At 36.4% G+C, this 102,283-nt stretch overlaps 2 protein-coding genes and 1 long non-coding RNA gene across 6 annotated transcripts; 2 read left to right on the top strand and 1 right to left on the bottom strand.

The window, feature by feature from the left end:
• Nucleotides 1-4,606: 4,606 nt before the first annotated feature.
• Nucleotides 4,607-9,115, bottom strand: LOC106877005 (uncharacterized). The gene is made up of 2 exons (XR_001410315.3): nucleotides 7,650-9,115; nucleotides 4,607-5,224 (listed from the first exon to the last, which is right to left on the bottom strand). It is a non-coding gene; the product is annotated as an uncharacterized LOC106877005 (long non-coding RNA).
• Nucleotides 9,116-14,855: 5,740 nt separating this feature from the next.
• Nucleotides 14,856-76,735, top strand: LOC106868452 (protein transport protein Sec31A). 4 transcript variants are annotated; one of them, XM_052968153.2, is made up of 29 exons: nucleotides 14,856-15,037; nucleotides 21,181-21,298; nucleotides 28,924-29,013; nucleotides 30,529-30,727; nucleotides 32,076-32,171; nucleotides 33,734-33,871; nucleotides 34,370-34,512; nucleotides 37,181-37,292; nucleotides 39,153-39,305; nucleotides 40,905-41,027; nucleotides 42,875-43,126; nucleotides 44,163-44,237; nucleotides 45,667-45,750; nucleotides 47,031-47,093; nucleotides 47,286-47,454; nucleotides 48,335-48,513; nucleotides 49,355-49,481; nucleotides 50,856-50,998; nucleotides 52,151-52,321; nucleotides 52,490-52,855; nucleotides 54,234-54,399; nucleotides 58,842-58,977; nucleotides 60,588-60,673; nucleotides 62,148-62,260; nucleotides 68,218-68,265; nucleotides 72,558-72,683; nucleotides 72,784-72,921; nucleotides 73,899-73,970; nucleotides 74,851-76,735. In XM_052968153.2, exons 2-29 carry the CDS (start codon nucleotides 21,186-21,188, stop codon nucleotides 75,031-75,033), a joined length of 3,864 nt encoding a protein of 1,287 aa, XP_052824113.1. In that variant the 5' UTR covers nucleotides 14,856-15,037; nucleotides 21,181-21,185; the 3' UTR covers nucleotides 75,034-76,735. The 4 variants fall into 4 exon arrangements, with proteins under 4 accessions (XP_052824113.1, XP_052824112.1, XP_089209109.1 ...); XM_052968152.2 differs by having other exon boundaries at nucleotides 52,490-52,870; XM_089352983.1 differs by lacking the exon at nucleotides 68,218-68,265.
• A 9,344-nt stretch (nucleotides 76,736-86,079) lies between these two features.
• On the top strand, nucleotides 86,080-86,779 carry LOC149135686 (copper transport protein ATOX1-like). Its single transcript, XM_089352981.1, has one exon. It carries the CDS (start codon nucleotides 86,183-86,185, stop codon nucleotides 86,393-86,395), a length of 213 nt encoding a protein of 70 aa, XP_089209107.1. The 5' UTR covers nucleotides 86,080-86,182; the 3' UTR covers nucleotides 86,396-86,779.
• Nucleotides 86,780-102,283: the final 15,504 nt, after the last annotated feature.

Raw genomic sequence — 102,283 nt, 5'->3', positions numbered from 1 at the left:
ATCTTGTCTTTCATACAAATACTTCAAATCATGAAAATACAAATGAAGACAGTTTTTCAAGTGTTAGTGAATCGATTGCAAACATCGTTCGAAGATCTACAAATGATGAATTTCGAGAAAGCTGTTTTCATACCATGAAATCTAGTTCAGTGCAAGAAATGAAAACTACAATAACAAAAAGGTTGAAAAAGCTTTGAATATTCTTAATTAAAACTTATTAAAAAAATTGAGTTTCTCCAATTTTATTTATCAAACAAATATTTCAGCATTAAAATATTCCTATAGAATTAAATTGTGCTCTCATTAAAAAAATTTTCTTGAATATAACTATTTGGGATGCATCCTGTGACTTGTATAATTTGGGAGTGTCAGCTTAGACTATCTGGTCATGTTGCTTAATTTTTCAAGTTGTATCTTGCATACTGTGTTCTCTTCTCTGAGGATCCAGCTGGGAAAACAACTTGTGTTGGTCAACTATAAGCCTCGTGGCCACAACTGATGCTGAAATGTTTCATTAAGATGGAGACTGGGACACTGCTCAGGATGACCCGAGCAGATACCAATAAATGCTGGATACAGTGATGTATGGCCTCTATACCTGACCTGATAACTACTTGATACAGTTTACATCAACAATTCTATTGTAATTACTAAAAGACAATAAGTAATATTAAATATTTCAGCTTTGTGTCACAGTGCCATTGCAGACTATTGACTTTCAAAAACTGTTACACAAGCCCACGAAGAAGCTTCCATGTGGTCCCTCATCTCACTAGAAATAGCAACCAAATTTCTTTCATATTATACTTTCCAAGAGAAAAGACACAGGCTAGTATTTTAATCATATGTCTTGAATTCTATAATTCCAACAATTAATTGCTTATTTGGTAATTTGGATAATAATGTAACTGAAATAGCTATTATATCTTCATTAACATATTATACAGAAACTCAACAGTCCAGCACTACACGCTAACAAAATACTCATCAGCTAATAGCATTGATGTTTCATTGAGGTGCCTATCTATAGCGAGATGAAATAAGTTTGTAATAGATGTCTTTGTCAATTACAGAACACAGTTAGAATTTTCTAAATGTCATGTTTGGAGACTCCGTTAGCTTCAATTTACAATGTATTTATCAAAAGATACAATTACTAGCATTTAAAAAGTAATTTTAAAAGCAATAAAAGAGATACTTACAAATATACATACATTTAGAACATCTCTTTTCAATACTAAAGAATGTTTGTGTTACCATATTGTTTCTGTCTTCCCGTTTCTTCATAACACTATACTGAATCAATTATCTATGCTGTTAATAATAGTGTGTTTATTGTATATATACAATATGTGTATGTATCAGATTGGGATATATAAACACTTAAGAATAAATAAAACCATTCAACTTGCTTTATTTCATGGCATCATCCAACACACTTATCTGTATACAATTTCAAATTTTATATAAATATTGATTTACTATTTTAAACAAGGCCATAAACTTGGTGAGAATAGATGATTATATCGACCACCCTAGTACTTGACTGATACTTATTTTATCAACCTAAGAAGGAACCCAGCAGGATTTTAATTCAGAATGTAAAAAGCTGTAACTGAATACCTCAAGCTATTTTGTCAGAGGAGTGCCATAGAACAATGTTATGACTCAGCAGGATTACCTTACAATGTAATCTGGGATCATGGTAGAAGCCATTTTATTTATGTCACCAATGCTTTTAGCAAAGAGTTGACTATTCCATCATACCTTTAGAAAGTAGGGTCTTTCTATGCAGAACTTGTCCAGGCAAGAACTTCTAATCTATCTAAAATATGGCAATCATTGTAGAAGGAAAGAGGTAATTCTTTCCTTTTTCTGGCTAGTATACATTAATCTAGTATTTAACATTTCCTTTTCAGAATAACTGTTTTCACAATAGATCCTATTCGCAAGTGAGAGACTGCTTTTTAAGATGACATTTTAAAACAGCTAATTTTGTCAGCTATTGAAAATGTTATGATAATGCATAAGCACTTTTATTACTGATCCTGAAAAAGAAATTGTTTAATGTCCATTATGCTCAAAACTCACATATAAAGTACATTAAACATCACAGTTAGCTAAAAATAGTTTAATTTTGAAGTTATAATGGTTATAATAGGAGTAAAAATTGCATTTCAAAAACTGACCTTCCTCTTCAAAGCCAGCTCCTGACAGTTGCTAACTCTCTACAAGTCTGAAGTGAGATCCCCAAAAGAATACTGTTCATTTGATTCACTGCTACTGTTGCCATTGAACACAAACATCCTAGACTGGTTTGCACAGAGTCACTCACCTACTCACTCCAAACTTTGATCCACAGACATGCTCTTTGCTTTTATCTTTTTTATTGTTACCAATGGCCTCTTCTCTTTGGAGCAAGCTGATCTCAAGCTCCCTCCCTTTACATTCACGACTCAACATGTTAGGCCCAACATGACTCAACCTGTTAGACCCAACACTTGAAAGGTACTTTTTATGTGCCAGTTATGTGACACCAGCATCAGCCACAAATATTTCACTTGGCTTGATAGGCCTTCTTAAGCACAGCATATCACCAAAAGTCTCAGTCACTAGTTATTGTCTCTGAGGTCCAAATTTCGAAGATTATGCTTCACCACTTTATCTCATGTCTTCCTGGGTCTACCTCTTCCACAGTTAGAGATCAGCACTTCATTATACAGCTTTCCTCGCCCATACACATCAGATGACCATATCAGCATAGTCGTCTCTTTTGCACACCATATGCCTCTTATGCCCAACTTTTCTCTCAAGATGCTTACACTGTTGTACATGCACACTAATATTGCACATCCTGCAAAGCATACTAGCTTCGTTCTTTCAAGCCTATGCATGTCCTCAGCTATCAAAGCCCATGTTCCACTGCCATGTAGCATAGCTATTTGCACACAGACATTATACAATCTGCCTTTCACTCTGAGGGAGAGGCCCTTTGTTGCCAGCAGAGGTAGGAGCTCTCTGAACTTTGCCCAGCCGATTCTTATTCTCACAGCCAAGCTCTCAGAGCATCCACTTCTGCTACTAACTTGGTCACCTCTAACTTACCCCACTAGCAGCTGATGGAGTCTATTTTCTGTGCTTATTGTACCCGTGTATCTTCCACACACAAAAACTATTTTCCCTGTTAACCTTCCTGATATTGCTGCACCGCTTATGTTCATAGCTTAGTGGGCACATCTTATGGATTTTCTACCTACATCTTTTCTCCAGATCAAGTAGGGCCATCTACCTGAAGGGATTTGTCTGCCTTCCTACCTACTTACTAAGACTTTGGTTTTTGCTAGGTTAACTCTAAGGCCCTTCAATTCTAGACCTTGCTTCCATACCTGAAACTTCTTTAGTTCTGGTAGTGATTATATGTATATATATATATATATATATATAGACTGGAGTCTGGTGCACCTTCCAGTGTGCCAGCCCAGTCAAATAGTCCAACCCATGAACCCATGCCAACATGCACAATGGACATTAAATGATGATGATGGGCTTCTTTCAGTGTCTGTCCACCATATCCACTCACAAGGCTTTGGGCTACAGCAGAAGACACTTGGCCAAGATGCCACACAGTGGGACTGACCACATGGTTGGGAAGTAACCACAGAGTTACACTTACTCCTAATAGATGGAATACCCTTGATCACAAGTCTGCTCAATCTGGAACTAAACAACATTAATAAAACAAACAGGGAAATATATGACACATGTCTATAAAGAATAATAGTAACATGAAAGTGTCCTATTTCAGATTCTAAGTGATTCACCAAATTCACTTGTACAAAGGAATATCAAGCTGCACAAAGTTTTAAGTAATATGTAATATTTTTCAGCTGACTATAAACAAAATGCTTTTGCTTTATTCAATATTAAAAGTATTTTTTTTCTACTTGGTTTTTATTTTATCTGTTACTTATTTCAGTCATTAGTCTGCAGCCATGCTGGGGCACTGCCTTGAAGAATTTTAGTCAAACAAATTGACCCCAGTACTTTTTTATTTCTTTTAGACCGGATACTTATTTTATCAGTCTCTTCACTGAACCACTAAGTTACAGGGATGTAAACAAACACTGGTTGATAAGTGGTGGCGGAGGACACACACACACACACATATATATATATATATATATATATATACGGCAGGCTTCAGTTTCCATCTACCAAATCCATTCACAAGATTTTGGTTGGTTTGAGCCCATAGTAAAAGGCACGTGCCCAAGGTGTGACACAGTGGGACTGAACCCAGAACCACATGGCTGGGAAGCAAACTTCTTACCACACAGCCATGCCTGCACCTATGATGTTAAAATATTTAATCTTGCTCAGCCAATATTTGAATGTTTGGAATTATTTATTATCAATACTATGTTATGTTTCTCATAATGTTGACAGATTCATTAAAATAAATGTATCAAACTTACTTAATAATGTTATATGTTAATATAATATAAAATAATATATTTAATATTTTAAACATTATTTAATTTAATAATATTTAATACATTAATTTATAGATTAAAAATCAATTGGAATAAAAACAGCAAAAAAAAAAAAATAGAAACAAAGTTTTATTTAATTTCGAAATAATTAAAAATCGTAAAATTTCCAAATATTTTTTGCTCAGTCATATTTTCCTTGTAGCCAATCAAAGCGAGAATATTTATTATTGCCAAACTTATACCAAGCTTCTTTAGACCATTTCCAAAATGCTGCCGTTTTTACACCTCCTTTTGAATAATCTTCCTTCCATAACTCTCCTTTAGTTTTAAATTCCATCTGTTTATGACGAGGTTTTAAGTTACACTCAACAAACAGACGACGATGCCTATAAACAAAATAACATCCTTTGCACCTGAGTTTTGGATACAGCTTCATTTTGTAAGTACGTTTTTGCTGCCAAGGGAATCCAGTAGTTGGCAGAATGGAAAACAAACTTGAATTATTAGACAAAAGACAGGATGGTGATTTTGAAATTAAAGGTCCACTACCAACATTAAAATTCTTTGTAGAAAAAGACTGGCTGCATGTTGACTTGGTACTTAAGGCTCGAAGAATTGTTTGGTTAGAATTTCCTGATATAATAGTCTTTTGAGTGATTCCATTGAATATAGATGAAAAGTTTCTATGAAAGTTCAATGAAGCTCTTAGTACGCAATTCATCTTGACATACCTGCAAAACAAAAGCAAAAAAAATAAATTTTTTTTTTGATATTGAACTGTATTTGTGACATGGAACACAATCACATCGCTTCACATCTATTTTTCCACACTTGCATGAATCAGACAAAATTTTGCTGAGATAGGTTTTCTACACTTTGATACTCTTCCTTTCACCAATCCTCATCTGTTTGCAGGCAAGACAATATTTTTCATGACCAAACATGTTCTTAATGGAAGACCAGAAACAAATAACATCACTTATATAATGGTAATGTTTGTATACAATCATCACATGCTGTCAAGACAAGAGTACACAAACATGCTTTAATCAACCTGGGGTAATAGGACACTTGCCAAGAGCCATGTAAAGGCACTAAATCCAAGCTTAAATACTGGTTGGAAAGCAAGCTTCTGTACTACACCCATGCTGGTCCACATAAAAAGCACCCAGTATACTCTGTAAAGTGGCTGATGTTAAGAAGGGCATCCAGCCATATAAACCAAACCAAATCAGACTAGAACCTGGTGCAGTACTCCAGTTTGCCAGCTCTGGTCAAACCATCAAATCCATGCCAGCATGGAAAACAGACATTAAATGATGATGATTTTAAAAAAAGAGGTTAAGTGGAAATCACAAGGAATCTGAATTAATGGACCAAATGTATTATATTATACTACAAAGTACAGGATTTAAAAACATCTTGGATTAACTTCCTCTGTCATTCCTAGACAGTTAACATACTTCCTACAAGAATAATCTGTATCTTTTTACAATAAAAAATGTTTCAAACAAAGAAATATAGAGCAGGGTGTTGCTCAGTAATAGATATTTTTTTGAATGAGAATTTGAGTTTGTATCCTTTTAAATCCCGAAGATTGATTGAGCCAATGGGGAAACTTCTGTGTGGTGTGCAAACCTGAAAAAATACCAGTCAAATTTCCCTCTAATTTCTTCTGTCTTGCAAAAAGGGAAGAACATTATTTGATGTGTCTTAAATACTGCAAAAAATACTGGATGCTCAAGGTTGGAAAATCTTAGATCACAGGTCTGCTGACCTGTGAATACACTAAGACAACACACCACCAAGGTTTATTTATTTGCATGCAACAATAAATTCTGGAAGAATCACTGATGGCAAATTTCTTCTCACACTAGAGACCAATATGTAAATTTTTTTGTTTTTCCGATGTTACAATTTTTTTTTTTTTTGCTAAATGGATGGCTATTTAACAGTTGTTAACTATTTAACAGTTGTTGCTTAACCTCCAGTTAACCTGTGATCAAAATTAGTCAAGATATAACCATCTTGTGTTGTTAAATGTATCTACTATCCAATGTGTCCTTTCTTTTTAATGATGATGGGGTTTGATTTGAGGGAGACTTGGCTGCTATTTATAGCAGGTCTGTTGACTTGAGTTTTCACAACCGTTGAATGTAGAAATGTACCCCTTACTTATCCTGTTGCAGTGTGATTGAGGTCTTTATCTGGAAATTCTCCTTTGACTGGATTACACAAACCCATTAACTACATAATGAATTTGAGGATACATTTTTACCAATTTGAGTATCTATACTTATCTACGAAAGTTTTTCCAACACCCGATATCAATGCCAATTTCAATTCTTTTAATTTTACTAATACTTTCTCACTCATGAGGTGTGTCAAACACAATAGAGAATATTTATCAATCAAATGGGGAAGCTGAAAGAAGGAAACGACACATGCAAAAACATTTAAAATTTTATGAGTGCATAAGAAAAAATACTAAGACTATTGCATAATTGGTTAATGCTTACAAATATTAACCGTATAATTTAATTCTTTGTGAAGATGATGAAATGAGGAAAGAAATTAGTGCGATGGTCGCATAAATCGGTCAAACCGGGTCAAACGCTTTAGTTTGACCCATACATTTAGATTCTGCATATTGGTACACTCGGCACAACTATATGCCGGTTTATTAATCCTATTAAGTTATATCAAAAGAAAAAGTCTGGAATTATTTTCAGCTTAAGTAGAATCGTAATTAGGTGGGAGAAGGTTTAAACTGTGTAATTTATCAGGAATACTGTACCATTTTCTTTTTCAACAAATCAATTAAATAAAAACACTTGGAATTAATTTTTAAAAATTCAACTTCCTAAAAGAATAATACTCCATAATATACAGCGAATTTGTATGTGTCAAATATTTATATGTGTTATAATAATTAGAAATGAATATCTCATAAAATGTATTAAACAATAGTATTATAAATTAAATTAAATTATATAGAGATACAGTTTTATAAACATGAAAGGGACATTTGACTTCAAAGAAACATGAAAAACGGTGTAGGTCATATATTAGTGTAATATGAAGACGATAACGTGAGACAAAACAAAGCAATTTAAACACAGAAATTATTTGAAGAAGAAAAAGAATACTTTATACCATATGTGTTAATAAATGTAGGCTGTTAATTTTCTACAATATATACTTTTCTCAATACGAACTGAAGTGCGTAAGTCACATTTTAAAAAGAAACATGGTCTCACCAAGGGAGATAATCGTGTATGCACAGTAACTAACAAGGTCATAACAATAGGTCTTCAAAGATAACTGGAAAATACTCTTGTCAAGGAAAGATTTTCTATGTGGGCCCTCGATTTATTACAAAAAGCTATCAATATCCCAAATCACATACTGCTGTCTTAAAAAAAAATTGAGTATGTTAGATGATGTAATCTATTTGCAAAAAGAGAAATAATGACTTCCAACCTTGTACTGGGGATGAACAATCATTCTACAATAAAATGGGGCTGGGAAGAGGCGTGTTGTTAGTAACCTCCAGTCGATTTTCTTATTAAAAAGAATATAAATACCTTGTTTATTGTGTCAAGAAAACATGGAAAACATTATTTTCTTTTTCGTCGGAACTAAATGCTCTTTTGTAACAGTTAGGACATATTTGTTCAGATATTTATTATCTTGGAAGCTGATTTGATTAAGATTTGGATTTAGTTTGCTTCAATCACAAAATCTGCATTTTTTAAATGGAAGTAAAAAATCTGAAAATCGGTTTTATTTATGAAACAAACTTGATCCCAACATGTTGATTCAGAAGCCTTAAACCCCAACCAAATAAACTGAAGTATGTAAGTGTACCCTCCTTCGTATTGATTTATAGCCGACAGAATGGCTTATATTGAGTGGGCGGGGCGAGGGACGATAATATTGACCCCACCCCCAGTCCTTCATAAGTGTTTTATCGACCCTGGAAGGATAAAAAGCAATTTTAACTTGGACGGTATTCGAAATCAAAATGTAGAAGCGTAATTCTAATGATGAATGAGGCACAAAGCGAAGACTTTTGAGGGAAGAGAATAATCGCTTCATCCTCAGAAGGATAAAAGGCAAAATTGACCTCGATGGGAGTCGAATTGAGAACGTAAAGGGCCATAACACACTACCACAAGGCTTTCTGTCTGTCACTCGACCGATTTCCCCAAACAAGCATTATTCAATGAGAAAAGAAGCATGGTCATTCTTTACACAAGTGACCTTATCTTATCGCCCACCACTTGATATGAGAAAATAAACTGGTTTGATAGTTGAGCTCTGATAGGCTGTATGCAAATGAGTTCGTAACTGGGGTCCGGAACTCTCGTGGGAATAAAGACGAAGATGTTTTTTTAATTTTTTTTCCCACCTGGATGATTCAGTTAATTGCTGGTACCGAACTATATTATCCAAAACTTATCGACCCTTATCTCAGTTATCTATATTTTGATATCTGTGAACAAATGAATTTGGAACTCAGCCTCAAAACATTTGATAAATGCAGTGAAACGGCTCAGCTGTTCCTAATATTGGTTTCAAATTTTGGTGCATGTCCAGCAATTTCGGGGAGGAAGTAAATCAATTATGTCGACTCCAATGTTCAACTGGTAGTTATTTATTTTATCAACTCCGAAAGGATGGAAGGTAAAGTCGACCCCGGCGGCATTTGAACTCAGAACGTAAACTCGGAAGAAGTGCCGCTCAAGCATTTTTTTCCCGGTTCTGCCAGCTCGCTGCCTTAAAAATCTTCTTAATATTAATGGTTTCAAATTAGAAGTGGTGAGCTGGCAGAATCGTTAGCACGCCAAGCAAAATGTTTAGCGTCATTTCGTTCGTCTTTACGCTCTGAGTTCAAGTTCCGCCAAGGTCGACTTTGCCTTTAATCCTTTCGCGGTCGATAAAATAACTATCAGTTGAGCACTGGATCGATTTAATCGACTTAGCCCATTCCCCAAAATTGCTGGCCTTGTGCCAAAAATTGAAACTAATATTGGTTTCAAATTTTGGCACAATTTCGGAGGAGTGGGGCTAAGTCGATTAAATCGACTCCAGTGCTCAACTGGTACTTATTTTATCGACCTCGAAAGGATGAAAGGCACTATGCTTTTGCCGGTCGTGCTAACGATTCTGCCAGCTCGCCGCTTAGAGTCTCTTTGTTTTGGGGCGCTGTGCACTGAACTCATAGGGCGCCACTTCATAGCTAACATTTGCATTGTTCTCTTTGCTGGCAAGCCTTTACCCAGAAATTGACTTAAAAATTTCATGCATTTGCTGAACAGAACCCGTTCTCACCTCCTCTTCCACAGTCTTCACTCTACGCTATTGAGTACGTTATCTTGCACAAAAGGATAGAGATGCTCACTCAATGCAATTTTACAATCAACCAATGTGGCGACTACTGCACCATCTTTGTTCAGCAGTGACAAATGGTCGAAATAACGCAATGACACTTGCAAACGAAAGGCTGGGTGCTTTTTCATGTGTGTAAATTTATTTCTGCATTTACACTATATTACGGAACCTGGACTAATTTTTCGCTCGCCATGGAAATAAACTCTGAGTTTAGATGTAACTGGAAACATTACACCTAAAATGACCACTTCACGAAGACAAGCTGTAAGCAGTGAAGCCAGTCCGCACTGCTGACATTCTTTTAATTTGATGAAACCGAGAAGGTAATCTGATTATCAATTTGTTATGGTAACTACAGTTTTATAGTGAATAGCCTTCCTCGATTTCGAACATAGAATCTTTAAGCTTGACTGTCAAAACCGTTATATTTGGCAATGATGATCAGAGATAATTACCACTAGCGATTAATAATATATTTGGTAATGTTGGCTAGAGTTAATTTGGGATATATCCCTGAATTCTATTATAAATCTACTAACACTTTCCCAACCAATCATGTTTGATGCCACTTTTGGATAGGTGTTGATAGACAAAAAGAAAAGTTTGATTTTTATACTCAAAGTTCTCAGGGAATATTATAGAACTTTTTAGTGAGATTATAAAATCCCCGGAGTTCAACTCATTTATGCTGTAACCAGAAGCTATGACCTTCATTTATATGAAATCTTTCAGCTCATCTTTCAGCACATCTTTCAACAATTTCATTATTTCCTAATTTACACACAACAAATTGTATGTTTTCTGTTGTGTCTGGAGAGAGTCATTTTCTTATCGTGCCTATGTTATGTTTATTAAAATGATTAGTGTTATTAATAAATATTATTGAAGAAAATTCTGTCCTCTCAGCCTGCTTTTACTATTGATCATTCAACATATTAATTATAACACAGCAATAGTTTCTTTGAATGGGAAAGAAATTTCGTTAATTTTCTCCCTACCTGCCCAATCAAATATTTTTTCTCATATTTTAGATCGCATGCCTACATTGTTCGTATTCGTAGTATATTGCTTTATGCTAGTAAATTGTGAACTTGAACGCATTTTATTTTATTTATTTATTTATTTATTTTCGCATCTCATGAAGTTTATTATAAATTTACTTCTCTTTGGTTTACTGTCAAAATAAATTCAATCAATTGAATCGAAATTTAAACTGAACCTACCGTTTCGTTCATAATGGCAATACCAAGATAAGATAGTTGTGTTCAGAAAATTTTGACAGAAAGCTTATACGTGATTGATCCGTTCGATTATGATTTTACGAGGGAATGCTGAAAAGCTCCTGGCTTTAATTGTCACGAAAGGCCTGGTTGGAGGCTCAACCTTCCGAGTTCTTTTACAGGGCTTAGAAAAAATGAAGGACCGCTGCAATAAATGTGTGAATCTGAGAGAGGAATATGTTGTATTAAATCATAATTAACTAATCCTCCTGTATTTTCTTTTATTCAAAGCCAGGAACTTTTCAGCACCCCCTCGTAGTTTGGGATCACGAGTAAGCCACAACAGTTTCACGTAGTTGATTTATAAATCGACTAATCAGCATGAAGTTGTGATGTGATATGGCTTCTCGGATGATCTAAAATTCGCTCTCATTTTTTTTAATTACTTAAACAGTTTGGCGCCTAACTCGCAGGCAGACCACCTTGGTACTCAAGCAGACGACACCTCAGGCACGTGGGCAGACCACCTCGAGCAAGAGACGACTTCGGAACTCACGATGTATCACAGTTAGCCTTCAACAAGACATAGTGCCAGCAAAATAAATCATGTCCATCAATAAATATGTCAAAAGTTCGGAGTTTCTTCCTTTATAATGCACACCGCCAGCTAGACCATGCGACGACAAAACAGCACCAGCAAGCAACCACCACGTTGTTAGTAACCAAGCAACTGCGCGACAAGATTATCACCAATCGCAATAGAGAGCAGCGCAATATATTTGCTACTTAAGTCTTATAGATCTGAATAAAACTACATTAAAATAATGGTTTCAAATTTTGATTCAAAGCCAGTAATTTCAGGGGCAGGGTTTAGGCAATATCATCGACTCCAGTTCACGACTGGTACGTATTTTATTAACCCTGAAAGGTTGAAACACAAAGTCGATCTCGGCGACATTTGAATTCAGAGTTTAAAGCCAGAAATACTGCTTGGCATTTTGTCCGGTGCGGAACGGTTCTGCCTACACGCCACCTTCAAGCTATATTAAAATAATAATAACAATGTATTATAAACCTGTCTGACATACTTTAAAATAACATTGCACATTAGTGACATACACCAGTTGTCATTTGCAACAGCTGACGTACTGTAAACAATCAGCCCGGATCTCATGGTCCGCTCTGTTTAGTTTCACCAGGGTGCTCTTCCACACGGCTTTGTCAAAACGCAAGAATTTGCAAATTATTGAAGATACCCGTTGTGTATTTAACATCAACATTTCAGATACATTGCAGTTATAATACTACACACACACACACACACACACACACAGACACACACACACACACACACACAGACGTGTGTGTGTGTGTGGTTCAACTTTACAGGAAACAAAAGACGAAGACTGGTGAAGGAATAACAAGCAGGTGTATTAGTTTAATACTCGGGAAGAATGGAAAAGTATTTGACCTTTCGAGCCTACTCTCTTCGATAGAAAAAATTAAGAGGAAAAAACGGAGAGAGAAAAAAATGTGTAGGGATTAAAGGTTCAACATGATGACATGGCTAGAAGTATATATATATATATATACCTCGTAGAATCTTTAATTTGATATATTTACATAAAAGTTCATCGGTACTCCGCAATCTGTCCATATTGTGCCAGGATTCATTAGAATCTAGGTACATCAACACGTAGGATGCCAGGACTGGCGAGGTACCATAACATTGAATTCACAGTGAAGTATCATGTGTTGGTAGTATACTGCAGGTATGTATATATGTAGGTACCAAATCCAATATAAACCATAGATCCGACTCAGAGTTGGTTCCAGATGTTGCATACGTATAAAAAGAACACAAATGAGATTTAAAATTTACTACAGCTGTTTGGGTAAAATTTTATTGATGCATTCATAGATTACATCATAACATAAATCCACCATCTTCAGGTGAAATTTTAAACAGGTATAAACAGGCAAGGTGAGCCCTTTTACCTTGCCTGTTTATACCTGCCTAAAATTTTACTTGAAGATGGTGGATTTATGCTTTAATGTAATCTATGAATACATCAATAAAATTCCGCCGAAACAATTGTAGTAAATTTTAATCCCCATTTGTGTTCCTATGGTGAATATGATATATATATATATATATATATATATATATATATATATATATATATATATATATCCAACGGCTGTGTGACTACTGGAATATCGTCATTATTATCACAAAGTAAAACCCTTTAATACTTTTATAATTGTAGGTTACGAGTGATGGATTTTGTCCAATACATACTAAAATATGTCAAAACACGTGGACAAAATTTCAATTCGCTGAACCAGAACCGGCACTTATACAGCCTATCATTATGAAATATGATAGGGTAGTCTTATTCAACGAATATAGTTAAAAAACTAAACTTTCAATAGGAATTCTAGGGAGTCATCTTATACACCGACTTTACAATATATCAGTTCTTTTGTAGTAGTAGTAGTAGTGGTGGTGTTGGTGTTAGTGGTGGTGGTGTTGGTGGTGGTGGTGATGATGATGTGGTGGTGGTGGTGGTAATGGTAGCGGCAGCCGTAAACCTTATTGAGTAGATATGTGATCAAATGTGATTTTAAGCACAATTTCACCAAAACACGATCCAATATGATTTGACCAAACGGTTACAAAGTTCGCTTTTTCAATCAAAAGGTCCCAGATTCGTTTACGTTGTGTGACATCTTGAGAAAGTGCCTTTCACTACAACCTCGAGCAGACGTAAAATTGGGGAGACGAGTGGATAGTACATGTAAAGCTAAGGTTCGGTTTTGTCCATCTCTGTGTCACGCTGACTTGGCATGTGTATAACGTTAAAGGTAAGCTCTATCTGTGGAATATCCAGCCACATATACGGTAGTTCAACGAGTAGATAGTTTCAGCTGACCGAACAACGGAAAACTCATGATCGGATATTCCGGCAAAAATCCATTCATTCATAATGTGATTCGAAGGAGATTTAGTTAGTCCTAGAATGTTGAACGATTACATAGAGCTGTTGTTTAGCCCCATAAACTCCGATCGAACAGATCAACAATCAAAGTCATTCCAGCCATCTTATCTTTAGTGTAATGTCTCGAAATATCTTATCCAATGAGTCCTTTCCTTTTAAGACAATATGCTGTGATTTGAGGAAGATAGACTGACATTTCTAGTAGGTCGAGTGAACACGTTGAGATTCTGTCAATAGTAGTTATTGTTGTTTAGCCCTAGGTCACCCGTGATTGTGCAAGCCTATGATCAAAGGCGTTCCAGCAGTTGATTACCCGTTTTTTTAAAGTATCTAAAACTACGTTACCAAATGTATGTTTTTTTTAAAGATATTAGAGTGTAATTTGGGTTAATTTGGCTGCTAACTCTAACAGGCCGAATGAACGCGTGGAGGTAAGTCTCTTTGTAGTAGTATTAGTATTAGATGTCGATTAAATACTTATGTAAGGAAAATGAACAACCGACTTCTGATGAAACAGTAAAAGCGCTAAAGCTAATTGGATCACTACATTTTTTTTTTTTTTTGGCCACTGGAAAACGAATAAATAGTTTAACCACAGTATCTACATTTTGCAGCTAGGCTAAAATGTTTCCTAAAAAAACACCTCCTATGTCAATATTATAACTCATTTTATAAATTGAATAAAATAAACGCTGTGGAGTGCTTTTCTTAATTAATTATGTAAGTTGTCTCCCTTCTAACATGTAACTCTCCAGCTTTGTTAAACTTTAGTTGCCACGTTGGTTATTGACGACGTGTTCTATATTTCCGTCATTGCAGTATTTTATCACTTACACGTTGGCTTCCTTTGTCATTGGACTTATTTCAGTTTTTATACTTATTTAATATAGGATCAAGTTTTACAGTTCATAAGTTGAACACAACTGTAAGTATTTGTCTTCTGTAAGAATAATTTTATGCCAAAGAAAACAAAAACTAACCGGCTTGTCAAAAGTAGAGCTATCAATATGGCCGTTAAGATCACTTAATCCACTGATGTTTATTTCATCCTTTCGTCAATGATTGCTTTTATTATACACCCCTGCATCTTTACTATATTACATATATACTCTCTGTGAAATTTATTATGAAATTCTTACTTGTACTTTCAAGTTTGAGGAAGAAATCAGTTTATATAGATTAAAAATTATTATAATGGGCGTGGGTGTTTTGAATAAACAACTCGGCAATTTCAGATTATTATTTTAATTTAATAAGTATTTATCTGATAAATCGTGATTCTTTCATCTTCGTTTGTAACAGGTTCCGATATAAATTAATCTGAAAACATTGCATTTAAAAAACAGAGAGCCGAACTTGAATACTTTATAATATAATATAATATAATATAATATAATATAATATATATATATATATATATATATTTCTTCGAAAATGTCAGTGGAGAGATCTTTATCACCTTTCCCCTGTTATCTAATTAGTATTTTATTCATTTTTCTGGAATTATTTTTAATGGCTTCTTCTAATATTGTCCTTTTAGATTTGAACTCTTAAAAAAAAAATCTGAAGAACTTTTGGTATTTCCTTTCGAAACAAGTTAGGGAAAAGATCTCCCCCCCCCCACCACCATAATTCCTTTCCGATCAGTTTGTTAAAATTTAATTTGAGTTTTACTGTATGAATGGTGTCTAAGAACTTAATTCTGTATACATATCATTATGCAGACCTTTCATATTTTTGGATCTAGTTCGTATTCATCATGACATTCTACGATATTGCAGATATAGTCACAAGTTACATCAGCTGTATCGAATTAACGCTTGAGATTTCAGTTTGTAAACCAATTTAATTCCAAATACTACACTTCAGTTTTCTGTCAGTTTTTATATCATATTCAATCATCAACGCCTGTAAAGGTTATAAAAGATTCTCTTCGGTACGGACAGATTCAATTAGTAATGCATTGGACACCACCTACTCTATCTCATTACTTAGCATACCCTATTAATTATTATTCTTGTTGTTACTATTCTTGTAATGCCCCATTACCTGTTGCTTTCGTGGCATATGATCACGATTATTATTACTGTAAGTAGTAGTGGTCGTTTTAGCTCTTTACGTTCAGAGTTCAAATGCCACCGAGGTCGACTTTATCTTTCGCCCTTTCGGGATCGATTGAATAAGTACCAGGTGTCGATGTAATCGACTTCTATTCCCCCTCGAAATTGCTGGCCTTGTGCCTAAATTATAATAATTATTAGTAGTAGTCACAGTGTTGTCGCCTCGCCGAAGATTGGGTCTTTGAATTCGCTTATTTCGTGTTAGCTAATAATTCACACCATCACCTTTCCTAATTATAATCTGAAATTCATAGGCTAACTCCCCCACCCATCCCCCCCAAATATCTACCGGAGTATGATATTGAGCGAGCGATATCAAACATTTGTATCTTGAAATATATATATATATATATATATATATATATATATATATATATATATATATATATATATATATATATATATATATATATTGCGTACGTGTTTGCTATATTTTATCTCACACTTGTATTAATAGCAAGTTCTTGGCGAACTATGTTAACAGGTGTCAATTTATCTAGTTGGAATTTCCTTACTTAAGCCGTTAGTTCCTTTCAGAAAGGGCCTAAGCCTCGCAAATTCTCATTTAACCTTTTATGATCTAGACTATATAAACCATTCTAACAAACCATTTGACATTTAACAGAAAATACCAATTTGGTTCATTTTTTTTCTTTTACAATTTATCTGCAACAATTAATGCTTCGTTGAATTTTTTTTTTCCCACTCGACAAAAGAGTTTACTAAACACGTTTCTAATATGATCTGTGAGACTTACCATACCTCTGTGTCTGATTTAACTGTCTCATCTTTGTCTCCCTTTACTACGTGTATTCATTACTAACCACCACAAGATATTCATTTGTCAAATGTCTTATCTTTTTTACAACCTGATAAATGTGTGGCTATAGCTGCCATAAATAAAATATAAAAGATAATCAGTATGAAATATGTGTCATGCATACAAAAGAAGCTGGATGTCAACAGCTGAGTCCAGTCACACCATTATTAAATGTTGATAGAATCTAAGAGATCTAAGAAATGTAGATAGATCGGGAAAATCGGTAGAGCATCGAAGATGTCTTGCGGTGTTTAGTTGCGTCCCTTTATGTGTTGAGCTCAAATCCATCCAAGATAAACATTACTTTTCTTCTAGAATCCATAAAATGGATAATAATCGTTTATTGGTGTTGATATAACTAGCTATTCCATCGTTCGTAAGTTTGTCATTTTGGTCTTACGTAACAGCAAGTACCCCGTCATGTGGCCTTGTTATTGAATGTTTTGAGTTTATGGATGTCTTAGTCACTTGAAGTGACACTTTTATATCGTTGGGAATTATCATTCCTTAGACTAGAAAAACGAGGTTCCTTATAATATTGAACCTTTTCTTTTTTTATTGGATTGGTTTAACGGAAGGAGTAGTATCCAAAGTCCTTGTAGACCTAATGCATCTGGAGTGATCGATACAATTAATATTACTCTTGACCATTCACAAGTTGGCAGCTGCAGGAAAGACATGTGCAGAGTGAATTACTGAAAGTTGATGTTCTGGAGTGAGGTAGGTAGCTAGTGCAGGGCTCGGGGTTGTAGATATAATATGGATGAAGAGACACAATCTGGTTGAGAGTGCTTAGATGACAGGAGACTAACCAGACCTGAAGAGCTGAGACCACTGTAGTAGCTATAGAAAGACAGACGGAGGGAGGGAGGGAAAAGAGACAGCTCACCTATGGGCCAGAGGTTAGTGAGTGACATCATCCCAATTTGATCTTTCTTTGGGTGCAATCTAAGATATCTGTGTAGCAGCAGTTCAGTTCCAGTCTGGGGCAGCACACCATTATGGGCCTTTGTAGAGAGTGAATAATATTTGAAGTCTGTAGTATTTTATTGCGCTGAAGAAGTCAGTCTTTGAGATGCTGTGTATTCACTAAGAAAGATCCTCAATGATACTGAAATCTAGTATTTGTAGCAACCTTGAAGGATCCAGCTGTGTGCTGTTCATGTTTAGGGGTTCATTAGACTATGAATGGTTATATAGCAATAAAGTTAGTCAAGATCAGTTTAATATACTAATATATAAAGTTACAGATGTTTTGTTAAACCCCTTCTAAAGACTTATAATGAAGCATAGAGATAGTCTACTTTGATATATAGTCACAGAAGGAGTAATGACTATAAACTGCAAAATCTACTTCTTGGAGGACAAATCACTTCAATCTGTCACACTTCTTATAAATACTTTCCAAAAGTAAATCTTCTGCTGAATATCAACTTCATTAGAACCACATGGAAGAGAATTGCTTTTCTCTTGAAAGTTACATATACAGGGGTTGGACAAAATAATGGAAACACCTTAAAATTTCAAACAAATTTATTTTAATATGGGGTAGGACTGCCTTTAGCAGTAATTACAGTTTGAATTCTATGAGATATGGATTCGTACAAAGTTTGAATTGTTTCCAAAGGAATTTTTGTCTATTCTTCAGCTAAAACAGTCTCCAGTTCTTGTAGTGATGATGGTGGAGGATATCAACTCCTTACTTGTTTTTCTAAAATGCACCATAAATGTTCAATAATATTGAGATCTGGGGACTGTAGTGGCCAGATAAGATGTTCAACTTCACAAGAATGTTCCTCGTGCCATTCAGTAACAACTTTAGCTGTGTGAATTGGTGTATTATCCTGAAAGATTGTGTTTCCCTCCGGAAACAGTTCCGCAACCATAGGATGAATTTGATCAGATAAAATGCTTAAATAGTCTTGACTATTAATTCTATCATGAAGGGAAACTATTGGGCCAGCAGATTTCCAAGATATAGCTCCCCAGATCATCACAGATCCTCCTCCATGTTTAACAGTTGGAAGAAAGCAGTCTGGGTCAAATGCTTCTTTTGGCTATCTCCTCACGTATACTTGGCTGGTGGTTGGAAATAAGGTAAAGGATGATTCATCTGAAAAAATAACGTTCTTCCACAGCTCTAGGGACCGATTCTGTAGGTTTTTACTTCACTTTAAATGCTTTGCAACATTTGTTTTTGAAAGTAGTGGTTTTCTGATTTCAGTCCTCCTGTGAAATCCGGCTTTGTGCAGCTCCCAGTTAACAGTTTTTGTGGAAACTGGGTTCTCGGGGTGGTCATTAAGCTCTGCAGTAATTTTGGGAGCTGTACTTTTGTGATCCTTTCTAACAATTTGCGTAAGAGACAGACAGTTCCTATCTGAAAGTTTTGGTTTTCTTCCGGAGTTTTGTTTCGACAAGGAGGATTTTTCCTTTCTCAAAAGCTGTCATTACTTTTGAGACAACACTTCTTGATACACCAAACATTTTGGCTGTTTTCGTTACACTAGCACCTGTCATATGAGCACCAACAATTTGACCTCTTTGAAAGTCCAATTGATCTGTCATTTTAATTACCTTTTTCTAATGATATCTGAAAAGAAACAGCAATTTTAGCAAAACATATTAAGGAATCCTAATAAGAAATCAAGAAAACATAAAAATAAGCAAGCTTTTGACAGTTTTATAGATATTTCAAAATTATAATGCTGTGATGCTAGGTGTTACCATTATTTTGTCCAACCCCTGTATGTATTTCAGCCATGAGAAGCTTTTGAGTGCTTTGACAGCCTAAAATATATCCAGCTATAGAATATTGTTCTTTTATAGCTATGAAATAGTTCTAACTGTTATTTTACCTTCTAAAAATACTTCAAATTACAACCTTCTTTCTTTCTGTATTTTATGCAAAGTAATTCCCAGAGATTATTGACCTTTAAGGGTTCATATATCTAATTAATAGTTTAATTTGGATCATATCTCTTTCTGGACCAATAACTGGTAAATATGTTTAGATCTCTCTATTATTGCTCCTTGCTTGTTTAACATCTGGTCTGTTTACCCTTAACATCTCCCAGGGAATCTGCATTACCTATAATTATAGAATGAAGAGGTAGTTTTTTTTTTTTTAAGTTTTGGAATGAAGGGATGCACTCATGGACTATTTCAGGGACTGGCTCAGACTGGTAGGAAGAAACCTCCTCAGATCAGAGAGCTTGCTCAAATGGTCTGCTAAAGGTACCCAAAGGCTAGTGGTGGTATTAAACTTGCTGACAGATTAAGTCTGTTACCCAAAGACAGAAAGCTTGGGGAAGGCCTATCCAAAAGTTTAACTTCCCATCAAATATATTGGCTTTTCTCAACTCAACTTTTAAAGTAAGAACTGCTTGAAATATTTCTTGCAGCTTAAAATAGTTTTTTTTTTATTGATCACCAAAATTTACAGCATGTGACTTTATTAACTAATGCAAGATGTTGATTTTACCACAGATTTGTGTAGCTGTCTCACAAGAATGTTATCACCTGTGAGTCTTTGTCTTGATATAGATCTACTCTACATGGCTACACAAGTCATTACTGTCTACTACCTTCATTACAGCTGCTGTAGATTTAGTTATGGCTTTCCTGTTCTATTTACTTCTTTATTTGTTACAGTTCAGTATTTTAAATATTACCATAAATACTCAGTAAAAGAACTGAATTTAACCAAACTCTCTCTCTATTTTACTCTCTACATTATTATTTAGGGGGTGAGGAGGGTCTGTCATGTGCCCTAGAACCCATAAGGCTGGAGCTTACCCCACTTTATATGGCGTATTAGTGACTGATTACAATACTCACCCCTGGATGGGATGCTGGTCCATTACAGGGTTAACTTCCCAGCTATTATTGGTACTTGTTTACTGTTCAGTGGACTGGAGCAAAGTGAAATAAAGTGTTGCATTCGAGAACCCAACACAATCTTAAGATCATAATTACAAAACCGTTATCATTAGGTTGTATGCCTTCATACATTGTTATTTACTAAATTACAATGTTTTTGTTTTGTTTGGTAAACATTTTAATTTCAACAGGAATTATTAAAATAATGATTTTTAATCTTCTCTGCCTTGCCTTTTTTTTTTTTTAAAGGAACAATGAAAGTAAAAGAGATTGATCGAACTGCAAATGTGGCGTGGTCACCATCGTCACAGCATCCAGTGTACCTGGCAGCTGCAACTGCTGCACAACAGCTTGATGCAACTTTTAGGTATGTTAATTGATTATTTTTCCTAATATCATTACCCAATTTCAATTTAACTACTGTAGTGAAGCATATATATCAAGGCATATTAACTGGACCATCCACCACTTAGTCATCAGTTTAAATTTTTATTCTAGTTAACAGGTATGTTAGTTGCTGGCCAAGGCTACATCATATGCTAGCCATTATTTTCACAGTTAAGTACACATGTGATCAAGAGACAAATACAAGCAAATATGGAAAGCTAGTAGTAGCAAAATGCTCTAAGTGTTATGATTTCCATGCTTGCATGAATTTGACAGAATTTGTTAAAAAATATTTCCTATGTCTAGAAGCCCCTCCTGTCACCAACCCTCACCTGTTCCAAGTAAGATGGTATTTCTCCATCACCAGGTATGATTTCATGGAAAATTAGAAATGAAGGTCACAGCTTGTATGATGGTGGATATAAAAATGATAATGATATGATGGGCTTCTTTCAGTTTCCATCCACCATATCCACTCACAAGGCTATGATCAGCCTGAAGTTATAGTAGAAGATATTTTCCTAAGGTGCCATGAAGACTGAACCTGAAACTATGTGGTCAAGAAGCAAACTTCTTAACCGCACAACATTTGCTGCACCTAAACATACCCCCCCACACACACATACACATCATCATCATCATCATTTCAATGTCTGCTTTTCTATGCTTGCATGGCTTATTTAGAATTCTTTGAGTTAGATTTCTAAGGTCAGATGCCTTCCTAGTAAAACAGATGTAGGAACAAATGGTGTAAAGTGCATCTTGTATTTGTCATACACTTTCCTTTATGTATATGTGTGTGTGTATAATATATACATATGTATGTATGTCTGTATGTCGCTTCCACTTGGCCAACCACTCTCCCTCTAACATCTCCGTTTTTGGCCTCGCCCTGCACCATGGGTCCACTCCCTCGCGATTCCACTTGGAGCAACGCTATATTTTTAACCTTAATTCTTCTTTCCCTTTCGGACTCAACGCAGCCCCCTCCTCCTTATGACTCTCCCCTTTATGTCTATGCAACACTTTTCTTTCTTTTTTTTTTTTTACCCCCCCCCCTCGTCCCCTTTACATTATATCCATTATTCTCTTGTTATTACACTCACTATATTTTTCCACTTTTTATCTCACCCCTTCCTACACGCACACATACCCACACACAAAAAATACACACACATGTAAGCACACCTACCCCCCAACACAACACACACGCACAACACATATGCATGCACTCACACGCTCAGACTCGCCCACACACTTATACAAACGCACATACACACACACAATTGCGCATACACACATGCTAACAATCACGCAAACACACACACACCCACCCAAGCATACACACCCTTGCACACATAACCCACATATACCCCCATTCACAAATACCTCCCACACACCTGACAACCCATACATACCCCATTCACACATACCTCACATACACCTACACACACACCTCCCACACACCTTACATATATACCGCCCACATACATGACAAACATACATGCGCGCCCTCACACACACATAGACAAACCCACATATATACACACACACACCCATATATACGCGCACGCCTACATACACAGCTGCATACACATGCACACACATACACACAGGAGTGCACACAAAATAACACACATACCTGGCACACATCCTTATGCTCTCACACACATAAACACACACATACACACCTCTCACATACACAAAACCACACACACAACACACATACACATATGCACACATACACATATACACACATGCACACACGCGCACACACCTCTCACATACACAATACTCACTCACATATATAACACACATGCACGCACGAAAACATACACAATATACACATACACGCATGCACAAAAAATATACACACACGCGCACACACACGCACACGGAAACACACATACAGACACATAAACGCACACACCCGTACCTAACACTCACAATCCCACACACACCCGCACATACACACACATGCACACACCCACACACACACACACGCACACACACTTCTCACCAACACTACACACTCACACAGACATGCATACAATCACACACACATGGGCATAAACAACACACGTACATACAATAGCAAACGCACGCACACACACATACACACACGCGCACATACAAAATACACACACACACGTACCCGTACCCAACACCTACAACCCCACACAAACACGGACACACACATACTCAAAAAACCACCTGTTGACCTTCCATCTAACACTGTCTATAAGCATCCACTAACCATTCCTGCTACTAATTCCTTCCACTACGTCATACACACACACACACACACACAAACACACTAACAGATAAACCACCAAACCATGCACACACACACACATACATACGCACAGATATTCATCTCCCTTTTTCACTCTCCTGTCTTAGAAAGAACTTTTCCCCCACCACCTCCTCTTCCGGTCTTTTCACAATGTAACCTCGTGGGCATCGGTACCATTTTCCTCTTTCTCCGTTCTTCCATTCTCCGAACTTCCCATCTTTCCGACGAAGGGCTACGCCTGAAATGTCATACATTCTCTCTTTCCTTTCCCGAGCGTCCAATAACACTATCCGTATCACATCCTCACTTTGTTGTTTTTTTGAACTTATATATATATATCATCATCATCATCATCATCGTTTAACGTCCGCTTTCCATGCTAGCATGGGTTGGACGATTTGACTGAGGACTGGTGAAACCGGATGGCAACACCAGGCTCCAGTCTGATTTGGCAGATATATATATATATATATATATATATATGTGTGTGTGTGTGTGTGTGTATGTATGTATATATATATATGTATGTGTGTATATATATATGTGTGTGTGTGTGTGTGTGTATGTATGTATGTATGTATATATATATATGTATGTGTGTATATATATATGTATATGTATGTATGGCTATGTATGTGTGTATATATACGTATGTATGTGTGTATATGTATGTATGTGTGTATATGTGTATGTGTGTATATATATGTGTGTGTGTGTGTATGTATGTGTATGATGCAAATAACCTTTTGATCTGCAACACCAACCTTAGGAAGCCAGTCAGCCACCTGATAACCTACCAATCAGGTGACTCTGCTAGCCAGATTGATTTCATTCTCACCAGACAGTGGGATGCATTGCTGCTCTTAAATACAAAGACCCTCCTTGGTGAAGAATGTATCCCCCAGCATAGACTAGTCATTAATGATTTTATACTCCAGGCCAGAAGAATGCCAAGAAGCAGACCAATCTGGAAAAGAAGGTTTTGGAAGCTAAAGGACCTTCAAATGGTCAGAGATTTAGAGACATCCTAATTGAGAAATTTGATGAGAGGGAGGAGGAGCTACAAACTTGTGACATAAAGAGCAACTGGGAATTCCTGTAAGACAGCTTGCTGAGTGCCACAGACGAAATCTGTAGCTGGTGCAAAGTCCCTTCCAGACTTAGGGTAACATGATAGTGGAACAATACTGTAGACAAAGCCAGTGGCGCAAAGAAACAGGCCTGGAAGAGTGGGGGCAGCTGGGAACTGTATCAGATAGCCAGGAGGGAAGCTAGGAGACAGGTATATCTAGCCAAGGGAGAAGCAGAAAGGAGAAAAGTTTTGCCTCTGTTCAACATTGTGAGGAACAAAGAACTGAAGTATTTCGGATTGCAAGACAGTGTATGAGAGAAAATTGTGATGTTATAGGAGAGAAATGTGTCCACATGGATGATGGTGCACTTGCTTTTAAGGAGTCTGCAAAGAAAGAGGTTTGGAGATGCCATTATGAAAGACTGCTGAATGTGGAGAATGAATGGGAGGAGGAGAATCTGCCAAATGTTGACCCAACTGAGGGACCAGCTACCCAAATTGACAGTACCTTGGTAGAAAAAGCAATTTAGGATATGAAGACAGGGAAAGCTCTCAGCCCATTAGGAATCACCACTGAAATGCTTAAAATATCTGGCGGTGTGGGTTATGGTCACCCATATTGTAAATCAGGTGATTCATGAGGGAATCATACCCAATGACTTGGGTAGCAGCACCATAGTCAACTGCTACAAAGGTAATGGTGATGCCTAAGATAGAAATAATCACAGAGGTATCAAATTGTTGGATCAGGTGATGAAAATTGCAGTGAGAGTCATAGCCCAACTAATTAGGGAGAGGGTTAGTCTAGATGACATGCAGTTTGGTTTTGTGTCAGGTAGAAGCACCACTAATGCTATATTTCTGGTAAGGCAATTGTAGGAGAAATGCCTAGCTAAAGATAAACCTTTGTACTTGGCTTTTGTTGACTTGGAGAAAGCTTTTTACAGAGTCCCTTGATCCCTTATTTGGTGGTCAATGCAGAAACTAGAGATAGATGAATGGTTGGTGAGAGCTGTACAAACCTTGTACATGGATGCTATCAGTAAGGTGAGGGTGGGCAACAAGTACAGTGAAGAATTCAGGGTACAATTAAAGGTTCACCATGGATCAGTGTTCAGCCCACTCTTGTTCATCATAGTCCTCCCAGCAGTAACAAAGGAATTCAAGACAGACTGCCTCTGGGAGCTCTTCTATGCTGATGACCTTGCTCTTATAGCTGAATCACTGCTTGAACTAGAAAAGAAGTTCCAGGTATGGAAGCAGGGTCTAGAATCAAAAGGCCTTAGAGTTAACCTAGCAAAAACCAAAGTCATAGTAAGTAGGAAGGCAAACAAATCACAAATCCCTTCAGGGAGATGGCCCTGCTCAATCTGTAGAAAAATTGTAGATAGAAACTCCATAAGATGCACCCAGTGTAAGTTTTGCACTCATAAAAGGTGCAGTAACATTAGGGAAAGGTTAACAGGGAAACTAGCTTTTGTATGTGGAAGGTGCACAGGTACAACAAACGCTGAAAATGCACAGAAAATAGACTCCATCAACTGCCAGTGGAGCAAGCTAGAGGTAGTAGATAACTTCCATTATCTAGGTGACCAAGTTAGTAGTGGAGGTGGTTTCTCTGAGAGCATAGCTCTGAGAATAAGAATAAGCTGGGCAAGGTTCAGAGAGCTTCTGCCCCTGCTTGCAACAAAGGGCCTCTCCCTCAGAGCGAAAGGCAAATTACATGATGCCTGTGTGTGAACAACTATGCTGCATGGCAGTGAAACATGAGCCATGACAGCCAAGGACATGCATAGGCTTGAGAGAAATGAAGCCAATATGCTTTGCTGGATGTGCATTGTCGGTGTGCATGTCTACCTGCTGGAAATAAGTCAAAACTTATTTAAATCGGCAATATACACTGATAATAACAACAGGAATCAACCGTCTAAAGGCAAACAGGCTAAGACAAACTCTCAACGTACATTTAAGTATTTGGACTCACGTGGACTGGCTTCTGTACCGGCAAAAATAGCCTCAGCTTGCAAGACTGGAGTGCCCAGTTGACTGGTAGGAGATAGAGTGGTTGTTTTAAGCAAGGTGTCGAGAGGTTAAAGTATGATATGGAGAGCAGGAACAGGTCTACTGTTTGTGGAGGACTTTCATGGCAACCTTGCATTTTACATGGATAGATAGAGGAGGCTGGAGTAGAGCTAAGAGCTTACAAAACATAGAGAAGAGAAGGTGCTGGAACATCCCCTCACGGTAACATACCCATAAGATGTATAAAAGGGTGTGAATATAGAAAAATCAAGGAGAGTGTTGGGTAAGGTTGTAAAAGTATTGAAGGAGAGTGATGTTAATATATACATGGGGTGAAGTGGGATAGACATATATCGGGGAGGAATGTAGTGAATGGGGAACAGAGGTGGGATGGTAAATACGAGTAGGAGATGATAACATTGAAGGGTGGATGATGATTAGGGATAGCACAGAGAGTGGTGACGAGCAGTATAGAGTGTGTGATATGGTGTGGTTTATAGTAAAAGGTTCTGCTTTCATTTCTTAGAGCAGTAGAATAACACAGTTGATTGGAGTGTGATGGAGAGACATGTGATATGTATGATGAAGGTAGGATTAAAAGTGGGAAGAGAGTTAGAAATGGATAGCAGGCGGGGTGGGGTATAGATGATAAGAATGAGGAATGGATGTCAATAGGAAGTGGGTCAGGGATATATGTACATACTCTTTTACTTGTTTCAGTCATTTGATTGTGGCCATGCTGGAGCTCCGCCATTTAGTCCAGCAAATCGACCCCAGGACTTATTCTTTGTAAGCCTAGTACTTATTCTATCGATCCCTTTTGCTGAACCGCTAAGTTACGGGGACGTAAACACACCAGCATTGGTTGTCAAGCGATGTTGGGGGGACAAACACACACACACATACATACATACATACATATATATATATATATATATATATATATATATATATATATATATGACGAGCTTCTTTCAGTTTTCATTTACCAAATCCACTCACAAGGCTTTGGTTGGCCCGAGGCTATAGCAGAAGACACTTGCCCAACGTGCCACGCAGTGGGACTGAACCTGGAACCATGTGGTTGGTAAGCAAGCTACTTACCACACAGCCACTCCTGCGCCTATACATACATAGATAGTAGAAAACTCTTGCCCAAGTTGCCACGCAATGGAACTGAACCCAAATCCATGTGGTTAGGAATCAAACTTCTTAACAACACTTCCATGCTATCCATAGCCACTGAAGTTCCTTGGTAAAGAAATAAATGTTTGCATACATTGTCTTTTGTTTCAGTGCATCAGTTACAGATTTCATCATTCGTTGTATATTTAGTTATAGCATGTGGTCTTGAATGCTGCAGTTTAAAACTCTTGGTGCATTTTATTATTTGGTATGTTTGATGTGTTTGCATTGTTCTGTGTTGCACTACTAGATGCAATATAGAGGATATATGTCTACACGTATCTATCCACTACAAATGTATGGAGACACTGGCCATGTCTCCCACAGGATACAAGTTAAACTGTCTAGTCTCTTCCCATCTACTGAAGGCACAGTTTGATAAACAACAGCTCATGTTTTGAACCAGCCTCTATAAAATCCAATCTTTTGAATGAACTCATAATCATTCTGGTATATTCCAGTACAGTGTTTTGTATCTTAATATTTATAATAACAATTACATCATACAGCAATAAGTATAGCTATTTAAAATGTAAAATATACTATCATAGACAGAATTCCATTGCATGTTTAACCATGTGTCATTTAAAATGGCCTTATCTGGCCTGAATATTCTACCTCTTCTACATTCAAACCAGCCAGATCCAGCCTCTTACACATACCCTACAATGTCATTCTAAAAATAACAATCATATCATCAAACTCTTGAAGCTACAAGATAATGCATAATAAATTCAAAACAATGTGAATTATAGTTGACAGTGTAATCTGAGTGCTACAGGATTAATAATCTGCGTGTACGGGAATTGTCAAATGACCGACAAAATATTTTGACATTTTATAGCATTTAGTACTATCATAAAGTACAACAAATTTGAATATATCAGTGTGTATGTGTGTTTTAAATGGCTATCATGACAGTCTTACAACAATATAATTGTTTCACTTTCAACACAATCTAATCTCAGATCAATTCACTTGACAAACCAGTACAATTGTGAAATTAAAACCTTCTTCTTTTAAATTTCAGTACATCAGCTGCTCTTGAAATATATAAACTGAACTTGGCAGAAAATGACTTGCAAATGCCAATGGTTGGATCAGTACCTTCAGAACACAGGTATAGTGTAATTTTTATGCATCTCAGTAACAGGTTTTCACTGTGTGAATGTCTCTGTATACCCTTATTTCACTAATTATTAACCTCCTCGTGTAACCTTTGTTCATCAGTGTTGGTTCTTCTTGTAGTTTATGTACTGCATTAGTGTTCCTTTATATTGTTTCTGTGCTATAACAATATCTTCTGATTATTCATTTGTGTTGCTTTATTATCTCCTCATGTAATATATGAATATGTATAAATACTATATTGGGTCTTCCTATGTAGTGATATATTGCATTAGTATCTCCATATTTATAATTTATTATAACAATGAATGATCTCTGCAAAAATTTCATTTCCTAATGTATTACTAAACATTATTAGACATAAGCACCAATTTGAGATGTGCTCCATGAGTCATCAGTAACACAGCCAACTAGTAAGCATATAGCTGTAAAATTCAAGATCTATCAGTGGGCCTGTTGTTATTTATTTGTCTCAAATTGGTGCTCATGATATCTAATACTATTTACATGAAAATCTCATCAGTTAAGTCATAATTAATGATAAACATTTTGCATTTCCTTATATAAAAAAATGGAGAAGTTTTTATCTATCTGTTATTGCTGCCAATTCATTTCTTCTCCATCACTGAGGTTTAATTATGTTTTAAAATAACATACATTATGTAATTATTGTTTAACTAAAAAGTATGGAAGGAATTTCAACCATGTTTCATGGTCTGCTACCACAACAGCTCCTTTATAGGATCCAGTTAGCTCAAGACATCATCAGGAGGAACCACGTCCAGTTTCGGCCCCTACTCCTCTACTGTTTTGACGTGGTGGGGCCCCCACTTTCGGAGGTGTCTTCAGCTCTGGTGTTGGGTGCATGTCTTCTTTCTTCTATTCCCTGGCCTCTTCGATGCAGGATCAACGAGTGTCAGCGTCCGACTGACTGTCTTGTCAAATTCCCCTTTTTATACCTGCTGCTAGGCTCTAGCAGGCTGCCCCAGCAAGTTGTCACGTGACACTGTCTAAATTTCCCTCTGCTAGGGTCCAGTAGACAGCCTCAGCAAGTTGTCACAAACACTGTCTAAACTTCCTGCTGCTAGGCTCCAGCAAGTAGCCCCAGCAAGCAAGTTGTCACTGTCTAAACTTTAACTGACAATGGAGGGCGCTTAATCTTAGCCCATGCATGCTCTAACTGAGACTGTCACCTGTCAACCAGTGAAGCCACTTCAGTGTCAGCCTGTCTCACCTAATGATGTTATTTTCCTGCCGGCATGTTATGACTTTCAAGCCATATTTGGTCTTCCCGCTTCAGCCATATATAGAAGCTGGCTTTTTCGACTGCCTCCTGTATCCTCCTTATCAGTTTTCTCAGTTCTGAGCTTGAAAACGCAAATCTTCTTTTGAATAGCGTTGTCATTTTTCTTTCAATGAAGTTTATTAGGGTCACAAATTACTCTATGTAACATATTTGTTGATAAACATCTCACAGAAGTCTAATTTTATATTTTTATATTTTTAGGTTTTACAAAATTCTTTGGGGTTCCCATGGCATCGCAAACAGCACTTGCCCATCTGGTATAATTATTGCTGGTTCTGAAACTGGCAGTGTCTTAGGTTATAATGCTGCCTCACTCATTTCAGGCGAGGAAGTTACTCCTATTTTTAAACAAGACAAACACACTGGATCTGTTAAAGCATTGGATTTTAATATTTTTCAGGTAATTCTTTACACTTGCATTTACCCAGAAAAATAAAATAGCTTCGTTATTTAATTTTAGGTGTTCGTTACTTTTTTTTTCCGAGAGTGTATGCATGTGTGAAAGTCTGTGCATTTGTGTAATTGTGAATAAGTGAGATGGGAAGATGAGGTATAGTATTGTTGTCCTTGACAGTGGAGGCAATGTGAGGCAGTGGATGCTGGTATCGTGTAACTAGCACTCATGCCAGTGGCATGTAATGAGCACATTTTGAGCATTGGGCCTCGTGGAAGTAATGACAAATGATTGAAACCTTTGGCAATATGCTGTGCTTGAGAAGAAAACCCATCAAGCCAAGTAAAGTCATAGTTGTGCGGATACTGGTGTTGCACAACTGGCACCCATGCCAGTGGCATGTGAAACACCCATTACACTCTCAGAGTGGTTGGCATTTGGGAAGGCAGCCAGTTGTAGAAAGCATGCCAAATCAGACTGGAGTTTGGTGCAGCCTCTTAGCTTACCAGCCCTGGTCAAACCGTCCAACCCATGCCAGCATGGACAATGGACATTAAATGATGATGATACACAAATCTATTCCAATTTACAAATGGTAAACATAATACAAATCTTCCTAGAAATGTTATCTCTATTTATGTGCCTAGATTTGCAAGTTTTTGCAGCCCAGTAGACTAAAGAAGAAAGATAAGAATTAATTTTATCTTGTGCACATAGTCACTTGTTTCTCTGATTAAAATATTGAATTACTAGCCACAAAATAAGAATTTGAAACCCTATTATAGGTGCAGGTGTAACTGTGTGGTTAAGATGTTTACTTCCCAATCACATAGTTCTGGGTTCAGTCCCACTATGTGGCATCTTGCGCATGTATCTTCAACTATAGCTTTGGGCTAATCTAAGCATTGTGAGCGGATTTGGGCGATAGGAACTGATAGAAGCCCATTGTGTGAGTGTTTATATGTTTGTGTCTCTTTGTCTTGATATCAGATATTTGTAAACGAGTCATTATCATAACAAGCAATGTCATTCATTTTCAATATTCTCAGAGAATATGTCTGGTCACGGGGAAATATTACCTTGCTTGAAAACAAGTGGGGGGTTGGCTATAGGAAAGGCATCTGGCCATAGAAAATCTGTGTTAGTAAACTACATCTGACCCATGCAAACATGGCAAAGTGGACTTTAAAAATGAAGATGATTATGTTTATTGTGATTTTGTTGTTTCAGAAAAGACGATTCTTACTTCAGTTTACATTTTTTAAAATGTGTGACACTCCCAACTTGCCGTTTGTATGCATAAAATGATTGAAGTATTTTCCTAACACTTGTATTTCTTTTATTTCTATTTTAGCCAAATTTATTAGCGTCTGGCGCTTGTGATTCAGAAATTTACATTTGGGATTTAAATAAACCTGACACTCCAATGACTCCTGGTTCAAAATCAATGGTGAGTGAATATCAATAAGTTTGATATAATGTAATTATTTTGTCATGTAATCACTTCTTATCTGAATTTCATCAACAACTCTTGGGCATTCAGATTAGTCTGTCAAATGTAATATTTATGTATTGACACTGTTTTGAATTACTCATGCATTATCTTGAAGCTTTCAATGATGTGACTTTAATTTTAGAATAACATTGTTGGGTAGGTGTGAGAGACCAGATCTGGCTAGTCTGAACATAAAACAGGTAGAATATTTTGGCAGGTTTAAATGTTAAAGGGTCAAAGTATTGTTATTGTGGTACTATAAACAACTGCATCATCATATTGCCATTACAACTGGTCACAGTGTCACCATCTATTGGTATATGACTATATCACCACTAGCATTGGTGGTATCATCACCACTAGTGCATAACAGTCATCAAATAGCACCATCACTTCTGGTGATGGTGATACTATTAAACTCTGGTGTGCAATAATCTCATCTCCACTGCATGTTTCCTTGTGTTGTGAGGCTGGATCTATACCTGTAAGGTATATCTCCAAGGCACTGGTTTGGGCAACTTTTTATATGAAAGACCTGCTGTTGTCCATTCATGCAACTCTCTCTTCTCCGCTCTAATGTTGTCCCTGAGAAAAGCAAAGGCCACAACATCTGTAGTGCCAGTGTTGCCACAGATGCAAAGAGCCAGAACAAATACTGCAAAACATCTTAGCACTCTTGCAAGCATGGCTGTGGAATCAAAACAAAAGACTCCGACTCCTCTACTACTGGCACCTCCAACTGTGACTCCTCTTTATGTAATTAATTGTGGTCTACATATCTCATAAAGCCGATCCATATGCTTGTACTTTGAGTAGGCCTACATGTTATAAGTGGTTTATATTAAAGAATAAAGACATTGTGAGTCGGAATCAGAGTTAGTATGGTTTTACCAACTCTGATTCCCCCTTAATTGTTTCCGACTCCGACTCCAAAGCCCTGCTAGCAAGTCTACCAATTCACTAGACTGGTACTTTATCAACCCTTAAAATGGATGAAATGAAAAGCTGATCTTGTGGATTTGAACCCGGAGCTGAGTGTTGAAACAAATACTGCAAATGATTCAATACTAATTATTGCCAGAATATAATCTTACCTAAATCATTATATCATCCTTTAGATCTCCTTTTCCTTTAAATTCTGCACATATAGCATCATGATATTATCTAAGATATTGTTTTTGCCACTGATGGGTTTTATCTAGTGTTTTAACTGTTATTTCTGAGGACAAAACAACTCTGCCCCCTTTGAGCTTCACTTAATCACACTGAAGCTGTTCAAATTTTTTGCTCCCCCCACACACTCTCACTCTCTCTCTCTCTCTCTCTCTCTCTCACTCTCTCTCTCTCTCTCTCTCTCACTCTCTCTCTCTCTCTCACTCTCTCTCTCTCTCTCACTCTCTCTCTCTCTCTCTCTCTCACTCTCTCTCTCTCTCTCTCTCTCACACATATATACGTGTGTGTGAGCATGTATTACGGTTTTACAGTTGGTATATTATTTTGTTTCATGATTGTTTTAGCCTCCTGAAGAAGTGACTTGTATTGCTTGGAACTGTCAAGTTCAACATATCCTGGCTTCTACATTCTCAGCTAGATGTGTTGTCTGGGATCTACGGAAGAATGAGCCTATTATTAAAATTAGTGACAGTATGTCTGGGGTAAGTGATTTTATTCTTCAACATTAATTTAAATATAACAAATATGTGAACTTTTTTTCCTCTTCCCTCTGATACTGTCTAAGAATTTGTTTCATGATGCCAGTGCTGCCTAACTGGCACCCGTGCCAGTGGCACACAAAAAAGCATCATTCAAGTAAATAAATAGTAAAGCTTATATTTGGCCTTTTTTTTTTCTTCAAAAAGGAAACATTTATAAGAAGTGATTATTTAAAACATTTTGTCTAGTGCTCAGTTAAATCTCTTTCTTATATACACCATGATAGATTCCAGTGGTAAACTTGAATTCAGATCTATAATTTGAGAGTCTAATGTGATAACCACTTAATAATTTTGTTTCTACTGTAAAGATGTTGATAATTATTTGAAAAGAAACGTTTTATCCTCTAACATGATTTTTAAATGAATAATGTTTAAATTAAATTAAATTTGAATAATGTTTAAATTAAATAAGTATTCAAGATGTTTATTTAATTTCAGATTAAAAGTAGATTAACGGCCTGGAGTCCGGATGTAGCAACTCAACTTTGTTTATCTTCTGAAGATGATCACACACCAGTCATACAACTGTGGGATTTACGTTACGCAACGTCACCTTTACGCACATTTGAGAAACACCAAAGGTTTGTATAGTTCAGCAAACAGGCAAAATATGGAGCTGAGTTTCTTTAAAAATACTGGGAAGCTCCTTTCTTGCAAATGATTAAATATGGTTGTGTTGATGGAAAATTCTTGCAAATATCTTGGATTTATATCTAGTTTCTGTATGTGAGAATTCTATGATACTTACTTTTTTTAATTTTTCATATTTCCAACAAAAAAAAAAAAACTCTGCCAATCTTTATTAATGTAATGCTTTTTTTTTATTTTCCCTGATTAAATGCCCTTCCTATCCCCAATCGTTTTATGCCATATAGTGGGTTCATTTTATTAGCACCCACTGTATGGCACTGTCAAGATTAAAGAGTCCCTTCCATCCTGTATCAGTCTTATATTCAGAGTTACTTCTCTAAATAAATTGCCTTTGTGTGACCTGCAGAGTCTACATCTTTTCTGTGTGATTTGTTTGGAAACTCAACGTTTTATTTGGGTCACCTATACTATAACGGAGAATCTTGTGTCTCCATTTGTTGGGAGGAGGTTTGACTACTAATTGAAGGTCAGTGCCCCCTGACTGGCTCCTGTGCCAGTGGCACATAAAAAGCACCATCCAAACGTGGTTGATGCTAGTGCCCCCTGACTGGTTCCCATGCTGGTGGCATGTAAAAAGCACCGTCTGAACATGATTGATACCAGTGCCTCCTGACTTGCTCTTGTGCCAGTGACATATAAAAAGCACCATCCAAATGTGGTCAATGCCAGTGCCCCATGACGAGCTCCCATGCCGGTGGCATGTAAAAGCACCCACTACACTCTCAGAGTGATTGGGATTAGGAAGGGCACCCAGCTGTAGAAACATTACCTGATCAGATTGGAGCCTGGTGCGACCTGCTGGTTTGCCAGACCTCAGTCAAACCCATGCCAGCATGGAAAGCGGACGTTAAACGATGATGATGATGATGAACTCAAGTTGTCTCTATGAAATCAGAGGGAAGAGTTAGTTCAAAAAAGTGGGTGAAGAAGTATTTGATGGTAGCATAATGTAGCTGTGACTTCAGCTTCCTAGATGGGTCGCCTTCACTATGGCTGAGAAATCACATCTTGCCATGATGTAGGTTACTTACTAAGGAGGTTTACAGTAGTTGCCTGATGGGGTATGACATGTTTTGACAATTGTTTTGGCATTGCTGAGTTGACGTCAGACATTTTATTGTTTTCCTCATTTTTCTCTCTCTCTCTTTCTATATATATATATATATATATATATATATATCTACACTCTCTGAGTGGTTGGCGTTAGGAAGGGCATCCAGCTGTAGAAACTCTGCCAAATTAGATTGGAGCCTGGTGTAGCCATCTGGTTGCACCAGTCCTCAGTCAAATCGTCCAACCCATGCTAGCATGGAAAGCGGACGTTAAACGATGATGATGATGATGATGATGTATATATATATTTACATGTGAGAGCATTTATTTATGTTTGTGTATGTATAATGGTTCTCTCTGTCTCTCTCTCTCTCTCTCTCTCTCTCTCTCTCTCTCATTCTTTGTATATATTTGTGTATTTGCTGCTAGTGACAGAACATACTTTTGCCAAAATAGTTTGAATGTCTTGTCAGCCGGGCAGCTAGGAATGTTGAGGGCACTCTGCTACTAGGGCTTGTTGTAATGAATGGTTGGTGGGGGTCATCTTAAGGATATAAGGGAATAGAAAGGTAAAGTCAACACCAGCAAAATTTGAATTCATAACATGAAGAGGTACTTCTAAATCCTGCTGCACAGCATTTATTATAGCACTTTACTCATTCAGTGTTCAACTAACCTACATAAATATTAAAAGTATTTTTTGGCAAATTTGATATTAGCTTTATTGTTACATAAGTAGTTAACTTGAGAGCAATCAGTTTATGGTAACATATGTTATTAATAAGAATACATTATATAAAGCTGTACAAACTCAATGAAATGTCCTTGCAATTTATTTCATTAAATTGGTTTTTATAGATGAATTAAACATTTCGAAAATGAACAGTTTAATTGGAAAAAAAAATGAAACTTTCAGTCAATTTAAATTTGAATATTAGTTTCTGCTCCACTTTTTAAAAAAATATAATATTTTCATTTGGGTTTGAATTCCAATTTCAGTTTCATAAGTGCTTGGCTTATGAAAACACTTTTGACCAATTTGATAATTTATATTTTATGCTCAACTGTTAGATTATTTAAACTCATTTTGTGTAGACAAATGGATAAGTACTTTAATGTTAACTTTCTTTCTGTATAGTTTATAGTGCACTATAATTTACTCAGATATTTTCAGCTCAGAAATATGACATAAGATTATATTTGTAATAATAATCTTGTTACAACATTCGTGTGATTGAGAGCTACCCATTAAACAACCTTAACTATGGATTGAAATCAACACAATAAAGCAAATTCAAATGTTTGATATATATATATATATATATATATATATATAAAATAGTTTCCACCTAGGTTGACTTTGCCTTTCATCCTTTCAAATTCAATAAAGTACCAGGGTTGATGTAATCGACTAGTGCCTCCTTATCACAAATTTCAGGCATTGTGCTTATAGTAGAAAGAATTATTAATATCATTAGTACATAATATATATATTATTCATAAATTGTTTTGCTTAATTAATAAAATGTTTAATTTTTATTTCAGAGGAATTTTAAGTTTAGCATGGTGTCCTCAGGATCCAGATTTGCTGCTTAGTTGTGGAAAAGACAACAAAATCCTGTGTTGGAATCCCAATTCTACAATTCAAGGTGGAGAAGTAAGTATTTCTTTATTTATAAACAATGAATATAACACTGTGCATACACTGAGATGTATCATAATTATTTCTACTCTAGGCACAAGGCCCTGAAAATTTTGGGGAAGGGGACTAGTCAATACATCGACCCCAGTGTTTCACTGGTACTTAATTTATCAACCCCAAAAGAATGAAAGGCAAAGTTGACCTCAGTGGAATTTGAACATAAAGGCAGACAAAATACTGCTAAGCATTTTACCTGGTGTGGTAACGATTCTGCCAGCTCGCCACCTTAGATATATCATGTAATGAAAAATGCAGTTGTATCTTGATATACATTTGAAATAATTCAGATGTATGAGTGCATATCAAATTTATTATGAAATAGATAAATAATATCATTTCTTAAATAATGAATTGTCTTAATAGCATTTTGTCATAAAGCTATTCAAATTTCACAGTTTGCCAAAAATTTTTTTTTTTTCCAGTAGTTATTTTTTAGTAAATAGAAACCTCTGTAAAACATGTATACGTCTTTATTTAACAATAGCCAATATAAATGTTGGTTGGTTAGTTGCTTGATTTCTCCAGTCATGCTTTAGAAAGAAGGAGAAAGAGATACAGAGAGAGCTAACATAAGAGGTGCAGAATGAGTGCACATACAAGACTTGATCACAGGCAATGAGTAAAGGAACACACACACACACACACACACACACACACTGTCGTAGTGACAAAGGAGGAGAGGAGGTAGTAAGTGCAAGATTTGTTGTTGGAGAAGTTAAACAAATGTAAAATTTGTTATATTTCATTTTTATGTAAGGTGATAAATATTTTTCATTTGAAAATTAGTATTCATTTCAGCATTTTGTATAAGCACCAAGAAATTTGTTCAAGTTAAATTATATGTATACCATAATTCCTGATATTGCCCTTTGTAGCAAAAGTATACTTCCAAAGTTACTTGGCATCTGATGGCTAACACTCTAGTTTAAAATAATGGCTTTTACATCAGTGATTGGAGATATTAAACACTCTGCCACTAATTTCTCAATATCATTTGCAATGATGCAGTCTTTATTTTTGAGTTTTAGCATGTCATCATCATCATCATCATCATTTAACGTCTGTTTTCCATGCTGGCATGGGTTGGATGGTTTAACAGGAGCTGGTAAACTAGAGGGCTGCACCAGGTTCCACTCATCTGTTTTGGCTTAGTTTCTACGGTTAGATACCCTTCCTAATGCCAACCACCTTACAGAGTGTACTGGGTGCTTTTTACATGACAGAGTAGGGGGCTCCAAAAGGGGTCTCAGGGAGTAGCGTCCCTGCCTTCTTGAGCTAGTTTTACACCACATTTCTTAAAAATTGTGGTAGAGGCCTTGGTCTCATGACCACTCACATCTAGAAACTGAGGTTGGAGGGTAAGCAAGGACATGCTCTCCGTAGAAAATCCAGCTCCAAAAAAGCCTCATGATAGCAAAGGAGAATGGGCACCAGCCCGCACAAAGGTTGAGGTGGGCTGCACCTGCCTACCTCAGTTGCTATGGCATTGAGGTAGATCCAGCCACCCCTGTTAACGGGGACAAACCCTGGATTTAAAACACTGGATGATGATGATGATGACTAGCACAGGTGGTTTGTACGTAACACCAACACAAGTGCTTTATGCATGACACTGGCACAGGTGCTCTATACATGGTGCTGGCATGGGTGCTTCATGTGGGGCCAGCATGGGTGTGAAATTAATATTTGTTACACTTTTAAAATTAACTCCTATTTTAGGTTGTATATATTTCCAGAAAATCTGTTACTTTATTACATAATATTGTATTGTATAATTTGACTTTAAGTTTTTTAAAATCTTTGTTCTGTTTTTAGGTTGTATGTGAACTAGAAACCAGTAATCAGTGGAGTTTTGATGTCCAATGGTGCCCTCGAAATCCTGGAATTATTTCAAGCGCTTCATTTGATGGACATGTCAGCATCTTTTCTTTGATGGGTGGAGGACATCCCTGTCAACCAACCAACAAGGTAATACTATTATGTAATGGCTGTAGACGGGTTGGGTGTCCAAATGTTTTCACATCAGTTTTTTTTCAACAGCAAGAGACAGTCTTATATAAAAAAAGAAAAAACCCTCCTCACTTTGGACCTTTTGATCAGGAAACACTAAATGTAGATGCAAGTATTATATGTGTGTTGTTTTCAGAGTAAGGGTTAACAAAGTTTACAGAGGACAGGCTGGTGTCCACCATATCTCTGCTCTTTCACCCCCTTCTGTTCATTATACTCCTTAAGGAAACCATGTTCAGGACTAGTTGCACTTAGTTCATTCTATATGCTTGTAATTTGGCTCTCATTGCAGAATCTCTGAAAGAGTTGCTGAAAATTTTTTAATGTAAACCTAAAGGTCAACATGTAAAAAAACAAAGTGCTTGTTAGCAAGAGAGAACATAAAATCCCAGTCATTGCTATCTTTATATTACATTCACTTTCTTTATTGACATACATTCACTTTCTTTATTGACATAGGTTTGGTGGTTGTCACAATCCATTTCAGTTCTTATTTGGAATTAGTGTCTCCTAGATCGGTCATAAGGACTCTGTCTAGGTCATATGAATTGATTAGTGCCATTTGAAAATTGGTTTTGCTTGATTTGTAGAAAGTAAGAAGGAATTTGATGCTGTGCATTTATTACAAGTAATGGGTTACTTGTAATAAAGGAATAGTGGAAGCTTTTTTAGGCTGATAGAGAACCAAGACTTGAGATGTAATAGATGTAATTAGCTGTAATTAGCTGTAGCAGAACCTATAGAATAAAGCTCAGTAGATGACATAGTTTCTAGTTACAATTACTTAGATAATTTAATTAATGTTGGATGTGCTTGTAATGAACTGAGGTAAGGAATGAGTGAAAGAAGCTTGGGAAGTTATTACATTTGTTAGCAGCAAAATGTTTTTGTCTTCTTGGAAAAAGCAAATTGTAAAAAGTGTTGATAATGTTTATGAAAACAAACTTTAAAAAAATTATGATGATAATTTTATTAATTGAGTAGCTTAAAAGATTTGGATATTTGTATGATTCATTTGAATACATGTGTGATGCCTCTCTGTAAAGTTAAAAAGCACCAGCATTACTTGTTTTCTGCTTTAATTACAATGAAGAATGTGTTTCATATGGCACTACACAGCAATGTTGGTGACATCATTGACTCACCATCATCATTTGGCATCCATTTTCCGTGCTGGCATGGGTTGGACGGTTTGACAGGAGCTGGTAAGCTGGAGGGATGCACCAGGCTCCAGTCATCTGTTTTGGCATGATTTCTACGGCTGGATGCCCTAATCTTAACTCATGTGGTCAGCAATCCAATGACTGAAGCAAGTAAAAATAAAAGATGCAAAGGAGAAGAGAATAGTTAATGAGAAGATTAGTCAAAGAAATGTTAAAACATTAAAACTGAGATCAAACTGATCAAGTAACTTTACATGTAATGTTCCAAACAATGCTTGCTGATATGGTAGGAATTATTGATAATTGATGGTCTGATATAAATTATGTGCATATAAAAAATACTTTTCTATCTTCAATGTTAATATCTGATCTACTTTTTTTTTCATCTGTCTAGGTTGCTGAATCATTTAATACTAATGTGTTTCCTGACCAATCTTCATCACATACTGCACCAGTCATCATTCCATTGCAAAAACCCCCCAAATGGCTATGCAAACCTGTTGGAGCAACATTTGGGGTAAGGATTATTAATCTATTTTTATGCTGCTGTGTTTGTCTTTTGTTAATTACTTTACCTTTGAATAAGTCTTGTGCTGATTGTGTTGGCTATTTTATATTGGTTTCATTGATCCTTTTAACAACAGTACCTGCAGTTATTTTTATATTGTGGAACTTGAAGTATCCATCCAAGGGTTTCTTTTAACTTAATATTCTACATGCCATTATCTATCACTTTATCTACTTTGAGTTCCACCATTAAATATAATTTACTTACTATTTCTTTAAGTTTCTAAATTTTCATAATATAAAAAAGTACCATCTTTTTGTACAAGTCTGGCAATAGACATTATTTAAACTTTTGTCACTCTTTCTAACTATTTCTGTTGTTAATGCTCAAAAAAAAAAAAGGTCAGAATATTGTAAATGTCCCAATCTCCTTCCTTGAACAGTTGAAACTTTTATGACTGTGTGATCAAGAATTATGTGGCATTTTGGGCAATTATCTTCTACTTTAGTGTTTTTGTGTGGAATTTGGTAGGTGACAACTGAAAGATCACTGTGTGTGCACACATATGTTTGTGTTTACATTCTTTTTCTCATGCTAGCATGGGTTAGACAAATGACTTATTGAAGCCTTGTTTTGCAACCTGATACCCTTCCTGTTTTTCAAGTAAGAGATCCCTTCGTAAGCCTTCAAAAGTTGAAGAAGAGACTAATCATTGCTTGTAGCTCATGACTTTTATAGAAGTGAGTGCAAACATGACAGTAGACACACTCACACACACACACACACACACACACATATTATGACAGTATTCTTTCAGTTTCCATCTACCAAATCTGTTCACAGTGCTTATGTGTGTGTGTGTGTGTGTGTGTATGTAGTATATTTTGTGTGTACATTTAGATGTACGACTGCTGCCAGTGAGTTTAAAACTCAACATAGAGTATCATCATGTAGTGCACTTCCTGTATAGTGATGTGGTTACTAGGCATTTTCAAGGGGCTTCATCTTTGTAACATAATGCAATAAGTTGTTCCCTAATGACCTGTGTGGTTCAGCATCCATTTGCTCTTGGAACATCCAATGCAGAGATGCAAAAAACTGCAATGGTGAAACATACATAAGGGAACTAATGATATAAACATCTTGTGTTTATCATAGTTTCTGACAAATCATCATCATCATCATCATACGTCCGCTTTCCATGCTAGCATGGGTCGGACGATTTGACTGAGGACTGGCGAACCAGGTGGCTACACCAGGCTCCAATCTGATTTGGCAGAGTTTCTACAGCTGGATGCCCTTCCTAATGCCAACCACTCTGAGAGTGTAGTGGGTGATTTTATGTGCCACTGGCACGAAGGCCAGTCAGGCGGTACTGGCAACGGCCACGCTCAAAATGCTGTATTTTATGTGCCACCTGCACAGGAGCCAGTCCAGCGGCACTGGCAATGATCTCGCTTGAATGACTTTTCACTGATGCAGGATATAAACACAAAGAAGAAAACCTAGTGCTTTATAAACAAAGTCCCTTACAACAGAGTTTGAGAGACTTCCTTACCACTTATATGTATGTGTATGTGTGTGTACTTATGCACACACACACCTCAAAAGGCTTTGGTTAGCTCAGTACTACTGTTGAAGGTACTTACCCAAGGTGTCATGCAGTGAAGTTGAACCCAAAACAATGTGACTAGGAAGCAAACTTCCTACCACACAGCCACACCAGCAAATATAAAGAAATGGACAAGGGTTTTATAATAAATTTCTGTTATTTTCCATTTTAAACAATTTTTAGTCTCTTTTTGTTTTTCTAATTAAAAAAAGATGATAAAGAATTAATATTTGCTTGTTTTCAGTTCGGTGGTAAGCTGATAACTTTTGAACACATTCGAGGAAATGTCAATCCCAACCAATCTCCTGCAGCTACACAAATGCAAAACCAATCTCGAATTGTTTGTATCAGTCAAGTTGTTACAGAGACAGATTTGTTACATCGATCGAACCAGCTTCAAAATGCTTTAAATAAAAACGAAATTGTGGAATTTTGTTCAATGAAAGCTGAGAATAGTGTTGATTCTATGGAACAAAACATCTGGATGTTTCTCAAGGTTTGTCATTTAAACAAATATTTCTGTTATTTTTGCTTCACACCATTATTGCTAATCTTTGTTGGCCCTTAAATATTAGGTGGCTAGTGTCAACATAGATTGTTTAAATTGTCTGTTTGCTTCTTTTTTTTCTTTTTCTTTTGTATTTTCTTCCAGTACAAATTTGTATTGGGAAAGCATCAAATGGCTAGTTTGTATCACATCCTGTACAACAAACTACAGTATTAAACATCTTGTTTGTTAATAAAGAGGAATTTCATGCATTTTGCCCATATTCCTTATGCCATGTAGTGTCTGCACTCATTCTATGATGTGCCATCATTATCATTGTATTTTTTTTCTTTTCTTTTCTATGTTGGCATGGTTGGGATGGGTCTTCTTCATCATCTGCCATACACAGCAACAGAGAAAACTATCCGTCTTTGTCATGTATGTCATGTTTTGTGGCATTTATTTTACAGCTTGATGCCCTTCCTACAGAATGAACTAAGTGCTTTTTAACATGCCACTGGCACTAAAGAGAGAGAGAGAGAGAGTCTGTGACAGAACTAAAAAGTCCTTTCTCTCTTGCATCAGATTTTTAATTCAGAATTACTCTTCTTGTAGATAAGGGGCTTTCCTTCATTTTGTTGGCATGGCTTTTACCTCTGGATGCTCTTCCTATTACCGATTATTTTACAGCATGGCCTGGCTTTATTTTATCATACTATTGGTTATGCTAGATCAGATTGGAGTCTAGTGTAGCCATCTGGTTCCCCAGTCCCCAGTCAAATCGTCCAACCCATTCTAGCAAGGAAAGCGGACGTTAAATGATGATGATGATGGTACCAGACAGAGATTCCTCCTCTACTCTACATTGCCCTCTGGCAGTGTCAATGGTTGCTAGTGTCACAGTCCCTCTGATATCACTATGAACCTACGCACATTCAAAGACCAGTTTACAAAACCATGTATATTATAATTACTGAATTCAAATATAATTCCTCTGAAATTAAATCTTTTGTTATAGTTATTTTTTATAAATGTGTAATTTCAGTCAAACTTTGAAGAAGATCCAAGGTCTAAATTCCTTCAGTTGCTTGGTTATAATAAAAATGAACTTGCCAAAAATGTAAGTTTTCTGAGAAAATTCTTTCTTGATTTCTATACTTTGGTCTTTCTGCAACTTTACAACTACAAGAATGAAATTTATAAGTAACAAAAAGGAACGCCATAATTTGGGGTTTCAACTCATACAATTTAGATATGCAGTAACTTTGATAACTTCATAGTCAGTGTACATATTACCTATTTTACTTCACATTAAAATAATTAAATATCCTATTTCAGTTAATTATTCTCATATGTCATATCTCTTTTACACATCTATTTGTCTCCCATCATTATACCAGAGATATACGAATCCATTCCAAATTCATAGAAATAAAGTGATTACTTTTTTGTGAAATTATAAAATTTAAAATATATTCTGATTTAGGAATTGATTGATGAGTGTATTTTCAAATTCAGACGTTTGTTCTAGATTTTACATTTTAGTGGCTTCTATTTTCTTGCACAAATAACTTATTACCCAGAATGGATCAATAGAATGACACAAATAGAATAGTGTATTCTGATTCAAACCATGCAATATTTGCATTAGGATGTGGACCTTAGGGTTATAAGTTTATCACTTTCTAGTGCAATTTGTATATCCCACAAAAGAAAATAAAATAAATTAAAAAAATGATAAACAAGAAAATAAGCTATATATTTCAATAATATTTATTTAGGATAGCTACAGTTCAGATGAATGTAAATATATTTTGTGAGCTCTGGAAGGGGCAGTGTTAACTGGACCCAACCTTGGCTTCATCAACTGGGTGTCAATGAGGGTGCCTGATTTTGAAAGACCCAGATACCATTCTTGAGATATTACTTTATACCTCACACTTTTATAAAGCCTTTATAAAGTTCTCTCCTATACTGAACACAAACATATGTGTTACTGTTGTGAAGGCTAAAAAAGGCAATTTCATTTCAATCCCAGGTGAAATTTTCCCAGTGTTTTTATCTGTTGTATTTACTGGTAGAGCCAACTAGAAGAAGCCCCTCTGGTCACTGATGCTGTTATAAAAAGCAGACCGATTTTCCTTAACACAGCGTCATCTTAAAAAGTGGACACATTAAACAATGGTAATCTTAGATGCCTCTAAAATGATGGGATGGTCATTGTTGGAATACTTTTGATCACAGGTCTATTCAATCAGACTTTATTTGGGGCTAAATAACAACTAGGGGATCATGGAGAAGTAAAATAATATTTATACAGAGCTTTACTAAGTAACTATCATGCCATTCTAGTGCACATTGCTACATTTGTAATGTATTTATGGCTGTTATGATCATGGATATTTCTACATGTTACCATCCATTGGAGGTGATTCTATCCATAACCACACATTGTCACATTAAAATATATCTTTCCCAAAATGTTACTTTTAATACCAGACAGTATTTACCTCATACTTAAGATTTAAAATACTTATTTGTTTCTGTAGGTATTGAAGCATGTAAGCCTGAATGAGGATCAACAAGGTGTAAATGCTGCAGAACTGGCTCAGAAAATGTCACTCTTGAATACTGTAAGTTGAATAATTTATTGTACATGTTGTGGCATTTGATATTTTTTTATGAAAATAGTAAATTGTTAGTTGAAATTTTAGATTATATCATTTCAATAAACCTTTGCAGAATTTTATAATTGACATTCCTTATCATTGTTCTTAAATCTGTTTTTTCCATACTTGGTTGGATTTCTTGATAATGCATTCTATGGCCAGATGCTATTTCTGGTGCAAATCCTTACTTATTTTCAAGTAAGGTATTTTATTCCACTTGCCTTCACCACATCAAATTACTTAGCTGCAGAACGTATTGTTTTTGTGGGACATAAGCTGGCTTCTTCACTGCCAAAGCAGTGTCAATGCATCAATGCAATTATGTGTGGGTTTGTACACATGCACACAAACACAATACAACAGGCTTCTGTGCTGTTTCCATCTACCAAATCTCACTTACAAAGCATTGATCAACCTGATGCTGTAGTAGATAATACTTTGCCCTCGGTACCATGCACATGAGTTGAATCCTAAACTGTATGGTTGTGAAATGAAGACCTTAACCACACAGCCATGCCAGCACCTAGAGATTGTGCTTATAATATTTAGATTTTCCATTCTGAAGTGGTTGCTCATCTAAGTACTAAGTGAGTTTGGTGTTGCCATTAGTGATCAGATAAGAATTGATGCTTTCAATGTGAAAGGACTGTAAACCATATTAGCTAAATTAACCAAATATGGTCATATGTTTCTATGATATTTGTAAGCTTCTTAGACCTTTGTTTTTAATTGTTTGTAGTTTCAGTTTCTTTCTTTCTTGCCTTTAACCCTCCAACGCGGAGTATAGGCCACTTATAATTGAATTCCACGTCGCATAAATTCTCGCTTCTGTACTTATACTCTGCCATGAATGTCCCCCTTTCTCTAGTTCCTTTTGTGTTGATTTACGCCACAAGTTCTTAGGCCTACCCCTCTTTCTATATCCATCCGGATTCCACTGTAAAGCACTTTTCGCTACATTTGGAAACAGGTAAATCTGGCCAAGTTGAAGTTGAATGGGCTAATCACCCATGCAATGGATTTTCAAATTGATTACGAAAACACTGATAGTTGACAAGTTTCAGCTTATGTGAGTGTAAATGTCTTTACACATATAACTGGTTACAAGTGCTTGTATGTATGTGTTTACTTGTACTTGCCAGTTTGGCTACTTACAGAGATGTATGTTTATATAAATGTAAAGTATGTTTACACAAATGTAATGTGTGTTTATATATGTTTGAATAATTTTGTTTTGATTTCAGGATTCCTTAGGACAGGGTGGTTTGTCTCTGAGTGGTCAAGGTTCCCCTAGTGTTGGTTCAAAGGTATTGTAATATTCTTTCAGAAACATAAGGCTATGTAAGCTCTAAGGCAAAAAAATCTTTTCATAAAGAGAGAAAGAGATCCAAGTCTAACAGATTTTTAATTCACTGCTCTTTAAATACATTTCAAATCTTTTATATATATTGGAATTTTAAGCAATTGAATGTCTTATTTCAATATGGTTTTCTTCGCAGACTCCTAACAGTATTGGAGAACCATCTGAAGCATCTTCGTTATTTGAAGATATTACCTTGCAACAACGGAATCTATCTGGATCACAATCCCCATTGCCTATTCCAGCTCATTCAAGTTTATCAGATACATCAAGCTCAAGAACTCCCCTCACAATATCCACTAATTCAGGTTTGTGTATTGTCTTATATTTATTACATGATGATAAAGAAATAGAAATGTTTCTTGAAGTTTTTTTAAACTATATATATTTGCATAATTTCATTCTCATAATGAAATTCATTCAAAATTATTGGATGATATTAGTTTACTTCATTGAAATTGTGAATACTTTGATCACTGCAATTTCAGCAGCAAATGCTTTATTTTTCCACACTGTCAACCCCCTTTATCATTATTCATATTATTCTTTTTAACTTTGACATTAACAAACCTTTATGCAGTTTGCCCACAGCTCTGTATAATCTATTTACATTTACCCCTTTAAAAGTTTTGTACTTATACGCGAGCTGTTTCTTATTGTGTGTGATAATCATATTCATCATAGACATTTTGAGGTGATTATCAAAGTCGCTGAATTAATTTGTTCTGTTAAATTCAGTTGTCATTTTTCTATAGAATACGTTTATCTGTAAGCCACACACTTCTACAGTCAGATCAAAGTTATCATGTTAGCAAATATTTTGAATCAATTCCCCAATCACTTGACTCAATTTAGTGATGTTGAAGTTTCTTTTTAATGATTTTGTCCTCTAAATGATTGCCCTTTTTTTAAAGTTCTTCTAAATACAATCAGTAAAATAGTATTGAAAGAAATATATAGTTTACATATAATTCATTGTTCATATCGCTATACAGAATCGATTTTTTCTGTTAGATTATCAAAGTTCAATGAATATATCCCAAAATAACATTTGTGATCGATCGATCCATCCAATAACATTTATGAAATAGGATAATCCAGTTTGCTGATTTCTGTTGCATAACTGGCTATGTATATTTTGAATAAGATGCATTAATAATTACAAAGTAATAATTCTTTTTATTTCAGATGCAAATGGTTTGCTTAGTCAAGCATTATTAATGGGTAATTTTGAAGCTGCAGTAGAGATGTGTCTTCATGAAAATCAAATGGCTGAAGCTATTTTACTTGCCATAGCCGGTGGTCCTGATTTGCTTCGGCGTACACAGAATAAATATTTCAGCACTAATCACAGTTCTTTAAGCCGAGTAAGCCAACTTTCATATTCAGCATGATAACATCCCATAAAAATGGGGCATTACTATGTACCATTGCTATGCACCAGTGTGTAGGAATCAATATCATTGAAAGCAGCGTTTTGGTAATACTGCAAACATCTTTATTTGGCAACTGTGTGTTCAATTGACCTGGCCTCATTTTAAATGGCTGTCATCATCTTTTTTTTTTTCTGTTTCTCATGCTGATATGAGTTGGGTGGTTTGACAGGATCCAGCAAGCTACAGGGCTGTGCCAGCATCTAGTGTCAGATTTGGCATGGGTTCTATTCCTGGATGCCCTTTTTAACGCCAACCACTTTACAGTGTGTAATGGGTGTTGTTTTTTTGTTGTGCCACTGGCACTATTGAGGTTGCCAAGTAATTTGCTAGACAGAAAAACAAAACAGGGAAAGGTGTAGAAAAATATAAAATATAATTTTTAAAAACTTGACTAAGTAGGATGAATGTTTGAGAGAGATGGAGCTGACTTTATGCCAGATGTTGAGAGGCTGAAGTATGACAGGGTGACAAGCAAAAGTGTCTTGCTATAGAGGAGATACATGGCAATTTTTATTTTTCAAAGGTGGTAAAAACTATATTACCCATGTCCATTTGGGCATTTTACATGAGAGCTGTTGCCATCTTTTTGCAAATTGTTGAATTCAACATCAAAATTAAATTAGTGTTATGCAGAATTAGGATTATAATAGAATAAGACCAAAGGTCAATTTCTTTCATTTTGTTCCCAGTATATATTTTTTTAATTGTTGATTTTTATATATAAAAGAAAATATGCTGATTTGATAATGGTTATTCTGTTCTTCTTCTTCAGTTAATTTCATCAGTTGTGACTCATGACTGGAATCATGTCATTCAAACCTGTAACTTGGACAACTGGAAAGAAGCTCTAGCTGTACTCATAACATATACGTCTCCAGAAGAATTCTCTTTTCTATGTGGTCAGTTATAATTTCAATTATTTACTTGACTTTTCTTTAGTGTTCATCACCATCATCATCATCATCATCGTTTAACGTCCGCTTTCCATGCTAGCATGGGTTGGACGATTTGACTGAGGACTGGTGAAACCGGATGGCAACACCAGGCTCCAATCTAATTTGGCAGAGTTTCTACAGCTGGATGCCCTTCCTAACGCCAACCACTCAGAGAGTGTAGTGGGTGTTTTTACATGTCACCCGCATCATTATTGTTTTAACAGTTACTCTTCCATATTTGTTGGGCCTGATGAAACTTGTTGAGGTAGGTTTTCTATTGTTACATGCTTTTCCTATTACCAACCCGCATCTGTCTCTAAATGAGGCAATATTTCCCATAGTTCTTCGAAAAACCAGCAACCCAATAGCTGGGCATGTTTTCATGAAAGATTGCAAATAAGTGACACCATTTGTCTGATTGGTCACTTTGTTTGGTGACCCTGAAAACGTCAAGACAAAGGAAAACATCAGACACATGCATGCACTCACCCATACACGTACATCTCTCCACACACACACAGACTGAGTGTTTTTTATCTACCAAATTCACTCACAAAACATCACTCAGCCTAGGTCTCTATTAGAAGATATTTGCCCAAGGTGCTATGCACTAGGATTGAACTCAAAACTATATGGTTACAAAGTGAACTTCTTGATCATATTGCATACCTTCATTTTTTTTTAATATTCTGAAATACTTTATGTTGTTGCAGTTGGTCCTCATGTCTCTTATGATTAAACAAACCTATAATCAAAGTCTTGATTACCTTATCTTTTATCAGACACTATATTATTTTGGACTACATTATCTAATATGTACTTTCTTTTTAAGATGGTAGGGTGTAGTTTGAGTGAAATTTGACCTGTGTAGGCTCCCTTGTTAGCTCATACATCATCATCATCAGCATTTAGCATCTGTTTTCCATGTTGGCATGGGTTGGACAGTTTGACAAAAGCTGGCAAGCCAGAGAGCTGCACCAAGATACAATTGTCTGTTTTGGCAAGGTTTCTATGACTGAATCCTTTCCTAACACCAACCACTTTGCAAAGTGTACTGGGGCTTTTTACTTGACACCAGCACAGGCACTTTTTGTGTGACACCAATATGGGTGCTTTTGATATGGCCCCAGTACCTATTTCTAATTCTTTAATATAAAACTTCTAAATTTCCAATTTCAATTTAATTTTCAGATTAACTCTCACAGCTAAATTAGATTTTGTATCTCTTCTCATTTCTTTGTTTGCAATAATTAAAATATAATGAAATGCAAAATTAAAAAAATTGAATAAAATAGTTTTAAATTCTTGTCTACCAATTTTTTTTCTTTTTTGCTTTAGATTCCTTGGGAAGTCGACTTGAAGCTGAGAAGGAATCATCAGTCTATGCTAGTTTGTGTTATATTTGTTCAGGAAATGTTGAAAAACTTGTTGAAAATTGGCAACAAAATTCACAGAATGCAAGTGAGCCCTCAGCTCTTCAGGTTAGTATAATTGATGAAGGATTTTATATATTTTTTTTTCAATTTGTCAGAAATTGCAGGAAAAAGGAAAAAATTTGATGCCCTTCCTAACGCTAACCACTCTGAGAGTGTAGCAGGTGCTTTTTATGTGTCACTGGCACAGTAGCCAGTCAGGGGACACTGGCATTGACCATGTTTGGATGGTGCATTTTACATGTTACCAGCACAGGAGCCAGTCAGGGGACACTGGCATTGACCACATTTGGATGGTGCTTTTTACATGCCACTGGCACGGGAGACAGTCAGCAGGGAATTGGAACTGACCATGTTTGGATGGTGCTTTTTACATGTCACCAGCACGGGAGCCAGTGAGGGGGCACTAGCATCGACCACGTTTGGATGGTGCTTTTTATGTGCCACTAGCACGGGAGCCAGTGAAGGGGCACTGGCATCAACCACATTCGGATGGTACTTTTTATGTGATACTGGCACAGAAGCCAGTCAGGTGGCACTAGCATGGCCCTTCAATTAGTAGTTAAACCTCCTCCCAACATATGGAGATGCGAGATTCTCCGTTATAGTATAGGTGATCCAACTAAAATGTTGAGTATTCCAAACAAATCACACAGAAAAGATGTAGACTCTGCGGGTCACACAAAGGCAATCCTTTTAGAGGAGAAGTAACTCTGAATAAAAAAGTAATACAAAAAGAAAAGAAAAAAAAAACTACTTTTTTTATATTCTTTTGAAAATTTACTGTAACCTTTTAGCATCACCATCATTTAATGTTTGTGTCCCATGCTGGTATGAGTTGGAGCCACTAATAAAATCCAACCAGGATCCATTAAGGCTGTGTTAGTCTTCAGTGTCAGTTTAGCAAGATTTCTGCAGCTGGATGCTCTTCCTAATGCTAACCACTTTACAGAGTCTACTGTTTTTTGCATAGTACCAGTACCAATGGGGTCATTAAGTAATCTGCAAGGCCCTAATTAATCCACAACACTCCCCCCACCTCACAGGGTGAGACTAGTATTGAGGAAAGTGGCTTTGTACCAGATGTAGAGAGGCTAAAGTAGGAAAGAGGGACAGGAACAAATGTATGAATCTTTCTATTTCAAATTATCTAACTGTAATAGACTGAACAATTGACTATTCCATTTCTTTCCATTTTAGGACCTGGTTGAAAAAGTCATGTTATTACGCAAAGCTGTTGAATTTTCTCAAGGCCAAGAAATACCAATAAAAGAAGGATTAGTTGCCGATAAACTTTGCAAATATGCCTCAATTCTTGCTGCACAAGGAAATTTGAATACTGCCATTAATTACATGAACTCATTTCCAGGGGTAATTATGAACTTTTAAAAAATTTTAATTAACCGTATCTTCTTTAGTAAAAATGGAATATTGATTTATAGTATTGTTTCTGTCTGAAAGTTATAAATTATAAATTTTATTTTAGGTTTTGTTTGTAATTATTTGTTCTTATTCATGTAATTTTTTTTCTGTTACCAGCCTGCCCTAGATTCAATGAAGGACCGTTTGTTTCATGCTCTCAATGGGAATGTAGCTGGTGTGCAACAACCAGCTTTCCCGTTTCAAAAAGTAGAAATCCTTCCAGAAGGGGCTCAAAGGGGCCAACAACAACAGCATCTACAACAGCAGCAGCAGCAACTACAACAACAACAGCAACTACAACAGCAACACCAGCAACAACATCATCAGCAACAGCAACAACATCAACAACAGCCTTATCAAGCATCACAACCCCAACAGGCTTACGGACAAGCTCCACAAAATTTGTACCAGCCAAACCTGCAACAGAATCAATCTTTCCAGAAACAGCAGGAAGAACAAAGACTTGGATTGAATTCACAACAGGTCAAATTTAATGAGGTTTTACACTTTCTTTTTCTCTTGAATTTAAGTCAGTGAAATATTTGACATCATCGCCATCGTCATCACCATCATCATCTTCATCATCATCACTGTCATCATTTAATGTTTGTTTACCATGCTGTCATAGATTGTATAGTTTGATAGGATCTGGCAACAGGAAAAAAAAACACCTTAACTAAATGTGTGTGGGAGGTTGGGAGGGGGTATTAAAACTGGTGATACCAATGTTAGTGGTATGTTTGTATCATTGGTATTTATAATTGAAAGTAAATTGTAATTTGAAGTTTTAGTTTTCTATCTTTCATCATAACCTATACCTGAAAGCAATTTTTTTTTAAGTCATGAGGAAGTGAATTTTTCATATTTTTGCAATTCCTATCATTTCTAAAAGCATTTCAGGAAATAAATGTCACCATTTCAAACTGACATTGAGTCATGAATTAATTAATGATGAATTAACACCTAACAAAATATTGACTTTATTAATTAAGTAATATTGTGAGCACTCTTAATACATAAAATTTTATCATCACCTTCACAGACGTTCACAATATTCCATAATTAATAAAATCCTTTCTCCTATTGGCACAAGGCCTGAAATATTAAGGGAGGGCTAGTCAATTACATCAATCCCTAGTGCTTGACTGGTACTTAATTTATCAATCCTGGAAGGATGAAAGGCAAAGTCAACCTCGGTGGAATTTGAACTCAGAACATAAAGACAGACAAAATACTGCTAAGCATTTTGTCTAGCAAATCTGTGCCAGCATGGAACATAGACGTTAAATGATGATGATGATTTAAACATGATAGCAAATGGTAACAATGTTTTATGTTTGTTTTATGGTGATTGATAGACTGCTCTACACTTAACATAGAAAAGCAAATAGGTAAGTGAAATGAAATTCTGACAACTCTAGCATGGATTCTTGAACAATGGACAACTTACACAAAAAAAACCCCACACTTATTAATTAATCATGAATATCGTTTATTAAATTTATATAATATTGTCCAACTCAATCTTACGCCAAAGTTTCACAAAATTAGAAAAAAAAAAAAATTTGTGTTTTAGATAAGACTTAATCCATTACCCTGTTTAATATGAACACCTGGCACCTGAGTGTCCTTAGTGGATATTTGGGCAGGTCTCTGATCTCAAAGTAACTTTCCCTCTTCCTTCCATTAGTTACGGATACCCGGGAAAGACTACAACTACTACTTTTTCTCTTCTGACAGAAAATAAAGATAAACCCCTCAGAGTTTAAAGTAATTAAGTAGAGTTCATAGAACCTCTGTTGACACTGTATTTGATTAATGTCATTTAATATTGTTGATTTTCATTTTGAATTCATTTCAGGTTCAAGCAATTAGCCAGTTTCGAACTACAACTACCCCTAGTTCATATTTTGGACAAAATCAGTATCCTAGTACGAATGGTTCAGCTGCTGCACCACAAATTCCATCTTATCCAACACATATGAGTTCTATGATGGCTCCGTCAACTGGTGCCCCAATGTCTAAAGGTAAGATCTTTACTATCTCTCTCTCTCTCTCTCTCTCTCTCTATCTCTCTCTCTATCTATCTCTCTCTCTCTCTCTCTCTCTCTCTCTCTTTATATATATATATATATATATATATATATATATGGGCCTTAGAGTCAACCTAGCAAAAACCAAAATCCTAATAAGTAGGAAGGTAGATAAAACACAAACCCCTTCAGGTAGATGGCCCTGCTCAGTATGCAGTAAAGGAGTAGGTAGTAACTCTATAAGATATACCCGGTGCAAGCTATGGACACATAAGAGGTGCAGCAATATCAAAGGCAGATTAACTACAAAGTTAGTTTTTGTATGTGGCAGATGTTCAGGTGCAATAAACACTGTAAACAAACAGGAAACAACTTCTATCTCATTCCAGGGAGAAAAACTAGAGGTAGTTGATAGCTTCCGCTATCTGGGTGACCAAGTTAGTAGTGGGGGTGGGTGCGCTGAAAGTGTAACTGCTAGAATAAGAATAGCCTGGGCAAAGTTCACAGAGCTCTTACCTCTGCTGGCGACAAAGGGACTCTCACTCAGAGTAAAAGGCAGACTGTATGACGCATGTGTACAAACAGCCATGCTATATGACAGTGAAACATGGGCTGTGACTGCTGAGGACATGCGTAAGCTCGCAAGAAACGAAGCCAGTATGCTCCGCTGGATGTGTAATGTAAATGTGCATACTCGTCAGAGTGTAAGTATCTTGAGAGAAAAGCTGAACATAAGAAGCATCAGTAGTGGTATGCAAGAGAGACGATTGCACTGGTTTGGACATGTGGTGAGAATGAATGAGGATAGCTGAGTGAAAAAGTGCCACTCCCTAACAATTGAGGGAACCCGTGGAAGAGGTAGGCCCAGGAAGACCTGGGCTGAGGTGGTGAGGCAAGACCTTCGAACATTGGGCCTCACCGAGGCGATGACTACTGACCGAGACCTTTGGAAATGTCCTTGCGTGAGAAGACCCGGCAAGCCAAGTGAGATCATTGCCAGGGCCCCTGGACTGGCTCTTGTGCAGGTGGCACATAAGATGTACCATCCTGAGCGTGACCGTTGCCAGTACTGCCTGACTAGCCTTGTAGGGTTTTCGAGCGAGATCGTTTCCAGTGCCCCTGGACTGGCTCTTGTGCGGGTGGCACATAAAAGACACCATTTCGAGCATGGCCGTTTTCGTGCGGGTGACACGTAAAAGCACCCACTACACTCTCTGAGTGGTTGGCGTTAGGAAGGGCATCCAGCTGTAGAAACTCTGCCAGATTAGATTGGAGCCTGGTGTAGCCATCCGGTTGCACCAGTCCTCAGTCAAATCGTCCAACCCATGCTAGCATGGAAAGCGGACGTTAAACGATGAACGAACGATATATATATATATATATATATATATATATATATATATATATCACAGCTAGCCACCTACACTTTTTTCTGCAAAAAAAAAAGGGTAGTTTATCCTGTTCAAGATATATTATTAGCATTATTCTGCAATTGAGAATTTAAAATCACTTCTTTAACTTTCTAAGACATCTCAATTCTTCTAAAAGCAAACTTCGTTTGTTTATTTACGTTCGTCGTAATTTGAATTTTATATATATATATATATCATCATCATCATCATCATCGTTTAACGTTCGCTTTCCATGCTAGCATGGGTTGGACGATTTGACTGAGGACTGGTGAAACCGGATGGCAACACCAGGCTCCAATCTAATTTGGCAGAGTTTCTACAGCTGGATGCCCTTCCTAACGCCAACCACTCAGAGAGTGTAGTGGGTGCTTTTACGTGTCACCCGCACGAAAACGGCCACGCTCGAAATGGTGTCTTTTATGTGCCACCCGCACAAGCCAGTCCAGGGGCACTGGCAACGATCTCACTCGAAAATCCTACGGGAGCCTGTCAGGCGGTACTGGCAACCGCCACGCTCAAAATGGTGCATCTCATGTGCCACCTGCACAAGAGCCAGTCCAGGGGCACTGGCAACGATCTCGCTTGGCTTGCCGGGTCTTCTCACGCACAGCACATTTCCAAAGGTCTCGGTCAGTAGTCATCGCCTCGGTGAGGCCCAATGTACGAAGGTCTTGCCTCACCACCTCAGCCCAGGTCTTCCTGGGCCTACCTCTTCCACGGGTTCCCTGAACTGTTAGGGTGTGGCACTTTTTCACGCAGCTATCCTCATCCATTCTCACCACATGTCCATATCAGCGCAATCGTCTCTCTTGCACACCACAACTGATGCTTCTAATGTTCAGCTTTTCTCTCAAGATACTTACACTCTGACGGGTATTCACATTGACATTACACATCCAACGGAGCATACTGGCTTCATTCCTTGCGAGCTTACGTATTTCCTCAGCAGTTACAGCCCATGTTTCACTGCCGTGTAGCATGGCTGTTCGTACGCATGCGTCATACAGTCTGCCTTTTACTCTGAGTGAGAGTCCCTTTGTCGCCAGCAGGGGTAAGAGCTCTCTAAACTTTGCCCAGGCTATTCTTATTCTAGCAGCTACACTTTCAGCACACCCACCCCCACTACTAACTTGGTCGCCCAGATAGCGGAAGCTATCGACTACCTCTAGTTTTTCACCCTGGAATGAGATAGAAGTTGTTTCCTGTTTGTTTACAGTCTTTATTGCACCTGAACATCTGCCACAAACAAAAACTAATTTCCTAGTTAACCTGCCTTTGATGTTGCTGCACCTCTTATGTGTCCATAGCTTGCACCAGGTACATCTTATAGAGTTACTACCTACTCCTTTTCTACATACTGAGCAGGGCCATCTACCTGAAGGGGTTTGTGTTTTATCTACCTTCCTACTTATTAGGATTTTGGTTTTAGCTAGGTTGACTCTAAGGCCCTTCAATTCTAGACCTTGCTTCCACACCTGAAACTTCTCCTCTAGTTCTGATAGTGACTCCGCAATTAGGGCAAGGTCATCAGCATAGAGGAGCTCCCAGGGGCAACCTGTCTTGAACTCCTCTGTGATTGCCTGGAGGACTATTATAAATAAGAGTGGGCTGAGGACGGAACCTTGGTGGACCCCTACCTCTACCCGGAATTCTTTACTGTACTCATTTCCAACCCTCACCTTACTGGCAGCATCTCTGTACATGGCTCGCACAGCTCTCACTAACCATTCTTCTATCCCAAGTTTCCTCATTGACCACCAGATAAGGGATCGGGGGACCCTGTCAAAGGCTTTCTCCATGTCGACGAAAGCCAGGTACAGAGGTTTATCCTTAGCTAGGTATTTCTCCTGCAGCTGTCTCACTAGAAATAAGGCATCAGTAGTGCTTTTACCTGGCACAAACCCAAACTGCATCTCATCTAAATTGATTCGCTCCCTAATTAGTTGGGCTATGACCCTCTCTGTAACTTTCATAACCTGATCTAACAGCTTGATGCCTCTGTAATTATTTGTATCTAAAGCGTCACCTTTACCTTTGTAGCAGTTGTATATATATATATATATATATATATATATATTATACTAGTGACTTTTACTGATGATAATTATTTCTACATTGTTTTTATACTAATTACTTTGAAATAAAATCTTGGAGTGAAACATAAATACACAAAGTTTATTCACATATCAGTTTGCTTGTGTGTGTATGTGTGTGTAAATGTTAGTTTTTATGTCAAGTTATATATGAAAACAATTAAACACTAAATTGAGGAATTACTCAACGCTTTTTAATGGAGCACCTGCTTATTAAACTTTTACAAGGGCTTACAGTCAAATGGAGGCTAGCATGTTGAAACTTCAAAGTCACTGATTCCTCTCTTGTAAAAGTTTAATAAATGTGTGTGTGTGTGTGCACATGTAGACATGGCCATGTGGTTAAAATGTTTGTTTCAAAACCACATGATTTAGACTTCATTTTCATTGCCTAGACACTTTTACCTGATGTCTTCTACTATAAGCTATAAGCTACATATGTATATGCGTGTGTGTGTGATCAGTGTGTCTGCTTCTCAAGGCAGGCCTACTTAGCCACAAGCCTGATCATGGAGGTTTCCTTGTCCACACTGATATCCAGCGTGTTCTCTCTCACACCTTGTGTAGCAGTGTGTGTGGGTCAGTCAGTGGACTCATTCAGCATTGTAGGTCCCAACATCCAGATGGTCGGACTTTTGCTGGAAGGCTGGTTTGAGGTTTGTGTGAAAGAACTTGTAGGTGCCTTGCAGGCCTTTGGAGCCATATGAGCCATCATCAGCAATGGGGAGACCAAACTTAAAATGTTTCTTACAATGAAGTTTATCTAAGCAAGGGTCTTTGTCAATCATGAGTTGACTTCTAACACATGGGGAGAGAGAGAGAGAGAGAGATTTTTACAGCTTTCTTTTTATCTTGGGAGAATGGTTCTGGAAACATATTATGTAACTCGAACAACATGAAGGAAAATACTTGACTTACTTTTATTTTTCAGGTCCTTTAGCACAAAAATATCGTACCCATTCTGGTTCTGCAAATGCTGGTTATGGAATGGAAAACTACAACCAAACCACTGCCTTAAATCCAGATTATTCTAATAAAAGTTCATACCAACAACAGAGTTATCCTAGGTTTGTATATGGAGATATTTTATTAACATTTCCAAATTACTACTGTTTATTGCATTTTACTATTATCCTTTATTTTTATTGTTTAATCAGGAAAAAAAGATTGTGCTCAGAACCTTGACTGGCCCTTACAAATTGCAAGAGAACCTGGGTGATTGCAAATTGTGGTTGGTGCATGTTCTGGAGAGGTAGACATAGTATAGCTAATGAGAGAGAGAGAGAGAGAGAGAATGTATAACTAGTAGTAGAAAGGAAAAGTAAAGAGACAATATATCTATGAGCCAGAGATCGGTGTGTTGGCAAGTAAAACTTTATCAACCAAGATGACTTTCCTTTGGATATGATTTAGGATATTCATGTGAATATAGCAGCAGTACCCCAGATGTAGGAGCAGCATTCCATTGTGAGTTTCACTTTAGCCTAGTAGAAACTCAGAATTGTTTACTCACTCTAAAGAGAAATGCTAGTTTTCACTCCACCTTTTATATAAATTAACATTGGGGACTTTTTTATTGTTTGAAATTAGTAATAAGGAAAATGTTTCAGAAGTCTGTAGCTCCAAATAGAAACTGATGCAGGGTTGATGGTGTAGGAAGGTGTTCCTTAATCCTGTCATAAACAGGCTCACTTCTACTGGTGGCATGATAAAATACACCCAGAGGACTCTGTAAGATGAAAAAAAAGAGCATCTAACCACATAAAAATATATCAGAAATGGAATATACAAACAAGACATGAACTCCACAAGTTGCATTGCAAGCTTCCCATCTAGAAACTATATGGTTAGAGGTCTGATCCCTTACATGAACACAGTTGGCTGGGATCCTCTACTATACACATATGTAGCAATGAAATATCGCCACTTTCAGCACACAGAAAGTGTTGTATATGGTACCTTGTATGGCTATAGCCCCTGTTCAGATGCCATATGGTTGAAGTCATTATCTTCATTAATTATCAATGAACAAACTTGATGGTTCTAAGCATCTTCTGTTTCCTTCTTTGTTTTTTGGCAATTGCTCAGTCATTATCAAAGTTTACAGATTAACTATCAAATGTGTTTTAATTGTGACATACTGTTCATTTTGTAGCTAACATGCTAGTAAGGGCTATTTATATATGGATTCTGTGATAAGTTGATATAAGTTAGGATTTTGGTGGAGGGGTTTTGCTGATAATGTCCTGGTTAGTAATAATGCCTTTTTGAGCTGGAGTTGTCTAGAGGACATAATTCTAATTTCATACAGTTGATTTGCGTTTCTTTTTGTTCACTCAGTTTCTTAGGTGTTGTATAATGACATAACCTTTTATTAGCGGAATTGTACTATATGAGACTTTGATATAAATTTTATTAAAGAGTTAGCATAATCTGTGAGTGCTTAGAGAAAAAAGAAAGACTACATAAATTCAGGAACTTACCTGTAGACTATTTTTATAATTTTTGCTTATTCATTTAAAAAAAAAATTTGAACTTTCTGATTAGATTTTGGGAATGAATTTATTCCTCATATTACAGAAATATACAAGAAATCACCTTTATATTTCTCTGCATTCTAATTAAAATTGCACCTTTCAATAATTAAAACAGTAATCTCTTCTCTTCTATATTTTAGTCCAAATTCTTACCAAACTTCAAATACTTATCATCCACAACAACAAATGCAGCCATCCAATGTATACAATCCAATTTCAACACCAGGTAAAATATTTAATTTTGTCCTATGTAATAATATGCAAGTGTTGTATCATAGTAGTTTTGAAAGTGTGCATGTGTTAATGATTGTGTACTGTTAAAAGTAAAACTAATTGTAACAAACATAATAGGGTGGATACTGGTGTCTTGACATACATCATGATTTTAATTCATATCATTCAAGTGTTACTTTTTCTCAGAGATTGTTTATTTTTCAACTTACTTAAAACCAGAAACCAGTGAAGAAAATTCTCTGGAAATATGTAGTGTACTGGTGTTGTGCAGAATGCATCGCTTAACCAATTTCTTCCAATTCTAACATTGCATCCACATGTTTCTGTCTTAAATTATAGGTCAATAGCTTAGCAAGTATGGTTTGGTTACTAGTATAATATTATGATATCCATGATAGACATTAACAGGCAGAACAAAAATATATGGGAAAAGAAACACATTATCAGAAGTCTACAAGAACAAGTTACAACTTTTTTGTAGAATCAAGATCTGAAGTTGGAGCTTCTACATCTGTCTTTACTTACTGTCTTAATTTAAATATATACACTCAGAAGATCCCCATCATTTCATCTTGTTACATATACATGCTAAACCTTCATAAAAATTTCAACCCAAATATATTGAGAAATTAGTAATTATTTTATGCATTGAGACATAAATATACTCAGAAACTACCAAAAAAGATCATTGTTGTCAGTTGTGTAAAACACCCAAAAAATTTGAATAAATTTATAATTTACTCTACAAATATGTTTTGTGAAGGTTTAGTTTTCTAAGTTAACAAGGATTAAATGTCTTTATATATATATATATATATATATATATATATATATATATATATATATATATATATATATATATAATACAACCAGATACTCTTCATATTGCTAACCCATACCTGTTTTTCAAGTAATGGATTCTTTAATCCACACATCCTCAAGAGCACAGAGCCAGCAAACTTATTAAAAGGAAAAGAACAAACCTTAAGGATTATAGCTCAGAGCTTTTTCATTCAAAGTGCGCAGGATATAAACATGCACTCACTCACATACACATGACAGGCTTCATATAGTTTTTGTCTAGTAAATTGACTCAAAAGGCATTGGTCAGCTCTGGTCCACAGTAAAAGACTCAGAGGATGCTACACAATAGGACTGAAGTCAAGACCACATGATTATTGGTTGTGAAGTGAACTTCTTAACCATAGTCACATCTGCACCCAAACCAAATAACATCAATAAGTAGTCATTTGTCTGATCCCTGTTTTTTAACTTGCAGAACATCAATTATACAATTAAAGTAGTCAAGTTATTGAAACCCAAAAGCAAATTGTCACACAAAACCATTTGTTTTTCTTGTTAAAAACATTCATACTGAAAATGTTACAGTAATTTAATGTATTAAATGTTGTTTATACATTGGCAATTTTAGACATATTTTCATTTTTATATTTTCTGTTTTCTAGTAGCTCCACAAGCTTCTGGTCCAATGGGAGATATTCCTTCCTTTCAAGAAATGAAACCTCACACACCTTGGAATGATCCACCTGTGTTTAAAGATAAAGTGAACAACTCACGTGTAAGTCAATCAAATCTAAAATGAGACACTGGTCTCGTATCCTATTTAGCAAAGTATTTTGTGGTTTTTTTCTTTTCTTATTATGTATTTAGCTTTTGTTGCAGAAAGTTCTTTTATAATGTGATATAAAGGTTCTTACCAAATATGATGGTTCTTAGATTGATTGCATATATAGTAAACATTGCAACACTTTTCACATCTCAACTATAGACCTTTTATTATTGATGTAACAATTGATTTTTCTCTTCGTTATCTTTCATGATGTCATTTCAACAAAACAATTGAGAAACAAAAATTAAATGTTTGTAAATTCATTATTTTGTCATCTCATCAGAATTTATTCATTGAAATTGTTATTAACATATTCTCAGAGATGTTTTGTTACAGATAACTAACATTAAATTAGTATCATCATGTATATTTATTCTAATGGTTGAATTACAAATATTTTGTATTATGTTTGCTTTAGGGGTTACAAAAGTAACTTCTTACTTTTTCTGCTCAAAATATGTAGTAATTTCAATATTTTTCCCCCCAAAACAGGTAGAGAATTACTATGCAGTCATGAAACCTACCAGAAATAGTAGCCAAAAACACATTAGATAACAATTACACTAGTTATACTTTAATCTGAAATCAAGATTGGATAATCTGGGTTTGAATACCTTTGCTCATAGATTAACTGGATCAATAGTTGCCTAAGATTAAACAGCTTTTTTTTCTCAGAGCTTTTTAGGAATTTTGATTATAAAAGATCACCACATTGAGTTTAGCAGTTTCTCTCACACCTTATTCAAAGTTACATGTTTATAGTATGTGATTATTATTTTTCTAATCTCCGAAATAGTAATAGTCCTTTGTACTGTAAGCACAAAGCTTGAAATTTCGAGGGAGATGGTCAGTTGATTGCATCATCCCCAGTACTGAACTGGATCTTATTTCATCAACCCTGAAAGGATGAAAGACCAAGTTGACCTTGGCAGAATTTGAACTCAGAATGTAATACCAGAAGAAATGCCACCAAGCATTTTGTCTGGCGTGGTAACAATTGTGCCGGCTTTCTGCCTTCCCCAAAATAGTAATAATAATAAATAGTAATGAGCTTATTGTATGGTACTCAGCTGCTAAGTGCTTCTTTGACTTTGTTGCTCATGTAAGCCTGTTGATATAATGAAGGCTGATATTTATAGATACATAAACTACTAATGAAAGTAACATAATACAATAACTTAAGATTATATTTAATTTAGTTTAAAAGCTGAAATGATGAAATATAATTTCAAGGTAAAAGTAAATTTGAATTGTTGTGTATCATGTAACCAATGTTACTGGGAAAACTCTTTGATTACCTCAATTACCATTATTATTAATTTCTTACTTAAGTACAATATTTATAGAGGAAGAGAATACTTTTTTGCAAGGATAATAGCAGAGTTTATCTCTTATTCTTTGACTTTTGTCTACTAATGTGGATTGCAGTTATATAAAAGTTAAAGCTTTTATTTATATGCTTGATATTTTTTATGGCATATGATTATTACTTTTATAATAGTCTGTGTTGTTTGCAGTTCCTTACAAACTAAAATCACAGAGGAAAATTTTTTAATATTTTAAAAAATTTTAATTATTTGTTATGATTTTATATCATTTTACTAACAAACAAGTTTGAAAATGTTAACTTCACCTTGTTCTCTTTAATATTTTTCTTGATTTGCACTTGTTTCATTGAATTAAATTTGGATTGTGTCGCAAAACACAACACAACACAACACAAAGCAACATGTCATAAACTGAACTAGATCAATCATTATGATAATGGTTGTGTTACAATTAATAAAAATTATGTTAACATGTTTTTTTTTCAAAGTGACACACATAGATTAAGGAAAAACTGCAAATTAATCTGGTTATTTCCTTGGCGAACTTCTGTTTAGAAATTCTTATATTTGAAATAATTGAACATTTTTCAATAGATAATATATGAATAACATATTTTAATAAGAATTATGCTAAACATCTTTTTTTCCATATCTGTTCCAATGTTTGGGGGTCAAATGTTGCCTGAGAACTTTTCATATCTATTTTACTTGGGGCAAATGTTAGAACAAAAGCCAATCTAAAAACATTTGCAGGTTCTATAAATATTCAATAGATAAAGGTGAGATCAATTACTGATAAAGAAAGTAAAAGAAAGGCAAACATTTTTCATTTATCTACCTTAACTTTGATAATAATACTTGATAATATAAAATGGATTTCACCAAGTTTGTTGATAAAGAAAAAAAAACTATTGAATATCAAGAATTTGTCTTGTAAAATTATAAATCTACTTTCCAATAGGAATAGAAATTTGATGGTACTACAAATTTATAGATATGTATAATAATGTATATATTTTATAGCTAAATATATCATAATATTCACTTCTGGAGTGGAAAAAATTCACTTCAGTAGATGTAAAGTATGTTGAAAAATGTGTATACCTGAAGAGCACAATGAATGGAAAGGACAAAGTTGAAGTTTAACATTGAACTATTTTTAACTTTTAAACCACTGTTAACTTAGTTTCAACTGCAATGGTTTGAAGCAATGGAAATAAAGCAAACAATTGGAAAAGAACAAAATAAAAATACACCGTTAGCAGTACTATAAAATATTTTATATTTAAATATTCCATTGAGTTAAGAGTAATCTTTATAATTAACTATGAATAATCTAGAAAATTAAATACTCAACTAATATTTACTACAATTAGATGGAGTAAATATGGTTCATTCATAAAATAATTCTTCATTAAGGATACATACATATACATATATATATATATATATGTATGTTTGTACTACACTACCTATGACCTGTTGGGTCACCAATAATTCAAGGTACCCGAAGAAACCACAAATCTCGGGAACCAGTGGTCCAATTTACACAAAACTTGTTTTATTATGTTTGTATTCACACTTCAATGGTACCTTACTTTCAAAATATTTTCTAATTATGCACCGGTTTGGCTGTAATAAATTACAGACAAGCAAGCGTGCAAACAAGCAATCATAAAGGTACCTGAGAAAACCGTGTGTCTCAGGAACCTGTGGTTTGATTTACATGAAACATGTCTTATTCCATTTGTATTCCCATTTCAGGAGCACTTTACTTTCAGAGTATTTTCTAATTATGCACCGGTTTGGCTGTATTAAATTACAGACAAGCACACATGCAAGCACGCACACAAACAAAGCTATGCAGGTGTTCACAATAAAGGGCAATAACTCCAGGTTTCACTGCTTCAATTTGTGAAAACAAACCCACAAAAAACATTTATCTTAGGAATCCTTGGTCTGATTTACATGAAACTTATTTTATTCTGTTTGTATTCCCATTTCAGGGGTATCTTACTTTCAGAGGCTTTTCCCATTATGCGCCAGTTTCGCTGTATTAAATTAGACAAGCACGCAAGCAAGCAATCACAGACTTTTAGTATTATATAGATGTATATATCTCATTTAACATTTCCAAATAATAGACAAACTAATTGACATGAAAATAACAGTTAATGATTTTGTGTATTGTTTTTTTCTTTATTTTAACAAAAAAATTTTATTGTATAAAACTATTATATTATGTTTTCAACAATTGATAAAATAATTTTTCCTGCTTGTCACATTATTTTGCAAATGTTGCTTAATGCAAGCTAGAATGTGATTATTAGTTACCTCTGCACTTAATGCCTGCGTTGCCTTAAGGTTTTATACAATATTTCCCTAGTGAGAATGTGGTAGTTACATTTTTATTGAGTTATCAATCTCAATATCCTTAACCATTTTCCCCCCTACATCCTAGATCGAAGGAAAGGGCAGCACTTGTGGCCTTTGCAGGGCCTTCTAGACTGGCGAGAGTGATGCCATTAATGGTACTCTTAAACCTTTGTATGTTAAACACTTGCTAGAAAGATAGAGCAGGAAGGGGGTTCCAGAGAGGTTCCAAAGAGTTGATGTTCTGGGACGGAAGGACTTGCATAGGGATTAGTGTGAAGCTTAGGGAGTTGAACAGAACAACGGTGATGAGGAAAAGAGAGGTGAGGGGAATAGAAATGCTTGAGAGTTGGGGTCATGAGCCCAGGCAGCTCTGAGGAGCAAAAGCCAGATGGTAGCAGTAGAAGAGATGGAGAGGGGGTAGACAGTGTGCCTATGAATCAGTGGTTGGAGCATGTCTGTGAGTGACTCTATGTCAATCAGTCAAGGGCCCTTTTCTAGACGTACTCTGGGTTGTCTCATTACTATTTTGGTCCATGACTGCTATCTTTGCATCAATGATAGTGTGTTCTGGGTAGTTAATGTTTATTTGGATATATGAGAGTAGGAAACAAAGCCCTAATGATTGACTTCAAATGATGTAAACAAGAATAACACATCATAGGATGGTGATGAGCCAACTGCAATAAACAGACCACCAACTTAGAAACATCAAAACCTATATAATATTTATAGAAGATGCTAGAGGAGATATACAGCTCTGTTATGAATAAAGACTAAAGATTGTGATAGCATGCACACTGCCAATAAACTAGTTGACATTTTCTGGTTAGCTTTAGATGGGAAATGATAAAATGAAGATGTAGTGATTTGAATATGATTAAATTAATCAATTTCGTGTATATAAATATACTTTGTTTTGGAGTTGATGTACAAAATAACGAAACTATAAAATATATAATTAACCTTGCTTACTTTTTGTCAAATCAACATAACGTTTCTATCTATACATATCTGAATGAGGGATTAAATGACTTGTGTGTTTGTGTGTGTGTAATAGTGAATCTCTATTGACAAGGATTCTGTTATTCAATCAACCAAATTACCAGCTCCTGAATTAATGTGTAAAGGACTGAGTATTCCAAACATGTGTACCCTTATTGTAATTCTCAGGCAGAGTCAGCATGACACAGGGTGTGACAAGGCGATGCCTCTTGAACTGCTGAGATAATCCACCCAATAGGCTTCTACACAGTTCCCATCTGCCCAGTTTCACTTACTAAACATGGATTGACCTCAGCTGAGAATATAGTAACATATACTCAAGAGGCCACATAATGGAATTGAACCCAGGATTTTGTGGTGGTGCTATGAACTTCTTAATCATATTATACCTGTGTGTGTATTTATTTATATATATTAGACTTGGTGAGAGCTTATGGTGACAGGTGTATCTCATTTGTTCTGTTACTGATTATCATTTGATCTTTCTTAACCTAAACAAATCTTCACTCCAACATTGGGTGTATTTATATATATATATATATATATATATATATATATATATAGGCGCAGGAGTGGCTGTGTGGTAAGTAGCTTGCTTACCAACCACATGGTTCCGGGTTCAGTCCCACTGCGTGGCACACTATAGCCTCGGGCCGACCAAAGCCTTGTGAGTGGATTTGGTAGACGGAAACTGAAAGAAGCCCGTCGTATATATGTATATATATATGTGTATGTGTGTTTGTGTTTGTCCCCCCACCATCGCTTGACAACCGACGCTGGTGTGTTTACATCCCTGTAACTTAGCGGTTCGGCAAAAAGAAACCGATAGAATAAGTACTAGGCTTATGAAGAATAAGTCCTGGGGTCGATATGCTCGACTAAAGGCGGTGCTATAGCATGGCTGCAGTCAAATGACTGAAAGAAGTAAAAGAGTAATATATATATATACAATATTGGGTTCAGAACATGAAATGAGTGTGCTGTATAACTAAACCAGGAATATTTAGATCTTATCAGTTAAATCAAAAGTTCCACAAGTCTGCATGTGAGGAAAAAAGACTCCAAAATGCTAAGTTCTCATTGACAAAGTTTATCCCAAAGAGAATGTAAATCTAAAGTATTTTGCATCTATGCTTATTAAATTTAGCTTTGTGCACTATAAATTTATCCCTTGTAGAACTTCCATTTTTATCTCTGTAGCATTCAGGCTGGAATGATCCCCCCTTGGTTGACCCGGCACCTGTACAGGTAAGGATTTGGTGTATAGGGCCCATTTGTTTATAAATTTCTCCTGGAAGTCCTTAAGTCCTTTAGATATTCATATATGCATGAAATCTTCTGCTTCTTTTACCTAATAATATGCATGCGTCCTTACACTATTTTTTTTTTTTTGCATTAGTTCTCAGCAGCTTTTATTAACATTGATTATCTACAAATATTTCATAAGACTTTCTAAAACTCTTCTTTTAATGGATCAGTTTTCTTTAAATTCATTTTGTTATTTAACATTCTCTGCATGAAACTCAACAAGCATGTTTTCATTATAAATACTTCTTCATATTTAATTCTTCTTTATGTTTAATATTGTTTCTTCTGTCTGAGGGTAAGTAAATAACAAATGATGGCATTATATACACTATACACTGAACTGCAAAAATTATCTCAGAATTATCTATTGTTTAATCTCTGAATAATGCAATCCCTGATTTATTCAAACAAACCAAGAATATTTGATATTATGCATTAGTAAGATTTCTAGTCATCACTTATTCATAAAGTCATCAACCAACTATGATTTTTTAAAATTCATTGTTATCATCATCGTCATCGTTTAATGTCCGCTTTCCATGCTGGCATGGGTTGGATGGTTTGCTTGAGGACTTGCAAGTTGGGAGGCTGCACCAGGCTCCAATCTGATTTGGCAAAGTTTCTACAGCTGGATGCCCTTCCTAACGCCAACCTCTCCAAGAGTGTAGTGGGTGCTTTTTACATGCCACCAGCACAGGAGCCAGTCAAGTAGCACTGGTACCAGCCATGCTCAAATGGTGCTTTTTGCATGCTACCAGCATGGGTGCCAGTAAGGTGGCACTGGCATTGGCCACACTTGAAGGTGCTTTTTACATGCCACCAGCACAGGTAGCTGTCAGGCAACACTGGCGTTGGCCATGCTCAAATGGTGCCAGTCATTTTATACAAAATGATAACTGAAAGATACTAGAAATTTACAAGAGAAAAAAACTCTATGTAGTCACTGGACTTGCTATGAATAGTTGCCAGATCTCCTTCAATTCTCACTCTTCTATCTCAAATGAGGAAGGTAACATTGGAGAATGTACTCTTAGCTATATTATGAGGCTGAGAATATGCATGGTTATGGCTCAGTACTTTTGATCATTTGTCTGTTCAATCAAAGCTGACTTAAAGCTAATCAACAATAATAACCAAAGATTAAGTGGGGGGAAAAAAGCACTTTTGAAGAAAAATAACTGCTGATGAGTATGCTCTTTGATGTTGTAAAAACAGAAAATATAATCCTGAAAATAATTTCAAATAAAATTTGTATGTTAATGCCTATAAGTGTCAACTTTACTCATACTCTATCACCACTACTTTCAACATCAATCTTATGTGAAGCAACAAAGAAATCAACAAGCCAAGGTAGCCTTAATGTGGTTGTTAGAGATATCAATCAATCCAATCCTTTTACATGGGACTTGATTTGTTATAAATAGCAATCAGATATCCCTGCCATCTTAAGAAAAAAAAAAGGAAGCAACTGTATAAATTTATTTTGGTTGTATGTGATTTTTATTTTTTTTGTAAAGTTTCTGTTGTTATTATGAACCAACAAATAAGTCATTAAACCAATAAGGGAACTTCTCTGTGGTCACATGTGCTGCTTTTTTATTGTTATATTTTGTCACTTTGTCAGAGGTTGAAGGACCAGCCCACCTGACATTTGGAAGGTCTCTGAGACTGAAACCATGGCCCAAGAATTACCCTCAGACTAGAGACACGAGCTAAATGCTTACAACAGAACAGACTCTGCTAAAGCACTTAAGGACCTAGTGGTACTATATTAAATTTTCAACCAGATTCTGCATAGTTTCCATCCACCCAGTTTCACTTACAATACTTGGGTTGACCCAAGGCTATGGTGTCCTGCAGTGGGATCTTGTCTAGAGCCTTGAGAGTGTGACATAAACTCATTAACCACATAGTTATATTTGTTAGAAATATAGCAGTTGTACTTTATCTGATTTTCCCATCATCTTAAGAAAAATGTCTGTATGATTGCTACTTCAGCAGTTTGATAAGACTATAAATAGTATCTCTATTACTTGATATGCTATCTATAGATAGCATATTTCTGAGGTTATAAAATGAAACCTTGTAGAAACATCTTAACAATTATTTCATATCTTTAACAATGCCATGGGAAGTATTTCATTTCAGGTTGTAGGTGGATCAGAAAACATTTTGACATTTTATAACATACTGTCAAGAAATCAAACAAAATTAAATATAGTGTGTGTGTGTGTTGACTTTTCTCACAATGTAAAGCATTTCAGTTTCAACACATGGTCTCATAGCAAGCCGTTTGTCAAGCAATTAAAATTCCAACAGTTTTATAATTATGTTGGTGTGTAGTATAGTCTCACAACTGGTTCTAGTTGTGGGAATATTTATTTTACAATTGTATCTAAAAACAGCAAGTGTTTAGTTTAAGCCATTGTGGGTTTTAGCCTTGCAGCTGCTTTTATCCTTTTCTGCTTTAGCTTGAAGAAGGAACAGTGCCCATGACTTTCCCAGGCCCTTCAAGATTGGTGAGATTCATATGAATCAGTTTGAGCATTAATAGACTGACATTTATGGAAATAATGTAGATGGAGAGGAAATTCCTGATGATTGGCACTCTACAGAAGAAGGATTGGTTAAAAGGGCTAATGTAAATAAAGTGGGGTTGGATTTGGCAATAAGATGAGGGCTCAGGTTCAGTCCCTCTCTATAGCATCTGAGGCAAGCTTTGAAGGTGAAACTGGCTAGACAAGAAATATGAAAGACTCAAATGGATTGTTCTTGCAATTCAAAGGGTTTCCTTTGTCTCAGAGCGTCATGCTAATTTAGTCTGAGAACTATGTTAAGAGTACATGTGCTTTTTGAGTACTCAGCCTTTTACATACTAATTGAATGAGTAGGTAGTTCAGTTGTTCAAATAACTGGGCACTCATCATTAAAACTGATGGAGGACCCTTTGTGCCAGGTCAGAGGACCAGAGGGCTTTTATAACAACAACAGAACAGGCAGTGAGAGGAGACAGTATGTCTGTGCTCCATTACACTACAAAAAGACTTTCTGAGATACCAGTCTGTTTTTGCTTAAAAAAGATAGACCGTTAAATTGACATGTTATTCATATTGACCTATGAGTATCCTTCTAAAACAATGGTCAAGACTGAAGAAGGACAGTGGTGCTACAACTATTGATGAATTAAAGCAACTAATGATGGAACTGGACATGAGCCATTGTCAGTTTCTATACACAGTACAAGTTGTAGACGATCACTCACTCGTTTGTTTTACATTTACAACACACACACAAGTACATACTGAGGCATTGCTTTACAGCTGGATGCTGTTCCTTTCACTAACCTTTCTCTGTTTTATTTTTAGTAAGGAGTTTTCATTCCACTTATCTTCAAGTGTGGGGCTGCTGTAATATTTGCTGACACAAAGATGTAAACAAACATCACTGTCAATAGCTTAGCTCTGTGCAGAATTCAGACATTCAAATTGGCATGCATATGCATGCAGTACACTTTGTAAAGGGGTGGGCATTAGGCAGGGCATTCAGCTGCAAAAACCGTGCCAAAACAGACAGTGAAGCTTGGTGCAGTCCTGTCAAACCATCCAGTCCATGCCAGCATGGAAGATGGATGTTAAATGATGATGATGATGATGTGCATATACACACACACACATGAAAGGCTTTGTGCAATTTCCATCTATCTAATTCATTTACAAAGGATTGCTCAACCTGGGGCTACAGTAGAAGACATTTGCCCAAGGTGCCATACTCAAGGACTGAACTCTAAACCACATGGTTTTGAAGTGAACTTCTTGATCAAACTGCCAAACCTGCTCCAATCAATGGTGATAATTCATATTGATTAATAATGCTCAACTTCATATTATAAAAAAAAAATGTGTTTCTTTTTACAAATTATTTTCTGCCTTTATTTCTAACTTTCATTAACTACGTGTTCACCAAAGAGTGAATATTTGAACTTTATTATAATGCTAAAATTCATTAACCGTTTAACAACAATCACATTGTATTGATATGATATTGTTTTCATGTTCAGTCTCCTGTAGGTGCACCAAACATCATATATTTGAGAGAGACTGAAAATTAAACTAAAAATCGCCTTTTAATATTAATGGTTTCTTCTATCTACAGACTTACCTGAATTAAGCTTATGTTATTTTTAGAAAATTACCTGTAGAGCTGCTGTTAATCTTTGCTTATGTAAATTGCAGCAATTTGAATCTCCAAATGCAATTCCCAATCAAATGTATGGAATTCCTGGAAACACTGATCAACAACAACCTGTCAACAGTTATCCAAACATTTACAACCCCCAGGAACATCAGCCTCAATTGCCGGTTAGATATTTTAATAATATTTCACTTTTATGATTTCACTTATAAATTTAAACACCTGTATGTTTTATTGAAACTTATTAAAATATTTTACTGTTTGTAGCAATCAGCACCTGTAGTTAACCCAGCTCCAGAACCTGTACCTGAAGTTGTAAAAGGACCTTTGCCAAATGAACATCAAATTTTACAAGAGATATTTGATGCCTTGGTTGAAAACTGTTTAAAAGTTGCATCAAATGCTGTAAGTAAAACAATGAAATATCCTTATTTCATAATTTTAATCTAGATATGCACTGCAATACATACGTATGTACATATGTACATTCGTACCTATCATCATAAGTGCATTAGGCTTTGAACCTAGAAATGCTAGGTTTTTCAAAGAAAGAGTAAAAAAATTGATGCAGATTCTCCAAATTCAAATTATTAGTGACACAGTGAAGATCTGTTAGTCATTCCAAAGATTCTTCATCTGAGATTCTTTAGGTCAACAAATGCACAAATTTGAGTGAACTCAACCACATATTTACAAACACTGGGCACTCGCAACTCAAAAAGTCTGGTCATTTTGTTAGTGACCAGCTTGACTTCGCTTAAGAAGAACTTAAATGAAACTCAAAAACAAACAAACATGCATGCATACAATTGAATTAATGAGGCTAATTATTCAGTAACATCATTTGACACCTTGGGAAAGTGTTTTCTGCTATAGCCTCGGGTTGACCGAAGCTTTGTGAGCATTTGGTGAACAAATACTGACAGAAGCCTGTTGTATACATGTGTGTGTGTGTGTGTATCTTTGTGTCTGTGCTTCTCCCCTACTGCCACTTGACAAACAGTGTTGGTGTGTTTATGTCCCAGTAACTTAGCAGTTTGGCAAAAAGAGACTGATAGAATAAGTACAAGGCTTTAAAAAAAAATAAGTACGGGGATTGATGTATTCAAAAATTCTTCAAGGTGGTGCCCCAGCATGGCCACAGTCTAATGACTGAAACAAGGAAAAGATAGAAGAAAAATCCCACCATCTTTTATCCATAACTTTCTAATACAATATAGTAATAACAATCTAACAAGTTCTGAGATTCTTAATTTTTTTCTTTTTTAATTATTTTAACAAAACATGGTTTTCGTTTATTTACTTCTTTCCCTTGATATTTTATGATGTAGGATGTCCACTTCAGTTTTTTAAATGTTGATTTTTCTCTTTTTCATATTTAGCAAACTAAAAGAAAACTGGAAGACGTAGTTAAGAAACTGGAAGCGTTATATGACAAGCTAAGAGAAAATGCGGTATGATACTTTGCAGTTTTATAACTCCCCCTCCTTCGTCTCTCTCTCTCTCTCTCTCTCTCTCTTTCCTTCACATAAACAGACTTGTACTTTATATTGCAATTATCATCAGTTTTAGATAGTTGTTTTAACTTCGGGATTCAATTTCACTAACTGACCTTTTCTTCTTTTATCGAAGTAGCTCAGCAGTGATCTTCAGAAAAATTGTAATTCTTTGATCAATTGGCCCCTTGTTTATAGATGAGGTTAATAGTCTAAAATCATTTGATGATTTTTAAACTTCTAATTTTCTAGTTATCATTTTATTGATATTACAACAGAATGTTTTGTCACATATTTCTGTAGCTGTAACCCAGTACATTTAACTTTCATCATCATCATCGTTTAACGTCCGCTTTCCATGCTAGCATGGGTTGGACGATTTGACTGAGGACTGGTGAAACCGGATGGCAACACCAGGCTCCAATCTAATTTGGCAGAGTTTCTACAGCTGGATGCCCTTCCTAACGCCAACCACTCAGAGAGTGTAGTGGGTGCTTTTACGTGTCACCCGCACGAAAATGGCCACGCTCGAAATGGTGTCTTTTATGTGCCACCCGCACAAGCCAGTCCAGGGGCACTGGCAACGAAATATTAACTTATCACTAAATATACATAATCCCTTTTGATTTTCTTTTCTACTCCCATCATATCATACCTAGCTTCTCACTCGTAGCATCCACCATTTTTTGTAGACCTAAAAGATGTAATCAAGAACATTTTTATGTGTCTAGGAAGAAGCAGACTTTGTTGTCTTTCTGTTTTTTTTTTTCTTTTTTTCAAGCATTTTTTCACCCTCTATTTAAGTAAACATTTCCATCTTTTATATTGTTTATTTCAGCTGTCCCAGAACATCATTCAAGGCTTGCATCAAATTGTACAATCATTGCAACAATATGACTATGATAGAGGACTACAAATCCATGCTCACATGATTAAGCATGGAAATTTTTCTGAAATTGGAAGCTTTATGCCTAGTCTAAAAGTATTAATGCAAACAGCAAACAATCTTCAAGTACGATGAACAATGGGTGATGTAAATCTCTCTATTGCATTTATTCTGATTATTCATAAATCCTTAACTACAAGAAAAGAACTGAACATTTCTCTGAAATCGTGTTAGCAGTTTCTTACGTCTACACAACTGCTAAATACTGGAAACTCGGGTGAGTCAGCAGAATGTTAGCGATTTGGAATCTATATATTCTTTTGACATCATGATTTATTAATAAAATGTCACGTTCTGAGATTTTTTTTTTTTCCAAACAATTCTCAAGGAACCTTCATTAGAATTTAATTAAACATTTATATGTTTATTTATTATTATTATTATTATTATTTTTTTTTTTTTTTTGCTGCTAATTCTTAAATTAAACTTCATTTGATCTATAGTATAATTCTTCTGATTACTGCATGCACTTCGCCTGTTACTTGTCCCCCAAACAGGATGATTTGATCACACATTGATAAAACTTCTGCTGATAACTCAATAAATTTTAATATTTCAACAGAATTTAATTCTGTTAAAGGTTTTATTTGTTTCTTTATTCCTATCTTGTTCTGTTCATGCTTCTAATTAACTTGTTAAATATCTACTTGTTTACTTAGTTATGGTTTCTTAAACCAATCATCCTCATGTTCATAGATTAAATATCTCATTAATAAAAAAAAAATTAATTAATTTTCTGGGAACAGGGCAGAAAAACAAATATCTATCTTTATTGTACAGAGCAGTGTGACTTTTCTTTCCTGAAGATAAAATCATTATTTTTATTTTTATTTATTTTTTTTTTAATATTTTTAGTGTCAACAATCAGAATTTTGATAATAATGCAAATTTGACTGAATATTATTATTATTTTTTTTTTTTGTACATTGTATATTATTAGTCAAATTTTATAATTATATGGTAAATTTATATTTCATTGTATCTGTTACACTAAATACTGGATGAAATTGTTTTGAAATGATCAAATTTGTAAGTTCAATACTTAGAATGTTTCAAACTTGTATAGTTATGATTTATGATCAAAATTTCTGTAACCATGTTTTTAATCTTTCCTACACAGCATCTCAAATAAGTTGAATTTGTCTCCAAACTTGTCATCAGTATAAAATACAAACTAAATCAGGCTTGTGTATAAATTAGTTACTCAAACAATGACATATTTGTATACAAATCTGGCACTTTAAGCATCCAATTGAGGCTTTGTGTAGTAAAAATTTATTATAAAAGACATTTAAAAAAAAAATTCTTATTGATTTGGTGTTATTATAAGTTTAGGCTAATACTCTTCATTGAAAAGTGTTGTTATCTTAGAAGTTAGGTAAATGATAAATCTGTCAGAAAATAGAATAGCGATTTTTTTTCATAAATTTTTTTTTAGAAAAACAAAAAAAGCAAATCATGATGCATAAGGTGTATAAATGTACAGCAAGTAAAAAAAAAAAAAAGAAAAATAGTTCTTTTTCTTTTGAGAAATTGGGAAAAAAAAAAACAACAAAAATTTGTTTTCAGACCAATATTGAAATATTTATTTTTGTATATTTTTTCCAGGAAATAAAATTGTTTTCTGATAAATTTAACTTCTTCCCAAGTGTTAAATGATTGTCTCATTTGTACTCATTAAGAATAATGCATTGAAAATGTATGGAATAAACTTGTAATTGTATTACAGTTAATTAACACATTAAAAATGTGCAATAAACTTTGTTCAATAAACATCTGAAGCTGTTTTTCTTTGTTTATCAAATTTAAGGTCAACAACTAATAAATTTATTTTCTGCCAGTAATAATAATTTTCTTGATTATTTTACTCCTGTAAAAAAAAAAACTGGGATTAGTGTAGGGTGCAGGCATGGCTGTGTGGTTTAGGAGTTTAATTTCCAACCACACGGTTTTAGGTTCCGCTCTGATTGTGTGGCACCCTGGGCAAGTGTCTTCTACAATAGCCCCGGGGCAATCAAAGCCTTGTAGTGGATTTGGTTGAGGGAAATATGTGAATGAGTGAATGGTCATACTTGGATATATGTGAGTGAGTGAATGGTCCTGCTTGGAAATTTGTGAGTGAGTGAATGGTCATGCTTGGAAACCAGTAAGGATTGGTGACAGAAGGAGCATCGACCATAGAAAATCTGCCTCGGTGATGATGATGATACTTTCTTGGACTAAAACTAAAGCTTTCCTGCATTGTAAATGTTTCAATTTCTACTAACCTCATCTCTAGAGATGACATTCATCTGTCCATGGCCAAATAGATAAGCAGGTGATATTACTTGTTGTTCAAATCCAGTTTGGTACTATGTTATGGTAGGTATCGTCTGCAACAGGATGGATAATGAACTTTCAATAACATCACCTTCTTCAGATGCTAACCAGCTTTTAGAATGATTAAAGAGGTTTCATTACATTTTCTCCATTAAATTTTTTTCCAATAAATTAGGAGGTACTCAAACATAGCAATTCCCATATCCAAGTGTTTTTAAATGCCTTATAACTTTCATGAAATAAGTGGGGTATCTGCGATATCTTGTATTGCGTGACCTAGATTATTTTTTATTAGAGTTTTGATTCAATCAACAACAAACTATAGGCTTTCTGCAATATTCATGGTCTTCTAGATCAAAATTTTCACTCTTGATTCTAGCAAACTCCTTACAAAGTAGTTGTATGCTGTCAACTTAATGTGACAGTCCCCTGAAGGGAATAATACTACTGTTGGTTAGACCTAGGAAGCTGCACCGCTTCCTGTCGGCCTTGACACATTTCCTGTGTCCTTATGTTTTATGACACAGGAAATGTGTCGAGGCCGACAGGAAGCGGTGCAGCTTCCTAGGTCTAACCAACAGTAGTATTATTCCCTTCAGGAGACTGTCACATTAAGTTGACAGCATACAACTACTTCATCGTATCACTACTGCATAAATCTTTCTGAGAGATTTAGAAATGTATTATTTCTATACTTGCAAACAGTTCTCTCAGTTGTGGCACCATCTCCAGAAACTTCATATATCCTTTATTGCCCTGTTTATACAGTGGTTTTTCCTTTCTTGAAATAAAAGAGCATCATCTTCACTTCTAATGTAAAAACAGTAGAAAAATCTATCTATACAGTAATCATATAGAAAGATGTGTTGAAATGTCACCTTTCAGAAAATATATGTATCATCATCGTCGTTAAACGTCTGCTTTCCATGCTGGCATGAGTTGGACGGTTTGAGTGAGGGCTGGCAAACCAGAAGGCTGTACCAGGCTCCAATCTGATCTGGCAAGGTTTCTACAGCTGGATGCCCTTCCTAACGCCAACCATTCTGAGAGTGTAGTGGGTGCTTTTTACGTGCCACCAGCATGGAAGCCAGTCAGGCGGTACTGGCAACGACCACGTTCAAATGGTGCTTTTTACGTGCCACCAACATGGAAGCCAGTCAGGCGGTACTGGCATTGGCCACGACATATATATATATGTCACATACTCCTGTCATGCGAAAAAATAATGATGTTTAAACACCACCCATTGGAAAATAGTACCAATATTTGTTCCAATTTAATATAGTAGTGCACCTGAGCACTTTATACAATAACTTCATTACATTGATATGTAGAATGACTGGGGGAAGTAACCAGGAATATCTGCAGCATGAAAACTAAATTGTAAAGTAGTCACTAGCATGCTTAATGCAGCATATTGCAAAACTATTGTTAGAATTATGCATTTACTGACATAACAATTATTTTCTGATTGTAAGTAGTTAAGGTAGGGGAGACAACCTTGAAATTTTGATTAAGTTTAGAATGCAATTAGGAAGTTTTAATCTGAAGAAATGCATACATATATATATATATATTAGGGATAAAAATCCAAAATTACAGGTAAAAACTCAAAATCAATTTATTAAAAATTAAAATTAAATTAAGTTTCACAGTATTAAATATATATATATATATGTATATTTGACAATGGATTTTCATCAATGAGTTCATGAACATTGGTTCTTTTCCCTAAAACTATATATATATATATATATACAATGGAATTTTTTAAATTTTCTATTTACAAGATCTACTCAGAAGGCTTGATTTGACCCAAGGCTATAGTTAAAGACAATTGTCGAAAGTGTCACACAGGAGGACTGAAACCAAATCCATGCAATTGGAAAGCAAACTTAACCAAACACATCTGTTGCAGATGTGGGAACAGTATTTCATTGTGAGTCACAACTGAGCTATGGATGTGGGTGAGTAGCTGTTGGGGTTTGAAGTATTTTCTAACCCTGAATGGAAGGGTCAATCTTTGTAATACAGTCTCTGCTATGTTAAATATGTTCACCGGTTTGAAAGAGACCCACAGTGCAATTTCTTGTGGTGGCCACTGGTATACACCACAGTTCAGAGAAATAGAATAAATCCTAAGATTCCGAGTTCAATCCCCACTAAAGGTGACATTTCAAAGACATCTGAAAGACAAATAGGAGTCATGATCTAGAAGGGCTCAGCTCCCGTAGAAGGTCTGGAACTAATGGGCCAAAATGCTTGATGAAAATTCTTCCTCAAAAGATTTATCTTGCTGTCTGCTCTTCACATAGCAAGTTTCCACTGACTAAATGACCTTGACGGTTCTAATCACATGATATTCATATCTAGAGGAGGAAAAGTATAAGAGTATTTTTCTTGCTATGTGTAGTGATTGTGTCTGACTCATAGCTAATGATATTGAGATACTGAGGTGATTCAAAGCATGTTTGAGGGGCAGGGATAAGCAAAATTTCAAATTAGATTACATTTAGGAATGATACCATCTGCTTCTCCTTAATCACCATTTAACAGTACTTTTTTATCTCTCTCTCTCCACCTATGTCTGACTCTTGCTCTCTCTCCTTCCCACCTCACCCCTCCTCTTCGCTAATCTGACGGTACTGGCAACTGCCACGTGCAAATGGTAATTTTTACGTGCCACTTGCACAGGAGTCAGTCTAATGTTTTGTTGACATGCCACCGGCACAAATGCCAGTAAGGCGAAGTTGGAAACGATCGTGCTCAAATGGTGCTTTTTACGTGCCACCGGCACAGGAGCGAGACTGCTGCTCATGCAGTGATCCTGCTCAGATGGTGCTGTTAGTGCTCCACTGGCACGGGTGCCAGTCATCAAATTTGATTCACTTTCGTTCTCACTTGCTCCAACAGGTCTTCACAAGCTAAGTTTAGTGTCCAATGAAGGAAGGTTGGCATGGGTGCCAGTCATCGAATTTGGTTCAATTTCAATTTTGATTTCACTTGCCTCAACAGGTCTTTGCAAGCAGGGTTTTGTGTCCAAAGAAGTAAAGGTATGCATAAGTGGGCTGGCTACACCCCTGGTAAAGGCCATGGGTTATGGTCTTACTTGTCTTGCCAGGTCTTCTCACACACAGCATATTTCCAAAGGTCTTGGTCACAAGTCATTGCCTCAGTGAGGCCTAATGTTCAAAGGTCGTGCTTTGCCACTTCATCCCAGGTCTTCCTGGGTCTAACTCTTCCACAGGTACCCTCAACCGCTAGGCTGTGGCACTTTTTCACAGCTATCCTCATCCATTCTCACCAAATGACCATACCAGCGCAATCATCTCTCTTGCACACCACAACTGATGCTTGTTAGGTCCAACTTTTCTCTCAAGGTACTTACACTCTGTCGAGTATGCACGCTGACATTACACATCCATTGGAACATACTGGCTTCATTCCTTGTGAGCTTACGCAAGTCCTCAGCAGTCACGGCCCATGTTTCACTGCCATGTAGCATGGCTGTTCATACACATGCGTCATACTGTCTGCCTTTTACTCTGAGTGAGAGGCCTTTTGTCACCAGCAGAGGTAAGAGCTCTCTGAACTTTGCCCAGGCTATTCTTATTCTAGTAGCTACACTTTCAGCGCACCCACCCCCACTACTAATTTGATCACCAAGATAGCAGAAGCTATCAACCACTTCTAGTATTTCTCCCTGGAATGTGGCAGAAGTTGTTTTCTGCATATTCACAGTGTTTATTGCTCTTGAACATCTGCCACATACAAAAACTAACTTCCTAGTTAACCTTCCTTTGATATTGCTGCACCTTTTATGTGTCCATAGCTTACACTGGGTACACCTTATAGAGTTTCTACCTATACCTTTTCTACAGATCGTGCAGGGCCGTCTACCTGAAGGGGTTTGTGTTTTGTCTACCTTCCTACTTATTAGGACTTTGGTTTTAGCTAGGTTGACTCTAAGGCCCTTCAATTCTGGACCTTGCTTCCACACCTGAAACTTCTCCTCTAGTTCTGATAGTGACTCAGCAATTAGAGCAAGGTCATCAGCATAGAGGAGCTCCCAGGGGTGTGTGTGTATATATATATCATCATCACCATCATCGTTTAATGTCCGCTTTCCATGCTAGCATGGGTTGGATGATTTGACTGAGGACTGGTGAAACCAGATGGCTACACCAGGCTCCAATCTGATTTGGCAGAGTTTCTACAGCTGGATGCCCTTCCTAACGCCAACCACTCAGAGAGTGTAGTGGGTGCTTTTACATGTCACCCGCATGAAGGCCAGTCAGGCGGTACTGGCAACGGCCACGCTCAAAATGGTGTATTTTACGTGTCACCCGCACAAGAGCCAGTCCATATACACACACACACACACACACACACACACACACACACACATATATATATATATATATATATATATATATATATATATAATATATATGTATGTATGTATGTACAAGTGTGTGTGTGTGTGTGTGTGTGTTTGTGTGTGTATGTATGTGTGTGTGTGAAAATATATTACTTCCATTGTCTGGAAAGCATGTGATCTTGCATTTAGTTAATAAATAATGTTACCTCTTATCTATATATAGTTAGTTATAATGATAAAAGGTGACAGAAATGTTTTATATTTTCAACATCCTGTTACTGTAATTTACTGATAAAAGTCAAAGAAAATAAATCATGTGGCATTTTTCATAAATTCCCATGAGTTTTGATATCTTTTCTTTGTCAATTTCTTTCCTCCCCCATTTCCCTTTCTCCTTCTTTTCTCTCTCTCTCTTTTTCTTGTTTACTTTCTTTTTAATGTTTTGTAGGGTATTTGTACACCTCATTCAGCGGAAGTCATATGGCTCAGTGGTTCGGGTATTTGGCTCATGATTGTAAGGCCATGAGTTCAATTTCCAGCAATGCATTGAGCCCTTGAGCAAGACACTTTATTTCATGTTTCTCCAGTCAACTCAGCTGGCAAAAGTGAGTAGTACCTGTCATTCAAAAGGGCCAGCCTTGTTACATTCTGTGTCATGCTGAACCTCCTTGAGAACTATGTGAAGGGTATGCATGTCTGTGGAGTGCTCAGCCAGCCACATGTTCATTAATTTCATGAGCAGGCTGTTCCGTTGATCAGATCAACTTGAACCCACACTATCATTGTAACTAATGGAATGCCAGTACATCCAGAGGAATAAAGACTTCATTCCATTCCAACTTGTTCAGTACACACTTTTATTTAACATGAATAATTAGAGACAGGTAATTTGTATTATATTTATTGCTTATACCCACTGACTGGTCCCTGTGCTGTTGACATGTAAAAAGCACTATCCAAATGTGATCGATGCCAGGCCTGCCTGCCCGACTGGCTCCTGTGCCAATGGCATGTAAAAAGCACCTACTACACTCTTGGAGTGGTTGGCGTTAGGAAGGGCATCCAGCTGTAGAAACATTGCCAGATCTGATTGGAGCCTGGTGCAGCTGCATGGAAAACGGACATTAAACGATGGTGATGATGATATATATATACATATATATATATACACATGCATATATATTGCTCAGTGGGTAAGGTGTTGCACTTATATTGCAAAATCATGGGTTCAATTCCCAGACTGGATGTTGCTTTGTGTTCTTGAGCAAAGTGCTTCATTTCATGTTGTTCAGTGTTCATTTCGTCATCTGACATGTGGCACCCATTGCACCTGCACCTGTACAGGTAATGTCGATTTGATGGAGGGAGTGAGCTTATGTCTACACAAACGTTTGATCACTATAAACAAATCATCTGTGTGGTCTTTCGGTATGAAATTGTCAAACTTTTATATGTCATTTTAAGGCAGGAGAGTCCATCATTTAATATGTATATATTATGTATATATATGTAAGCACAAGTGTGGCTGTGTGGTAAGAAGCTTGCTTCCGGTTACTGCACATGCATTGATTCAGTTGCTGGTTTGTTTCTTTTGAGAGTCAGACGGAAATTTTGTGCTGCTTGGTAGCGGTTTAGAGAAAATGTATTCAGACCTTAGTGGGTCTGAGTTGTCTTCAGTGGAAGAGGAGCTGGTGAAGGCGGTGAGAAGAATAGACGGAATATTGGAGAGAACAAGAAATTTTTCTGAAGCGACGGAGGTGGAGAGAAAGGATGTAGACCTAGCTGGACTAAAGGAAAATGGAAAAATGATGCAGAGAGTGGGCAGTGATGTGAAGTTGTTGCCCCTCTAAAAGAATTATGGAGCAAATGGAGAGGAAAACTATTACCTGTAGGATGCACTCGCTCAAGAACAAAAAGGCTGAACAGGTGGAAGCGGAAATAATAGAAGAAGCACTAAGGAAACAGTTGAACCAAAGGATGTATATAACCAAAGGATGTAAATACAGGACGGTGGTCGTCCAGTTTAGGACAGTGAAGGAGGCAAGAAGGCTGGCGAGTGTGGCGGTGAGGACGGAAGAGGTGGTGCTTCTGCCCACATATCTTGGAAGAAAGACTTCCAAGCAATCCCACCTGATATAGAAATGGCTTGGGTCGTGGCAGCCATCCTTGTTGGAAGTGAGGAGGAGGTGGCTGTCCTCCAAGCCACGAAAATGGAAGAAGGAGGATGGAAAAGGAAATCACTGGATCTTATCATGCAGGCAGAGGAGAAGCAGCTAGAGAGTCTGGCAGAGACGGTGACGTTGGGAGAAATTGTGTTAAGAGTGTGGGTGGAGGGCAGAGTCCCACGTTGTTTTAAATGTGGCCAAAGGGGCAACATTAGAGCACAATAGAAGAAAACAATAGATGAGACAACAGATGAAGCAGTTGTGGAGACAGAGGAGAAAAGGGAGGAAGAAAAGACAGGCGGGGGAAAGGAGGAAGAATGGGCAGCAGCAGAGAGTAGAAGGAAGAAGAGGAAGAAAAGAAAGAACACTGAGTATGATGTGGTACCCCAGTCCAACTCCATCCCACCCAAGACCACTCAGACCCACCCTCTCCACACAGACAACAAACCCACCCACCCCCTTTTCCCACAGGAAAAAAAGAAAAAGAAAAAAGAGAAGACACCACAGAATTCAGAAGACTCCTTCCCTGGTGAAAAAGGTTACAAAAGAGTGTTGTCATTGAGCGGTAGCGAGAGTGGAAATAGAAGGACTAGAAACGGGACTAAAGAGAAATTAGGACTCAGTGGTGGCGAGTGGTGTTACTCAGTGTGGGGTGAGTAGCACACTCTTCATATTTTCATTTTCAGATATCATGCATGTTATCATAACCTTTATTTTTCTCATGTTTATTTTCACATCACTCATAGTATCATATTTAATTTTTACATATTTTTAATTGTTATATGTCCCCCACATGTCTTGTAGTGTCCCCTCTATGTTATGCCTTTATGGCAAAATATTGAAATAAAGAAGCTTGCTTTCCAACCACATGGTTTGAGGTTCAGTGCCACTTCGTGCCACCTTGGGCAAGTGTCTTCTACTATAGTCTTGGGTCGACCAAAGCTTTGTGAGTGGATGTGGTATATATATAGCAATGAGAAAATGGAGGAGAATATGCGGTATCCATCAACTTGCAGGCAATGTATTCCGTTGATTAATCTGTTTATATATATATATATATATATATATACAACAGGCTTCTTTTAGTTTATATGGGCTTCTTTCAGTTATGTGTGTGTGTGTGCGTGTGTTTGTCCCCACTGCCATCACTTGACAACTGATGCTGGTGTGTTTATGCCCCCATAGCTTAATGGTTTGGCAAAAGAAATCGATAGAATCAGTACTAGGCTTACAAAGAGTTAGTCCTGGGGTTGATTTCTGCAACTAAAACCTTTTGAGGTGGTGCTCCAGCATGGCCTCAGTCAAATGACTGAAACAGGTAAAAGAGTATGTATATATGCGTGTGTGTGTGTGTTACTTTCTCTTAAATCACACTTACTACAGTCTTTAAAAATTGAAGGACACAATGTAATTCATGGTCATGGTTAGAATGCCTTTAATCCTAAGTCTACCGAAGCATAACTAAACCTCAGTTTAAACAGTAACATGTAAGGGAACATCTGTGTAGTAACTAATGGCAGAATTTCTGAGTGGTCATCATGTCTGCAAGAAAAAGCAGGTAAATCTTACCCTAAATCTCTCAAATCTTAAAACAATGGACACATATACACAGGCTTTTATCATAGGTTTGGGAATCGTCCATACTCTGGGAATCAACTGCTAATGAAACCCACTTCACTGTAGATTAACCAGCTAAATGTAGAGCCAGTGTTGCTTCAAACCACATCCTACAACTTTCAAACTACAGAATATAGTTCCTGATATACAGAAATATGGATGGAAGGCTTTCATAGTGGGTCTACTCAAACTAGAAATAACCAGACAAATTTCCCCCAGATTACTCATCCTACCGTCTATCAAAAGGAAGGTCATCATGTATGAAAACCAATGTCAGTGACAAATGCATTATCCTAAAGATAGCGTGTTTGCGCTAGTGTGTGTGTGTGTGTGTGTATACTCGCGTACACACACATATGAACTTTAATTCAACCTGTGTATATTTTATCGTTTATTATTAAATTCATTACATATGCTTATCAAAGTACACTGATAAAAAAGTAGACCAGCATGACATGAATGGAGCAAAATTACCATCATACAGATATTATTTTGGTATCTTTGAGAAAATTTATAAAATCTATAATAATTCTATTTGCTTTGTGTACTATTTTGAATGTCCAATTAAAAAGAATTTTGCATATTTCAAAGATAAGATTTGGCAATTTTCGTTTTATAGATAAATTGTACGAAAGTAAACCGGATATTGATAATAGTTGTTGATTAAATATATGTATCAGGTGTCCTTTGATTCTGCTTCAAATAGCATTCGTGTTGCCGTCCTGTGAACTACCCCTGCAATATGTCAAAAACACTCAAATTCAGCATGGATATGACCTGTGATGGCTGTACGTCGGCTGCAAAGAGGGTCCTCCAAAAGGCCGAAAATATTGAAAACGTTGATGCGAGTTACGAGACCAAAACTGTGTTAGTTACAACAACACAGACCTCTGACTATGTTTTGGAATTTTTAAAGAAAACCGGGAAAACTGTCACATATGTTGGAACAGTGTAGAGTCATGTAACTGGATCTGCTGACTGCTCTTGTAAGAACCAACATTTCTTGTGTCCAGTCATTCGCTTCTTCGTTCTGTTTGGAATAATGATTTGTTTAAAAGTCTCATTAACTGGTATATCTAGGCAACACCTACCACGACTTTAATTTTTCTTTCTTTCAGTTCGTGTATATACCGTCTTTTGTTTATACATTGGACTCACTGAAAATGTTTCATACTACGTAAAAAAACATTAAAAAAAAAAATGAAAGTGGACTTTACATGGTTAAACCAATGCATTCAATAATGTATTGTAAATCTCGTTACATATTTCTATTTGACTTCAATGCTTTATATCTCATATCGTTATTTTTATGTCCAAAATAAAAAAAAAGAAAGATTTATTTTAGTTTTGCTTAATTTTTCAAATCTCTTTCAGTTCTTATAGTATGAGTTAGTTTGTGCCGGTTATATTGCGTTAGATCACTTTTTCATTTTGTCCTATATTTTTGTTGAATTTCCACTTTTGTTTCCCCACACCTTCCCATTTTTGACAACGTGTAACCGAATTATTGTATTTCTTTATATGTTAAATGTGAGATTGTTTAACTTGGTGTTTTTATATTTAAAGCACACATGAGGCGACAATTTCTTTTTATTAAATTAGTGTTGTATTAAACTCCAAGTATTCTACAAAATGTTCTTCCTGAGTTTATTACAAATAAAGTTTCGATAAATTATTACAAATGAATTAATTTTTACAGGTCACATGACTTTCCTCTGGTGAGAAATGTTTAATAAACGCCCGTGTCATACCGGCGGTAATTAGCACCATTAATTGGCCTTAAGTGATCTTTTTGAATCCTCTTAAAATGCTCGTCTTCATTAGCAATACTAAATAAAATCCTATTTGGAAGTCAAGTTTGTTTTGTATTCAAACTATTTAGACATGAATCTACAGATTTTTGGGGGCTAATGTGTTCGCAGGTATTAAAACTTTTCCTGTTTCGTCCCGACAAGAGCTAACTGTTGAATCCAACGTTCTAGCTATAACTAGATTATTTATCCATCATCCCAAAGATACCGGACTCCTGACAGCAAAATTTAATGGGCGTTTTAAGACAGCAGGAGTGTGATTTCAACGAAATTCAGCTAATTCTTGCAGGTCAAGCGACTATAGAATTTCCTAAGTCGATTCGAAGCTATTAATATTTTCTATGACAGGTTGAGCTACCAATGAAATAAACTACGGAGATTCTTTTATCTCTTACATGTTTGTCATTGGACTGCAGCACCGTCTTAGGTGTAGTTTAATTTGCTTCTTGTCGATTGTAAACTTAGATTTTGCGCGTTAAAACAAGTGCTACAGAACATAAATCTTTGTTTTTCATAACTCGTTACAATTTCTACTGTTTATTTCATTGCTTTGGTATTTAATCTTCAATAGAAGAAATTAATTAAAGCTTGCTGAGTAATTGTTCTGTATCATCTTGAAGCAATACGTTCCACGAAGATGTGAACATTCTGCCCCGATGAGGAATTGCTTGCACTAAAGGCCATCTAAGTGACCAACCTGTCTTTTACAGTATTTTAGCTCAGGACTTCGAAAAAGCTTGGTATGTCTCAGTATGTATGTGTGTTAGCCCACCAAATTTTTCTTCGTATTAAATTCCGATATAATCGTAATCTACACCATCTGAGAGGTATGTCCAGAATATTGCATAAAAAAATACCCATTTTTCTTGAAGTATGCAGAGACCGCTGACTTTGAATTTTCAGAAACTCCCCTCAACACCTTCAGAAAACATTTTACACAAATCAGAATCTGTACCGTATGAAAATGACATCCAGTTTTCTGGAAGTCTCAGGGAAACCAAATGGGTGATGTGTGTGTGGAGGGGGCACATTTGTGGCGGTATTCCTGAATTGTATGATTTTGTGGGGCTAATGCAGTTTCGATGCAAAAAAATTTTATCCCCCTCCCCCCATTAAAATTTTTGATTTTGTTTACTTTAAAGATATCGTAATGAATTGACGAACATATGCAGATCGAAATTAAATACAGACAAAAACATTAAAGTGAAACGAATTTGCGTTTTACTTGTGTTTGCCTTAAATAATCGTAAATAATAATTTAATGTAAATTAAATGTACACTATTTTATGAGAAACAAACATCAATGTTTAATAATTAATGTTATAAAGTTTAATAAGTGGCTCAAAATTCACCCCTTCCCCCAATTTTAAATTTTGAACTTCATATGTATTTATCGATCTCTTTATACACATATCTGTATGCTTATTGAATTTAAAATTTTGAAAACGTGGTTTATTGCTTATTCGAAATCTCTGTCATCTAAAACATAGGGGGAAAAAAATTCGGAAAAGTTCAAAATTTTTAAGGAGGTGGGGGGGATTAAATCTTTTTTATTTGCATATTCGTAATCTCTGACATCCAAAACGTAGATTACGAAAAAGTTTTTTTTCTTAAAAATGCATTTTTCAAGGAGAGGTGCGAAACTGCATTAGCCCCGATTTTTGAATTACATTGGTTCTAATGATGTAATTGGCAAAGAAACTGACAGTGCAGCTAGCAATTGCTGCATTCACATCTAATCGGAATGATTGTGTGTGTGTGTGTATGACAGTTTTTGCAATGACTTTATATTTCTATTTATTATACATTTAATAGATGGTCTGTAAAATATTATGGAAATATTTAATAGTGGAACTTTCAAAATATCTTTTTGTAATTTTGTATTCATTTCAAATGTGTGTGTGTGTAAAAGATCACCTCACAAAAGTCTGGCGCAGACATCTGCATAAATACATACTCATGAATACTGTATGTGCATTTTAAATGGTTTTTGCGACTCTTCAGTTTTTCTACAAGTAAAAGTACTATTGTTGAGTCCTAGGGGACACGCAGGGCCAGTACCCCAGTTTCCATGGCTCATAAGTGACCAAGATCACATTTTCCATGAACAGGACAGCAAACCACCACAGGGTGACCCATTTACAGCTGAGTAGACTGGAGCAGTGTGAAATGAAATATTTTGCTCAAGAATACAATGCACCACCCACTCTGGGAATCGAAACCACAATCTTGTGATTACAATACTGGTATGGTAGGTCATGCACCTTCTCTTCATCACATAATATCAGTTAAACTAAATCATTTGTCAAGGAAATTTTATGTTTATAAAAATTTGAACTCAGGGGGAAAAAATGGAAAACTTCCTTAAAAACGATCTTTGAATTTGTGGCCTATGCCAGTGGTGTAACCAGCCCACTTAGGCGTACCTTTCTTTCTCTGCTTGTGAAGACCTGTTGAGGCAAGTGAAATCAAATTCGATGACAGCACTGCATGACTGGCATCTGTGCTAGTGGAGCGCTAAGAGCACCATCCAAGTGTGATCGTTGCCAGGGCCGCTGACTAGCCCCCATACCAGTGGCACAAAAAGCACCATTCGAGCGTGATGGTTACCAGCGTCGCCTTAATGGCACTTGTGCCAGTGGTACATGGAAAGCAACATTTGAGTGATGTGCCGCTGGACTGGCTCCTGTGCAGGTGACACGTAAAAACACCATTTGAGCGTGGCCATTGCCAGTGCCGGTGGTATGTAAAAGTACCCACTACACTCTCAGAGTGATTGGCGTTAGGAAGGGCATCTAGCTGTAGAAACTCTGCCAGATCAGATTGGAGCCTGGTGCAGCCATCTGGCTCACCAGTCCCCAGTCAAACCATCCAACCCATGCTAGCATGGAAAGCGGACATTAAACGATGTTGCTGATTTAATAAATCATAATTTTTGCTTTTCATACATGTACAATGTCAATAAATTGAGCTATTGTGTTCAAGTCAGACATCATCAGTTAGTAGTAACTTGAAATATTATTTGTTCGCTTAAAGTATTATTTATATTTAACTCGAGGACAGAATTCCTCAAGGTTGTGAGGATTTAAAAAGTAAGTAGACAAATCATCATATACGTATAAAAACGCCTTTATTAACTTTATTTCGTTTATATATTCATGCTCTGTTTAAGGCTTTATTACTTTTATGTGCAGGAAATATTGTTATAATGGAGTTCATGATACTCAGTGAGTTAGATTTAAATTTACCTTTTTACTAGTGGTTTCAATGAAACATATTTTTTTTCCTGTAATCTATTTTCCAAACTACAATTGTGACTTTCTTTCAGTGACATTTTTTTCTTTTCACTCTAGCTATGACCTTTATATCTTTGATTATATTCTCTTTGGACATTAAACCCTGTATTCCTTTCTTCCTGCTACCTCCTATGAAAATAATGAAATTACAGCTAATATTGATATAGCAAGACATTTTAGGTTAGGTCAATAAAAACAGGAAATGTAATAAAAAAAAAAATATCCAAGTTGACTAAAGGTGGGGCTTTTATATCAACATGTTGCTAACCTTTCAATTGCTTTGTCTGAAACATCAATCAAAATCCCAGTTGTCTCACAGCACAGGTGCTGACAAGGCTGTATGATTAGAAAGGTCACTTTGCATCTACATGTTGTTCTGTTCTATTTGGCTGTGGGTCAACTTGAATAAGAGAGTCTTCAACCAAATCTTTGTGAGTGAAATTTGTTCTTTTCTACTCTAGGCACAAGGCCCGAAATTTTGGGGATAAACTGGAAAATGGTCATTAGTAATGTGGAAGTGCTTGAGAGGAGTGGCTGTTGAAGTATAGAGTCAATGATTTTGCAAAGACGTTTGAGGTGGTGGGGGACATTTAGTAAGAATGAGTGATGAGTGACTGCCTAAGCAACTACTGTATGGTGAGCTGGAAGATGGCAGGAGAACAGCACATAAGCCTAAACTAGGGTTTAAGGATTGCCTTAAAATGCTCTTAATACAGACAGGAATTGCAGCTGGTAAGTGGGAGAGGGAGACACAAGACCATATTGGTTGGTCAAAGTTTGAGAGGGAGAGAGTGAGGTATGAGAGAATTAGGAGGGGGCTTACAAGGAGGAAACCTGTGAAGAGTGAGAGAATGTTGCTTTTTATGTGTGTGGTTTGGGGTGGAGTTGTATGAGTTGTGCAGGCCTTGTGAGCCGTCAAAATTCTCATAGAAATCAACCCATGATAAACAATGTGGCTATTAAAATTCGTAAGAGAACATGCGTAAAATGTGGAAGGGTGTGCCACTCAATTGGAGGTCTAAAAAGACATGTTACGAGAGTGCATATGGTGGCACCTGTTTCTCCTGCCAGCCAGCATAGTTGTCTGGTATGTAATAAAAGTTGTAAATGCGTGGCCGGGCTTAAAAGTCATATAAGGGCATCACATGGCAACAATCAGGAATCATTTCAGTAAGTCTTCTTGGCAATGGCTTTTCTTGTGTAATGAGAATGCAGCTGTCATATATGTATATATATATATATATATATATATATATATATATATATATATATATACAAATATATGTATATATATGTATGTGTATATATATATATATATATATATATATATATATATATATAAATATATGTATATATATGTATATATATATATATATAAATAAATATATGTATATATATGTATGTATATATATATATATATATATAAATATATGTATATATATGTATGTATATATATATATATATATATATATATATATATATATATACATATATATATATATGTATGTATATATATGTGTATATATGCATATGTATATATATATATATATATATATATATATATACGTATATATATGTATATATATATATACGTATATATCATCATCATCATCATCATCGTTTAACGTCCGCTTTCCATGCTAGCATGGGTTGGACGATTTGACTGAGGACTGGTGAAACCAGATGGCTACACCAGGCTCCAATCTGATTTGGCAGAATTTCTACAGCTGGATGACCTTCCTAATGCCAACCACTCCAAGAGTGTAGTGGGTGCTTTTGCGTGCCACCGGCATGAAAGCCACTCAGGAGGTACTGGCAACTGCTACACTCAAAATGGTGTATTTTACATGCCACCTGCACAGGAGCCAGTCCAGCGGTACTGGCAACGAACTCGCTCCAATGACTTTTTACATGCCAGGAAGGCGACGTTGGTAACGATCACGTTCAAAGAGTGCTATTTACGTGCCCCTGGCATGGAAGCCAGACAGCTGGTGCTCTGGCAACAATCACGCTTGGGCGGTGCTCTTAGTGATCTACTGGTACAGGTGTCATCACGATTTCGCTTTCGCTTACCCCAACAGGTCGTCTCAAGCTTAGTTTAGTGTTCAATGAAGAGATGTTGGCATGGGTGCCAGACTACAAATTTAGTTCGATTTCGATTTCACTTGCCTCAATAGGTCTTCGCAAGCGGAGTTTAGTGTCCAAAGAAGGAATGTTACGTGTAAGTGGGCTGGCTACATCCCAGGCAGAGACCTTGGATTTTGGTCTCACTTGGCTTGCCGGGTCTTTTCACGCACAGCATATTTCCAAGAGTGTAGTGGGTGCTTTTACGTGCCACTGGCACGAGGGCCAATCAGGTGATACTGGCAATGGCCACACTCAAATGGAGTTTATTACGAGCCACCTGCACAGGAGCCAGTCCAGCGGCACTGGTAACGTCCTCGCTCAATGGAATAAATACTAGGCTTAAAAAAAATAAGTAGTGGAGTCGATTCATTTGACTGAAAAACATTGTTCAAGGCAGTGCCCCAGCATGGCCACAGTATAATGACTGAAACAAGTAAAAGATAAAAGATATAATTTCCAATAGGATGTACTTCGACAATCTAAGGTCAGTAAATGGTAACTAGAAAATTAAAAGTTTAAAAATCATCAAATGACTGATATTAGGCGTTGTTAATTTCACAAGCATGATCAGATCAACTGGAGGCCTCATTGTTGTAACCGATGGAATGCCAGTTTTAAGTCTTGTATCTGATTGGTAATCTTTTGATAATTTTGTCATAAAATTAAAATTAAAGATAAAATATTTTTGTCTTAATATAATTCAGTTTGATAGAACCATTAAATCGTTGGGTCAAATGCTCTGCAGTATTTGTCCTGGCTCTTTGCATTTTGAGTTCATATCTTGCCATATCTTGCCCCATGGAATAAATTACCAGGATTGTACCAAAAATAATAGAAATGTGGGTATAACTTTTTTTTTATAAACTGTTTTAGGTCATTCATGATGAACATGTTGGTAGAATAATTTTTCCTCTTTAGCAATTTTTCTTCTTGTTCTTCTTCATTGTAGGCAAAAACTGGATTTCAAGGAAAAGCATCATGCTGTTATTGAGTTCTTGACGAAGAAGGGGTGCAGGCAGTCAAACACCCATTGAAAGTTGCAAGTTGTTCATGGAGATGATGAGAGCAATATGCATAGACGGATGAAGTTTAAAGAACGGAAAACTAGCAATGAAGACAAACCACAACCTATATCAGTCAATAAAAAAAATCATGCTTGTTTTGCATTACATTCGGTACAACTATCGTACTTCCAGTAAACTTTTTTAATGCATCTACATAAAACAATATTAACTTAACAACCATATTTGATAGCATATAAGACACACTTTTTCCAAAATAAAATGTCTCAAAAATACCCCGGGTCCTATATGCAAAGTTAAGTCTCTCATAAACTAATTTTGTTCCTGGCGCTCTTTTTCCTGAATATGTCCTGCTGAAATTTGGTGGCGTCTAATATTCCTTTGCACGTTATACACGGACAGATACGGTGCTCACATTTTTTGGTTGTCAACTTTTAGAGTTGTTTCCCTTAATTGTAAGCTGACAAAAACAAATTCAAGAAAACGTATTAGTCTATTTAATATCCCAACTTATGCCGATATTACAAAGGTGCATCCTGCATACTAAATATAAATGCGGTGGGATTTTACGAATGTAATATAGTAAGTTGAAAAGCTTCGAACAATTATAATTTTTCATGCAGTTAGTGGGCAAAAACTCTGTCCAAAGGTGCTGAAACTTTATAACATAATGCAAACTAGAGTGGATCAGATTTTTAAAGTTAAATACTGAGAGTAACGATTATTCTCAACGAAATAAATTTTATTCTGTTAGCAATTAGAAATAAAAATAGAGCTATTGAATGGCATACGCGAAAATTCTCTGAAATCTCCCTCAAAATTTGAACCGGTAAATAATTGTTAGCAACTATCAGTCAAAGGGAGATAATTTTGTGGAATTTGAAATTAGCGAAAGCGAAGTTGTTTCCCTTATATTCGAAAGTCGCTGACATTTATACAACCAACCACTTTCGATTGAGTGACTTGGCAACATAGACGCCTTCTCATCCCCGTTACCTTTGATTCAGCAGTATATCCAGGATGTGACAAATGGTAGGAGAGAGATCTGCACCAGCAACGAACTTGTACCTATTTACAGTTGACTGGAGCAACATAAAAGGGAATACCTTGTTCTCGAACTCAACGCACCCACCAATCAAGGAGTCGAACCTGCGACTTCATGATCGTAAACCGAATACCTTAACTATGTCACATGTCTTCACCAGTAACCAGGATGTGGAATGACAGATGTCATATTTCTAGAGGGACAACTACAAGAAAAGTTATTATGTAATAACAAAGTGACACAATTTTCATTCATTAACTGAAGGCCATTTTGACATGGTCCTCTCTCTGCAGCGTGGGGAACGTACCTTTAGTTTAGGGCTGGTGACAAATTCAGAGAAGTATTGAGATTACAAGCGAGTGTTTACAGAAGCTCTGTTCTCATCTCATATATTATTAATAGTTCAGCACTGCTTGTTCTTTTAAACTTTTGTGGACTGATGACTTGATTCTCATTGCAAAATATACTGATGAATGGTAGAAAATGTTTTATACTTAATGGAATGGTCTCAAAGGCAGCGAGCTGGCAGAAACGTTAGCACGCCGGGTGAAATGCTTTGCTGTATTTCGTCTGCCGCTACATTCTGAGTTCAAATTCCGCTGAGGTCAACTTTGCCTTTCATCCAATTGGGGTCGATAAATTAAGTACCAGTTATGCTTACGCACTGGGGTCGATGTAATCGACTTAATCCCTTTGTCTGTCCTTGTTTGTCCCCTCTATGTTTAGCCCCTTGTGGGCAACAAAGAAATAAGAATGGTCTCAAATACAAGTCCTATAAGGCAATAATAGAAAAAAAAAATCTAACTCAGTAGTCCTCAACTAGGGTCTGTGTGACCTCTGGGGGCCCATATAAGTTTTTTGGGGGTCTGCACAAGCAAAATAGTAAACTGAGAATTCACAGTTGTATTTTAAGGATTCGTGAAAAATACTACTGTTGATGATGATGACAACGATAATGATAGTGATGAACTTTATGATGAAAATATTTTACTTCAGTAAATTATAATAATCAATTTTTGGCCATTTCATCATAACAGAGATGTCAGATTCTGTAAAATACATCTGAAAAAAACTAATTATAATTTAACATCATGTAAAATTACAATGTAAATATTGAATATTCTTTAAACATAAGCAACAAGATTACATTTCAGCAAAACAGTAGCAAATAAGTAATTAGAAGAAATATTTACATATATTTATGAAAAAGAAGTAGATTTTCAATAAAATTTATGTGATCTTTGATTTTATTTATAAAAGATTACATTGTCTAGATAAATATGTTGTTGTTTTTAATTGTTTTAGTATATATAAGTACAGACATGTCTGTGGGGTTACAAAATTTATATTATTTTCAAGTGGTTTCACTTCCAATTCCACCACTTAGAATTTCGGGGTAAATGTTTTCTAGCACATATTGTTTTGTTTCATTTTAACACCCATATTTCCATGTTTGCATGGATCAGACAAAATTCAAAAAATAAAACAGGAAAACATACATAGATGCATGAAAGCAAGCATGCATACATACATACATGCATGCATGAAGGAGTATTGGTGCAATGTTCCATTGAAAACTTCAATAAAATGTAAACACAGTTGACCTGACATAGTGATTTGGGACAGAGAAAAGAAACTGTGTACAGTTATGGAAATCAGCTGCCCAGCAGATATTAACATAAAGCTAAAGATCAGTGAAAAAGAATATACCTACATTGAACTACTGAAAAATCTACAGTTACTCTACTCAGATTACAAGTTCAGGTTTATACTTGTAATTATTGGGACACTGAGATATGTAACACACTGCCGAAGTACCAATCTTGAGAAATTAGGCTTCTCAAAACCAGAAAGGAAAAAGTTGATTTGAAGACTACAGATCCAATCCATCACTGGAACTGCAAAAATTTGTAAAACTTTCCAGAAGTTTATCATTTAAGTATATATGTGCATGTCTAGACAAGCAATTATATGCATGAAATATCATCATCATCATCATCATCGTTTAACGTCCGCTTTCCATGCTAGCATGGGTTGGACGATTTGACTGAGGACTGGTGAAACCGGATGGCAACACCAGGCTCCAGTCTGATTTGGCAGAGTTTCTACAGCTGGATGTCCTTCCTAACGCCAACCACTCAGAGAGTGTAGTGGGTGCTTTTACGTGTCACCCGCACGAAAACGGCCACGCTCGAAATGGTGTCTTTTATGTGCCACCCGCACAAGCCAGTCCAGGGGCACTGGCAACGATCTCGCTCGAAAATCCTACAGGAGCCAGTCAGGCGGTACTGGCAACGGCCACGCTCAAAATGGTGCATCTCATGTGCCACCCGCACAAGAACCAGTCCAGGGGCACTGGCAACGATCTTACTTGGCTTGCCGGGTCTTCTCACGCACAGCCCATTTCCAAAGGTCTCGGTCCGTAGTCATCGCCTCGGTGAGGCCCAATGTACGAAGGTCTTGCCTCACCACCTCAGCCCAGGTCTTCCTGGGCCTACCTCTTCCACGGGTTCCCTCAACTGTTAGGGTGTGGCACTTTTTCACGCAGCTATCCTCCTCCATTCTCACCACATGTCCATACCAGCGCAATCGTCTCTCTTGCACGCCACAACTGATGCTTCTAATGTTCAGCTTTTCTCTCAAGATACTTACACTCTGACGGGTATTCACATTGACATTACACATCCAACGGAGCATACTGGCTTCATTCCTTGCGAGCTTACGTATGTCCTCAGCAGTTACAGCCCATGTTTCACTGCCATGTAGCATGGTTGTTCGTACGCATGCGTCATACAGTCTGCCTTTTACTCTGAGTGAGAGTCCCTTTGTCGCCAGCAGGGGTAAGAGCTCTCTAAACTTTGCCCAGGCTATTCTTATTCTAGCAGCTACACTTTCAGCGCACCCACCCCCACTACTAACTTGGTCGCCCAGATAGCGGAAGCTATCGACTACCTCTAGTTTTTCACCCTGGAATGAGATAGAAGTTGTTTCCTGTTTGTTTGCAGTCTTTATTGCACCTGAACATCTGCCACAAACAAAAACTAACTTGCTAGTTAACCTGCCTTTGATGTTGCTGCACCTCTTATGTGTCCATAGCTTGCACCGGGTACATCTTATAGAGTTACTACCTACTCCTTTTCTACATACTGAGCAGGGCCATCTACCTGAAGGGGTTTGTGTTTTATCTACCTTCCTACTTATTAGGATTTTGGTTTTAGCTAGGTTGACTCTAAGGCCCTTCAATTCTAGACCTTGCTTCCACACCTGAAACTTCTCCTCTAGTTCTGATAGTGACTCCGCAATTAGGGCAAGGTCATCAGCATAGAGGAGCTCCCAGGGCAACCTGTCTTGAACTCCTCTGTGATTGCCTGGAGGACTATGGTAAATAATAGGGGGCTGAGGACGGAACCTTGGTGGACCCCTACCTCTACCCGGAATTCATTGCTGTACTCATTTCCAACCCTCACCTTACTGGCAGCATCTCTGTACATGGCTCGCACAGCTCTCACTAACCATTCTTCTATCCCAAGTTTCCTCATTGACCACCAGATAAGGGATCGGGGGACCCTGTAAAACAAAACATACAAATCTGCACATGCACTGATATCAAATAATGCATGTATGCACACATGCATACAAAAATATCCTATTAATGGTGTTGAAATTCCAATGAAGGAAACTAGCATCAAGGCTAGAAATCAGCTCTTTCTCTATTGGCAAGAAATTTTGAAATAAAACTAAGGACATACATACATCCATCCAAATAAAAAACACTTGTCCAAGATGCCATACAGAGAGATTGAACTCAAAACCATGTGACTGAGAAGCAAACTTTTTAACAATACAGCCAACCTTGCATCCTTACTCACACAGACAGACAAACCTGCGTATGCGTGTGTGCACGTACATGCCGACAGACCCATGATCAAAATGGACACCACCTATGCCATTCTGTTACTTGTTTATAGTCTACAACGCTATTGAAGCCGTTTTTGTAACACAATGCTTTGGTGTTATTGGGAGATAAATATAGCTTTGACGAGTAGAATAAACTATAGTTTGGTAGTTTTGCATTTCTGGTTCAAAAGTTCTAAACGTTCTTCGCTTTTGAGAGAAAAATAAAAGAAACCAGGGTCATTAGTAGTGTATTTTATCATTTATTGAAATTATCATCATCACTACTGCTTGAAGTATCACTTTCACCATCACTGACTTCATCTTCGGACTCTTCATCGTCTTCAATGGCTCTAATATGCTTGTAGAGCATGTTCAGATGAGAATTAGCCTTGTTAATAACATCCTTGGACTGTTTTGCTCTCTAGATTCTGAAATGATGCATACAGTTATGCCAGCACTTGCTCAAAGGTGTGTTTGCAGTGTACTCTCTTCCCACTTCTCCCTTGACAATGGCCCATACGAATTCAATTGGCTGCAAATCGAAATGATGTGGTACAGAAAAGATGACCTCATGACTTTTTTCTCTTGCCATGGAACAAACGACTGGAAAGACGTGTAGTTTGTTGTACTCCCTCAGCTTTTCCCATAGCACACACTTCAGATCTCCTGTTTCGAATGGAATCTCTTGTTCTTGACATACTATCTGTGTTTGAGCCTTCTTCCACCATTGATGTTGATTCAGGGAGATTAGAGTAACATTTGGCATTGTCCATCTCAATGACAATGTTACTAATCCCTCGGTCATCAAGAGCTTTTCCATCCACTTGTGGTCGAACATCCCATGGTAGTCTTTCGTTTGTTTTCCTCCTACAAAGACATGCAGAGTGTCCTCCACTTGATTTTCATTTCGAGCTTCTTCTGGCACAGTGTAGTCATCATCAATTATGGCCACGATGAAACAATATTGCTTTCCTTTGTGTGTTGTGTTTTCACTTGTTGGTCCTGCTCTGCTCATTGTTTGGATCATACACACTGTCATCATGTCGAGGATAATTCTTCTGAATATAACTTTCATCCATGTACACAATTTGTCACTTCTTCGCTGCGTTGAGAGAAACTAAATTTGACTATATAGAGATCTTGTTTGCGAATGTACTTGGCTCGGAGCTTGTAGCACATCATTCCTTTCTTCTTTCTGCAATGGTACCCTTTTCATTTAAGGAACCTTTGAACAGATCGCAGAGCTGCTTGAACTTGCTTTGGTTGATCACGGTGAACAGCAATGAAACCATTTTCGATACAACAGTCCATCACATCCCGAGCAACAATCCTAGTGTGAGTCGCCCAAAGATCTCTGAAAAATTTCTGAACTACTGAAGTCACAAGATGAAGAGCAGGAACTACCAAAGCCTTTAGATTTCGATTTCCTGCTCCGAAATTTCTTCAGTCTCAATAAACTTGGTCCAGATTTTGCTGCAGAGCTTATTACTTCGACCAAGGACATTCTTCCTCATTCATCCAGGTCTCTTATTACTGTGCAACATGACATGTTTATGACGAAAATTAGCTTGAACAAAGAGAATATCCAACTTCTCCTCCTTGGTAAGGCTCCTAGGTCGATTTTTTTTCTCACGAAATTCTCCACAGATTCGAGAAATTGATTATCCACAACCTTAAGCTTGTTCTTGGGAGTGTAAGAAACAACATTTCCCTATCATTTTCTTCATTTCTTTCCATAACTTTTCATCTGGAGGGGAGAGAAAAATAATTGATAGTGCAAAAGAAAGATCTCAACGAGATCTATTCAACAATATAATGAGTTTAGCAGTAAAAACTAACTGAGTTAAACACAAAACAGGCCTCAATGGTGTTGCGGACAGTTAAAACTTGTATATCGAGATCTGCTATAAATTTCGAGTGTGTGTGTGTGTGTGTTTAGTAAAATACCTTTTCGGCCACTCTTTGAATAGTCAAAAACCAGGGACAGACTTCTGATGAAATGTGCCCTTCTTTCTTTCTTTCTTTCTTTCTTTCTTTCTTTCTTTCTTTCTTTCTTTCTTTTTCTTTTGTTTGTTTCTCTCTCTCTCTCTCTCTCTCTCTCTCTCTCTCTCTCTCTCCCTCTCTGTGGTTGTGTGGTAAGTAGCTTGCTTACCAACCACATGGTTCCGGGTTCAGTCCTATTGCGTGGCACCTTGGGTAAAAGTCTTCCATTATAACTTCAGGCTGACCAAAGCCTTGTGAGTGGATTTGGTTGACGGAGACTGAAAGAAGCCCATCGTATATATGTATGTGTGTGTGTGTGTGTTTTGGTGGTTAAACTTAGTAAATATTTCATGATAGTATTTCACAGATTAAACCTATCTTTGCTATATTGACTTCAATCAAATAACAGTCATGACATTCCATGTCAGTTCATCATTAGTCTACACACATTTAGTGCAGATTTCAATTGTCACAAGTTAAACAGTGAAGGTTTGTGAAGAGCAACTCATTTGTGTACAATTCTCTTCCTAATTGAAACCTGACACAGGTACTTTTTATGGATTCTTTTTTAATGTGAAACAGGCTTTTGGGAAAGATTATTTGATCCATAAACAAACTCACAATTAATATAAATGCTTCAAAAGGCAGTGATCTGACAAACGTTAGCATGCCGGGCGAAATGCTTAGCAGTATTTTATCTGTCTTTATGTTCTAAGTTCAAATTCTGCCAAAGTCGACTTTGCCTTTCATGCTTTCAGGGTTGATAAATTAAGTACCAGTTGTGTACTGGCCCCCTCCCTCAAAATTTCAGGCCTTGTGCCTAGAGTAGAAAAGAATATAAGTGCTTCAAGTTGGGAAGAACATCCACTAAAAACAATTCCAAATCGAACCACCTTCCAGCACAATTGATGGCAATGATATTGTAAAAGTTAAATGATGTGATCCGTGTTGTGCAGTGGGACTGAACCCAAGACCACCTGGCTGCAAAGCAAGCTTCTTAACCACACAGCTGTGTCTGTGCCTCTATGAAAACTTTCTGAAAAGTATCGTCACACTTGATGAAACACAGCTGTGGCCGTTGTACTGAAAAAACAAAATGACAATGGTCATAGTGCGTTGGACCATTGTCACCATAACCAGAAGATGCCCATCAGATTTGGCCAAATATGAGGTTGGAGTTGACTGCCATTTTTTTGACTGAAAGGTCATCAGTCGTTCTAGTTTGTTATTCATAGTCAGTTGCTCTATGAGAAGGTTTTATGTAGATGTCTTAAGATGTTTTAGTGAGTAAGCAATTAAGAAGAAGCCTGAGGCATGGACACTAAGACACGCACCAGGTTAATGTACCTGCTCACACACCACACATATGTATGTATGTATGTAGGGAAAAAAAACATTTACAAATCGTGCATAAGAAATAAATTTCTCTTAAAACTTTCAAAATTCAGTTGGGATGAATCATGTCCTTTAATTGTATTGAATTACTCAGTGAAGTGTCAGAAACAAATATTTCCTTTTCCAAACATTGTTAATATGCTTATCTCACAGTAACTTCTTCCGTAAACACAAAGGGAAATACCACATAACGTGGTGTGATCAATGTAAATTATACAACTGATTAACTACCAGCATGAACAATTTTGTCATTCAAATCTATTGTCT

Source organism: Octopus bimaculoides, chromosome 5 (assembly GCF_046866305.1).
Source record: "Octopus bimaculoides isolate indiv1 chromosome 5, ASM4686630v1, whole genome shotgun sequence".
Lineage (NCBI taxonomy): Eukaryota > Metazoa > Mollusca > Cephalopoda > Octopoda > Octopodidae > Octopus > Octopus bimaculoides.
This window is presented reverse-complemented; position numbering and strand designations above follow the sequence as displayed.

Coding starts and splice junctions, on each gene's coding strand:
- LOC149135686 (XM_089352981.1), top strand. CDS start 86,183: ATGTCAAAAACACTCAAATTCAGCATGGATATGACCTGTGATGGCTGT.
- LOC106868452 (XM_052968152.2), top strand. CDS start 21,186: ATGAAAGTAAAAGAGATTGATCGAACTGCAAATGTGGCGTGGTCACCA. Junction 29,014..30,528: donor TCAGTACCTTCAGAACACAG/GTATAGTGTAAT, acceptor TTATATTTTTAG/GTTTTACAAAATTCTTTGGG. Junction 62,261..68,217: donor ATAAAGTGAACAACTCACGT/GTAAGTCAATCA, acceptor TTATCTCTGTAG/CATTCAGGCTGGAATGATCC.